Below are 141,882 nucleotides of genomic sequence, written 5' to 3'. Positions count from 1 at the left end.
TCGATCGCGAGCTGCGGGCGGCCGAGTCCTCCCGTGCGCATTCCGCCCTTCCCACCCCTACCCCTAATCCGACCCGGCGGTCCAGCCTCTCGGCCTGGCCCGCTCCCCTGCGCAGCCGAGCGTCCGGCTGTGCGTCCCCGAGACCAGTGGGTCCGCAACCCCCGGCCCGAGAGGCGCGGCTCTGGCGGAGGAGGCGCACCTCCCAGCTCCCAGCTCCCACAGGTGCTGAGGAGTCCCCGTGAACCCCGAGCCTGTGACTGAGGCAGTGCGGGCTCCTTCGAAGGCCTACGATGGTAACAATGACATTTAGGGGGTCGCTGTGTGTACCAGCAGCTGTGCGGGCACTCTAATGCTTTAATTTCCGGTGCAGAAGGGATGCACCTCCCACTTCCCAGACGAGGAAGCTCAAACTTGGAGAGTAACTTGTCTTTGGGAAAGGATCTGTTTACTTCAGGGATGCTGCAGGCAGCAGCTCCCACGCACATCCCCCCATACCCCCCCACCCCGCCAAGTACACAACAACTACCTGATGAAGACCTGGGGTGGGGGACAGGAAGAGAAAGCTCCTCTCTAATCCATCCAGTCACCAGCGCTAGGGTGCTAGTCTCAGCTCTGAGGGATTTGGCAGTTGCCTAACACCCTGTTCATCTTGGAGGGAGGTTTTCCAAAGACTAGGCAGCAAACTGGGAAGCAGACACCTGGAAGTCCATAAGTGGCTTTGCTCTGTGGGGCTGGCACTTTGGGAATAATATCTTCCTGGCTATAGTGACTAGTTTTAAAGAACTCACAGGTAGGGAATTGGTTAAATTCCAGTAAAAAAAAAATATATAGGACATCTCCAATATAGGCTCAGACTTCTCTCATAGGCACACATTCATCCCTGTCACTCTACCTGGATGGGCTCAAAGAGTATAGATAGTTTCCACAGGCCTGGGAACTTCCAGAACTTCTTCAACTTCTGTCTTTTGGCAAAGAGAACTCCTGCTCAAAGGGGGAAAAGAAAGACCTCTGTGGGCCTAGAGAAGGAGGGACTGTAGGTAGTTCCAGCACATAGCAGGAAGGGCAGCTCTCTGGCCCCAGAGAAGTCAATGCTGAGGACAGCCACAGGGCCTGTTATGGGAACCCAGGGGAGCCTGTAGAGAGGATGGGCTCATGAGCAGGGTCCTCTGTGCTTCCCTGCAGTTCCCAGGGGCACCTTGGTCCAGCTCACAGGGATCTGTATGGGACAACCCAGATCAGGCCTGGAGCATGGGGGGGGGGGGGGCATCAAGATCAATCTAGGCAACTCTTGGCTGTGGCTGCTCTTAAGGATCAGGATCAGGGCGCCTGGGTGGCTCAGTAGTTAAGCATCTGCCTGCGGCTCGGGTTGTGATCCCGGGGTCCTGGGATCGAGCCCTGCATCGGGCTCCCTGTTCAGCAGGAAGCCTGCTTCTCCCTCTCCCACTCCCCCTGCTTGTGTTCCCTCTCTCGCTGTGTCTTTCTCTGTCAAATAAATAAAATCTTAAAAAAAAAAAAAAAAAAAGGATCAGGATCCACCCAGGTCTGATCAAAGGCTGAGTCCAGCTGGAGTGAAGCTGCAGGCCTGGAAGCTGGAAAAGCCTGAGAGTCCCTACAGAGGCACAAGGACTGGCTGGGAAAAATCACAGTCTTCCAATACAAAGGACAGCTCTTAGGGTGGGGCTCCCAGCTTCCTGAAGGGCTGAGTGAGGGCTGGTGGCCCTGAAGCCACACAGACTGTCTGGCCTGGTCACAGGAGCCAGCTCTCAGTTTCCAGATTCAGAGGCCCTGGGCAGAGAAGAGAAAAGAGCATGGAGGTGGTGAAAGGGGACTGGTGTGAGGATCTGCAAGAGAGAGGGGAGGACTCCTGGGTTCCACCAAATGGAGGCCCTGAAGAAATCCTCTCAGACCCATTCAACCTCTGAATCACAGCCAGTGTCCCTTCTCCCCCTGACTTCCTTGTGGGCACTAAGAATATCTAGTATAGCCTGTGCTTAAGAACGTAGGTTATGGAAGCAATATCTGGGGTACAGATCCTACTTTTGCTACCTACTTGCTCTGTGATTGTGGACAAGTTACTAAAACTCTCTGTGCTTCAGTTTCCTCATCTTTAAAATGGGGTTAATAGTAATAGATGTGGATTAACAGAATTAATATATGCAAAGCACTTAAAACAATGCCTGACATGCAGTAAGCCCTCAGGCATGTTAGTTGCTTTTGTTGTTATTATTAAGGTGCTCCAGTGGGTGGGGCACCCGGCCTTCCCTCTGGATTGACAATTTCTCCAGAGTATCTCTATATTACTGCTCTTTGTACCCCCTGACACTCTGTTCCCTGTGCAAGAGAAAATGCTCAATGAGTGCATGCAGAGGCCTGGGCCTGGGCTGGGCATGGAGAACGAATTAATGTGGTCAGACATCTATGGCTAGGGGTTAATATACCCTTTATTTAATACCATCCAACAATTCCATAAGCAAATACTCTTATCCTCATTTTACAGATGTGGACCCATAGGCACAATGGGTTCAAGGGATGTGCCCAAAGTCACATAACTAGTATGTCTTAGAACTGAGGAAGGTGGAGTCTACCTCAGGACTGCCTGGCTCCATTTTTCACTCTTGGATGCTGCCTTCTCTGTCTTGGGGTTAGTGAGAAGTTACCCCCTTCTGTAGTGCATGTTGTTTTATGAGGCTGCCTGGTAAGGGTGCATGAGGTGAGGAGAAAAGGGTTACCTCCAGATGTGATACATGGATTTCCATTTCTGTAACCATTATGGGGGGGACGACTTAGGAAGGGGGGCTGGTGAGTGTGGGGAGGGGTCACAGTTGAGACTGAAGTTATTCAGAGACCTTAATTTATCATCTTATTCCACAACACACACACACACACACACACACACACATCCAATCTGTGCCCAAGTACTCACCATCTTGCCTCCATCTCTCACATATCTTCTCTATCTCCCTCAGACTTTTTGTTTTCAACCTTCTGTCTTCTCTTGTTGAGAACACTGTTTTCTCAGTCTCTGCTGCTCTCTCTCTACCTCTAGCCCACTGCGCACACCTGCAGAGTGGTGTTTCCCCTCCAAATCAGATCTTTTTCCTTCCCTGCTTAAAATCCTTCAATGGCACCCCGTGGCCTAAAGGAGAAATCAGAACTCCTTAGCAAAAGTGGTCCTTGATCTAGGCCCCATCTACCTCCCAGTCTTATTTCCCTTGCATCACCTCTGACCCCCTATTGCCCTCCCAGAATCCTTAGCAGTTCCCCAGCTAGGTGGGTTGTTACCCCCTCCCCATGTCTCTGCCCCAATCTCCTTCTGCCTGGGAATATTCTCCCCAGCTGCACCCTGCATCTAGTGGACATCTAATCATCTTGCAAGACCCCATCCCCTTTATGAGGCATTCTCTGACATCCTCTGTGTCCTACATCTTGACACTTTCTGGAGTTTCTTGGCAAAGCTCTCCATTTGCCGCCAGATAACGTCCTCCTTGAAAGCAGGGACAGTGTCTGATTTACCTCTGTAACCCTGGTGTTCATCATTGAGCGGACCAAGGTGGACTGACCAACTTACTGATGCCCTCTGAGCTGGTTTAGCTTGGTCACTTGCCTCCCTACTTTCCCCAGCCCAAAGGGTTCTGGTCTAGGTATCAGTTTTGTCCTGTCTCCCTACAAAAGTAGGAATGGACTGAACTGTCAATCTTCTTCCTGAAGGTCTTTTCCCAACTCCTGTAGTCGGCTGCCCCGGCCTGCCAGACAAGGCAGGAGGATGGGGCAAGAGGGGGAGGAGGAGTGGAGTGGACTGGATCATACCCACCCAGAAATCCCAGAGGTTGGAAATTTTCCAGGCGCTAGTCTCCAGGGGCTGCCTGGCAGGCCAGGAAACCTTCTTCTCCTCTCTCGGTCCCATATGCACAGAGGCCCCCAGCGGCCCTGTTGGGGTCTCAGTCTCTAGCCCGACGTCCTGGGGGCGCCACAGCACAGGGGCTTGCAATGAGTGAGACCCGGGAGGGGACGTTCCACCTTTGTCCGCGCAGTGACCTCGTCAGTCATGAGGGCTAACGCTCCCTAACCTCCTTGCTCCTTCTTTTCCCTCCGGTCCACATTTCCACTTTTCATTCCTCCCTGCTTCTCTTCTGCTCCGCTCCCCCCCGCCACGCCCCCTCGCTTCTTCCTCCTCTTCTTTCCTTTCCTCCTCCGCACTCTGTGCCCCGGGAGCTCACTGCGGGGCCTGGCCCCTAGAGCGAGCGGAATCTGCGCCGCGCCTCTCGGTCGCCGCGGGGAGGCCGTTCAGGAAATGCGCCCTCCACTGGCGCCGGGGCGCGGTTCTCCCTGCGTTACTTTTTCCTCGACGCTCAGCCTGGCGCGCCGGCCCGGGCGCTGGGGATCTGCAAGAGGGGGCTGGGGTGGCGAGTTCTCCGAGGCCCTGCTGAAGAACGGGGGCCGGGGGTCCTAGCTGCGCGGACGCCGAGGGGTCTGAGCTAAGCGGCCGAAGCCCGCCCGCCCCGGGTCCCCGCCTCCCTTCGCGCCAGGGCAGGACGTCCTAGGCTCCCAAGGCGCGTCCAAGAGAGCCTTGCGTCTTGTATCTACCCATCCCCTCCTCCGCCGTGGATCCAGGGTGACACCCCCCACACAAACACCATGCCTTCCGGGGTCAGATACTCCTGTGCGCTCAGCGCCCTGGAACTTCAGCTTGGAGTCGGGTTCTGCGCCCGACCCGACCTAGAGCCCCGAGTGTGGAGGCTGCGCTGCCCGCCCGGGCCTCCCGGGTCTGCGGCCCTGGCGAGGGATCCCTGGCCGCCGCGGGGCGCGTTCTCACTGCCGAGCCTCTGACAGGGGAGTTTCTGTAGATAAAAGCATTTGTTCTTTTGGTCTTCTTTTATTTTCTTTATTCTTTTGTCCCCACCTTCTTAATCTCCCCTCCGCGCCCTCCTTTCTTCTTTAACTTCCCCTTCCCCTCATTTTCCCTTTCTTTTCGTTCGCTTTTATTCCTCACTCTCTGTGTCCGTCTTTTTCTGTATCTCCCTTGCTTATTTTGGCCCCTTCTCTGCCGCTGGGTCCCTGACTTTCTTTGGGTCTCCCTTCCCGGACCCTTCGCTGTCCCTAGACTAGGGTTGCGCCATCTCGCTGCCTCCCTTTCCCCCTGACGCCGTCCCCCTTTTCACTTTTTCGTTCTCCCGGCGGCCCCAGTCTGGCGGGCTCGGGTCCGGCTCCCCCGCCGCCGCCGCCGCCGCAGTGATTTATTCGCCTCACCCGGCGGAATCAGGTGCTGAACCGAGCCCCGGAACGAGGGAACAGATTTCTCCCAGGAAGGGTTTGTGAACTAAACGATGCTAATTACGGGGTGGGGGTCGCGCCGCCGGAGGAGGGGAGGCGCGCCAGGCCGAGTGCGCCGGGCGAGGGGAGAGGCCGGGGTCGGGGCACGGCCCTCCCAGGCCGCCTCCCCGGCCTCCTCCCCTGCGGCTCTCGCCCTGGCTTTCGCCTTTCCCTGGGAACTTTCCTGTCTGAGTTAACTATTAACCGCTGGCGAGAGGCAATTTTCTTCGGAATTCAGCGATTTCCTTTCCGCGGTGGAGGCAGATTAACATGCAAATGGGAGATGCTCGGCCTGAGTCTGCGCGCGGGCAAGGATGCCTCCGTCCCTCCAAACAGGGTCCTTCGCGACCGCGGAAAACTACAGCCCCGGCCTTCGCGCCCCACCCCCACCCCCACCCCCGTGCCGACGCAGGAAGCCGTGACCGAGCCAGTGCCCGGCAGGTGCCCGGAGTGAAGGTGGAAAAAGCCGAACGCCCGTGCTTGGGGGCGGGGTTGAGGGGGAAGCGTAACCTGGGCAAGCCCTGGGCACCTCAGACTCGGGGCTGGGGCACGGCCACCCGAGGAGCCTGGGACCAACACAGCCTGGTCCTTACTCGGAGCCCCGAATGCGGGGACGCTCGTGGGGGCGTTGGCAAACTTTCCCACCTCCAGAACCCCAAGACTGCGCCTCACGTCCTCCCCCTTCACCACTGCCGAGCACCCCGACACACTTGCACACACACCCTGCTCTGGCTTGTGCCCGCTGCAAACTTTGTCAAACTTGAGCCGTTGGGCACAAACTCCTCGCCTTTTCCTCCTTTCCTCTTTTGCCCGGGCCGCTCTTCCTGGTGCAGGACGGGAGGGGTTCTCGGCTTCCAGACATGGGAGAGGACAGTTTGTGAAAGTGCTGGCCTGGCCTCGCTGGGATGCTAGCCCCTGCCTCCCTCCAGGCCGCCGGACACCCAACGCGTTCCACCGCAGAAGGCGCTGGTCGTTGCGGCTGAGAGGCTTAGCAGGGCCCTGGCCCACAGCCCCCGCGGTCGCCCCTGCCGGCCCCTCACTGTTGCGTCGGGCCGTGCTGGGCGTGGAGGCCCGCTTCAGGGCTCCCAGGCCCTCGCCGGCCGTCCTCTCTGCGCTCCCTGTCTTCCCAGCTTATCCTCCTCCCCACCCCACCCCCCCAAGCCCACGCCCGGGGTTAGCTCTCTCTCCTGCCCGACTCGCCAGCTCCGTCTCTGGCGGGCTGCCTGTCTCTCTGTCTCTCCCTGTCTCTCTGTCTCTGTCTCTCTTGTTTGTTTCAACGCGCGGACACTGATTGCGCCTTATGAAGTTCTAACTGGTTTTGTGTCAGGAAGATCTTTCTCGCTGCTACCCAGCCTGGCGTGACGGATTAAACATCAACTAGTTAAATAAAAATTAATATCAACTGCCTCCTAACTTCTAATGTCATGTTGTTTATAACTAATGAACTGATTAGGGGATAAACACATCACGAAGACATTCGGCTCTCCTGCCTGGGCTCCGCCGCCTTCCGGTGCCCGCTCCCCGGCGCAGCCTGCGGGCTGCCAGGCCAGGAGAAGGGCGGGGGCCGGAGGGGCTGGGAGCTCCCCCGGGCTTGCTCCTCTGACTGCCTTGGTCTCTTTCCCGCTCTTTCTCTGTACATTCCTCTGGACATTTCCTTTTCTCAGCCTCTCCTCTTTTCCTTTTCTTTCCTTCTTTCTTTCTTCTGTCTTCCTTCCCTTTCATTCTTCTCTGGCCTCTGCTTTTCTGCAAAGACCAGTCCCTCAGACTGTCCCTGGTTGTGTCTGTCTGTCCGTCTGTCTGTCTCTGTCTCTCTTCCTGTTAGTCTGGGCCCCCAACCCCCCTTTCTCTGTGGGAGTCTACCTCTCCCTTCCCACTTCTCCCCCCTCATTTGGATTCATTTCTCCCCCAGCTCAGAGTGTAATGATTAAAAGTGTCCTTGTGACCGGGCTTCCACCCTGCTACAAAGCAAGAGGCTGTCACCTCTCCTTCAGCACCTTCTCAGCTATTTAGGGGAAAGAAGAGGGTGGAGTTCGGTTTTTTATTTCTCTTCTATTTAATCTGGAACAGGAGAGAGAAAATAAATGTGATTTTTAAAACTTTCACCTTTCCTCTTGTCCCAGAAGCAATTAATACAGGTTCAAGTGCTAAATTTAATTTTCAAGGAAAGAAAAACTGCTCTGATGTTCTTCCTCCAGGGGCTTCAGAGCCCTCTCCACACACACCCATCTCACCAGCCAGTCCCAGTCTGATCTGAGCAGCCTCCTGCCCGGCTCTTTCCCTAAAGATACTTAAACCAAATCACAATTGTCATCATGACAACAATAAGTCAGGAGAGCAAGTAATCACAGACCTGGCCTCAGTGATTTTTTTTTTTCCTAAGAAGCCACAACGTTTAAACTTGGTTTGCCCTGGACCGCAGGGTCTGACAAGACAATAACAACAGAAAAGGCTTTTAAAACCAATTTAGCACACGTGAAAATGTAATTCTAATGAAGAATCAATAGACTGGTGGTTCATTTTTCCTGGGACTCCTTGGAGAACCTGAGAGAGACTTTCAATCAATGGGGCAGGCAATGAGCAAAAGGGCCCAAGAGACAGTGTGGGACAGGGGTGAGGGCTGGAAGACAAAGAGAAGCAGAGCCTGAGGGAGGAGGTTGGAAGGAGGCTGAGGTACAAAGCTGGACCCTTTGGCATCACTTTGCAGGCTTCGGGAGTCCCCAAGGCTCCAAGTGTATCAGAGCCAAGAGCTAAGAAAGTTCCTTCCTCCTCTTGGTCCCTCTGGTATGCGACAGGCTACTTAGCACAATGGCCTCAGCTGCCTTCCCCTGGGCTTGGGCCCCAGCCCTGGCACTGCCCCAACCCTGGGTCCTGTGTTCAGGTAACTGTGACGAGCTGGCTCAGGAGCAGGCAGGGACACTGATCCAAGTGTGTGTGTCCCCAGTTCAAAACACCTGGTTTCCCAATGGGTGCCTCCCTGCTATGTGTGTATCTGGAACATTGGGGTCTCAGTTCCTGTCTCTGATAATACAGAAACAAGAGAAATGAATGTGTGTGTAGTCACACTTCACATTTTAGAAATCACTTCCACACAAGTTATCTCTTGAGAAACCTGTGAGAAGTGCAAGGATTATTAATGCTATTTTATAGTGGTAACAAAGGCACAAAGAACTATGCAGAGAAGGTGTGACTCAGCAGGCCCTGGGTGATGACTGGGTGTGGTTCTGAGTAGGTGACAGGGTAGGGGGCTGTGTGTGTGTGTGTGAACATCTCATGGGTGTGTAAAATAGTGACCGCATGAGTGTGATTTGTGTGTGTGTGATTAGGGTTTCATTTATGCATACTGCTTTCCCATCCTTGTTCTTAGGAATGTTGCTCTGTGTATAACAAAAAGCAAAAAAGTAAAATAAATAAATTTTTTTGCCTTAAGTTTTTGTGCTCTTGGAATGGAAAATCACTGTTTAATTTTTTAAAACAAAGACAGGAAAGAAACACCAGCGAAGTCTGATGTTTAAAATCACAAATGTTGGTATGATGATAATTTTGCCATGATTTTCCTAAAAAGGGTAGAAATTCTTGTTCCTGTAGGAAGATTTTTAAAAGTTGAGGAACCATGATATAGGTTTTCCCTCTGTGCCACGCCCCCCCTTCCTGTGCCTGGTCACACAATCTTGAGGAACTTTTGCTGAAATGGATGGGACTCCCAGAGAAGAACTTCCAGTTCCTTACCTAAGTGGGCTCAGTAGGCCCCGTGAACCTGGTCCCTGCCCTTGGCGTGATGCCTTTCTGCCTGGGGCCTGGAGGTGTACGTACAGGAGATGAAGCCAGCCATAGGCTTACCCAGCACTTTCCTTGGCAGCCTCTGAGTGTTACTCAACACATGTGAGCAAGGCTTTGTGAGTGTGGGAGGCCCAGGGTGGGCAAGTTGGTGGGGGTATAAAGCAGGATAGATGAGAAAGGGGTACATGGGGGTTAGAAGGGGGAATATAGTGCTTGAGAGGTGTGTGATTATGTAAGTAGGAGTACAAGAGAGTGCATATGTGAAAAGTGGTTTATGAGAGGTTTGAGGGAGAATTTGTGATAAGGATGTGAGGTGCAAATTCTAGATTGGGAGGGCATGATGTGGACAAAGCTAAAGTGAGACCTTGATCAGGGCTGAAAGCATGAGTGTGCTTGGAGATGGTGTGAATCTGAGGGTCCAAGGGCCTGGAGAAAGAGGACCAGAATATTTTGGAATGGTGTGGCTCAAGTGGGTGGTTATTTGAGTGAGGCCAGAGCTAGGGAGGGATCTGGTCATTTTCCATTTCTTCCCTTTCCTGAGGCCCTGATCATCTCCTTACCAGCAAAGAAGCCAAGACTTTTTCCTTTTATTCTAAGTTAAAGGAAGGAGGAGGAGGAGAAGAAGAGGAAAGGGGAGAGAGGAAGGGGAAGGAGGAAGGGGAAGGGGAAGGCAAAGACGAAGGAGGAGGAGGGGGAGAGGGAGGAGAAGGAGGAAGAGGAAGAAAAAGAAAAAGAATCCGCAACAGGAGAGCTTGTGAATGTATTAATGACAAGGACCTTCAGGGAGCGACTATGGGTTCCAACAAAGTTGGGGTGCATTTGTTTGGGCTTGGAAACTGAGGCTGAGACGGGGGTTGGGGGGCTGGCAGGCTGTGGAGCCCAATATCGGGAAAGCAGAACGGGGCAAAGCTGAGAGTGGGGGCGGGAAGGGGGCCGCACAAAGTTGGGGAGTGCACGAGAGTGAAGACGCCCCTGCGTGTGAGGCTGTGCGACTGCCGGGGAGCGTGTGACAGTGAAGAAGAGGGGGTGGGGTGAGAGGGTGTGCCGGCATCTAGGCTGGGGATTCGGTCTCTGGGTGCCTCTGGCAGCGCGGGTGGCGGCGTGCGGGCGGCTGGCTCGGGGCCTGGGTGCGTGTGCGCGCGTGTGCGCGGGGCGGAGAGCCGGGGGCTCGTCCGCGCGTGGCTGTGCCTCGGCGCGGCGGGCTGTGCGAGCGCGGGCGCGAGCGGACGCACAGCCCAGGCGGCGGGCAGCCGGGGTTATCTGAGCCGCTCGGTCTTGGGTGGCTGCGCCCAGATCTCGGGGCGGCGGCGGCACAGGCGAGACGCGTTGTCGGGCTGCGGCGGAGCCGAGAAGCGAGACCCGGGCCCAGACGGCAGCGGCGGGGCGCAGAGCATGGAACAGCGCACGGGCCGGGCAGGTAAGAGCGAGGAGCGACCCGTCAGCGCCACAGGCGAGGGGGGGGGGCGGCGTGTGAGAAAGATGGGGCAACCCGGCCAGCCGAGGACAGACCCCACTCCTCTTTCCTTCTGTGCTTGCCCTGTGGCGGGGGGCCACTGTAATCGCTGGGGACCGGGGCTCTGCGGCCTCTCCCCACCCGTGGGACCTTCTGGGCCCTCCCTCCCGGTGTCCTCTAAATCTGCTAAAAAACTTTCCACCCAGAAAACGTGAGTTTTACAACTTCTCTTGGTCTCTTTACAGAGCCGGGCTTTTCCATTCTGTTGTGCCTTTAGGACTTTATCTTTCCACTTTCCAGTGTATAAATGTTTTGCACAACTTCCTCCAAGTTGGGTGCACAAGGAGGGTCTTGGTTTCTAGTGGGAATGGAGTGTGGGTGTGTGTGCACATGTGTTAGTGGATGGGGACACGCTGTGTGCACAGGTCTGTGTGCACAGGTCTGCGTGCACAAGTGTGAGGGTCTTGTGTCTTTGAGTATGAACCAAAGTGTAAGCACTGGTGTAGATGTGTCTGACGTTTGCAGAAAAGGCTCTGCCCCCAAAATAAACAACTCAAGGGAGGCCTGAAGCAAGGGGAGGGATGGCAGGCCCCAGGGGACCCAGATGGAGAGAAGAATCTGAACCTGCTGACCCAAAGGGCTAAGGGAGTGGAGGGCTGCTCCTTTTTTTTTTTTTCCCTCCCTACCCCTCTCCTCCAGGCCTGCCAGTTCAGCTCTGTCTGCCCACTAGGTGCCCTAGAGTAATGCAAAGGTGGGAAGCCAGGGACCCAAGTTTAGTTTTGGGTTGATGAGGAGGGGGAGGGTTGGATCAGTTTCTAAGTTTTCCAAATAATTCTACAGAGGTCAAGGACCTACTCCGGGCCCTTTTTTGCCTCATTCCTCAACTTTCCCAACTCCCCCCACCCGCCTTTCACCAGACCCCAGCAGCTCAGGTTCTAGTTCTTTCAGCTGATAATCCAGTCTCAGCATTGGTCTTCCTCTAAGCTTCTTGGCCCAGTCCCTAGGCTGCCTCCATTCCCCCTTGGGGGCCTGGACCCACTAGGGAACCTGGGCCCCCAGGAGTGTCAACTGTGGCCTCCTGGGCTTTTAGGGTTCTGGGCCACCCCTCTGCACCAGAGGTTTAAGTAGGGAGATCAATAGCAAACAGTTGTAATGATCTAATTAATTATGGCAAAATTAAAAGCGAGTACAAAATCAATCTCTGATGGTGTTGAAGATGGAATTCAATTGAGAACCCATCTGTGCACCCCCTCGACCGTATAAATATGCAGCCCAAGGACAGACCTAATGGCTGGGCCTTCCTGGAAACCTCTCTCCCCCTTTCTTCCTCCCCTGTACAGGGCTTCTCCCTCACTCATAGCATCTATTTTGCTTCCTACCACCTCCTGCCCCCACCCCTCCTTCTTTCCCCGTCCCTCTGCTCAGGCTCTCGACACTCCCACTTTTCCATTTTCCCTCTCCGAAGGCGGCTCTTTTCTGCCTTGCAGGCCTGAGGTGCGCGGACCTGGTTCCCAGTCCTGGCAGGTCTCCCAGCAGAGGCAGCCAGGCACCCTCCCCAGCGCCTCGGAAAAGAGAAGGCAGAGCGGGATGGGGAGGCATCCCTGAGCTCTGTTAGGGCCCTCACCCCACGTTTCTGAGCGCGGGATACTCCAGAACGGACCAGGGCTCTTACCCAGGGTCGCCTGCGCCTACCTGCACCAGGCCTGGTAGCCGCTCTCCGGGCGCGGGTGGCAGAGGGGCCGGGCAGACCAGCTGTGCACCGTGCTCCCTTTCCCTTCCCTCCTTTTCCCGCTTTGGCCGGTGCGGGGACTGCACTCCCGCCAGCCGCGGCTTGGGGAAGAGTGGGGAGGAGCTGCGGAGCTGGGCAGGAGGCAGGGCTGTGTTTGAGAGAAGGAAGCCACCGTTCCCTTCGAGGCGGCCCCACGGAGCCCCGGAGTCTTCTGCCCTCCGAGCCGCTTTCTCTCTTTCTTTCTCTTTTCACCGCCCTCCTCCTGCTCCTCTGCCCTAATTTCTACTTTAGGCACGTCTGGCCGGGGCACAGCTCCCCGGGGGCTCTGCGGCCCCCAGACGGTCCCCGCGCCCCTTTGGCTTCATCCGGCTAGTTCAAAATGACAATGACACGCGCGCGCGAGCGAGCGTGCCTGGCTGACGCCCTGGCGCAACCGCCGCAGCCGGGTTTGCGAAGGATGCGGGTTTTATTTAGTCTCGCTGAGCCAGATCGGGAGCAGCGAAAACCACCAGGAAAAGGCCAGGTATGGGGGAAGGAGAGAGAATCTGCAATTAGATCAATTGTGGTCTTTGGCCATCGTAGCCTATACCCCCAGAATCATAAAAATAAGACGTTTATTTGATGTCCGCTGGCCTGTCCTAGTTGGTTCTCCAGCTCCCTGTCGCTGGTCCCCTGCCTGTCTCTCCTGGGGCTCTGGGCCCACTCCCTGGCCCACACTGAGTTCCCAGGTTTCTTTCTGCCCTCGGAGACCCCTCCCACTCCCTGGTCCTGCCGCCGGGCCCTCAGAGCCTGGGGGAGACACAGCCCGACGCCTCCCCGCCCTCTTTTGCCGGGCCTCCTCACCCCGTTATTAATTGCTGTGTTGACCTGCAGGATTGATTGGCGGCCCCGCAGGAAGAGGCTGAGAAGGCCTTGGCCTCCGAGCAGCCTCGGCGGAGGGCAGAGGGAGGAGGGGGAGGTGCTGGATATGGGTCCTGAGCTCCAGTCTCAGCCCCGCCTGGGACACAGCTGTTTGCCCAGACACCCTTCTCCACCCCCTCACACACACACACACCTTCCACGCACCCTCACAACACACTCAGGCGATCCCCTCACCAAGAGATGTTCAGCCCCCAAGGAGACCCATCAGAAATTCTCCTTAATTGATTTAGAAACGGAAAGAGGCTTCCTCCCTCCATTAGTCAGTTTCTTCAATATGTTCGTTAGCCGCGGGTCTAGACCTCACCGCCGGTCCAGACATGGCGGAGCAAACTGCTGGGACCAGGGCTTTTTTCTGTCCAAGATTCACTTTGCGTCTTTTTTTTTTTTTTCTAGGAACAGTTACAGAAAGTTAAGAAATAATCCTGGATGCAGTGACCTTTAGAGTTTCAAACCAAAGCACTTTTTCCAGAAAGAGCCCTTGTCCTGGCTCCTCAGGGATTCGGTGCAGCCCTTTTGTTTCAAGTTCGGGGAGTGGACGGCTCTGGACCAGGAGGGTGGAGGGCGGAGGGTTGCAGCCTCCTGGGGCTGGGGTCTAACCCTACAGCCGAGACCCTCCCTCCTCCCCACCCCCACCCCCGCCTGCTTAAACCTTAGCGCGTGTGCGCGCGCGCGCGCGCGCACACACACACACACACTCTCTCTCTCTCTCTCTCTCTCTCTCTTTCTCTCTCTCTCTCTCTCCCTCTCTCTCTCTCACGGCCCCCACAGCCACAGCAACACCACTCGCCCCGACCCCAGGCCACAGGCCCACGGGCCAGGCACCCAAGCAGGAGTGAGCCCTCAGACGTCCCAGCTTTGGGCTGGGGTGGGAGGAGGTGGCAGGAGTAAGACAAACCTCAGCCGGTCCCCAGAAGGCCCCCTGTGCTTTGGTTCTCTCCCTGTCTCAACCAGCCCCACTCGCTTCGGTTTTCCCTTCTCCCCTCCGCTCCGGTCCTTTGTCTCCAGCCACTTCGCGGCGCCAAGCAGCCTGTCCCCCGCCTTGGCGGCCCTGCCCTTCGCTTCCCTGTTCCGCTGGCGGGTCCCCCCCCCCGCCTTACCCGCTCCCGGCTCTGGCGCGTTCTCCGCCTGCTCCTCACATCCACACAGCTGCTGCGAGAGGAGGAAGGGAGGGCGGGCGCGCCGCGGATGGATCCGACAGAGAAGATTTGGTGCCTGCTCGCAACTCCGGCAAAACTCAGCCCGCCGGGGTGCTCCCGCCCCTCTCCAACTATTCCTCGGCGCTGCCGAGCCGCGCGCCCTCGCCCGCGTTTGGCCCCTTCCTTTCCTTGTACGTCGGCTGTGGCTCTTTCGCTCCCCGCTGGCCGGCCCAGCATCTGCAGTTGCGCTCCCCCTCTGCCCTGCACTCCGAGCCCTTTCGGCTGCCCCCTGCTAGCTGCCGCCTGCCCCCTTTCTCCGCAGCCCCCTGCGTCGCGGTGGCGGTGGCGGGGAGCGCCGGGGCGGTCCGGGGCCCGTCGGCACTGTCTCCCTCCACCCCAGTCAGGTCAGGCTGCGGGCTCGACGTCTGGCTGAGAAGGGGGTTAATCATTACGTGGCCACCGGCACAGCCCCACTCGCACTCTCTCACCCGGGCTTGGGGAGGAAGGGAAGAGGTCGTTGGCCGGCTGGGGACCTCGGCTTTGCCCAAACCAGCCTCTTCGGGCCTTCCAGAGACAGGTGTCTTCTACGTTCCCTCGGCACCCCTTTCATGTCCCTTTTCTTCCTCTCCTCTCTCCCCGCCTTCCACGTCTCCCCTTCAGCAGGCCTCTCCCCACCGTCTCATCTCTGCTCTGGCTTTGGCAGGTTGACCGAAGGTCCTGGGAGGACCAACTTTCTTTGTTTGGAACTGGACTGGACGGGATTTCCTTTCCCAGGTCTCCGTGAATGGGCCAGCCTCCTCCCAACGGTTTTGGCCGGCTGGCCCGCAGGGGACCCCGCCTGAGGCTACAATTAACCTGGCTGTTGGGGGGTGGGTGGGCGGTAGGACTTTAACGGATCCTCTAGCATCTGCCTGACGCAGCGGGGCAAGGGTACTGGAAGAAGTGAGAATGGAGTGGCAGGAAAGATAGATGAGAGCAGAGTGGCAAACATGGACAGGGTGTGGTGTAGTCAAAGGAACACAGGAGGGGAGGCAGCAAGGAATCCTCTTGTTTCCTTTATAGGATAGAAGTTGGATGGAAAGCACCACCCCTTGCCCTGCCTAACCAGCCCAGATCCCTCCTTTCCTCTTTGTGGAAGGGTAAGGGTTCAGAAAGCTGGGCACTTATTCCTTAATCTACCACAGAAATGTTTGGTTTTCAAAGTGCTTTGGTCCACGGAGTAGGCAAGACAGGTAATCATCCCTATTTTACAGGTGAGGAGACTGAGGCTCAAAGAGGGAACGGGACCGTGCATGTGGTGGCTGTTGCTCCTTCTCATGGGTTGTGGGGTGAGTGGCCCCTTTAGCTGTGCAGAGGTCCATGAGTGTCTGGGGGGTGTGGGACAGGCTGTATGCAGGTCTGAGCTGGGAGTACCACGGCCTCTGTGGGCCTCTTGCCTCCCCCCCCCTCCACTTTGTTTTCTGTTACACAGGGCCCTCCACTCCTACCCTGTAGACCTACTGGCCCAGTTTCTCCTGGTTTGACAATTTTTTCAGCTCCCCAGTCGGGTGGCCCACCGGCGGCCGCCACCTGGCAGGCCCGTGCCGCTAAGAGGCCGCTTTAGTGGCCAAGTGGCTTGCATTGTCGTTTTCCCTCAAAGGGGCTGCGAAGGGCCGGGCAGGTCGCTGGGACCTCTTGCGAGGAGCAGCCGGGTTAAAGGGGGAGGGGCCGGCGAGGATAAAGGCGCAGCACGTGCGCCCGGCCTCCACAGGACCAACAGACCGAGCGGGCGGGGCCAGCCGGGAGGCGCCCCCCCCCAACCCGGGCTTCACGCAGGGAGCCCAAATATTGGGAACAAAAGCGGGAAAAGAAGAGAGAGAGCAGGAGGGAGGGAGGGAGCAAGGGAGGGAGCGAGGAAGCAGAAATTAGGGGGTCTTAGATGAAAAAAAAAAAAAGAAAGTAGCTTTAGGGGGAATGTGCCGTGGAGTGTGAAATTGCAGCCCATGGTGCTCCATATTGTACCAGAAGCTCTTCCAAAAAAAAAAAAAAAAAAAAAAAGCCATCCTCCAACGTGACCAGAGGGCTAGGAAGGGGGAGGGGCGGGGAGAGAATGGGGAGGAGGAGGGGAGAGGGCTGGGCGGGAGCCGGTCAGGCCGAGCTGGAGAGGGGGTCGGGTGCGTGCGCCGGCTGTCCGGGATCTGGTCGCGGAGAGTTGGCGCCCCGGGGTGCGCCAGGACCCAGAGGGCGAGTGGGCCGCGGCCGTCGCGCACTTGGATTGTCAGCGAACTTTTTTTCTCTCCGCTTTTTTCTTTTTTCTGGTGGTAGTGGTGGTGACTTCCAAAACTGGGACTGATTCAGAAAAGGAGCTCGGCTGCGAAGCTGCTACTCTGCTCTACCTTCCTCTCTTCCCTCCTCCGTTTCTGCTTCTCTTCCCTTCGGAGTAGTTTTTCCCCCCTTGGTTCTAAACAGCTTCCCCCCCCCCCCCGAACTTTAATGCGTTTAATTTGGTCCGCGCTGTGGGGAGCATTTCCTAGGGAGATACATTTAATTTCGGAATTTCTAATCCCCTCCCTCAGAGGCCGGGCCCTGGCTCCCTTCGCCGCTCCCCGGGAGGTGGAAGGAGTGGAAGGAGGAAGACAAGCCCAGGCCAGGGGAGAGGGGCAGGGCGGGGAAGCTCCTCGCGGCCCCCAACCCTCCCCCCACGTGGCCCAGCCGCCTTCCCAAACTGCTCGAGGACCCGGGGTCTGGGCTCTGGGTCAGGGCCCTGCCTTCAGCGGAGAGGCAGCTACACCTCTGCCTTTCCTCACCTGGACAGAAAGCGCTGGGCCAGGGAATGGGAAACCGGAAAAGGAGCAGAAGGGTGGAGAAGAGAGCTGGTGCAAATGGGGGCAGCGGACAGGGTCTAGATGAGCACTTGACTTCATGCACAATCTACCCAGAAACGCATTTGGTAGCTCTGCGCGCTAGTCGTGCTTGGCTTGGCTTGGGATGCCTGTGCATGTATACACTTGGGGTACGGAGGAGGAAGTCAACGGGGGCCCTGCTTCTCCCACACCTACGCCCTGCAGAGCAGGCCCTGGACAGCACGAGAGTTAGGCCAGCTGCAGCTCAGCAGCCAGAAAGGAGGCAAGGGCTGGGGCAGCCGGAGAGCCTGGCTGAGCGGAGAAGGCGAAGGAAGGGAGATCTACAAGGAAGATTTATTGGGCAGATCAGATGCACAGAGGCGGCTAATGAAGCAAATCCCGAGATGGGTATCAGAGCAACTCCCCAAAAGTTTATTTGCCTTTAAATTTCCGCAGGGAGGCGGGCGCCTTGTTTGAAGTGTAAATGCCCCTAGGTTGGGGGGTGGAAGGGCCGCTTTGAAAACACCAGAGAGAAAAGGTTCATTTAGAGGCAGACGGGAAAAGCAACCAACCCTGACAGGTCGGAGCCCGGGTTGTGTTTGGGGTTGGGTTGTTTTCTTTCTTTCTCTTTCTTTTCCTCTTTCCTCTACTTTCTTCTTCCCTTTTCCCTTTTCTTGCTTTTTTCTCCTCTACTAGACTCTATAGAAGAAGAAAGGGAAGAACAGGAAAGGGAGCATCAGAGCTGGAGGAGCCAGTGCCTGGAGAGAAATCTGTAGGCCAGCCCTGGAGCCATAGGAGAAGGCAGAGCCTTGGCTAAAAGCGTTTCTAATCATCAGGGATCATTGCTCTTTAACTTTCTAGACCCAGGAATGGGCTGGAGCTGAGGAGGAAGCTGCCAGGAGCTGGGTTGGTGGGACGGTGAGTGTCCAGCTAGTGCAGTGCTGGGGAAAGGGTCCCAGAACTGGGGGTGGCTGGGATGGGAGTGATTCTGGAATCTCAGAGGCTACCTGGGAATTGGACTATCCTGGAAGGGTCTTTACTCCTCAGGGGGTACATGGGAAAGATAGGTGTGTGAGTATAACTTGCAGCACACTTGGCGCATTAAGTCGCCCTAAGTCCCCTTTCACAAAATGTGAAATCCCTCTTGCCCAACACATGAAAATGCCTGTTGTCTGCACCCACACTTCTTCATAGTATGTGCAACACAGAGATATGTCTGCTGGTTCTAGAAAAATCAGTGAGTCTATGTGTGGAGGGGGATTCTGTCCACAGTCTTATTCCTCCAATAGTTCAGACTCCCCAAGACTTATTAACTTTCTGGACCAACATAGGGAGACCTGGGGCAAAGGGCTTCTTTAGTTCTGAGCTCCTCTCAGTAAGGATCCTTCCTCTGTACCTCTCCTTCCACCGCAATCTTGGTTAATCACCTTCCTGAAAGAAGCCCAGAGCTGCACCAGGTAATACCACCTGAGAGCCCCTTTCTCCCAGGCCTGGGAGCCTTTCCCTTTAGGCTGCCCGAACTGTATTTTCCTTTTTTTCTCTCCCCACACGAGGTTAGTGCGGGTACATGGGGTTGCGAGACCAAAGCAAACCCGGGAGCGCCATCTGCAGGTCTCTAGAGGAAGAGACTGACCTTCGGGGCTGGACCCTGCGCCTTCACCCTCCAGCCCAAGGGAACCAGCCTGGCCGCCCAAGGAAGAGGGAGTGAGGGCTGGGAGGGAGGAGCCTGGAGGGAGGTGTTTTTTTGTTTTGTTTTGTTTTTGTTTTTTGTTTTTTTTTTTCCCTCCCAGAAGTTACTCCGCAGGTGGATTAAGCGGATCAGGCTCAGGAGGATCCAGGAAGGGGGTCAAATGTCCAGCCGACTCAGCCCCCTAAGGAGTGGGTGGTTCAGAGTCCTTTGGGGACTGAGCCTGGCTGGATCCCCGTCGGAGGATTAAGGGCACTCTGAACACCCGGGTGCAGGAGGCCCAGTAGGAGTCTCCTGGCTGAGTGGGGCGGGTGCGTCCCCCATCCTAGCTGCTGCCTGGGCACTGGCCAGCGGGACAGCGGCGCGAGTCTGCGGCTCTTTCACGGGCGCCAGGGTCTGCAGTCAGGGGCCAGAGGCGCCTCGAGACCGAGCAGCAAGAGCGGAGCGCGGGCTTCCCTGAGCCGCCCTTTCGCAGACCCAGGGAAGCGGGGGGAGGGAGCGAAGGAGGGAGAGAGAGTTAAAACATCAGCTGAAGTGCCAAGATGATTTATGAGACGAGGGAAAATATTTCATAAAGATCTCCCGGATATTCTGTACTTAACCAGTTAGGAGACAAAGGGCTTCTCCTGCCTGGTGCGTACGAGCGGACCCGAGCGAGTGCGGACGAGGGCTGCGGAGGCTGGGCCAGCGGCTCTGGCAGGAGCGGGGCCGGGCCGAGCGCGCTGCGCCTCCTGCGCTAGCTCGGGATCCGTCAGGCTGGCAGCGGGCGGCGCTCAGCCTCGTTCGCAGCCTCTTCTCCCCAGCCGGGGAGAGCAAAGCTCGTCTCCCGCGTCCTCTGCCGCCAGCGCCCAGTCGCTCCGCACTGTCTCCCCTCCCCAAGCCCTTCTCCCAGGCCACCCGAGGGTCCAGAAGCCAAGTCCCCGGGCTCTCCCACCGTCCGTTGGGTCCCACTGAGGCAGGTGGGTCCTCGCTGGAGGTCTCCAGCTCCATCCTAAACCGAGCGTTCTGGGCTGCCCAGACTCTGATGGCCAAGGGGGAGAGGGAAGCCCTGCGCGCAGCCGCGCGTGGGATGAGAGAGGACAAACTGCCGGGCACTTTGCCCCGGAATGAGAATTGGGGGTGCGTGGGTGGGGAGGTACCTCAGGAGGGAAAGGCGAAAGGGAAGGACCAGAGAGAGGAAGGAAGAATCAGGAAGGAACGGAAGGGAACTCAGAGCTGAGAGGAGGGGGTTAGGGCTAGGGATGCGGACCGGGGTTCGGGCCGCATGGCCCACGCGGGCACTGGCCAGTGGATGGCAGGGCTGGGTGAGTTGGGACTGCGAACCTGGCTTCCGAGAGCGGCGCGCTCCGGGGCACTCTGTCGTTGCCTGAATATTCATTAGACTGGCCGCTCTTTATCCTTATCTAACGTTTATCTTATCGGCGAGTTTCGTTTCTCAGTGTAGTTTTAATCCCGGGCTCCCCTTTCCCCTCCCCCTGGCCCGCTCCCCTCCCTCCCTCTTCCTTCGCCCGCTGCTCCCTCCCTCCCTCCCTCCCGTTTCCCCCTCCCCTCCCCTCCCCTCGCCGGCACCGGAGTGACAGGCGCGGGGCCCTCCTCGCCGAAGCTCGGGGCTCCGGCGCTGGCGAATCACAGAGTGGTGGAATCTATTGCCTTTGTCTGACAAGTCATCCATCTCCCAGCGCGGGGAGGAGGAGGGGGTCTGGAGGGGGTTTTGCAGCTTTTAGAGAGACACACACCGGGAGCCGAGGCTCCAGTCTCCGGCCGAGTCTTCTCGCAGCCGCAACCCACCTGGGGCCAGCCCAGTGCTGCCGGCGCTGCTCGGCTCGCTCCCTCCCTCCCGGCCCTTCGGCCGCGGCGGCGAGCGCCTGCCTTTTCCGGAGGCGGGGGCCCGGCTCGCGCTCTCCCCTCCCGGAGGCGCCCGCTCGGACATCCCGAGGATTGCTACTTCTCTGCCAACTTCGCCAACTCACCGGCACTTGGAGCGGCCCGGCTCCCCGCCCGGCGCCCTCGGGCCGCCCCCGCTCCTCGCCCTCTCCGACCGCCGCCTCTCGGATGACCGGGTTCCAGGGGAGCTGAGCGAGCCGCCTCCCCCGCCCAGCCTCAGCCCTGGCCTCAGCTGCCGCGCGCGCCATGCGCCCCCAGATCCCCCCGGCCCGGCCCGCCGCCCTGGGGCCGCTCTGCTGACCGCCCAGCCCCGCGCCCCGACGGTGGGAAGTTGCGGTCGCTGCGGGTGCGAGCTCCGATCCGCCTGGGAAGCGTCCCCGCGGGGAGCACAGCGCGGCGTTCCCCGCCCGCCCCGCCGCAGCCGGGCGCCCGTTCACCTCCCCCCCCCCAACGTCCCTCCCTTTTCTCCTCAAGTCCTGAAGTTGAGTTTGAGAGGCGACACGGCGGCGGCGGCCGCGCTGCTCCCGCTCCTCTGCCTCCCCATGGATATGCACTGCAAAGCAGACCCCTTCTCCGCGATGCACCGTGAGTACCGGCGCCCGGCTCCTGTCCCAGCTCGGGGCTCCCCGTCCTAACCCTCTCCCGTCCAGTCCTGGTGCGGCCCTGGCCCCCTGCACTCAGGTCCCATCTTGGAGACTGCGCTGGCTTCTCCAGGCCCCCCCCTTTCGTTCTTCCTCTGCCCCTCATTTTCCAGTGTTTCTAAAGCCTCCAGTTTCTCTCTTCTGCCTTAGGTCACCAATACTTCTCCCTCTACCTGCCTTCCTACCTTCCCTCGTGCCCATCACCTGTCTTCCTTTCTTCCACCTGCTCCTTCTTAGGTCGTTGATCCACAGCCCCTGGCCCTGGCTCCAGCCATCCTATGCCCTGGTCACCCTCTTGCCCTGGGCTGGGAGACTAAATTGGCAGGCAGTTTTGAGGGGTTTGAGTTGTGTTGTTTTCTCTGTTCTCTCCCTCTCCCTCTCTCCCTCTACCCTCGCTTTCTCCCTCTCTCTCTCTCTCTGCCTCCCCCACCCTCCATTCATCTCTACCTTTCTCAAACTTAGAGTGTGCTTGTCCAGGTGGAGACTCCTAGCATGGGCAGCTTCCGTGTCAGGGCAATCAGGCAGAAGAGTGTAGGGGTAGGGTGCCCCCATCTGACCCTCAGCTCCCAGCATCTCCAGGCCCTGGCAGCCCAGCCAGGGCTTGGTGTGAGCTGGTTTGTAATACTCCCTCTTCTTTTCTTTCCTACTTCCTTCCCCTCTTCTTCTCCTTCCCCTTCTCTTCTCCTTCAGTTGGGAGTCGGAGATTGGCAGGATGTGGTGGTCATCTTTCTCCACCTCTCCCTGGGAGATGCTCTAAAAACAAAGAGGGGTTCCAAGGAGAAATCGAAGTCAGGAAGAGATGGAGTAGAGGAGCCTGCCAGGCAGCCCCTGGGCAGAGCCAAGCTCTGCCTGCAGTTCTGGAGGCGCCTTGCCGGCCTTCCACTCCCTGGTGAAAATGGTCCTGCCAGTGACCTGGCGGGTGGGTAGTCAAAGAGGGGGAAAACGAGGGGGAAAGAACAAAAGGAAGGCAAACGCCAAAGCTGGGGAGAAGGGAAAGAGAAATTTTTTAAAAGGGGAAGAAAATAAAAGAAAGAAAACAGAAAGGATGTTATAGAGGAAAGAGAAGGGGAGAAAAAATGAAAAAATAGGAAAGGGAATTATTTTAATAAAATTTGAATTTATCTAATTCATGTCATATGTCTTTAGCTTGGAGAACAATTCAGAGGTTTTTTTTTTTTTTTTTTTAGACAAATAGATTCTAAATAGAGAACTTCTCCTCCTCTGTAGATTAATAATTAAGGATGATTTGTAACTTTTCACAGGGAAACTTTTTTAGACCTGGCTTGGATCGGTGCTCCAGACAAGAGAGCCGAGGAGGAAGAGCTCTGTTTTTCTCTTAAGCATATAATTAGCATTACAGGGGGAGCGTTAAAAAAAATACTCCTGGGGTAAAATATATTTTCCTAAATAATTTCCAAGTACAGGTAATCCAAGTCAGGGGCCTCGGGCCGCCGCGGGTCTCCGCGAGCTGAGCCCGAAATCCTGTCTCCTTTTCGGAGCGAGTGGAACCGGGTCGACACGCCGGCTTCGCCCAGCCCGCCGGCCTCCCTGCCCTGCCGCCTCTGCTCTCGCTCTTCTCTCGGGCCGATTCCGCGGGGGATTTGCCGAGTCCCAGCCGCCCACTGGGTGTCACTTTGAAACCCAAAGTGGGGCAAGGCGAGCTGAAGGTGGTCGGAGGAAGGGAGAGACGGCGGCGCGGGCGGGCTGGCCAGCAAGCCGGAGCAGCCTGAGTCCGCGCCGGCGGCAGTGGCGCATTCCAGGCCCGACTCAGCGGCGGCTCCCGGCCCTGGACCCCTGTCGTGCCCCCTTCCCGTCCCCTTTCCTTAGATTGGGGACGAGGGGCCGGGCCCGGAGCCCGGGGAGGCTGAATTATTCATCTTTAATCTGCCCGCAGCTGCCGCCTTTTCATACCGGTAACGCGAGTTCTCCCGGGGCCTAAATTATTGATGGTCGGGGTTTGGAGGGAGGGGAGGGGTGAGGAGTGGGGCTAGAGGTAGGGAGAGTAGCGGGAATGTGAGGCAAAAATAAGAGGTTCTAGCCTCCCCCAGCCTCCAGATCTGAAGCCTCTCCCCAGGGGTTTTACCGGCCCTTGCTCTCGGTACCCCCAGAAGGGGTCGGGAAAGAAATGAGCAGAGCGCAGATGTTCCCGCTTTCTCCGAAAGCCGCCTGAGGCTAGCAGGGCAGGGGCTGTAGGTTGCCGGCCAGGTCAGGCTGGCCGCTAGAACTCTCTGCGCTTGGATTGCTCAGTAACTGCGGCTGCGGGTTGATCGCTCTGGGTGCAGGATTTCTAGACTGCTGTAGGCCAGGGAGAATGGGGCGCCGCGCAGCGTCCTCAGGCCTGGCATCCGGTGACCACTTGGGCTCCGAGGTTGGGGGCCCAAGCTGGAGTCGGAATGGAGACCCAGCGCCCTCCTCCTAGCCGGGAGAGCAAACGCCCTTGCTTCGCGGTGTCCTGGGAGGCTGCCGAGGTCTAAGAGGTCAGAGGGATGGGAGCCGGCTCCGGCAGGCAGCACAGGGTGCCCCGTGAGCCCTCAGCCCGTCTGGGCAACCTGCACCATGCTACCTAGGGGAAGCAGTGGGTCCCAAGCCTGGCTCAAGGCGGCAGGCAGACAAGTCCCGGCAGCCTGCGTTCTCTGGCTGCTGCCGAACCGAGCGCGGCGCGGCTCTCCGCTGCCTCCCTGGCTCTGAGCGCAGCAGACTCTGGACCCCTGCGTCTTCAGCCTTCCCTCCTCCACCTGGCTTTCTTTGAACTTTAGACACTAGGGAGACGAGTGGGAAATATGCCCCCAAATATCTAAAGATAGAAAACATAAAGGAAAGGAAAAATCCTGATCAAAACCCAGAATAAAACAAAAACAAAAACACAGGGAAAGAGGCGTGAACACTCTAACTCTGATTTAAAATAGATACAAGAGGTAAGGAGCAAAAGGAGGGAGTCAGACACTTAGTCCCTCTCTGTGCTCAGAGCCCTTTTGTACTGGGTCAACTGGTCCCAGACCCCCAAAATCATCTGCCTCCAAGCCCTAGCACACACCAACGACTCTCCCTTGCTTGCGGCTCAGGCGGGATCTCGCCTGGCCCTGCTTCTGCTCTCTGCTCGGCTCCTCTTTTCCTCTCCTACATTCTTTCCTGCCGGCATCAATTTCCCCCCTGCCCTCTTTCTTCTCACCCTGCTTCTCCGTTCCTTCCCTCACTTTCTCCCTCGAGAGGTACTGGTCTTAGAGCCACGTTCTTCCCAGCTCTCTGCCCTGCGTCTGCGTTTCCGCGTCTCTACGGCCAATGGGTTTCAATCCCCAATCCCCCGCGTTGTGCTTGGCAGCAGACCACTGTTCTGCCGCAAGTCCCAGATCATGCCCCTCCACCCTGCCTGCTCCCTTTGCACAGCCTGGGCCTTGGACCCTGACTAATGGCCGGTCCCTGCTGTGTGTGGGGTGTTGTGTTTTTTTCTTGTCTCTCCCCAGCAGGGCACGGGGGTGTGAACCAGCTCGGGGGGGTGTTTGTGAACGGCCGGCCCCTGCCCGACGTGGTGAGGCAGCGCATCGTGGAGCTGGCCCACCAGGGTGTGCGGCCCTGCGACATATCCCGGCAGCTGCGGGTCAGCCACGGCTGTGTCAGCAAAATCCTGGGCAGGTGAGGGCCTCAGAGCTGCCCCTGGGAGAAGCCTTGCCTCCTTACCCCGCGGCCCTGGGTCTCCAGACCAAGGACTTGGCTAAAAGTCCAGGATGCCAGTGGGGGTATCTAGATACTCTGGGGTATCTAGAGAGCCGCTCCTTTTGGAGAGGGCGCTTAGGTGGTGGCCATGGCCCCAGGAGCGAGGATGGAGCAGGGTCATTCAGCTCCTGCCCAGCTTCAGGGTTCTCGTGAGGAGGCTGCCAGATACCAGACTTCAGAAAGGGAGGGACTCCTCTTCAAGCAGAGTTAATGCAGACTGGGGGGGGGCGGTGTCGGAGGAACAGGGTGGGGAGCATAAATGGGTCCCCAAGAGGAAAGAAAAAATCAGCATTGGGGAGGGGACAGTTCTCACCCGGACTCTGTGTTCAGTAGGAGAGGGCTGGAGGTGGTGGCTCAGCCCTGGTGGGCCTGGAGGCCTGGAAGCGGCTGCCTCCTCTTCTTTCCAAATGCAAGCCTGGGCTTTCAGACTCCCAGGGGCACCTATCCCCGCTGGTGTGCTCGCAGCCCCCGGCATGACTGTCTTCCTGGAGGGAGTGTCCCTGTCGTCCTCCCCCGCATCCTGCGGCCCATCCCTCGCCCTAGCCAAGCGCGCCCTCCGGAAGCTGGCTCAGCCATGCTGAGTCTTTGCCCTCCACGCTGCTGCCTCGGGTGGGAGAGTGGTGCTGCCGCCGTGGCCGCGGCCGCCCTGGAGCCTGCAGCCTCCCTGCCCCCGCCACGGCCTGTTCTCGCTGACCCCACCGGCCTTCCCGGCGCAGGTACTATGAGACCGGCAGCATCAAGCCCGGAGTGATCGGAGGCTCCAAGCCCAAAGTGGCGACGCCCAAAGTGGTGGACAAGATTGCTGAATACAAGCGGCAGAACCCAACTATGTTCGCCTGGGAGATCCGAGACCGGCTCCTGGCTGAGGGCATCTGCGACAATGACACGGTGCCCAGCGTCTCTTCCATCAACAGGTGAGCAAACCACCCCGGACTGCAGGGTGGGACTCCAGCTCCCAGCTCCTGCCCATCAGGGCGTCTCCCAGCTTGCAGTCTCGTTCTTTCCCCAGCCTCTGCCCTTGCTCCAGGCTCCCAGTCCCCGAAGTCCTTTGGGCAGGGAGAGGAGACCTGGAAGGCAGAGAGAGACAGACAGACAGAGCTGTCTCCAGCTCAGGGCTGGGTATTCCCTGCCAGGCTTCTCCCGCCGGCGTCCTGGAAATGAATCCAAGTGTTTGTGGTAATTAAGACTCCAAGATTACGTGCCTCGGTATCTAGAGACAATCACAGCCCACAGCCGAAGCCTTTAAAATGACCAGTGTCTATTCATCGCTTCCAAACAGACTTCCCTTTCTAAAGGCATGCTCCCTTCCCCAGGGGCAGCCGCCTGTCCTGGCTGCCCCACCCTCCCTGCCAACTCCCACAAAGCTTGCCTCCCAGGAGCCCAGGCCTTGCTAGCCAGCTCGCACAAATTTCCGGCCTACAAGCACGAGTATCCAGGCCCGCAGAGCAAACGCCAGCCACCAGCCAGCAATTGGCAGGGAGTAGAGAAGCTGGACAAGGAGTGGGACACCAGGCGGGCAGGGAGAGAGCTCTGGACCCCAAGGCTCAACTTTAGGATGCTTAGGGCCAGGGATAAGTCTGCACCGATGACAGGCTCAGGCACCTGGGGCCAACATAGGCTGGAGTCATCGAGACCTGTAGTTGCACAGGATAGTCTCCCAATCCCCAAGCCACTCCAGCATGCTCTCTGGGAGAGTACACATGTATGTTCCACGTGTGTATACCGTGCCAGTGTGCAAATGGGCCTGTGTCGGGTACAACACGTACAAGGAGCAGTGGGATGCAAGCACCCAGGAGGGCTTCAACATCACAGAACTGTACAGTGTGACATCAGCAGAGACCCTGTACAAGTTCCAGACAGCTTGGCCAGCCTTTCAACCACTGCCCCCCATTTTAAGACAGAGTCCCAAATGAGAAGAAGGCTGAGGGTTTCTTACCCTTGTTATTCTTTGTATTCTTCATAGATTCATTGTCAGGACAACTCATAATTCAGATGGTGACTTTTTCTGAAACTGGCATCACATATCAAGGTTTTTTTTTTTTAATATTTTGCAAATGATATGGAATTATCCCAAATCATCCTGAAAGCAGCAGGTAAAATTAGCTGGTAGAATGTACCTTGGCTAAAGAAGATTCCCTCTGCCACACTCGTGCTGTAACGTACTGCGAGGCGACCCCAGAAATTATCCCAGTGTGTGCCATATGTATTAAAATGGTTATTCAGTTATGAACAGGGTAACATAATACTGATCAGCTAATTATACACCCTCCGAAAACCCTCCAGCTCCCCGGGCCTGGCTCGCTAGGTACTGAAAGCATAGCGGTTTGACATTCAGACACCTTCGAAGGAGCTGGAGAAAGACTCTGGGTGGTTTGGGAGAGGAATGTGTCTTTTTGCATTTAAAAGCCAGAGAAGGCTGGGGAAGCTCTGGGGCTGGGGCAGGATTGGTGGTTAGGAACGGGCTTGGGACAAAGCATTTGTTTTCGGAGCCATCTGGAGACAGCCTCTTGGCTGTCTGCTGGTCCCGGGAGTGAGTTGGAACGGAGATCTTGGGAGGAGAGCTGCCTGCTGAGGAGCGATGTTGCTGGGGCTGGGCGCTGGTGTATTGGGGGACATTCAAGAGAAATGCTTGTTGTCAGTGATAGGATTTGCAAGCCTTTGGAGGAACCCGAGACATGCACAGTTAAGGCAGTTTGCTTTTCTTGATGGGTGGAGGATTGGAGCAATCAAGGCACTTCTGATGGCAGCATCCCTCACCTACCACCCCGTCTAGAACCCCATCCCTCCTCTCCCCAACATATACCTTCACTGGCTGAGATGTTTTGAGAAGCTGGCTTATGCAGGAGTTTGGGGATGCTCTCATTCTGAAAAGCCACAGAAAGCAGGGAACAGGTGACCCCAGGATCAAGCTCAGAAGCCTGGGGGTGCACTCCCCAGCACTGGGGGAAAGTAGAGGGGTGGGTTGAGAGTAGGAAAAGAATGGCCTCAGCTTGGTAGTGCTGACAGCTGCAGGATCTGCACTGCGTGGAGCCCCACCACCTGAGGGGCACCGAGGCTTCCTTTGGGTGTGTAGAAATAGCTATCTGTGGGCAGGTGTTGCTGGAGATGGAGAGGGAGTGGGAGGAGAGGAACGGGGAATACACCGGCAGCATGGGCAGCCAGCCCTGGGTCTGCGGTTAGGCTTCCCGGCTTGCTTTGTCGACAAGGAGCAGTCAGGGTAGTGTTGATTTCACTTTGGGACAGAATCCTACCATGGTCCCAATTTGGGAAAGAATTCTGAGGGCTTCCCAGTGTGCTGCTGAGTTGGGGCTGGAGGGATGTATCTAGGCCCCCATGTCCTCCACTTCATCCCTGTAGGTGTTTTGCTCTAAAGGGGGAAAGGTTTATCTGAGATTTGTTGTTTCACCCTGAAACCTGATAAAGGCGGGATGTTTCTTCCTGTGTTGGTGATATCAGGAACTTAGTAAATTTTCACTCACTATAGGAAGACCCTGGAGATTTTCCTCTGTGCAGAAAGTGTGGTGCATCGGGGAACGGGTGGTTCTCGAGTTTAGGGCCTTCCTGTTGGTGAGGTACCCACTTGTCTTTGGTATTTTATAACCGTTTTGAGTGTGTGCATGTGCCGGTGGTTGGCAAGAAAGGAAGTCCACACATGCTCACCCACCTGAGCCAAATTGTGAGGTTTTTTTTCATCTTCTCCTTCCCAAAACAGATGTTGTCGCCGCACTTGAAATATGCTGTTATGGTTATAAACCAAATTGCTTTTCATGCTTTAAAATTGGTTTTGGTTTTCTCTGATCCTGTCGCGATAAAGGCTTGGATGTTCCATCCATATACTCCACTGGCAAATCCTCAGAGAAATACTTCTCTGAGTCAGTGGAGTAGGTCAGGGAGGCCTCCCAAACCCACTCCTGCCCCCCAGAGACCACTGTCAAAAATCCAGAGGGTTGACAGGATTGCTTAGCATGTGGAATTTCTGTGACTCCATCTCGATATTGGGTTACTGATCACTAAGCATGGAGTTGCCAGCTCCTCAGCTTATACACGGCCACTGTAGAGGGCGGATGTTTATAAACAGGTTACTTGAGACTAAAACCTGGTGTGGGAAATGGCCTAGAGGGGGGAAGAGATGGAGGGGGATCCATGCTACTGAAGGGGGGAAAAGTCGCCTAGTTATATCGCTGAGCAATTGACTGGGCAGGAGGGATCTTCCTGATTATATGCCAAAGTCTTCTGATTTGGCTATTGCTCTGGGCAGAGAATACAGCTCCTTTGAAAGAATAGGCACAAACTCCAGGTAGAGTATAGGGTTACCAAGGATCCCCTGAGGGTGCTTTCTTGGAATGAGCTGACAAAAAGGCCATTGCTCTCTTAACTTTTCCAGCCTGCACTACACTCTTGGGATCAGGGCCTTCCCTGCCCCTAGATCTTTGGAGTGGGCTCTTCCAGAGTCCATTTCTCACTGATCACCTGCTACCCACACTCTCTCTCAGCCTGTTTGGCTCCAAGTGAGCATGTTCACTGGCTTCAAGGCCACAGCCCCAGTGCTGTGCAAGGGTTCCATCCTGTGTCATTCGTAGGCCTCATCAGAGGTCTGGTAGTGGGGTGACCGTAGTGGGCCAGCTGTTCATTGGAAGACCTATCCAAAAAAGCTGGGAATGCTGAAGATATGTTCAGGGCTGGAGTTTGTGTCTCTTTCTCTGAAATTCAGGTTTTAGAACACTGCACATTTGACTCGTAGACTCTTAGACCTTGCTTGGCATGAATCTGGGCCAGAAGAGTAGCTTTGCCTGCCACATCTCTATGCCCTTGTAGCTATTTGGTGGTCAGGGCTGTTGGTCTCATGGCAAAGAGCCAAGGCAAGTTGGTGGGCTAAGAAGAAGACTTCTGGGGCACCTGGGTGGCTCAGTCGGTTAAGCATCTGCCTTCAGCTCAGGTCATGATCCCAGGGTTCTGGGATCGAGCCCCACATCGGGCTCCTTGCTCTCAGTGGGGAGCCTGCTTCTTCCCTGCCTGCCGTTCCCCCTGCTTGTGCTTGCTCTCTCGCTCTTGCTCTCTCTGTGTCAAATAAATAAATAAAATCTTTAAAAAAAAAGAAAGAAAAAGAAGACTTTTGTCCTCAGAGGAGTAGGAGAAATAAGGACAGAGAACTTGCCTTCTGTGGCCCGGGGCCTACCACCCTGGGGTCACAAAGAGCAAACAAATATGCCAATTTCTGTCTGAGAAGCCTTGCTCACTTATCCTTCCCCAGAGAGGGCTCTCCTCCTGTGGAGATGACCAATCATTGGACTAACATGTGAAATAGGTACAGCTGTTGATCTTATTTCTTAAAATGAGCTGGAGCTGTCCTCCTGAAAAGCCATTTTTGTTCCCTTAGTTACTTTAGACTTCTTGGCCCGCCGTCGTATGGGTCTGACTGTTTCCCTCGTCGGCTGGCTCAGAGCGGGTGTTCAGGCCACTAAATGGCCTTCAGGTGAGAGCAATGGCCGGTTGCCCTGAGTTCTTACCTCAGCTGCCAACTCTGGGGAAGAGAAAGACAGGAGGGGCTGTCCCTAATGAAAACTCCAGGTAGGTTTTGGAGGGCAATGCAAAGCAGAAAAGAGAGGGAAACTCCTCCTAACTAACTAAATAGTGTCCCAACTATTTTGAGAACTCAATAAAACAATCACATCAAATATGAAGAGGCATAAATCTTGTGTCTGCACAGGTAACCTACTCAATTGCTTTTATTATCGTTCAGGCTGCCTCCATTTATTACCGTCCACAGCCTGGGCAAAGGAGGTTGCGTGGAGGGTGGTCTCCAGTGCAATCCTACACCCTGAGAGGCAACAATCAGCCCATAGAGCCAGGGATTTCGATGGGAGCTCGGGAAGGGCCCATCTGTCTGCATGAAAACCAATCAATAACTCTGTAACCAGAGCCCTTGTCACAGGGAAATGGACAACACAACAGTTCAATACAGGGGCCACAGGGGGAATTAGCCAGTGGAGATGGGGCCAGGCAGGAACAGCCCCTGGAGAAGGGAGACAGGGTACCTGGAGAAAGGAAGGTTGGGGAGAGAGTGGTGCTGTGTGTATATTGGCAGACGGGGCGAATGATTGTGCAGAGTAGATCCAGGGAATGGATCTACGGTTGGAACTGGTGTGAGAGGGAACATTTGGGAAACGGGCTTATTCTGGTGCATGCGAGAGAGTGTGGTTGTATTATGTGATGGTATGTGCTTGTAGACTAGAACATTACAGCTTCCAGAGAAAGAGTAGCCATGGTAGAAACTGGTGCAGAAGACGAATCTCCCCCTCCCCCCAAGACCACCAAGAGCTTGCATCTGAAGAGGGGCTTGTCATGAGCCCACATGGGAGAGGGGTCCTGCTTCCCCATCTTGTCAGCAGGACTGATGAAGGAACGCCCTAAGCCAAGGGCCCCATTTTCTGCTCCCGGCTTCCTAGGTCTCCAGCTCTGGCTACTCTGTAATTTCCCCTCTTAGTTCTCAGGTTTGTCCTTAGTCCCTCCTTGTTGCTACCTGGAGCTGGAGGTCTCATAGTAAGAGGAAACGATGTATATGTATTTCTTTTTCACTTTTTGTTCTTTCTTTTTTAAAGATTGATTTATTTATTTTAGAGAGAGAGAGTGCACGCACGTGCCAGAGTGAGCGTACAGGGGAAGGGGCAGAGGGAGAAGGAAAGAATCCCAAGCAGACTCCCTGCTGAGCCCGAAGTGGAGCGGGTGGGGCTCCATCTCATGACTCTGAGATCATGACCTGAGCCGAAAAATCAAGAGTCTAACGCTTAACCCACTGAGCCCTCCAGGCACCCCTTCACTTCCTTCTCTTTAAAAGAGTGCCATAAAGGGTTCTAACCTGGCCTGCCACTTGTCTGAATCCCTGCTGTTTCCCCACACGCCCCAAGCCAGGTGTCCAGAGTTCAGATTCCTGCAAGGGAAGCAGTTACAGGTACAGCTATGGCCCGTGCAGCTCACCCAGCCATGTGGCTGAGTCTGGAAAGGAGGTAGGGGCCCCTGACAGATCTGAGGCTTGGGAACCAGTATTTCACAACCAATGCCCAAATCACAAGTGAAGTAAACAGATGGGAAATGAAATCGCATTGGGTTTATCAGTCTACCAGGAAACCATGGGGTTGAATGTTTTCCTCCTGTTGAACCTGTTGTTTTGGTGCTAGCAAGGTGCAGCTTGAACAGGGTTCACAATGGTTTCTAGGCATAGAGGTTGACATGTTCAGTGTGTATGGATCTGTATGTGTATGCGTGTGCCATCCTGTGTCTGCTCTTTGGTAAAAGGGCTCCAAGGCCAAGAGGAAAGGGAGGAAGTTCCAAAGAATGTGTCCTGCACTCACAGACAAAGGCTGGACACCTTGTTCTTGGCCCAATAGGTCAATCAGTGAGGTAGTCATTGGGCCATTGGGTGATAATAGGGCTCAGCTGAAGATTCTTTGTTTCATAATTTGGGCAAACTGAGGTCAAATTTTCCTTCAATCTTTACTTGCGCTGTGACACTCCATGGTCCTGTTAGCCCCCAGAAAGCAGGACCTGGCTACCGTGATGTCACCTTCATATTGGAGAGCTGTGAGTTCAGCTGTCCATCCTCACTTAGACACTCGTTCAGTTCCAGCCCAGTCAGCAGGACTAATTAAGGACCAACTGTATGAGCAGCTAAAAAGATGCTCTTCCCAGTGGGCCTCTTTCCTGTAGAGTTCTGGTGCAGAGGCGCACCAAGGGGTGCAGGTCCCTCTAGCAGGAGGTGTGGCGGCAGCTTGGGGACAGTCATTGACAGAGCTCTCCCAAGGTCCAGGTCCTGGGCCCAGCCTCCACGTCCTTCCCCCGTAACCCAGGTGCCAGGGAAATAAGGAAGAGGCTTTTTGTGAGAAACACATAACTGGGGACTGGAGAGGCCTTGGAGACCAGGCAGGGCATGAAGGCACAGGCAGATGCCTGGGCCCTCCAGGGAGGGCCAGGCCTAGGGGAGCTGTTAGGGGTGGGAAGTAAGAGGAGAGTGACGTGGCCCTGGAGGAGAAGGAGCAAGGCCTCGTGCAGTGCTCCGTGGGTAGGAGAAGAAGGTATATAGGAGGGAGGGAGGGAGATGGGAGAGGCCTTGGAGCCAGGTTCCTCTTGTAGCTCATCCTCAGCAACTACAAAAATAACTGGACTCTTCCTTTTGGTTTTTGAGAGATAATATGATAAGAAGATATTTTGTGTTTTTCACATGAGAGTGAGAAACTGAGCGTCGTCAGCATTCTAGAGAGGTCAGGTTTATTGTAGGGATGTGGAGGGAGGAAAGTAGAGCTGCAGGAGCTAGGATGGAGCTGGTGAGAGCTGGACCAAAGGGCTGGGGTATGCGGGCCCAGCCTAGAGGCAGGAAGATTTGGGTTTTGAAAACTCTGTGCTGGCCAAAGAAAACACAGCTTCAGGTCTGATTCAGTCCGTGGGCCCTGGTCTGCAGCCCCAGGGCTGTGTCACCAGACTTGGCTTCTCTTCTCTGCTTCAGACCAGAGCGCTAACAGGGCAGGTGCAAGGGCGCGGGTGATGTTTCCTGAGCCCCTTAGTCCAGGAGCCCCTGAGGAAGGTAGGTCAAGGGGAGAGTCCACTCTCTACCGTGAGGACAGGGGAGGGTGAGGCGCGAGTGGGAGGGGAGGGCGGAAGTCAGAAGGAGGGTTGAAGAGTGAGAAAGGAGGTGGGGAGCCTGAGGGGTGAAAGAGAGAGGCCTCGGAACTGGCTTGGCCAGATGAGAATGGAGCGCATGGCCAGAGTACAAAGCAGGGAGCTCTGAAAGCTTGAAAAGGGGGTTGGATCCTGTGCCGCTCCGCCAAAGGCCTCTGGTGGTGCTTGGAGGTGGTCGGATGGAGCCTGAGCTCTGGGCAGCTGGTAGACCAGGCTGAGGGTGACTTCAGGGAGCTCAGAAGGTGGTAAAGGAGAAAAGGGGAGGCCAGCCAGGAAGGACAAAGGTGGCGGGCAAAGGAAGTGGCATGGGAGGTCAAGTCGTGGCCACCTGCACCACAAGGCAGGCTGGCCCTGGCTGTGGGGCCACTGCACTGTAGTTGCCGCAGCCTGGTCCCCAGCAGAAGGGAGAGTGCGAGAGAGGCCAAGAGGAAGGGAGGGAGGTCTTCGCTTCCTAGGTGTTCCAGACTCAAGGCCCTCCACCCAGGAGCCTCTGGTCACTCTGCTCTGGACTTCCTCTCTTGCCTGCCTGCAGCCCTGCCTGAACTTCTCTGCAGTGAGCTCACTCTGCTGCCATTCGGGGGCAGAGGAAGCCAGAGGGACGCCACAGGCAGCGCCTGGCGGGAGAAGCAGAAAGGCTGCAAGACAGGGCAGCAGGCTGCAAGGGGACCTGTACCCACCTTGTAGACACAGTAAGGTCAAGAAATCAGAGAGGAAGGCCTCAGAGGTCGGGGAGAGAAGGGAGGAGGGCAGGAAAGGAGGACAGCAGTGGCCGCAGAGCTGGAGCACCTGGGAGCAAGCCCTGAGGCAGCTTCCCCCCCTCCCCCCCCTTGGCCCCAGGGTCTTTTCTGGACTGGTGGAGGAAGCTGCAGGAAACCAGGGGCCTTGTAGGCAGTATCTGGCTTGACAGGCCACAGAGATGGTCAAGGAGGAGACCCTCATTCTGCCCCTTATCTTGTGACTTTCCATTTAATTCTAGAGGGCAAGATGGTCCTTGCCTACGTGTCCTGTGTCATATGGAGAGAAGTTGGTGATTCTGCGTTGAGGGCCTCTGTGTGTCTCTGTTTTGGAAAGAGCCTGAGAACTTTGGAAAGAACATGTGGTATCTAGCTGAGGCTAACATTTGTGTCAAGGGAAGCTGTCTAAATGGTCCTGGTGTTCCAGGGAGCTCTTAAAAGGAGTCAGTCTTGTCAAACAGGGGGCTGGTGGTTTGTTATTCAGAGAGTTTCCAGCTGAAGGGACTGTTTGGTCTCAGAATGAAAGTTTCTGCCATCGTTTGGGCGACCTGTCTATTTGGGATGTTAGCAAATGTTATCTGGCAAGCGTGGGTTGAATGGACGATAGATCTCCCAATGGGTTGACGAGTGGGGTTCCGGTCAGGTACAAAGGGTCCCGGCACACTTAGTCTGTGTGCACACACGTGTGCATTTTCTCTGCTAGAGGTGAGGGTGTAGAGTGGCACGTGATGGCCAGGTCGAGGGTGTGTAACAAGCCTACCAGGAGTACTGGTAGCAGCGCTTGGTTTGCGTCTGTCGAGGTCCTCAAAGGGAGTGTGCATTTAGGTAGGGACACAGGTCAAGCTGTTCATCTCCTTTTATCATCTGCAGAGAGGATACCTCCCCTTCCTCCCCCCGTCACTTACCTTTTTCCTTCCTCTCTCTCCTCCTCCTCAGGGTAGCTGGTTTGGGTTAGGAGGCCAATCTCAGTAGACTCTAATTGAAGAGAGAAGAGAATTTGATGAGATAAGGAAGGCCATCCTTCCTCTGGGGACCAATAGAGGTTTCACGTTCCCCTACTCCGCTCGGCTTCTCTAGGGAGCTGACACCAGGGCACGTGGCCTCCCCACAGACTGTGACTGTCTGGCCTCTGGGAGAGCCGGAGGAAATGAGGTATTCCTTGGGGTCAAGACTTGGGTTCCCTTCCCAGTCACCATGGGTCTGGATGGAGGGACAGTCTGATGGAGCCCCCGACGAGACAGGCAAAAGGGGTAGAAGAGAGATGGCCCAAGACAGGAGGAGAGAAGTGAGAGGCCAGAAGTGACGGAGACAGGCCAGCTCCAGCTAAAGCCTGTTTTTTGGGCCACAGAAGTGGACTGAGTATGTGTGTTGGGAAGGGAGGTCTTTTTTTTTTTTTTAATTAAGGAAGAGGCTCTGAAGCCTTTTGGCCAGTCTGCTGGGCTGAACACTCAGCTCTTTGCAGAGGGTACAGCCCTGGTTCGGTCCAGCTGCCCGTAGAAATAGTGGCCACCCCTCACTCTTACACCCCCTGCCCTCCCGCCCCAGCACGTATGCATTCCCCTCTTCCCCCTCCTTTAACTCCCCTTAACTTGGCCCTGAGGATCAGGTAGTTCCTGACCCCAGGGAGGCAGCCTGGAGACTCCTTAGAAGATGACCTCCCAGGGTGGGTACAAAAAAAGTTGAGAGAAATTCATTTCATGGCCAGTGACTGCTTAGAAAAGGCGATTCCAGCATACGAATGTGATAAATGTTAACTGAGCATTAATCGCATTAAAGAGGGCCCTATAAACTTTTCATTTCTAATTAAATTCGTCCAGTGATGCTGCCCAAGCGAGTACTCTGGGCCTTTGTTTATGTGGAAAATTAAAATGCAAATACAATGGGATTTATTTCCAGGAGTGGAGTGATGGGCTGGCCCCTCTGGCTACTGGTCTCCAGGCCTCTCGGGCCAGGTAACTGCTTCTTTGGAAGTGCCATCCCCCCCTTGGGACACATTCTGGTGTGAAGGGAGAGGACAGAGTTCAAGGTCAACTAGAGTTAGAGATGAGGAGAGGGTGTGGAAAAAATTGAAGAGAGGGAGAAAAAAGACAGTAGATGACCCAGAAATCTAAGAAGGCATTGCCCTGCCCCCCTCGCCCCCTCCACTTCCAACTCATACCTCTAAGAGAAGAGATCCCCCAAATCTCGCTTGTGAGTAATGTCACCACAAGCTTCCGCTGCAGCTCGGGGATGAAGGGTGAGCGTGCGAGGGAGAATTTGGAGGAATCAGCCCTGCCAGGCATATGTGGACCTCCGCCTAAAAGAACCGACTGGATTTATCTCCAGCAGTTTGAGGGGCGGCTGCAGTCCACACCATGCTTTCACTGATCTCTTCCTGCCGGCGCCAAGCAGCACTGACACAGGGCGGCGGAGCGGAGAGGCGCACACCGAGGGCGCTGTGCGGGCCCGCCCGCCCGCCCGCAGCCTTCCCGTGTGTGGGGAGAGCCGGGCACTCATGAGAATAAACAAATGTCCCTTGCAGGGAGTCCTTCGGTGCCGTGATGCCTTTGATAAAAAGCAGTAACCCTAAATACTGTTGAATAGAACGATCTAAAGTTCCTATTTACCAAAACATAAATTAAGTCGAGTGGAGAGCAAACATGGGTCAGAAAAACCATGTGGGTAGATCAGTGGGGACACTGAAGGATCGCCGTGCTGCTCTATGGATAAGGAAGTTGTAAACAGCATTAAAAAGTAGAGAGGGAAAGAAAATGGAAGTGGTGACATGATAAAAAGCAGAGCACTAAATCACAAATAGGGGTACATGTACAAAGTCACAAACCAGATTTACGCCAAGCGTTGCAAGATCTACAGCTTGGTCTGACCACACGTGGAGATACTCTGCGCATGGGCCTGCGGGCGTCTGGAGAGCGGATAGAGGCTGTGTCAGCATGAGGAGGGTGGACTTGGTCGTAACCTGGGCCCTCTCTGTCGGACAGTGGGCCTGACCCATCAGCTCGGCCGTGCAGGGATCTGATTGGGTCTGGTTCTGCAGACAGCCAAGGAAATAGCCTTAGGAGGTTTTTAAAGGTGTTTGAGCACATAAGTCTCCTGTGAGCTGGATCCACGTTCTAATGGATCTCCAAGGCCGCAACCCATTCCCAGATGGAGTCTGCTTGACTAGTTTTGTTAAATAGCTTGCTACCCCTGTCCTCTTTAGTCTGTTTTATTCTGGGTTATTTTTATCCTTTTCAGCGTTCACTTATGTCTCTTAGAAATGCATGAGCACTTGCTGACAAACAGGTAAATGTGACAGCTCCCAAACATCTGGATGAAAACCAAACCTTTAGGCAATCATCTATGAGGGTTGTCAATAGGATGCCAAATATCTGGTGATTTAGAGTCATCTACATAATTGATCAGATTTCCAGTTTTTATCCAGGCAGCGACACTCATTTTCACGTCACTGGTGTCGCGTTTCATTGGGAAACACCTGTTTTCAGAGGAAAATATTCTAGGTGACAAAGTGTCGTGGTTAGGAAGCATCTTTGATGCATTTGGGTCTGGTTTCTGGCTTAAGAGGAGGCCGGTCTTGACTTGAAAGTCAGGTGGAGAGCTGGTGCTTAGAGAGTTTAGTATCTGAACAAGCACAGCAGGTGGACGCTTTCCGTGGAAAGTTGGTTGGGAGGGGAAGTCACTTCGTCTAAATGAGGGTAAGCTGTCCGGTGGACCTGGCTTCCATAAGGGAATCCACTTTGCCATCTTAAAGGAGAGTATTGGGTTCTTAGAAGGCATGGTCTTTCATTCACGTATACTTTCATTTCTCCATTCAGAAAATCTTTGCTGAGCACCTGCTATATGCTAGGCAAGTCACACAAACCTATGTAACCCAGAGAATGTAAGAAAGTGGGCTCTGGGAGAGATCGCTGGAGTTTGAGGCAACTTCCAGACCTACTGGCTACGTGGTTATAGATAAATCTCATCTCCTCTCTGGACCTCGGTTTCTTCACCGAGGTGAAGATAACCATATAAGGTTCTCGTGAGGGTTACATGAGTTAATCCATGTAAACCTGCCTAGCATTGCACCTGGCGCATATCAAGTGCTCAATAAATGTTAGTTATTTTCAGGGCAGTCATAGTCATAATGTGTCTATTTCTTGCTATGTGTCTATGTCAATGTGTGTGACTTCTGGCTTGTGTGTGCATAAACAGTGACCTCTTTTAAATAAAAAAGCTTGAGCTGAAAGGATATTCTGTGAACAGAAATGTGTATCATGAATGCCAGTGAGAATTACGGTCCACTATGAGCCCAGCCGGATTTAGGAAGGGGCCTGTTCCATGTGTGTGCAGGAAAAAAAGCCCATGATGAGTCAGTTATCTGACCATTGAACAGAATTAGTCAGATAATTGCCCCCTTTGTGCGCTTTGTTTGAGAGCCCAGCCTCTGTGTGTATGTGTGTGTGTGTGTATAACCTTCCTATGCCTGCACACTCCTCTGGAGTGAACCTACTAGTGTTTGAGGAGTTGAAGGCTGGCATTTTCTGGGCTTCATGGCATTTTCATGGGTTGTGGTGCTTTGCATTTTGTCATTTTTTTTTTAAAGATAAAATGAAACAGTAACGGGAAAAAAATCCTTATTTGATGGGTTTGAAGGGTTCCTCTGATTCTTAAATGTCATAGAGGGAAGAGAAGGAAGGTAAACAGGAAGAGGAAGGGAAGAGAGGAGAGAAAGTAAAGATAAAAGAGAGAGAGGAGAGGGGGAAGTAAGCAAATATTTGACAGGTTCAAACCAATCTGTCTGCTATTGTCCCACATTTCTGTATGTTCCAGGGAAGCATAGGAGGTTGATTATCATTGCAGTTATTTTCACTGTTAAGGGTTAAAAGATTTTAAGGAGAAAATTTAGGAGAAAAATTTTACTTTGGGCTTGACGTATTAAGTGCAATGGCTCAAAGTAACTGGAAAACTACAAATTCTACTTACTCTGTGCTCAAAGGAGCAAAGATGAAAACTAAGGTTTTCCAAACTCACGATGATGTGTTCTGGCTCCCCATCTTTATGGGAAGGCCCGTGGACTGAGGCCAAGGCCCAATCCCATTCTTGCCTATAGCTCTCCCTGCCCCTTTGGCCTGGGTAGGTAGCCAAGTTCAGCTCAATGGACTTTCTTAAGATCCACACCCAAATGCCTTAATATTCACTGATCTGATTTCTTTCTTACCCCTTCCTTATTTCCCAACTTGACCCCTAGATTTCACTATTCCTTATTTATACTTATTGCCTGACAAAGGTTCTGAGTTTTTAAATTAGAAAGTAAATCTTTTAAATGAGCTAAATTTGAATCCTGAGAACTCAATTATCCTTGGATTTTTTTCATAACTGTAAAATGTTTAAGGGCCACCATTTTCCTTTCTGCCTATTCATCCTCACAGGGCTGGATGCAACCTCGGTATGGAGATGGGCAGTGGTGAAATCTATCATCCCCCAGCCCCTGCCCCTGTCCAAATGGACCAGAAGGCCAAGGAGGGAACTAGCCCCTGCCTCCATGCTGCCTGACTGACCATACACACACCTCTACTCATCTTAGGGTTTAATGTGTATTAGCACACATGTGGACATGCTTGTACACATGCATAGGCCAATCTTATGGCTGCTTTACTTGGTAAGCCCTTATATTCATTATGATAGTAGCTAACAAGTGCTTACTATAGTAGAAATCATTATAAGCATGTTGCATGTATTAATTGATTTAAGCCTCGTAAACAACCCCATAGGGCTTTATAGGATTGTTTATAGATGAGGTAACTGGGGTACAGTGACGTTAAATAACTTACTCAGGTCACAGGCTAAGCAGCAGAACTAGGATTTGAACCCACGCAATACTGGTCCTAAAACCTATGTGCTCATCTAGCACTCTATACTACATATAATCTTTCCATCAGAGGAAGGGCATGCATCTACGGTCTCTTGTGGGGCTCCGTATATCTTGCAGTCTCATGCCCTGTGATGTAGTGATACATTTCCTGACAAGTCAGAACAAAGACCCTGCACCCTGGTAGAAAGTCACGCCTAGTAGGTATTCCTGTACTCTTCTTTGGTGTGTGTGTGTGTGGCCCTGAGTGCGGGCCACTGTTGAGCCACATCATCTGGGGATGCTGGGAAGGAAGAAGGTGCTGATGGCCAGAGTCAGAGAGATAGTGGATTGGGGAACTAGAGTTCATGCTGGACTTGGGTTCACGTTCATTGGAATCAGTGAGTTTACTCCCACCCATCCTCCTCTTGCCGCATCAGGGATCCAATAGGCATTGAGTCTGGCTTAGGGCTTTGACACATTAGGCAGATGTAGGGAGGGTGGCACCAGGATCTCTGTCAGAAGTGTTCCATGGATCAGGGGCAGCTGGCTTCCAACAGAACAGAACTGTGCATTTGGTCATTGAGAAGAGATTTGTCCCATATCTCTAGAATCTTCCTTCTGGAAAGCAGCAATGCAAATGAACCTAGCTGGAGGAAGCTAAAAAAGCGAAAGGATGGGCCCTCACACCCACCTCCCACAACCACACCGAGAAAGCAATTACTGAATCCTACACCACCACCCAGATCCAACATCATTACTCAACCCACATCACCAAGGAGACACCCATTAACCTAATCTCTGAGACATACATTACAAAAAAAAAAAAAAGATGCTGATATGATCAACGAACACAATAATTCAAAGCAGAAACACAGACATTGCTGCTAAACAATACTCAAATTCCTCCAGCTCAGTGTTACACAAAGTGCAGTCACCTCAATACAATATCACAAAACACCAAGTAACAAACCTTAAACCAGCTGCAGGAATGCCTCGGGGCACAATGCAATACAATGTACACCCAACACAATTCAAACTCTCCAGCCCACAGGCACACCCATACACAAAGGCTGAAATCATGTGGCCGCCAGAGCAATAGCACGGGTCGGGCATGCACAGAGATGGGGTACAGCTCCCAGCCCCTCTGCACGCCCAGCAGGAAACGGTCACAGCCACAGCCTCCCCAAGCTCAGTGCACTCCTGAGCCCCGGGCCCAGCGCAGCCTGCCAGCAAGCAGCAGCACCAGCCCGTTTCTCCAGCAGGTGGATGTGTCCAGACCATCACCTTCAATAAGGCCTCCGGGCTCTGGTTGCTAGTAAGAGAATAAACTGTCCCCTGAGCCTGCTTCCTGAGACAGGACAAATCAGCTCTATCCTGGCTGGGGTTTAATAAGACTTTGCTGTTACTGAAAATGACAGAGCTCCAGGGGTGGAGGGAAAGGTGGGGGTGGGCCGGGAGGGGGGCTCACCGAGCTGGGTGCAGGAATTCCCCCTTCCTCCACCAAGCCCTGCTTTCTGTGGCCATTCCAGAGCCGAAGCCCTCTTGCTGGGTGTTCACTGAGTATCGATTCAGTCTGCAAGCAATTTTAATATTTCTTCAGGGACTTTCCAGCAACAGCACAAGTCATTAATTCACCCTCCCAAATTGCTTATTCAATAGCAGGAACATGGCTCCTGAATAAAGTCCCAGAATTTATGTGACTCGCACGAGTCAGGAGGTCAAACAACTGTTATGGAGCGAAGTTAAAAATCCAAATAAAATATTGACACTTTTTTGGGGAGGGGGAGGGGGGGGAGTAAAGGTATTTAAAATAGGTTTTTGTTGCAATGCCCCCAGGATAAAGAATGGAAGGAGACTGAAGACAAGTTGGAGTTTATAAAATCAATGGAATTTATTGCACATCTACTTGGCATTTAATAATTCTCTCATTTCCACATCCCCCCCACCCCGTCCTAGCCATAGACAGAAAGATACACAGGTGTACAAGTGCACATTTATGCACATCAATACCAGTGCATGGACCAATATAAAAACACAGTTGTGATGTGAGAATCTCAGACACTCTGGGAAGGGACCAGTGCAGTGTGACCATGGCTTACATATTTGACAGAAATAGGCATAACTGGGACAAAAATTCGTGAAGTAGGTTCTGATAAATATATCCAGTATTATAAATGGTGGATCAATGCATCAGAGCTGACATGAATATAAAGATACACTAATCATAGTAGTAGTTTCTAGAAACATAGAAACACTTTTGTGTGCAGTACTGTTACACACTCATGTACATGATTTGGAAACTAAATAGATAAATAGAGAGAATTTGGAAACTCTACACCCAAAACCTACCAGTGCATATAAAATACTGAAACCATAGCCACTTAACCTAAAATTGTGGTTTGTTTGTAACATGGACATGCTGTTCATCAGATACAGGGGAGAGGCTAAGCATGTTTAGAATGGCTGGTATATGCAATTTCTGCCCATTGTCTACGCATACATTTGCTCAGTTGTCCAGATCATAAATGAGAAAAGACTATGCCCAAATAGTTAATAAACACAGATAACTATTAGTATAGAAATTTCCGGAAGAGGTAATATGGTTCAACCTGTAGACATTGGAGTCCCAGGCCTGTACCCAAAGTCTGGCTCCAGTGTTATTAAGCACGTGACCTTAGGCAAATTGCTCAGGCCACTCTGTTGTCTCCTTGGTATCATAGAGAACATGCCTATTTAATAGAGTCGTAGCTAGGATTTATTTTTTATTTTTTTATTTTTTTGAAGATTTTATTTATTTATTTGAGAGAGAGAGCACAAACTGGGAAGAGAGGCAGAGGGAGAGGGAGAAGCAGGCTCTCCGCTGAGCAGGGAGCCCGACGTGGGGCTCAATCCCAGGACCCTGGGATCATGACCTGAGCCGAAGGCAGCCAGTTAACTAACTGAGCCACCCAGGCGCCCCTCGTAGCCAGGATTTAAATGAGCAAACGCATTTGTCACAATGGCTGTCAGTTAATGAATATGAAATAAGTTCTAATTATTTCCTTTGCTATGATTATATGCAGCTCTTCTGTCCGGGCCCCACCTCTCATAGGTTCTACCATCTGTTCTTGGTATGAGTTATTCTACCCAGCGTGGGTTCTGGAGCCAGGTTCCCCACTTTAAATCCTGGTTCTGCTGCCTAACAGCTGTATGCCCTTGGGTTAGTTACTTAACTTCTCTGAGCCTCGGTTTCCACATCTGTAGAACAGTTAAATTAATCCACGTAAAGTGCTTAGCACAGTGCCTGGTACATAGTGAACATATATTAGCTCACTACCTTCCCAGAGATGTTATCCTTATTATTATTAATAATAACATTCGTTTGTTATTCAGCAAATAGTCTTTAAGTGCTAACATTCTGCCAGGCACTGTTACTAGGTGCTGGAAATACAATAGTGAGAGAAATGGGTGTGATATCTGCCCTTGTAGAGTTCAGAGTCTAGGGGAGGACTCAATGTGAATTGAATAAGCAAGAAGACAAGCTTTCAGCTCTGTGCTAGACCCTGAGGGGAAGAGGGGTATGGAGAGAAATAGATTGGAAAGCCAGGGTGGAGCCAGATTGGGAAAGATTTTGAAGGCCAGGCTGAGGAATTTTGAATTGATTCTGTTGGTAATAGGAAGCAATTGTAGGGTTTAGCCACATCACATTCTTTCAGGAGACAGAGACTGATGGATTGTTTTCGAATACTGGAGTCACTGGGCAAGAGGTGGGAGGGGCGAGAGGCCAGGAGTTCAGGCCCCACCTCGGCTGCTGCTCGGGGCACTTGCTCCAGGCTTCCTCCTGCTTGCTTAGGGAGGTGGGCATGCCAGGGAGGGACACGGAGCATGGGCAGGGAGGACTTGGTCCCAGCAGTGAGGCTACTCAGCACCTCTTTCACCATCACATCAGGCAGTCTTCTAGCCTCTGGACCTTCCCAAGCAGGACCGTGGGGTGGACAGCTGGTGGACCCCAGTTCTAGCCCGGAAGCACTGAAAGATGAGGGCAGGGCTGGTGGTGAAAGGAGCTAGTCTGGTCACGCTCTGGGCTTGGCATGCACTGCAGACTGGTTTCCAAATGGTTAGTTAAACACATTGCCCCTTAATTTTTAAACCTATGCATATCTTGAAGTTAAATCAATCCATATGCTTACCATTCATCATATAAACCATCACTATTGCCCCCTTGGGCCAGCCCCATGGCCCATCTAGCCTGGTAAATTGTATCTGGCCTGGGCTCCGGGGGACACGTGGTGGAAGGATTATCGCCCTTAGATCCAGTCTTAGAAGGCTAAGTTGATGCAGAATCTCTGAAGAAATAATATCTAAGGTAATATCTAAGGAACCCAGTGGGAATCTATCATCCTGGAATGTACAAAAACCTATTTTGAAATTATTTTTATTTTTAACCTATGATTTAGTTTCCATGGAGGGACTGATAGCTTCTTGAATTTTGGTTACTGGGTCAGTGGGAGTCAGGATCAGCAGACAGAGAGCAATGTCAATGGACAGATATGAGTAAGGAACCTTCTGAGGCTGCTAAGGCTTTCTCTCAACCCTCTCAAGTCTCCCCTATATAACCACAAGTATGGCTTCTTCACCCCCTGGCTTAAACACAGTCTTCTCAAATATTATAGAGTTTAAGAATAATCTGGAGAATTTGCTTAAATACAGATTCCTGGGCCTTAACACCATCAGAAATTTTAATCAGGAGGGCTAAGGTGGGCCCCAGGGGATTTGCATTTTAACACGCACCCCAGGGGATTCTAATGCAGGTGGTTCAAGGACAGTGGTTTGAGGAAACTCTTCGGCAAACTTTTCATCTCTCAGAGCTCAGTCATGCCTTCTGAGAAGCAACAAAGGAAGCAGAAGCTCTGGACACATTTGGGGGGAACCCTGTTAAGCTTGGAAGCTGTGCATTCCAGCTCTACCATGCTATAGTCAGACTGGAAGTTCCTGCCCGTACCTTCTCCTCATCAGCGGCCATGCTCATGCACAGACCCTGCCTGGCCTTTGGGTGGTTGTCCAAACTGAAAGCTGTAGGGCATGTGAGTGGGCGTAGGCAAGCCACTCTGACCTGCACAGATTGCAAAGCCAGAGCCTAGGAAGACAGAGTTTGCACAGAGCACTTCCGGGCTGCCAGTGGGGAGAGCAGGTTGGATGATGCTGTTTCCTCTGTGAGGAGGAGGTCCTAAATTTCAGGGCTTTAGTTCCTGGGATGTACCGAGGGGAAATCCTAGTTCCTTAAAGTTCTCGGGAGTAGGGAGAGGTAGGAACCATTTTTAGGAGAGGTGAAATTTTCCTGGATAATCTATGATGTCTCACTTGAGGTTCTGCCATGAAAAGTCTCCAGCTGTTTGCACTGCTCCAGCTGGACTCGGGGCTGAGCCAGGGACATGTACCTGGTAGAGGCAGTTCTCAAAGGCCTGTGTTGAAACGATCATGTGCAGTCACCGGGCAAAATATCCTTTGCTGAAGCAAATACGGTTTTGCCCTCTGGAATGATCCAGCCTATATAATACCCAGGAAGCCTGAAGGCCCTGGCAGAGGCCCCTCCCCCCACTCACCTGGCTCAGTGGGTTGTGGGGCCAGCTAGTCTGAGATGTTCTCTACCCTGGAGTTCCCTTGATTTACCAAATCAGGACAGACTTTCCTCCTATGAGGAATTAAATATTTTCTGCAAAAACTCTGAAGTCGGCAGTCTACCCTAGGACAATTTAAACTGATTTATACATGTGTACGGCACATGTATATAGACACCTGACTTCTTACCCTAAAGACCCTTTCAGCAAACCAGTAATATGACCAAGCCTGGGGCCAGCCTGCCGTTCTACTAAGAAGTAATTCCATCGTGAGGAAAGCCGCCTGCTCTAGGCAGCTGGACAGGATTTTATGGGGACATGTTTGGAGGTCCCATGTATACATCACATTGTCAGCAGCTGGTTCCAACAGGTGTTATTACTCCCATTTTAGAGAAGGGAATACTAACTCTCAGGGAGCCCCTTACCCTTTGTTTCTTAGAACACAACAGAAGAGGCTGGAAATAGAATCCAAGAGTTGGGATTCTGGGCTTTAGGGTATTTCTTTTCTGGAGGGAGGATAGCTTGGTGGTTATGGGTATGGGCCCTGCATTTAGTGTCCTTGAATTCAAATGCCAGACTTGCCATTTATGAAATGGGTGACGTTGGGCAAATTGCAACATGCCGTATCTCCAAAATGGGTTGCTGTGAGGATTAAGTAAACTGTTTGGGGCATGTAGAACATTGCCTAACACATAGTAAATACTCAGTAGAGAGTGGATTTTATTCCCACTCCTTCCTTAGCTCCTGCTAAGGAAGCATTGCTCCTAGAAATCCTGACCAGCCTAGTCCTGGATATGCTGCCACCTAACTCTCTCCAAGGTGAGCTGTCTGAGGTCACCTCGATGCTAATAGGACCTCTTCTTGTCTCCACCTCAGGGGGAATTTTTGCACACCATTTATTATCATATAATACAATGCAATATAATATCATACATAACATAACATAATATGATAGGTAGGTTAACTTGGAAACCCTGAGGCGGACCGTGGATGGATGGATAGATGAATAGATACATTTGTACTAAGTATACATACATTATATCATTCTATTGATTTGTAAAAAGTTCCCGGTCTGCCTGGCTGTAATGAGATTTTTGAACTTTGCGTGGCGATCAATGAGTGGAATATTATTGGCCTGGAGAATTGATATACCTGCTCTCAGTGGCTTGTTCTGCTCGCAGGCTGCCCCGGCCCCCCAGGTGTACGATTCTAGCAGACACTTAACCTTTTTTACAGTGTCATCAGGCTAAAAGGAATCTAATAGTGACACAGGACTTGTGCTCAGCACTCTGCCACTATTGCTTTCCTGTCACAAATAATTTATAGCCTTCTATTTCCATCCCTGAGCCTGCACCCCAGCCCTGCCTCCCGCTTTCCCCCAGCTCCCAGGAATCAATAACCTCACACAGCCACAGTGGGACTTCAGGGTGCAGAGAGACAGACAGACAGACAAAGAGAAGGGAGACCGACAGAGGGGCAGAGAGAGCCACGGGGGAGAGAGACAGAATGAAACCAAGAGGAAGGAAGGAGATGAGGAGGAGGAAGTGGGAGAGGGAGGAGAACCAGAAGAGGAGTAAGGATCTCCCTGGCGCTTTCTTAGAACGTGGAGAGCTCCTCAGTTTCTTCATGAGTTTAGCAAACTGTTAATAGGAGACTCATTACATGCTTTCATTCTAACTCACAGAGCTGATGAAACTGTTTTGATCTCCAGCTTGGTGGGAGGTGGAGGCCTCCTGGGAATTTAACCAAAGAAAGAGTGACTTCACCTGCCTTGTCATCTATACTTGGAAATGCTGTCACAGCCCCCTGGCATCTACTGGGCCCCAAAGAAGCTGCTGCTCATACTGTCTGTGGATCCCTCCCAGGGCTCCCAGGCAGGGGACCCTCGTCTGTCTTGCTGAGAGTCTCTCTGATGCACCTGCTTTGGGGTCAGGCTGTGACCCCTGCTGTTGCTGCTTCGGGTCTTCTCAGCGCTCTGTCCAGGGCCTCCGTAGCAGCTGCACTGACCAGGCTGGACCGTGTTGGGCGGCGAGCCTCCTGCTTGCACCTGGCTCGGTCCCTGGAGAGAAGGCAGCCGGTCCTGATGGTCACCCATAGGAATACTACTACTACTGGTCGTTGTTATTATTATTAGCATTTGCATTTATTGAGCCAAGCGTCATACTAACCACTTGACGTGCATTATCTTATTTAATCCTCACAACAATCCTAGGAAGTGGGCAGTATTATTATCTTATTTTGCAGATGAGGGAGTAAGAAACTGTCAGGGGTTTCACAATAGTAACAGAGCTGGGACTCAGACTCAGGCAGACCGGGCCAAGAGCACATCCCCTTCTTCCCTTTGCCCTAGTCACACCCTTGCTAAGTTCCTAAAGTCCCCCATGCTGGGCCTAGGCAAAGCCAGGAAAAGGGGGGGAGGAAGGGTGCATCCCTGTGAAGGAGAACATGCTGGAAAGAGAAGTGGGGAACAGGGGTCCTGACAGGGCCGTTTTCCCATGGCAACAGGAAGAGAGATGGCCTCCAGGACTCCCCACTGCTTCCCCCCAACCCAAAGATCCTTACCTGCAGACTTGACTTGAAGGCCAGACCTGCCTGGGGCCTTGGAGGCCATACATGTGTCTGGCTGACCTTGCAGTACCAAGAATGAAAAAGATGGGAAAAGAAGGAGGAGAAATGGGGAAATAATATCAGACAATCACCCAAAGCAATGCTTCACTTTATCCTTTTAACCTCTGGTGATAATCCCATGAGTTGTCGGGTTGTGTACGGGATGCAGGTCGGCAATCGATAACCACCAGGTATCCATGATCCCAGTTCTTAAGTTTCCGGAGGTCAGCTCTGGGGACTAGTAAGTGCCCACTGCCTGGGGGGCACGGATGGATACCAAGAGCATTAGTGACTCACACAGGCACCCTGCCCAGCTCCTCTCCCGTGCACCCCCAAGCCGCTGTCAGGGAGTAGTGATTTTCCATCACTTGCTGCCTCAGCTAAATCTACACCAGTGCCCCAGGGGTCAGAGTCTCTGGGTAACAAAGATAGAAACTCCGCAAGGCCAGCCAGTTATCTGAGTCAACCAGCCCCAGCCCTGCGGCTGCCTTAGTCCAGGGCTCATCAGCCCGCAGGCTAGAGCCACCCACAGCAGGCCCAGTGAGATCCCAGAAGCTTTAGCTGCAATGAGTTCGGAGCAGCTGCTTTGAGCTGCATAGCGTCCCTCTAGACTTTTCCTGTAGACCAGTCTAAATGGGCCTTGGCTACCGTCTGATCTTTCCCATGGTGATCACGCTCCACACCTTCCCCCAGCTCTAGGGAGATGAGCTTCCCTTCTGCCGTGCTGAGAGAGAAGAGCTGTAAAAGCGCCTTTTCAAAGCTTTTGACCACCTCAGGCTGTACCATCTCTTGCTAGATCCTCCCGGTGCGTCTCCTTGTTCTGCCTCGTTCTCTCGGTTGTTCCGCATTCTGCCAGGCAACTTCAGGCTCTGCCCTTCCCCCCACCCCGTTCTTCCTCTTCAGCCTGCCAACATATCCAGGTCTTTCCTACCCTAAACTGCCTTCCCTCCACTCAGCTGCCAGTTCCATCCACTGGCTGCCACACCTTCCTCTCCTCTCCTTTTCTACAAACTTCTGAAGGCACTAGTCTATTTTCACTGCCTCCCTCACCTTCTATTCACTCCCTAACCTCTTTCGGTCTGGCTCCAGTTGTTCCAGTCGCTTTGTTGAGACCGCCGTCCCCCAAATTCCCAAATCTGTGCCTCTTCTTATTCTCACTTCCCTCCAGTCTTTACATTGTCATTGATGCTGTGAATTATATTCTCCTGGAAATGTTCTTCTCCATTGACTTAGGTGAAACGGCCCAATCCTGGTCCTGCCATTTCCAGTGTGACCAATTCTGAGCCCTCTGCAAGGTCAGGTTCTTTTCCCCCGCCTATGAAAGTAGGTGCCCGCCAACACCCACTCCTTCGGCCCCTTGTCTCTCTCAACACTCTTTTTCCCTGACAGTCTTAGATCTGTGTCTGCCATGCCATCTGGACGCTCCCCTACCACCCCAGACACTGCATGTCCAAGACAGAACCAGCCACCTCCCTCCCTCTCTCCTCCTGACAGTGGTACAAACCACCAGCCTTGCAGGTACCCAGAATTGAGAGTCTTAGAGCCGTGGTTGACTCTGGTTAGTTGCTAAATCCTGGTCATTCCGCCTTCACGGTCTCTTGCAGACTCTTTCCTTTCTTTCCCGAGACCTCGTGCCTGCATGTTGCTTTACCAAGATCTCTAGTTTCAAAATCCCTCATGGCTTGAGACTCTCTAACCCTGGTTGCTGCACGTTGAGAGAAGTATGACAAAGTCACGGAAAGCACCCATTTTAGAGACTGCGTTCTGCCTCTGCCCTCCCCAACGGTGTGTGGTCTTGACTAAGCCACTTAACCTCTGTCAGCTTTGGTTTTCAACCTGCAAGATGAGGATAGTAGTATCTACTCTGGAGGTTGTTGGGAGAAGGAACAGTAGTATGTATAAGTAATATAAATTGCATATAATACTGGCACCTACTAGATGATCGACAAATGGAAACTCACTCTTTATCATCGTCACTTCCAAGTTTCAGCCTTATTTCCTCTTTCTCCTTTACGTAACTCCACTGTTCCTGGCTGACCGGTTTGGGCTTTAACCGCTAAGACTCACTCGGCCTCCATGCTTTTCTTCTATTTCCCTCCAGCACCTGCTTATAATGCCCCCACCCCCACCCCGCCACGGCTGCTTTGTTCATCTTAGAACCGTAATATTTTTCACTGGGAACGAGACCTTCGAGATCCTGTAGTCCCACCTTTTTACTTTACAGCTGAAGAAACAGAGGCCCCGAGAGGTAGAATGATGAGCCCAAAGCTATTGTGGCGGATGAGAGGCAGAGTCAGAAGCAGGACTCGGGGCCCCTGCCGAACTGCCTGCTGACCTTTCCACTCTCCTCCATGCCTGGGGTCCCTTCATCTGTTCATCCCTGCCCTCCTTTGAAGGTCTGTGTGAAGATCCACCTCCTCAGGGACTTCTTTCCTAGTCCACCACCTGCAAGGGGCTGGGTTCCTCCTCTGCCTCCTTCTAGCGTTTACTGCCAGGCCCCTCAGGGCTCCTTAGCTTTCTCTGGGTGTGTGTCTTCCCTCTATCCAGCTTCGTCTCCGGCACGGTGAGGCAGGCGCCTTATCTCTACTGCCTGTGAGCGCTCACTTAAACCAGAGTGGAGTCCACTCATGGCTTCTGACTCACCCGGCTGGTTTGGGTGAACTTGGCCCACACGCCGCTGTGTAGGGAGGGGCAATGCCACGGGAGAAGTTGCTTCAAAGGGTACCTATTCTGACTAAGGGGCGGCGGGGAGCATCCCTTGGTCTTGGCCCCAGCGTTGATCTTTTGCCTCACCGAGCCGTGGGCTCCTCAGATCACTGACAAGCAGGCCCAACCCCAGCCCTGGGATGTTTGACCCCGCCCCTCGCCCCAGAGTGCACAGGGTGGGTGCCAGGCTTTTCAACTAGGCTGGTAAAGAAGCTGTGATCTGAGTAAGACCCCAGAAAAGCAGATCATTGGGCCAGCGAGCTGGGCAGGGACAGGGCAGTGAGTGGGCTTAGGAAGAAGTTGCTCAGGACCTGGCATCTGGCAAAGGGACCATGTGATGTACTGAAATCTCAGGGACAAAAAGCACCACCTGTGACCCAGCCCTTTCCTGGCTATTTCTTTTTAGCTCAAGACACAGGGAAATCTCACCCTGTCCCCCAACTCTAGAGGACTGTGATACAGTCCCAGTAGGAAAGCCAGCTCCAAAATGATCTCCAGACCCAGGGAGTCCTGTTGCCAGGAAGAGATATGATGTGGTTGAGGAGGGAAGGGTGGGCAACAAGCCACCAGGGCAGCCCCACCCCCGAAAGGGGAAGAATGCTGTGCTGCACTCACCCTGCTGCCCCAGTCCTTGCCGCCAAAAACCAAGCCACAGCTCAGATGGTGCGCACCGCAGGAGAGAATACCCACCACCTCTGCCCAGCGGCACTGGGCCGGATCCGCGGAGCCACCGGGAGGGAAAGCGCATGTCTGGCAGCGGTCAGTGAGGGCAGGGGCACAGGGAGCAGATGGATGAGGAAGGAGCTGGGGAGCTTGGGAGAGCCCCTCTGCAGGGCTGGGCTGGAGCTGGGGCAGGCAAGAGCAGGTGTGTGACGTGTGATGCTGTCGTGATGCTGTTGCAGGATCATCAGGACCAAAGTTCAGCAGCCTTTCCACCCAACGCCGGATGGGGCCGGGACGGGAGTGACTGCCCCTGGCCACACCATTGGTAAGAGATCTCAGGGAAGGGAGGAAGCGGGGCCCCACCTAGGAGAGCCAGGCACCCCCCCCGAACAGCCCACCTGCCCACCCACCTGAGGTCCCAGGCCCCTTTTCCCAGCCCCCACTCTCCCTGAGCTCCTAGAGGTCGGGATCTCCTCCAGAGACTCGCTCACCAGGACTGCTCTCTGCCTCCTGCCCACATCTCCTTGCAGCTCCTTGTCTGTCTCTCTGTCTCTGTCTCTGCCTCTCTAAATCAAGACTTTCCTTTAGCTTTTCTTCTCCTCCTTCCTCCTCCTTCCTCATCTTTTGTTTTTATCTGATTCTGTCTCCACTTGCCCCTTTCTTTCATATCTACCTTCTTACTGCATTTTGTAATTTTTTAAATTCTTTCTCTCGGCGCCTGGGTGGCTCAGTCGTTAAGCGTCTGCCTTCGGCTCAGGTCATGATCCCAGGGTCCTGGGATCGAGTCCCACATCGGGCTCCCTGCTCAGCAGGAAGCCTGCTTCTCCCTCTCCCACTCCCCCTGCTTGTGTTCCTGCTCTCGCTATCTCTCTCTCTGTCAAATAAATAAATAAAATCTTTAAAAAAATAAAATAAAATAAAATTCTTTCTCTCTTCTCCCCTCCTCTCCCTTCTCTCTCTTCCCTCCTCTCTCTGCCTTTCCCTTTCTCTTTTCTCCTCTCTGTCCGTGTGGCTCTGGATCTGTTCCCATCTCTCTGCTCTGCTCCTCAAGGCCTCTTTCCTCTGAACCCATCTCTTCTTGATCTATCTGTCTCTCTTCCCTCCCCCCTGTAACTCTCTGCTGCTCCAGCCTCCTTATTTACTGATCCTTGCTCATGGCCTCTCGGAAACATGACTGAGGCCCACCAGAACACCAGCTAACGTCCCCTCCCATAGGGTCTTCCCTTTGACGCAAGGGCGCTTGGTGCTGCTAGTAGCCATGGATGAGGCCTGGGGCGTAAGGGGCTGAAATGTGGTTATACTTGTCCCGCTGCCCCTCTTGGCAGCTGTCCCCTTCTCTCTCGACCAGCAGGAAGTAGGAATGGCTGGTCCCAGCCCTCCTGAAGTTGGCAGGAGCCGTTGTTTCTGAGGCCATGTTACAGTGTGCGCCGGGAGGGAGGGTTGGGCCAGGCTGTACCCTGAGTTGATCACCTCGGAGTGAATGTTTTCACTAGTCTGTGCCCTGAGGGAGGAATTAGGAACTTCTCAAGTGATTTCAAGACCAGAAGCAACTGGGAGAGCCGAGCTGTGGCCTCCTCGGGAATATCACGACCATTCTTGTATCTCCTAGAGGGTCAGACAGATCCTAGAAAGCCACAGCCTCAGAAACAGGATCGGTAAAGGCCAGCCCAGGACACTAGAGAGTGAGCTGGGGTTTGTTTAGAAGGGTTGGCCCGGCCCCAGGGATTGGTGAGCTATGCAAGGAGGCCTGCTAGGAGCTGTGCTCGCTGCAGAACCACCGAGTCACTCTCTAGATGAGTCAGTGTTGGTGTGTCCATGTATCCTCGGGAAGTGAGTTTAAGGGCCCAGCGAAGTCTCTAGGGCTGTGGAGAAGGCCTGGGGTTGACTGGTCACCACTTAGCCTGGGGCTTGACAGAAGTGAAGAGCCTGCACTGTGTATAGCCATGCATTTCCCTCTAAACCTCAGAGGACGAAGGGGAATATGGACTCCCCATCCCTCTTACTGCCTCTGCTTCTCTCGGCCCCCAGCCTTGGGGCTTTGGCCTGCGATCACAGCTGTTATCCTGATGGCATTTCCTCCTTACTCTCGTCCAGTTCCCAGTACGGCCTCCCCTCCTGTTTCCAGCGCCTCCAATGATCCAGTGGGATCCTACTCCATCAACGGGATCCTGGGGATCCCTCGCTCCAATGGTGAGAAGAGGAAACGTGATGAAGGTAGGGAGGAGGGAAGAGGCTTGGCTTCCCTGTGCATGCTTTGTCCTTGGACTCAGAGCTCCGGTTTCGGCCCGGCTTTGCAGCTGCTCTGCTGTGAGATCAGTTTTAGTAGCAAAGCCCAGGTCCCCCCACTGTCCTGCTGGCTCCTGGAAAGGGAGGCGGGCTGCTGGTAGGGCCCTCAGCTTCACCATCTGCTCAGCAGCCTCAACGGCCTCATCTTCCGCTGGGACTACCCCTAATATCCCAGTGGGGAACCAGGGGAGGAGCATGAACCATGTACCTTGGGAGCGTTCGGGAAGTTGGGGGACAGCTGATCTCTGACCCAAGGATGAAAGGCCGATCTGCCCTTGTTCTTACCTGATCCCAACCCATCAGAAGATGGAGGTGTGATGTCACGTGCAGCTGACCCGGGGGTCCTTTCTCTGTGGCACATGGATTCTGCCCCCCGTTGAAACCACTCAGGGAGCTGGACGTGGGCCCTCTGTACTCTTCCCTACGGGAGGAGACACCACTCAGGCTCCTCCCTGGCCCTTCCCCTGCATTCCCTATAGTGCCTCAAGGTGCAGCCAGGCTGTTAGGCAGGGAGTTCAGGGGAGGGAGAAATGAATAGGAGGAAGAGAGGGGAAAGGACACGAAGAGGGAGTGGTGGCCACGAGCTTGGGAGAAGGCATTTTATAAATGTTGAGACATGAGGGGTCCCTTGGTGACCATCTGGTTCTCTTCTGATGAGGGAAGGGCTCAGGGCACAGGGCCGGTAGGCCCAGACCGACGGAGACACCAGTGTCTGGAGCCTGCTTCCTGTCCCAGTCTCATGGTCCCTGCTAGGGAAACAGTAACCTTCTGGTCTAGGGAGGGTGTATGATTTTAAGGGTATCTCCCACGAAATAGACAGAATCCTCTAGAGATGAGCATAAAGGGGGACCACATATCCCATTAGCCTGGACAGTCCCAATTTATGCCTTTTGTCTCTGCATCTTGGCCAGTCAGCATCTCTTTTTTCTCTCAAAAATGTCCTGTTTGGACAATAAATCACATGGCCATCCCAAGCATAGACAAGCCGTTGATTGGGGCAGCATTAGAGGATAAGGAACAGAGAAAAGGGACAGAAGTGAGATTCCCTGGGCCCAGGCTGAGGGCAAAGAGAGTGTGAAAGCCCCGGCCTCCAGCAAAAGGGACCGAGCATGGGAGAGGCCTAGGTCTGGCAAGACAGTGATGACCTGGTGCTGGCCTCCTTCCAGAAGCCCTAATAGCCTCGTTTCACAGGGAAACAGCTTGTCTGGCTCTATTTCTCCTTCTTCCAAAATATCCAAACCCATTTGGCTGCCACGGCCTTTGCCACTCACTAAATTTCATTGTGGTGGTTTTGGCAGCAGCCCCTGATGGGCAGGGGGAGGCTTCGGGAAAGGCGCTAGGTCCCAGTTCTCCCTGGGGGCTTCCCACACTCCCCTTAGCCAGGCGCCCTGGCACCCTGAGTGGTTTGGAAGATTCTTCCTCAGGCCCCAAGAGTTTCCCCTTTCACCTGCCTTTTTTAGAGTGTGAGATGTCCAGCAGGCGGGGTAGGGGGAGGCCACAGGAACCCTCCCCCCCGCCGCCGCTGTGTACTCTCCCCTATTGGTCTGCGGTTGGGGCCAAGCATGCCCTGTTTCCTGGACTCCTATGGGCCATAAGAGGAGGCCAGGGGTAGGGAAGCACCGGCAGGAGGCTGTGGCCACCCAGGGTCAGGCCCAGCCGGCCCAGAACAGAGTGCTCTCCTCCCTGCAATTGATCACATTCATTGTTTCAAGTCAATTCAATTCAGTGAACCTTTCCTGGGCATCAGCTGCAAGAAAGGCTTGAAGACCCCAAAGCAGAACAAGATATGATTCTTGTCCTTAAGGAGCTTACAGTCTAGTGGGGCGTGTAAATCACGTGAGCCCAGAGAGCAGAAAGGCCCATCAGATAGCTGTGTTGTGATGGAGGTCTGGGCTGCAGGCCACGGGAACTCAGAGTCAGGAGGGAGTAGCCTGGCAGAAAGGGCTGCATTTCGAGGAGGGGCCTGAAGGATGGGTCAGGGGCATGTTCAAGGACAATGGCAGTGTGAAATTCTACCTGGTAGACTGAGCCTTGTGACCAGAGGGTGCTGTGGTGGGGAAGACGCAGGTGTGCTCTGGCAGGGCTGAAGGGGCAAGAGGGAAGGGCCGGAAGGGAAGGCGAAGTACATGGGTTAGGGCCACAGGAGATCAGGCCAAGACTGGAGCGTATAAGGAGTCTGGACTTTTTTCTGCAGGCATGAGTAGCCACTGAAAGTGTCTGAGCAGGAAGGGAGAAGAGCAGGGCTGGGTTTGGGAAGACCATCCTCCAGCAGGCTGACCATGATGGCAGTGGGGAGACATCTCAGGAAGCAATTGGCATCTTCTAGGTGAGGGGCCATGGGGGCTCTCAGTTTCCTCTTACTGCTTAAACACTTACCTCCTGGGCCTAGCCAGGGGACAAGGAGGATCCGAGGCCCTACTTCTTTTGGGGGGAATGGTTCTCTTGCCTTGACTCTGGCTTTCCCTGACCAATCGCAGACCAGAGGGAGCTAGCCTTTCCCCGGTGGAGGCCAGCACCTGTGAGCGAAGCCAGTTCTCCCTGACCTGCCCCCCATCACACCCCGGGCCGCCACACACACTTGACCTGTCTGATCCAGGTGGAAGGGAGAGGAAAAGAGAGCAAAGGCAGACCTTTCACAGCCCTGCTCCCCTCCCCCATCCTGGGTGCCTCCAAGCAGCCAGGCCCAGTTTGCATTAGGGAGCAGCTCAGATGATTAAGAATAGGAGAGATAATTATGTGTCAAGATGATGTAGCCCAAGTCTGCAGTCGGGCCAAGCTAGCACAGCACCTGGCAGGCCGTTGCAGGAGGCAGCCTCAGGCATGGGCTCCACACACCCAGGTGTGTCCTTCAGATACTGGGCCAGCACCACAGGCTACGAGTGACTTGGGGCGCTGAGGGGCGCTGGGATGGGAACGGGGGTACATGTCAAGGGACTAGACCTCCAGGGGCGGAGGGGCACATCTCCCTCCAGGAGGACCCCGCTGCCCCTGCCAGGCTGGCCCCCCTTTGGCCCCACGCACTGTGGCATCTCTCTAGAAGTGCCATGCCCCGAGGGCAAGCCGTGAGCCTCTCTGTCCTCAAGGAAGCCGCTCCCGCTCCTGCCTCTGGGTACAGTTCGGCCTATTCTTCAGCTCTAACAATGTCACGGTGGTGGGCATTAGCGAGGACAATCACTGCAGCGTGTGCTGCCATTATTGGAGACAATCTCAGCAGTAGCTGCTGGCGTTCACAGTGCTAATACCCAGAGCATTACTGGCATTGGTGCTCGGAATATGGACAGCGTTATTAGTATCTGCAGCAATCATATCTGTGGGGATATTAGTAAAGGGCCGATCAGCTGTGACTCTGGGGAAAAAGGGAACTGACAGTGACTGTGAGCCTGCCTGAGACGCCTTCTCACGCCCTGGCCGTCGGAAGTATGGAAAAATCCCCAGACTTTCCTTTGAGAAATGTGCTAGTCAAGACGCTTTGACACTGCCCACCTACCTGAGTCCAGAAACTCCCAGAATGAGACAGGGACCAGGGATAGATGAGGAAGCTATGTCATGAAGCATCCAGAAGACAGGCTGTCCGTCAGTCTGAGAAGGTAGCTCCCCAGTTAGTACCCTGCTAAGATCCTTACCTCTTTTTTGGCTACAATTTTGGGTGAGTATGTCAGGGTCCCTTGAAGGGACACTGCTTCCCTGAACGCTGCGTGCCCTGGTTTATGTGGCTGGAAGATAGAGACTGTTGTATTTTTTCAGGCTGGAAAACCAGAGTCCTTTGCCTTCACCCAGTTGCTTTCGGCCATAGCCCAAAGCGTTGCTGTCCATGCGTGTTGTTGAAGCACAGAGCAATTACATAACTTGTCCAAAAATCCAAATGAAGTCATATGGTGTGAGTCTGTTGATCTGTGTGAGGGGAGGTGTGTTGGTATCATCCTTTGCTGTGTGGGATTGCAGGGGGCCGTGGTTTTGCATTCCATTAATTAGGTGCACAATGAATTGTGCAGTTGAGAGCGCGGACAGCGCGGGTTGCAGGGAAGCGGCTCAGCCCTGTCGCTGCCTTTAATAGCTCCCTTCTGCTTCGGATGAAGCCGTAACCGGAAAAAGAGGCTTATTTCCTGAGTTAGTTTCCCTCCTCGAAGTCCCCGAGTGTGTTCCTCAGGTTGGACATGGAGCAAATGAGGGGATTCAGCCGTGGCAATGAGCAGCACCCGCCCGGTCCAGGAGCCCTGGCTTTGGGCAAGGGGAGGCTGTAGGACCCCCACCCAGCAAGAAGGAGGAGGAGGAGGCCGGGTGGAGGCCAGCAGGCAGTCCCTGGAGTGGCGTGGACGGGCAGTGTGGCTCAGTGGGGAAGGGTGTGGGCCCTGGAGTGAGGCACACCCAGGTTTGAATTCTGGTGGCTCGGGCAAATCGCTTACCCTTCATCAGCTCAGTCTTCTCTGTAAAATGGAGATGGCATCAGCACTCGCTTCAGGGGAACTGTGGAGAGGGCTACACAAAAGCACGGATATTGCCTTGAGCCAGCTCCATCTTGGAAGACGGGTCGTTGTGGGTCTGCGGGGGAGGACCTAATCGGCAGGTTTATGTTTGGAGGGGAAGTGAAGTCATGTTAGAAGGAAACTTATTTGGGCCCAGGCTCCCTAATCTTGGTGCGGGAAGTGATGCTGGGACAAGCTCACCGGGATGGGACCAGGGAGTGGGGGAAAGATGTCAGCCACCCATGTGTGATTGGGAGGACCTTTGTCCATCTCTGTGTGGTCATTTGCTCTATGGTTATCTGGGTGGGCCACGTGTCATCTCTTAGCATCCAAAGGCATTTTAGATGTACGTAATTAAATCTAGGACCCCTTCTTTTCTAACATGGAGGCATCCCTCCCTCTATCCATTGCTGTGCATTTCTGCTCTCACATGTAAGTTTATTTATTTATCTAGGGAAATGTGTGTTTGTTGTTTTATGGACATCATGTAATTTTTTATGTGGTTTAAGCAAATGTAGGTATGTGTGTTTTCTACCATTCTGAGATCTCTGGGTGAAAAGGGGCATGGAATGCCATGTACTGGGCAGGCATGCAGTCTTCTGGGTAGTGTATATACTTGAATAGACGACCAGATGTGAGCAGGTGCGTGTCCACCAGTACTAGTGAGCAGGGAGAGCTCTAGGCCAGGCCTGAGGATGTTAAGGCTCCACGGTCCTGAGACACGGGTGTGCATATAGAGTTTTGCCCAAAGGGCCCAGTAGGCATCACCTTGCATTCTGTAGGCAAATACATGGGCTGTCCTGAGCCTGCCTCCAGGTTTACCTGGGGCCCAAGGCTGGGGAGATGGAGGCTGGGAGCCCTTACACCCTAAGGCTGTGTGGGAGTTGTGGCTCAGAAACCTCAAAGCCCTTTGAGGAGGAGCCTGGTCTCCCAATCTCAGGGTCTTGTCCCCAGTCTTCTACCTGCCTGTCTTTCGGGATCTCTCAGTGTCTGTCTGTCTCTTATTTGCTCTAGTCGAGGTATACACTGATCCTGCCCACATTAGAGGAGGTGGAGGTTTGCATCTGGTCTGGACTTTAAGAGGTATGGGGGCCAGAGGGAATATGGTGTGGGGGTCAGGGGAAAGAGCTGGGGTGGTGGCGGTTAGAGACAATTCGGAGAGTGGGCTCCTAAGAGCCAGGGAGCGGAAACGAGGAGGTGGGTCAGGCTTCCACTGGGAAACCAAGAGGCTAACAGAGTCTCAGGGCCTGGATCACTTCCGCCACGGGCCACTGCTGGGTTTGGGGGCTGAGGCCCCAGTGGCCTGGAGGGTCAGGCACTCAGTGGATGGGGGGCACTTTTTCCAGCCCTTGGAAAAACAAAGAACAGATCGGGTAGTAAAACAAAAGCAAAGGAGACCTGGAAGCACCTGACAGCCCTAATTCATCACGGCCCAAGTTTTTTCCTGTGTTCCCATTATATTTGTTTGTAAAAGTGGAAATCAATTTTGAAGGTAATTTTCTGGAAAGAATGGAAGGGAGGTGGGAGGGCCGGATAAGGCAGAGATGGTAAAAGGAAAAATTTAGGCCAGGCACAGCCCAGGGGCAGCTCTTGGCAAGGTGAAAGAAAATTGCATATTCAGTCTCCATCCATGAATCTCCCTCACTGCTGCCCGCCTCCTGCTTGAAAACAATGAAGGCTTTTTCCCAACGCTGGGCAGGGCCTCGGTATCAGCCTCACTTTAACTTCAGGGTCATTAATTCCCTGATTATTGAAGGAGAAGAGAGGGTTGCAGCATCGTCAATTTCGAAGGCACACCCCACCCCCATGTGATAGGGCCCTGGCTGGGCTGGGGTGGGGGGCAGCCGGGGTGAGGTGAGGTGTTGTTTCAGAAGAGCAAAGGGGTGGGGAGGGAGGAAATGGGGAGCCAACTGGACTGGGGGGAAGGAAGCCAGGAGGAGGGTGGAGGAAGGCAGTCATTACTGCATACCTCTGTTGTGTTGTTATTGCAAATTAAAAGTAGCATGTTCCACTCCACAGCTATCTTTGGGGAGGGAGGGGCACCGAGGGAGGTGGGGGATCTTATCATTGCTTCTTCAGCAGACCAGCCGTGGTGTCACCGTGTGAGGTGACATTTGAATTTACAATTCCGCTGAGAAAAGCCATTAATTCACAAATTAACATTTCTCCCTCTCCCTCTCTCTTTAACACTCTCTCCCTCTCTCACATGGATGTGCAAGCAATTGAAAAGACAAAGGAAATAGCCTTAAGGAAGAGACTTTACTGCTAGTCTGTCTGTGCTGAGATTGCTCCCCCTGCTTCCAGATAGATAAACCAATTACCTGAGCAGCCCTGCTCCTGGCCGCCCGCGCTCGCCTCCTTTTGTAGGCTGCCTCCGTGGCCGGATTACACCCGGTGTATCTCATTAATGTAAGCCGGGCGAGCCCTGGTCACCGGCCTCTCTTCCCCACTCTCTTCCTGGAGGAGCAGCGGGAGGAGTGCTGGTGTCAGAAAAGGCAGACAAGGAGGACACCCCCCCCAAGAAGAGAGGCTCCCCCCAACCCCTCCGCCGAAGCCAGGCCCTGGGACTTCGGTGCGCCTGCCGTCCTGGAGGAGGCTGATGGGGGAAGGGGGAAGGCCGCAGGTGAGCGCTCCTTGGGAGGCTGGCGCAGGCGGAGGGCTTGAGAGGCAGAGGCAGGAGCCAGAGCCTGGCTCCCTCGGGCCCACTGCGCCGTTGTCTGTGGCCTTTTGGTCCAGATGCAGAGGGCGGCTTGCACGGGAAGAGCTTCGGGAAGTTTGGCGGAGTATACACCATGGTAGTGGGACAGGATTCAGCCCGAAGGAGCCGGGAGGGGTGCCGAGGAGTGTCCAGAAGACACCTCGAGGCTGCACCACGTTGCAGAGTCCTTAACCGAAACCCAGAGCGTGGGCACAGTTATGTCTGTGTACCTCCTCCTTCCTCCACACCTACGTGCCCAGCCGGCTGCTTCCCTTCGCAAAGGATACCACCCCCTACCGCCCCAGGAGCGTGGAGCCCAGGGTGGGGTGCTCTCAGAACCCTGGCAGGAGCTTCCATTGTGGGCAGGAAATCACAGAACCTCTTTTGGCTTTCGCTCTCCTCTAGGCCCTGGCCGGGCACTGTAAGAAAACATTATATTGGCAGAGGGAAGCTGAACGGAGTTCGAGTTTCTTTAAGGAGAGGTACTCTGTGGATTATGGCTGGACTATGATTTCACATGCCCGATACCACCCAGCCCAGGTCACATGAGGCAGGTTCTATGAAAGTCCAGAAACCAAATCTATGAAGGTGGTCATCTGTCTGGACAGGTGCCTGAGTTTAACTATCAACAAAGCTCAACTTATGTTCATTTTCCAACAAATCATCAAAACCTGGCTAATGTCCCCTCCAGTCCAAGAAAGAGTTAAGGTTTAAAGGTCAGCACTCACTAAGATACCAAAAAAAAAAAAAAAAAAAATCCACTTATGAACACACCTTCATTGTTATGATTCTATCTTCCCAGTAACCTGGGAAATTAGACCGTTCGAACCAGAGGGGGGAGATTCTCTATCTTAGATGGATCACGTATTTTAGCCACATTTTCCGGGTACTATTGGCCATGAGCCTGTTGAACACTGACCATATCGTTATACAGAGGTGGGGTGCGTTATGTCGATATTTTATTGGGCATCTGCGCACATGTGGGCTTACTTTTTTCTGGAAGTACCAGGGTTTAGCCTGTGTAGTTGACACAGGGGCCTGAATTTGTACATAAATCCCTGTGTTTACACCGGAGACTGGCAGCCAGACCACTAACCAGTGGCTTCCCGGCCAGTCCATGCTGTTGTGGAGAAAGAGTTGTATTTGGTTGTTTGAGGAAGTATGTTGAGATTTAGCACAAAAGAGACTTTCTTCATAAGGTGCCAGAATAGACAGGTTGCCCCCCTGCCCCCAGGAGAGAATGTACAGGTCTGCCGTGGAGGGGCTGCCTGCCTGTGTCCCTCCACCACTGGCAACTAGGGTGGGTACAGCACAGTATCCCAGCTTTCCCAGCAAAGGCCTCAGGTCCTCCCCCCGCCCCCTGCGTCCGTGCACTCCTGTGCACGTGCATGCACACCCATCTTGTCAGAATTTGTCTTCACCTCCTAGTCTTCCACATGGCGACCCCCTTCTAGCCCTGCAGGTAGGCATCGTTCTCCTTCCTCCACCGGCAAGGGCACCAAGCGAGAAATCCGCTGCCTCAGCTCTGCCCTTCTCCCCCAAGTGCAGGCTATGGATGCAGGAGGGAGGAGCCAGGCCCTGCTGCTTCTGGGCTCCCCTCTCCAGGCGCTGCCTCCTCCTCCTCAGGCCAAGGGGCAGCTGGGAAGGGCAGGGGCACGGGGGACACTTCAGAAAAAGGGTTTGGATGACAGGTAGGCCAGATTGCTGCCTGCCAGAGGAGTGGGTCTGAGCAGCCTCTCTGATCTTGCTGGCTGCCCACGAAGGAGCCCTGAGCTCAGGGCTTCCCTGCCTGCCTTCCTCGGGGCCTCCGTGGCCGGCGGGGCTCTCCGGGACCCTCCCCATTCTGCCCTGGGTGGGGGTGCAAAGGCAAGGAGGGTGGGGGGAGGGCTGGGCCTGACTCTGGGGCTGGGAGACGGATCACGAGCCTCCAAGCCGAGTTGCAGCAGAGCCAGTAATTCAAACCATCCTGACCCTTCGGTGAACCTGAACCTGCTGACCTTGACAACACCAGACAGGGAGGCCTCACAAACCTCAACCTGCACCAAGGCCTCGCCTTCTCTCCCTCTCTTCCTTGGAGCCCCGGGCCCAGCCTCCAGGTGGCTCCTAATTTGGCTGTCCCCACCAAATGTCAGTATCCCCCCCTCCCTGAAGTGCCCGCCTGCCCCCCTGTCTCAAAGCACCCTCTGTGCTCTGTCCCACCTGAGACAGTATGCGGGCATCTCACGGGGCCCCTCCAGGGCCCGGCCAAGGAATGCTCCTTTAAACAAGGCTTGTACACCTTGCCCATTCTCCTCCTGCCTGAGCCTTCATCTTTTTCAGAAGCACTGGCTGTAGTGTGCGTGTGTGTGTGTGCACGCGCACGCACACACACACACGCACGCACGCAGGTGCGCGCACATGAGGTCTGGGTGCACACAGGGCCAGGGATAAAACGTGACCAAGACAGAGCAGACAGAGGAGGGAAGAAAAGCCCGAGGAAAGCAGCCCCAGGAACCTGCATTAGAGTAAATGCAGTTTATGAACTTTATGCTTTCCTCCTAGGGAGAGCTGGATTCCATCCAACAGCCTCTCAGAGCCTGGCAAAGAGCTCCTGAAGCAGAAAGTACGGGCAGGAGCTCAAGCAAGCCAGTGACAGAGGGAGGGATGCATGGACTCTCTCTCTCTCTCTCTCTCTTCCACGGGCTCACACAGATCTCCCTAGGCCCCCGGCCAACTGCAAAGTCTGGATGGAGGGGTGCAGACGGTGTGTTTGGTAGGAGTGACTCCAGGAGCTTCACTTTCCTTCCCTCTCGCCTGCTCAGCCCCCCATCTTCTTCTCCTTTGGTGGTGTGGCCAACCCAGACACATGAGCAGTGTGCCTCCCCCCTGGGCAGACTGGTGGCGTGGCAAGCCAGACAGAGGGCAGCAAGGACCCCTGGGGCAGCCAGCCTGTGGAAGCCGCTCTGCGTGAGGGGCAGTGCGGACGGTCCTGGGGTGGTCGTTGGGAGGCATAAGTAGTAAAAGGGACCAGAATGTGGCCTCCCAGGAAGCTGCCTTTTTTCTGACTCTGGGATTCCTTTTCTCTGGTATCATGGTCTAGGCCAATTGGATACCCTGTGGCTACTGAAGACAGCTGCTGGAGTCTCTTAAGGAGAAACAGAGACAGTATTTTTTTTTTTTTCTGGGAATTCAAAGGAAATGAATGGTTGACAAGGTTAAGGATATGGGCGCTCTCAGAGGGCCTTATAAGCAAGGTGGGATATCTGCCCTTCTAGGGGTTCACGTGTGCATACACTAATCATATGTAAATGGGCCAGAATCCTTGACTTTGGAGGAAAGGGGAGTGTGGGGTTGGTGTGCCCCTTGCCCCTGTGCTCCGGTGACATGCCTCAGCTGGGGATGGGATGTGGGGAGGGGAAGTCTGTCTCCCTCCTCTCCCCGGGAACTTTGTGTCCCTGTTCAAGTTCCACCAGGAGCTGGGACAGAGGAGGACAGCAGGGATAGAGTCATCTGAAGCCGCACAGTCGAGGGAAGAAGAGTCGAAGGGAAAGTGAAGGATGGGCAGAAATTGCTGATTGTGGAGGATGCTCTGGAAGCCAGGAGATGCCAGGCATGGAGGGAGACAGAAACTGGCCAAGGATGGCTTTCGCCCTTTCTCTCTCCTTTCTCTCTCCTTCCCCCCACCCCCCTCCTCAACCCTCCCCTCTTCCCCGCCACACATCTTTATTGGTTCCGGTAATAGCGTTGATTTGCATGTCAGGCAAAGCCTTGCTCCACACACAAAAAGAAAACCCCAGCCTCGGCGGTGTGGCAGTGTCAGCTCTCGCTGTTGTTCGACAGTGTAAAATTAAATTAATAAAGCCCCCAACACAGGAAAACATAACAGGAAATTAATGGCCTTTACTGTCACTCTGGTGCAGTCATTTGCAACCCTGCTTTCCGCACCAAAGACTTCATAAATGCAAGCAGTTTCTCTAAACAAGCATACTTAGGGCGGCCTGGTATGTAATTTTTCGCCTTGCTTGTGTCCTTTGAGCTAACAAAGCCCCCTTGCCTCCTGGCTCCAGAGAGGTTTCTAACTGGTCCTGGCCCCAGCTGGAACCCAGCACCAGGCAGCAGGCCCCAGCCCCTCCCTGAGAGCCACACAGGTCGGAAGGAAGACTCGGTCCCGCACAGACGGATGCTCCTTCCCCACCGGAGATCGGTGGTCGGTGGTCGGTGGCCCCACCGGGGAGCCCGGGGCCCTAGCCTCTGCCAGGCAGCCAGCAGGAAGCCACGGCGCCTGCTCTCAAGCAGGAAAGTTGATCACTCTGGGGAATTCACCCACACCCACCCAGGGCTCACTCCTCCCATTCCTCTGTGCAGTTCGATTCTCTCTCCACTACCTGTTCGCTCCCCTCCCATCATTGCCTCTGGTCTTCCCTTCCCTCCAGCGTCATCTCTACCTGCTCAACCCACTCCTACTTCATAGATGGGTCACATGCACTCACTCGGGCTGTGTGTTGGCCGTGGGTACTCACTCCCGTCTTTGCTACAGGTAACTGGGGGGTTTGGGGAGGAGGGGGGATGAACTTTTTCAGAATGCGGAAAGTAACTGTCCTGGTGTAATTCTCTGGAGTTCTAGGTCTCTCCTCTAATGTTTGGTGAGGAAGTATGAGGGCCCTAAATGATCATTCACGTCATGCCTCTGTCCTCGGGCAGATTTCCTATCAACCATTTCAGAGAGCTGAGAGTCTGTGGTTTTGCTTTGGTGTGTAAATAGTGGAATATTGAGAAAACTTACACTTATATCTTTGGAGAGCTTTCTATCAGTGTGGGCCCAAATGCCCAATGTTGGGATGTATGAGAGGAACAAATAACCAGGACGTGGGTCTCCAGGCATTTATAATCTACTGGGGGAGACAAGACTATCACACATCAGAAAATAAGCTATTAATTAAATGCTGAACCACGTGGCTGAGCATTCAATAGGAATCCAGGGAAGTGGCTAGAAGAGCGAGCAGGAGATGGGACTTGAGCCCCGGAGTAGCTAAGATGCAGAGAGACTGTCTCGAGAGCCCCCTCCCATGTGGAAGGAGACCAGTGGCTGGGCTAAGGGTGGTGACAAGGCAAAGTCTCCGATTCTTAAAGGTCATCTGGTCTTATCTGCCACTCACATAGAACTCTCCCTTCCAGCAGTGCTGCCTGACAGGACATAGGACATAGGACATACATGGACAGTTGTCACTGTTAGCAGCACTGCCTTATACTGAGTCAGGGTAGTGTTGAGGGAAAAACCTTGGAATCCAAATGTCTGGATGTGGGGTCCATCTGCACTCCTTACTGGCTGTGGGACCTTTGGCTATTCACATGATCTCTCTGAATCTCAGGTTCCTCATCTTTAAAATAGAGACAACAATATTCACCACTTAATGTGATGGTGAAGATCTCCCTTTGATGCCCTCTCTTCTCTCTGTCCCTTCCTCCCTTCTTTCCATTCATCCCGCGTGGCACCCGGTGGATTTTAGTTTCTCACACGATGTGGTTCCTGCACTGGAGGAAGGTTTCCCACCATACTGGTTACCCATCTCTGAATTCATCCTTGACAGTTAGTCTCTCCTACGTGCACACTGTACTCTAGAGACAGTCTAGCCAATGCCAAGAACAGTAGACCCATTGCCAGTCTCCATCTGGAGATTCTGCATCCATGATGTAGCCTAAGATTACATTCGATTTTTTTTATCAGCTCTGTCAAACTCAAGATCATATTGAGTTCGTGGTCAACGAAAACCTCGAGATCTTTTTCACATCAATTGCTATCAAGCCAGGTCTACCCCATTGTGCACTTGTATAATTGATTTTTTTTTAACCTAAACATAGGGCATTCCATTTATCCCTGTTGAATTTCATCTTGTTGGTTTGGGCTCTTAATTCCACCTGATTAAGATCATAAGGATGTTTTCTGTAGCATCATCCCAGTAGGGTTTTTTACAAGAATTTGCCTTGGGGTGCCTGGGTGGCTCAGTCAGTTAAGCGTCTGCCTTCGGCTCAGGTCATGATCTCAGGGTCCTGGCATTGAGCTCCATCCACATCGGTCTCTCTCTTTAGCAGGGAGTCTGCTTCTCCCTCCCCATCTCCCTCTGTGCTCTCTCTCTCTCAAGTAAGTAAACACAATCTTAAAAAAAGGAATTATTTGCCTTTACAATAAAGGAGAGACAGTGCCCACCAGTGGAAACTTCCCTCCTGGTTGCAGTAAACAAATGCTTTGGGTACTACTGAGCCCAGCAGCCATCAGCCATTTCACTTTTCTTCATCTTGTCCATAAAATTAGGAAGGGGGTTCTTTGTGAAATGTTAACATCCACAGCATTTCCTTAATCAATAAAAAATGCAACTTACATTGATGAGCAGATTGAGTGCCTGCTATATATAAAACATGGAGGGACTGATTCACAAAAGTAAATAGAATACAGTTCTTGACTGCAAGAAGCTTCTAATCTAGTAGGGAGATAAATGCACACATCATTATACTAGCAGAATGTGATAGATGCTATGATCAAGGTATAAAGTGCTCTGATAAATGTTTTAAAAAGAGAGCGCAGTTGCTTCCAACCAGGGCAATTAAGGAGGTTTTGGTGGGGTTAGCGTTTGATCTGAGCATTGATAGCTAATTCATGTGCCACAACTTGTATCGACATGTTCTTACCTGGGGCGCACAAATTAACTGTATAACAATTTCTGCTAAAAGATTTCCTGACCCTAGCATTAAATTTATTAGAGCATTATTTGCATAATCCCCCTTTTGCAGGGAAGATGGCATTGGGCTTTGTCACTCATTGCCTCACCCTTTTATTGTGACTTCTCAAGGATTATCAACAAAAAATTTAGGATCCTATCTACTTTCTCCTCCAGGGTCCTGGTAGATGAATTATCTGGGCTGGGGCAAGTTAAGTCAATTGGAATAGATATGAGTTACCTGCCTGGCCCCCTCCTGACCTGGGCAACTCCTGATGGTCCCATTTTGAAGATTCTTTTCTTTGATAGAGAAGACGAAGGCAAGCCGAGGGAGAGAGGGTTGAGAGGTTCTGCCTTCTCTCCCTTTTTTTCTCAGTCTTACTCCCCTTCCCAAGTACTGAACCTAAACCTGCCTTCCTTTTTGTTCTTTCTTTAAACATAGCTACAAAGGCCCTTTTCTGTTGTCTCAGCTTGTTCTGAGCTTTTGTCTTCCTGACAGGTTCATGCTACTCTCATATCTATCCTTGGTTATGGTCCTCTCCTTCCATCTGTTGTGTGTCCTTTTTAAGAGAGGAAAAAATAACTTTTGTCTGATAATAAGTGTCATACATGCTCATTGGAAGATATTTGGAAGATACAGTAAATTTTTAAAAAAATCACCCATAATCTCATCACTAAGAGATAACCACTGTTAGAATTTGGTCTATTCTTTACAGTCTTTTTTTTCCTTCTGTGCATATATAATTTTTTATCAAAATTGGAATGATAGTGTACATACAGCTGTGTCTTGCTATTTTCACTTAACATTATATAGGACCATTTTCACATATCATTAAATATTCTTTGAAAACATGATTTTTTAATGGCTGCATAATCTTCCACTGTTCGGTGTACATGTCCTTTTAAAATCTAGGCTCATCATATTTTTAAAGCTTATCCGTGTGCAACAACAATGATTTTCCTTAAATGTCCTTCTCTTTCAACCCCTCCCCCACTCCAGTCCTTTTCCTTTGTCAGGTTAATTATTTGACCTTGTCGAGGTGGAATTTCATTTTTAGAGCACCCTGTCCTTACGGAATTATACTCCCTTGTAGAATCTCTTGCCATCACACGACTATTCTTTCCCTCCCCATGTAGCAGTTTGCTTTCCTTAAGTTGGATTCTGTCCAATGCCTCCTTCCTTGGCTACCGTCAACTCTAGACATGCTTGCTTTCTCCCCAGATCCCCATCACTTCCCTTTTATCGGTTTTTGTTTCTCGGTCAGAGTTAAGCAGCTTGGAATAGTGAAAAGGGCATTGGGCATTGAGAACCTCATTTCCCATCTTAAAGATGACCAGCTGTGTGACATGGGAAAATTACTCAGCCTTTCTGAGCCTTTTTTTCTTTTTGTCTCTAAGAGGGAATCCGATTAAGTGATCTCCGTGACAATTTGCAGCTGTAAAATGCAATGACACTGAATCCAGAGTAGCAATTTACTTTGTTGCTTCTTTTTTCTTCTAAAAGATAAACTGTTGAGCAAAGCAAGTTAAGAATTTATCAACCTTTGCTTCTGGAATTCTGTTAAATGAATCAGCCAACACTTTTTTTTTTTTTTTTTTTATCACCTCGGGCCCTATGCTAGGTTTACGAAGATGAAAAAGATGGGTCCCTGCCTTCAAAATAGTCACAGTTTAGTGGAGAAAACAAACATTAAAAAAACAACTATGATACATACAGATTCTAAATTTGGCTCTGCCACTTACTGGCTCTAGTAGGTAATTTGGGACAAGTTACTTAACCTTTCCATTCCTTGGTTTCTCCAGGTTACAAACTCAAGCTGCCACAGGCAAATTGCGTGTGTTTGCTTCTGCCTCTTGCATCACTTGTTAGCTGTGTAACCTTAGGAAAGTTCTGGAACCGCTGCACATCCATTTCCTCACCTACAAAATGGGGATAATAATAGAAGCTTCCTGCTTAAGTTCTGGTAAAAATTAAATGAGTTAATATATGTACAATTCTTAGATGAGTACCTAATATATAGTAAGCACTTAATGTTAGTTGCTGTTACTGTAAGGATTAAGTCAGTGTCTATATGTTACACAGAGTGTCTGCTACTGTAATAGGAACTGGATCGATTTCAGTTATTATTATTATTTCTACAATAGAGGTTTGGATAGATGGCTACTGGCACACAGAGAAAGAAGAAATTAATACTGCTGAGGGAGGAACTAGCCACCCCCTGGTGTAACTTTGAGGAAACTCAATCCAGAAAAGCTCATGGGACTTGGCCAAGGCCATGTAGCACGTGAGCGACAAAACCAGGATTTCAACTCAGATGTCACTCCTAGTCCAGTGTTACGTTACTAGATCACTAATGCGGTTTAGTGTCCCCAGAGGCACATGGCTGTGTAAATGGGCACAGCAAGACTGAGGTCAGGCAGGCCAGGCACCACCCCCACTCTTCCCCCTACCATGAACTCACTGAGTGTTTAGAAGCTGAGCTTGGTCAAGGAGAGCAGGTGGTCTGTGAAGGCTAGAAGGCCAGGCAGAACCTAGTCTTGCTCAGAGCCTAAACTTTGGGCCATGTTTCCAAGGGCTGCTTTATGCCCTCCTCCTGAGCTTGGCTTGGCCACGGCAGACTCGAAGGTTGTCCAGTTTAAGGATGGGAGGCGACGGGGAATGTCATGCCATCTCCTTGGACAAACCGGGTTCCCACCAGCACACCCTCCAGCCTTGGCTCTTGCAGCCCTTCCCAGCACAGGGCAGCAGGCCTCTCCTCTTCTCTCTTCCTTTTCCTGTCTCTCTCTCCTTTCCCCCAAGCTTCCCCTCTTCCTTCCTTCCTCCCTTCCTCCCTCCCATCCCCTTTCCTCCCATTCTGTCCTCACTCCCCCCCGACCCTGTCCCCTCCCCATGGCTCCAATCCCTACTCCTTCCCGATGGGCAAGCCCGGCGGCCGGCCGGCTCCGAGGGGAGGGCGGGCGGTGCGTGGGGGTGGGGCCGGGCTGCACCGGCGGGCTGCCCTGAATGACAAGCGGGGATATTGATCGCGTTCTGAACTCAGCCCAGCCGATAGAAGGTAATTAATGACTCCATTTGCCTCAGTACCGAGGAGAACAATTGAGTTTGAAACTGCAACAACTGGCAGCTGGGGGTGAACCCCGCAGAGGGGGAAGGTAGTGTCAGAGGAGGCGGAGGCGGACGGCATGGAGCCCACGTTAGCCGGAGCCCCCACCCCAACCACAGCCAGCCCCTGCCCCTCCAGCGGCCGGCCGCCTGGGGCTGAGGTCCACGAGCACTGTTCCTACTTCCTCCGAGCTTTTCTCTCTTCTCCCTCTATCGCTCTTTCGGGTCATTTTCCGTCTTCGGATGAAGTAAGACTAACTTTCCCCCAGACTGCTTCCCCTCTGCGGTGCGATCCTGAACATTTATTTTTACTCTCCCTCAGCTTGTTCCCTCATTTGTAAAATTGAACTAAAGCCCCTCAAACCTGCCTAGTACATAGTGTCCATAAATGATGATGATGATGATGATGATGATGATGATCTTTGACACTAAAGGCAAATTTGGTAGAGTGGAGAAGGCTTTGGGGTCAGACATCCTGAGTTCAACTCCAGGCTTTGCTGCCTAGTAGTTGGATAATGTTGAACAAATAATTTTGCCTCTCATCTGAAAAATGAGAAGTACCTCGTAAAGTTGAGTGGATTCAATGAATGTATTTAAAAGCTCTAATGTTGTCGGTTTCCCCATAGGTAGATATATGTACTGGGGCTTAGAAAATTGAAGTTAGCATAGTTCTTTCCTGTACTTTAAAAGGATTCCTCTCAAATGCCTAATTCCTACTTCTTGGGACTTGGGGGATAGCCCTTGTTCATCCCACCTTGATTTTATGGACTTTGATGAGCCTTGGGTGCTTTCTGACCAAGGAAATGGCATTATTTCATTCTGTCTCTAATCATCACCCCACCTACCTTTTGGTCCGTGCACAAGAATTTCTCTTGTCCCTCGCAGTGACTACTTTGAGAATTCAGGTAGAAAGTCATCCCACAAGGAGGACAGAACACTTCTGTGACTAGCCCTCATCCCTAAGACCTGCTATTCAGTGGCTTCCCTCCTGCCCAAGCTGCTGAGCTCTCACTGGACAACACTATTCATGATTGGTCTGGCCTGGAATCAGAAAGGTAGAAGGTAGGGCTCTGCTCCCAGGACGCCCAGAATAGATGGGGAGTGACAAGGCTAAGTGAGTGAGGAGATCAGATCCTTTTGCTGAGGAGTAAAAGACATTTTTATTAACAATTCTAGAAGTGGTACATGCTTAATGTACAAAGCCTGGACAATACGGGAAAACTTAGATGAGAAGAAAATAATTTGCTCATGATCTGAAGGTAACCTTTGTTAACCATGTCAGTGGCTCTCCTTCCAGTCAAGATGATCTTTGGTCTTGCAGTTGTCTTTGTCCCCATGGAGACTGGACACAGCAGCTGGAGCCCACGCTCTGAGCGTTGGCTGGGCAGGCAGCTCCTGCAGCCCGTTGCTCTTCTGTCCTCAGCTGTCCACGGAGCACCTTCCTGGTGCCAGGCTCCCTGCTGGACATGCCGTTGAGCTAGCCACCTACCCTTATTTAATCTACACTTTGTTTACTCTGAGCCGTTTCCTCACCTGTAGAAAGGGGATCATCATCCCTACCTACCTTGGAGAGTGGTTAGGAAGCCCAGATAACCTAAGGTCTGTGAAAGCTTTCTGTTAACTGCTCAGCAAATAGGAAGCAGTCAGAGGAGAAGACAATATGAGCCTTTGTTCCCCTGAAAGAAAAATATTCATCAAAGTTTTAGCTCAGCAGTTTGTTTAATTAATTTATTTATATCCTGCCTTATTCCAAAAAGGACTTGTAGTAGCTCACTCTCCTTGAGAGTGCTTTTGCCGTAGTGGACAAAACACCCGGAATGGGCTCCAGTCCTGAGAGCCCTACCACCTAGTTCTGTGACCCAGGACTGGTCACTACCCCCCCCACCCCCCTCCGCTCACTGCTCACCCCTTCTAGTTTTTCTTACTGTAAAATGGGAAATTTGGACCAAGTGTCTCCTGGTCATTTTCAAACAGTCTGTGCTCAGCCAGCTCAGGGCCATAGGCTGTGCCTTCAGTGTAGGGAGGGTGCAAGGCAGAGAAGCGGGGATGCTAGGAGGGAGACCACGCCCCAGATGGAGTCAAGTGGTCCCCAACTGAGCCCCTGGGTTTGGAACCCAGGCAGCACAGTGAAATGATGTAGTGGGTAGGCTCTAGGTCAAGCAGACCTGCAAATCCCGACTGTCACTAACCAGCCGCCTAGCCTTGGCTAAGCTACTTAACGTCTCTTTGCCTCAGTTTCCCTCTCTTTCACATAGGTATCACTGTCCTGACCCCACAGGGTTGTGGGGAGGATTCAGTGGCATGTAATAAGCTGATTACTGTAAGCTGCTAAGGGCCGGTGGCTGGGGACAGCAGGAGAACAGGGCTGAATGCTCCACACGTGGAGGCTAACTAGCACACGGTCCCTTCCTCGCTCTGGCAGGGTGCGGGGTGAGGTCTTACTAAACTTACAGCAAGCACATTTTCCAGCCTTAATCTAAAAATATGGCCTGGCAGTGGGAAAGAGAATTTTAAAAATCAGAATTGTTCCACAAAGCCCAGGACACGTGGCCACCATACTCCAGCCCTCTTCTGGGAACCCTGACAAGGGGTTGGCTTATCTCATCAAGATAAAGGCCGAGGGCCTCCTCCCTCCCGTCATTTAGGAAAGGACTTCTTGGCAACCAGCTCCCACCACGGGCCAATAGACCCATTTTATCCCACCCCTGCTGTCTGTGACAAGGCCTTGGTATGGGGAGTCCAGTTTAGAGGCTGTCTCTGGTCCCAGTTCTCAAGCGACCTCCGCTGCCTTCTTTGGATGGTGGTTCTGTACCTCCCAGCTCAAGTGTTGCTCTTAACTGGGAAGACGGTGTTCTCTGTCCCATGAGCAAAGGCACTATAGGTGGGCAGGGTGGTGTTGCTGAGAGTGATGCTGTTAGAAGCTCACCAGCAGTAGGGGTGAGTGAAGAAGGGGCATAAGTCTACCCAGGGACCTGGTGTGGATCTTCCCACAACCTTTGATTGCTAGGGATGCATGAGTCTTGCCTGATAGGTGACTGGGTGTTCTGGGGTGCCAAGCCAGTCAGGTGGCCAGTCCAGAGATCTTCGGCCAGGGGTCTGGGTCAGTCATTCATTCAGTCACTCATCAAACACCTACTCTATGCCCATGTCCGTGCTCAGCGCTGGAACCACAGTCATGGTCTCTGCCCACAGGGAACTCATGGCCTGGCTCCTTGGCACAAGGGAGCTGTCTCTGTTGGGTCAGTAATCTTCTTGGAGAAGGATGCTATCTAATTACTCACACATTTCCTTCCCCACTCACTCCGAAACCTAGATCAAGACGTGCTTCTGCCTCCTCCTCTGTTTTGGCCCAGCTCTGCCAGCGAGCCTTGGATCCCTGGGCCAAGCAATGGTCTCCTAGTGTGGTTCCATCCCTCTCCTTGCTGTCACCTCTGAGAGTCGCCCCTTGGGAAGTCCCACCCGGAGCGCTCTCTCTCCATCATCCTCAAGAGGTGCCTGCCAGTGGTCAGCGCTGAGCACCGCTTCATCTTTTCCTCTTCTAGTCTCTTCTTCCATGTTCTCTTTTTGTGTCTGCTCCTCTTCTCTTTTTCCCCTTCTTCACCCTACCCTCCAAACCCACCCCCATCCAGGCCCTTGTTTAGCCAGACACCCAGGTTTCCTGTTCAGGTGCCTTCTCCCCAGCCAGCACCTCCCCGGGCTTCTGGCATGCGGAGCATCTTCCCTTCTTCCTCTGCCCGTTCTCTGCCTCTTCCTTTCCTCCTTTCCTGGACTTCTCCTTCTTGGACCTCTGACCCCAGACTTCTCCCAACCACCTCTCCCCTTGCCTTCATCCCTTCCGTCCTTCTCCAGCTGAAGGATAGGTGCCACCCCTCCTCCAGAGAGAGCCTGCGAGAGCTTGCTGTCCCCATCAGTGGGGCCATTGTCCACTCCCTGTCCCTGCGCCCCCACCCCCCACAACTTTCTTTATGCTCCTTCGCCATTCATCATTACCAATGCCTTTCCTTCCTCCTCATTGCCTTCCTCCTCCTCTGGGGAGTTTCCTCAAGCCTCCTGTAGCCTCTCTTGGGGTTCTCTGCAGGCTTTCATCATACCACCTAGCTTCCCTGATCCTCGGCACCTTCTTTCTCTCCCTCAGCCCCACGCCCTTCCTCCTCCTCTCCTTCCCTTTGCCCGCCTCCCGCCACCACCTCTTCCGAAACAGGCTTCCCTTTGCCTTTCCTTCCTCCCTCCCCCTCCCATTGCTGCCTCTGTAACCTGTCTTATCACCAGGGCCTGAGTATACAAAAAAATAAATAAATAAAAAGGTCAGTGAGCAGAGGGAGCAGCAATAACCCCTAAAACAGTACCATCAGTGGAACATGATTGATCAATTGAATTCCATAGCGGCTGAAAAATGTGGGATTAAGTAGTGTATTATACGCACAATGAGTTGAGGCATGATGTTCATTTCAAGTTCATTTCGCCGGCCTCTGCCACCAGATCAGGCAATCAATAGGGGCAGCAGATATCATATATCACCTCTCTGCGGGCTGGGGAGAGAGCACCATAATCTCTCGCAAATTTAGAGTGACAGATTTGTCAAGATCTGAAGGGCCCCTGAATAAATGAAGGAAAAGAGACTCCTCCAGCCAGTGACCTGAGGACAAAGCTTCAGTTCAGCCCCTACACACACACACACACACACACACACACACACACACACAAGGTTGAGCCAAGCCACACGCAGGCTTATACACAAATCCCCACAGAGGCATGATACGAGCCTTCCCCCACATATGCACACACCCATGCACATAATGTATGAGCACATGCTCACAGACAAATGCACACCTTCCTCCCCAGGACCCGTTTGGTGACACTGCACTAACCACACACACAGACACTGCTGCCTCCCTTGGCCCGACAGCAGGGCTTCCCTAAAAGGTAGGAGGACTCCAGCAGGGGAGGGTTCGACACAGTGGGACGGGCAAACGGCTACAAGGGGTGGAATTAGGAGGATGGCACATCCTTGAAAGAAAAGCAGCACAGAAGAAACATGGGGCACGTGAGCTCATGCTCCCCGTGCAATCACACACGTGTACACACACACACACATGCTTTGAGAACAGCTCTCGCTCTGTCACTTACACACACACACACATATTTATCTGGATGTTGAGACGTGTACAAATGCATATACACAGAGAATACCCACAGAAAAGGAAAAATTAAATATGCCACACCCCGACTCATATAAGAGAGACACACACAGTCTCTAAGACAGAAAATCATTCCAGAGGCTTACACAGTAAAAAACACAACCACCAAGTTTTGTGTCCATAGGAATGCAGGGAACATAGAAATACCATGGAGGATGCCCCTGTGTCTGTCTATCCACCTCAGACTAGATCCTGCTCTTCATTTCTCTCTCTCTCTCTCTCTCTCTCTCTCTCTCTCTCTCACACACACACACACACAAACACACCCACTTTCTTTGCTTTCCCACCTCCTGAAGAATAGAGTGGAGGGAGGGGAAGACAGCAGGTCCCATTCGGAAAGCAGACCCCATGCTCCATCTGGGGGGCCAGAAGAGAGGATGGCGGCAGGCTGAGGTTAATCAATATGTAATATTTTCTATGGTCTCCTGAACGATACTGTATGGTGTTACTGTATATAATGCAATATTGATTATATCATATCGTATAATCACCTATAAACTGATATATATAACAGTCCCAGAGGAACACCCTGAGGCCTACAGCGTGGGCTGGCCCCAGGCCCAGGGCTCCTCAGTGGGTCTTGGGCTGAAGGAAGCCAAGGAGTAGCCATGCTGTGGCTGGCGAGGACCCAGCTTCCGGGGGTAGACATTCAGAGAGAGACAGAGAGCAGGCACTTAGCTCACTGTGTGCTCTGGAAACTCCAACAGACCTGATGCAGGGGGGCAGGGATGGGGAGGGAAGGGTAGCAGAAAGCCCAGGTAGGGCGGGACCTGGACAGCATTGGCCTGCAGCCCCAGCCCCAGGGAGCGGGCCCGAGCGCGGCACCACCGTTGGCCTTTCCTTCACGGAGTGAGCCTCAGCTCTCTGTGAGAACCATAGGGGGAGCCGGGGGCCTGAGGAGCCGGCCCCTGACAGAGGCCTAGTCAGAGTCCGGGTCGGAGACAGAGGCTGAGGAGGACGGGCTGGGCACAAGAGCACCCACAGAGATGCTGTCTTTAGCCTCTGCCCAAGGCGCTGTCTCATTGCTCATGGGCCACCTGCTGTCCTCCTGCTCTGTTCTCAGTCCTGGCCCAAAGCGAGCAGAATGCTTTAGCTTGACTTTCAGGGTCCCTCCTCCCTCGGTGGAGAAGTTAATTACTTCACCCAGCCCCCGTGTTACACTCAGCCTTGGAGATTTGATGATTTTCCACCCTTGGAGTCAGTGGAACTGAAATTCATCTCAGAGCCGAGTTCAATTCTCCACAGGCTCGGTAATGCTGGTCTGAGACACCCAGCTCCTCCCCCAGGCTGACGCAGGCCTGGGGACAGAAGGGGTTCAGGGGAGACATCCCCTAAGGAGACCCCTGGCTGTACCTCTGCCCAGTCCTCCCCGCACCCCCGGGCCCCCGCACTCAGAGGCTCTGGCTTCCCCAGCCAGATCTCTGAGGCACGGTCAGCCCCTGGGTCTGCTGCTCTAGCCTAGAAGCTGGGAATGAGGGGTCCCAGAGGAGGTAGAAAGCCCCCCTGACCCACCGTGCCTGTGCTGGCCCGCGCTGACGCCCCCAGTGTCTGTGTGTCCTCCAGATGTGTCCGAGGGCTCAGTCCCCAATGGAGACTCCCAGAGTGGCGTGGACAGTTTGCGGAAGCACTTGCGAGCTGACACCTTCACCCAGCAGCAGCTGGAAGCTTTGGATCGGGTCTTTGAGCGTCCTTCCTACCCCGACGTCTTCCAGGCATCAGAGCACATCAAATCAGAACAGGTGAGGAAGGAGCTCTCTGCTTGCAGGAGTGGACAGAACGGGGCAGAACAAGGCCTCCGGAGAACGCGCGTAACCAGCGTCACGTGCACGGCATATGGGTGCACTGTGTGGGGGCCGAGTGGACACACTCACACAAGGACATTATGGTAGAGTTAAGAAAAACCATTATGGGATATGGCAGTTAGAAATGATGGGTGACAGGTCTTGGGGAAGTCTTGTCTCCTTTCAGAGCCTCAGTTTCCCAATCTGTAGAATGGAGGACTTGGGTAAGGTCTAACAGGTCCCTCCAGCCCTGTCATCCCACACATCTGGCATAGAATACCCAGGAGACATCCTTGTCCTCTTGCCATGTCCCTTGCCTTAATGGCCCGGAGGTCTTACAGAAAGTTGGGGCAAGGCCGGGGTGCTCTTCTCGCCCGATGTCAGAAGGAGAGCCCTCGGTGCCTGCCTCCTGCTCCCAAGTCCAGCTGTCCAGTGTGACCCGAGCTAGGCGGCTGGCCTACCCCCCCCCGCCCCCCCCCCCCCGCCCTGAGACTTCGTCCAGATGCAGAACAGCCCAGTGCGCCACGCAGCCCACAACACACCCACACAATACACAATGTAGAAACACATCTCCTAACTCCTCGCATTTACCCATGTGCACGTGTTTACACACCACCACAGGCGCCTGCTCCCTCCCCCACTCACAGCTCACAGTCCTCAGAGCACAACCCCCCCCCATCTGCCAGAGGGGTGCCTTGTCCCAGACCACAGCTCGGCACACCTCCAGCACCTGCTTGCACCCACACATCCAGAGGGGCCCCCAGTGCACACACTCCCATTCCTCCCACACCTACGGCCCAGGCCAGGCCCACAGCCGCCGCAAGCAGTCAACTGGGTGCGCACGCGCACGCGCACACGCGCGCTCGGTCGTGCGTGCGCGCGGCCCCGCAGGCTCCACGCAGCGCAGTTCCGCTCTAGGACTCCGGCAGCTCCCAGCCGCTCGCCGTTCTCTCCGCCCGTCCTTTTATCCCATAAGCTGTTTGTCTTCATAAAACAAAAATCAAAAGTCTTTTTAAGGTGCCCTGAGCCATAAACCAACAAAGGAGGAGCCGGCCGAGGCAGGCGGCTCGGTGCACCCTCCACGAGTCCCCGGCTGTATTACAATGAATAACCTTTATTTACTTTCATTAGACTATTAAACACCAGCACAGTCATTTTTCCCCCTGAAACTCGGAGCAGGGCCCATAAAGCAAATCCGAAGCCTAATTGAGTTCATTTTAATTTCTCTCCGATCACAGCGAATTACTCTGGTGATAAATCAGGGGGCAGCTTCACCCCCAGTAGAAGGCCTAATTTGCAGCTAATTACAAAACTGATTTCTACAGGAAGATCAATACGAGAAGGAATTGGAAATGACGAGGCAATCCCGGCCAGCCAGGGAGGGGAGGAGAGGGGAGGGGAGGGGGCCCTCTGGGGGGGCCAGGAAGCGGAAGGGAAAAAAACGGACCCGAAAGAGCAGAAAATCAGTTTTAATTTAACGTAATATTAATCAGGGCAACTTTTCCTGCTTTGTGCAGGCTCCTGGTCGGCCCAGCTCCGGGGTCTGGCTGAGCGGTGACGGCAATAAAAAGGCAATTACCCGAGTGTTTCGGGCAGGACACCCTTTCAGAGGCAATGACTGGCCCCCTCCCACCCTTCTGTTAGCCATGTGGACTCTCCCCCTCCCCAATTTCATACCTCAGTGCACAGGCAGAGAGCGAGGGGCCCGTGGGGCTGTCTTTGTTTGTTTTTTAAAAAGGGGGCGCCAGCACCCGATCAGCTAGCCCAGCAGTGCCAGGCCAGAGGCCCCACTCGGCCCTTCCCCCAGCTCCTGCCTCGGCCATCATCGCGTCATGGTCCGCCCCTCCTCCCCAAGACTCCAGGGGGACCTGAAAACACCCCTTGCCTCTCAGCAGGGGGGACCCAACTGCTACACTCCGCCCTTGGGGCTTCTTAGGCAGGAGAAGCTATAGCGGTTTAAAGAGTGCTGGGATCACCACCAATAACCACAGGCTGCACCTCCAGCTTACCCCGAGTCAGGTCTACCCCCCACCCACACAAAACTCTCCATCATCTGCTGAGCCTGCCCCTCCCTCGCTCCCCTCCCTCTGCCCGGCCATCTCCTTCCACCCCATCTGGGAAGGCTCCCCGTTCCTCCTCCCCATCTGCACACTGAGCCCTTTCTCCGCATGTTCATGTGCCTATCAATAGAGAGCTGTCGCTTTTCTCTCTTCTCCCAGGGGAACGAGTACTCCCTCCCAGCCCTGACCCCTGGGCTTGATGAAGTCAAGTCGAGTCTATCTGCATCCACCAACCCCGAGCTGGGCAGCAACGTGTCAGGCACGCAGACATACCCCGTTGTGACCGGTAAGGAGGCTTCGGGGGGGGGGCACTGCTTTCAGTAGGGGCACCTCAGCCCATGCCATCTGGGGCCCAGTGTGACCCGTGGGCCCCCTGGCATGATATCTACAGAGAGAGTGAGCCTCCAAAAACCAGGGTACTTTCTGAATCCTGAACAGATGTGTGCAGATGTGAGGAGAAGAAACTGTGGTCAGGGTCTCTGTGTGCTTCAGCCTGGAAAGGTCAAAGCTAGGAGGAGCTGTTGCTGATTCCTTCTACCCATCCTCTTGCCTCTCTCTTTGCCTTTTCTCTTGCCTCCACCGAGGTGCCCAGAATTATATGCGTCTTGTGAGGACGTGCACAGAAGAATGCAGAGGGTAAATAGGCCAGGCTGAGGAGAGTGGGGCAGTGTCCAGCCTCCATACTCCCACACCTCCAAGGCTCCTGGGGGATCTGGCTTCCTCTCCCTCTAGGCAGCCTGCGGAGCTGTGGCTTTGGGCTTCAGGGCGTGGCATCCAGCTCTGTGGTTACAGATAAGCACAATTATCGCAGTCCTTCTGCTTCCCAGAGAAATCACTGAGACTGAGGCTTGATTTCAAGGGCAGGCAGGTTCAAGCCTGTCCCACAATCAAATGCAGGGGGAGAGGACATCTAATCCAGCTGCTCCCATGGATTAGGAGCAGCAGGGGCAGCTCGATGGGAAGAAGGCCGAGGTGTGGTCAGCGAAGGGCCCAGCTAAGGAAGCTCTAGGCCGCAGAGCTGCAGGCTGTGGAAGGCGTCTGGCACTGCAGAAGGGTTTCCGGGCCAGGAAAGTGCCCAAGTGGGAGAAACACACATTGAGGTGTTATTAAAATTCACCTAATTATTCTGGAGACACTAAAGCCAATGTGCCGTTTGTTCCTTGGGAGACAGAATGATTGAGAAGGGTCTCGGTGGGGATTGGGAGACACTGAGGCGTTACCTGCTGAGCGAGGCGGGCGGAGGCGGCCCGGGGACCTGGCAGCAGGGCTGTAGGCAGCCATCGTCATAGCTGGTGGCAAAGGCAGGGAGCAAGGCCCTGGTTCTGGCGTGGAGCTGATCTGAGTAGGGCTCAGGCCCGAGCCGGGCTGTGAGTGGCCATCCAGCTTCCACCTGTGGGCTTGGGAGAGCCCTGTCCTTAGCTTTCCCGGGCTCTCCTCATGGGGTGTCCTGGTACAACAGTTTCTGGCCCAGACAAGGTTGAGCTCTTTTGCTAGGTGATCAGAGATTGAGTTCTGGAAGTGTCAGGGAACCAGATGGGGCTTTTGGGAGTGACAACCTTAGCTGGGTCAGGACATAGCCTATTATCAACTGGCCCTTGACATGAGCCCTCCTTGGCCAACGTGGAAGCTCTCTGAGCTGCTGGGTGTTCTGACCCAAGGCAGAGAGATGGTGCAGGCCAGGCCACCCTTCTCATCTGCTGAGAGTTTCAGTGGCCACTTCCTGAAGGTGGCCCACCCAGGCCGCTGATGAAAGAGAGCCCAGGAGACTTTTCTCTCATCCCAGCTGTGCTTCTCTGTGCCTGGGGCCACAGTCCAGAAGGCAGGGGCTCCCTGGGGTGGAGAGATGGATCTTCGGGTAGGGTTCCTGCTGCAGGAGAACTCGGGCTGGTGCAGAAAAGTGCCTCCACCTTGAGCATCCCCCGCCCGCCTCCCCCCCCTCCCCCCCCCGTGGCCCTGGAACGGTCCCAGCTCAGCCTGGGAACATCTCCGGCTGATCCATCTGGATCCAAGTGTGAGAAAAGTTCATTTCAGACCCAGCTTGACATTCCCAGGTGGCAAGTTAGCACTAACATCTCAATCTGTATGCGACATTTCAATCAAGCGAGGAGTAACAAAAGCAGAACCATTAACATTCGGAGCTGTTCACCAGTGGTAATGACGGGAAACTCGCTCAGAAACTGGAAATTACCAAAAAGAGAGAAGTGTGTGGAGAGGTGGGGGAGGGGAGGTGGGAGGAGGTGGGGGCAGGGAATGATTTTTCTACACTTAGGCCAAGATCCAATGTTTGGATTAATGGTGCCATTACCAGAGAAAGGGCTGCAGATTATGCTCATTCTTAAAATGTTTTTGCTGGCAATTAAACGGCTGCAGTTATTGATCTTTGTTGATTTTATGTCCTCCTAATTTGCATAATCTATTAAAGATGAATGATTCATGATGTGTTTATTATGGGGACAAACAGAATTTGCTCGAGGTATTGTCAAGGTGAGAAACGGGGCAGTGCCCAGAGACGTGATGGGCCACCTCAGGAGTGGGTCCAGCATGGTGGCCTTCGGGCCAGGACTTTGTGGGTAGCGGTAAGCAGTGATGCAAGGACAGCAGACACACGAGAGGTGGACTTGGGCTAGGTTCTTCTAGAAAGATCTTGGCATCTGTGAAAACTTCAAGCACATCTGGCATATGGGAGAGGCTTTGGGTGTATTTGTAGAAATTCCCCTCGAAGATTCTTAAAAAGCTTATTTTGTTGGAGAATGTGACGGACCTTGGTCGAGAATGAAAAGGGGGAAGGCTCTTTCCGGCCAGCTGTGTGCAAAACGTGAGGGAGCAGGGAGGTCATCTGTGTCCACAGGCCGGCTCGGGCTTGCTAAGGTGTTCAGGCCCCCTCCTCAGCCCCCGTGTCTCAGGCACCCAGCTCATCTTCCGCCCCGGAGACAGGCAGCTGTCTTCAGGGATGAGCCCTGGGGAAACCGGCCCAGCAATGCCCTGGCCCACCCTGGAGAGCCGACCTTATTGATATTCCTGCCACCTCCTGGCACTGGAGGCTGATTTCAAACTTCACCAGCCACTTGATACGCTGTTCCACAAGGTCAGGACTGAGAGGAGAGAGGAGCCCGGGCTATTGTGTGGAGGGGAGAGTGGGGCCCAGTGGGCCAGGACAGCTAATCACATTGCAAGCTAGGCTGGCTGGCGGCGTCTGCGGCTCGGCCTGATAGTCTCCCCTCCCCACCTTCCATCTTGGAACCAAGGAGAGAGACGGATTTTTCTGGGTAGTGTTTGCAAGTTCTGCCGAGATTTTAATTTCACTGCATCACAACTGAGCAAGCTGCCAAGTCAAGCTGGTTATTTAAATTTATCACCCACTTTCCCTTCCGCCGCTGGGCTGCTCTAGCTCAGCGGCATCTCTTCTCTCCAGCCCACTGCTCTAGGCTGCTGGTCTGGAACGGAGCCGAGTCTCTCCGACGTGATAAGGAAAAAGGGACCAGCTAGAGGAGAGAGTGGGTTGGGGGTACTCTGGCCCCGGGCCTCCTCAGGTTGGCTGGCGGTGGCTGGTACCTTCTTCTATCAACTTCTTACCCTTCCAGAGGACCCCAGAGGGGGCTGTCATCAGCCCCTCCGTAGTCCCAGGGACCTCTGGGCCAGGACTTCAGTGAGGACTCCGGCTCCAGCTGTGTGCTGGTGCCTTCAAATCTCCCTTCACTGGAAGAAAAGAGCCCCTCATCCCCATGACCTTCACCTCGACCTCTCCCTTCCTGTGCCTGTCCAGGTCTTCAGCCATAGAGGAGCATGAGGGGACACTGGCATCAGTGTTGATCTGGGAGAAGATGAGTACTAGTCTCAGGATGCCCCAAGTCCCTTGGAGAGGCGCCTGAGCATTTAGAGAGTCCCTTGGCCTGGTGAAAGTCCACCGTGAAGGTGAGAGCAGGCTCCCTACCCTGGCGGCCACACGGAGGGAGACAGGGAGTGTGTGGCGGCTCTCCAGGCTAACCCTCGCAGCCCAGGAATCCACCTGTCAGTCCCCGGAGCTACTGCCCCGAGCGGGCTTCCCTGGCCTCCAGTGGGCATTGGCACTAAGCACTGGGAGAGCTTCGCACGAGGGTAGTTCTTGCCACCCTCCTTTTAGTCCCAGAGACGTGAGGGAGGAATGAGATCCATGTCCAGAAACAAGGCGGGCTACACTCCCCAAAACACAGCTGGATAAAAAGGTAACAACAAGAATTGTTAACACAATAAGCAAACCTCACTCTCCGGGTGCCAGAAGGAGAGGGAAACTCAAAGCCAGAGCAAGAAGTGAGCGACCAGGGGTATCACACTGGGGGTGGACCCTAACTGGGGGGACTGCAGTTGTCACACAGCAGATGGAAGCCACGACCTTGAGTCCAAAAGAAGCAGGAAGCTAGAAGGGAGTATTACCCTGTGTAAAGCTGGGAACAGAGCAAGACGCCATCTGTGAAAGGGAAACACGCAGATTATCCCAGTGGTCCAGGGAAGCAAGTGAGTGAAAAATTGTCTCCATGAAAAATGGAGCCCCCAAGCCTGACCCTGGTTCAGAGGCCAAATTTATACCTGAGTACGTGGCAGGAACCCCCAGCCAAGAACTGGCATAAAAATTTGTCTAGGATAATAACCTACTCAGAAACCCCAGCAGGAACCAGGGCAAACCTTCTCTGTAGAGGCATTCCCCAACCTAGGGCACATGGGACTCCACCACTAAAGATGAGCTCACGACAAAAAATTACACACCTCATGTGAATACAAGCTATCATGAGGGAGAGTTAGCAGAAGCAAGAAATAGGACGACTAATATCCCCAAGAGCTGGAGATAATAGAACAGTCCAAAAACAAGTATAAAATAAGCACGTTTCATATTAAATAAATAAATAAATAAATCAAAGTATTAGTTTTGTGTTTATCACGGTTCCAGATCCCACATCCCCTTCCCCACCACAGCTCAGCTAATCTTCAGGTAATAAAAATCAAAAAGGACAAGGAAGGAAGACCACACTTATACATAGCTTACTGTTTTGAGGTTCAGGAGCCTCAGGCAGTCCTGAGAGTAGAGCCTGTCCCCTGCTTATTCAAGCTCCCAGACTCAAGTGTCAGCAGAGAATCTTCCCTTTGGAAAAATGTCTGAACTTTGGAAAGCTAGGGACAAGGAAAATACAGTCCTCCTCAGTGAAGAAAGAGCCTTATTAGCTTCTCTACCCTGGGTGGATGGCAGTGGGGAGAGAAGGTGGTTTTATTCAAGAGTTTGGGAGAAACTTCTCTTGATGCCTTAAGACTATAGCTCTGAAGGAATCTATAGCTAAGATCCGGAGGATGTGGATGCTGCCCAAGAGGGGAGAGTGCCCAAGGTGGGGAGAGGGAGCCCAAGCTTCTCCTGGAACCTGGTAAATTGAGGGGAAGTCAGTAAGGCAAAATTCAAAGCTGAAAAGCAGGGCTGACCCCCCAGGTCCTAGAGGCCTGTGAGAACCAACCGTGCAGGCTCAGCTTCTGAGAAAGGGTTGTGAGCCCTCAGAAGCTCAGACTCCTTGCCCAGATCTGGGATGGTCAGCGAAGTGGCCTTTTAGCAGACAGAAGTGTGGATCCTGGGAAACCCTCCTCCTCCTACGCAGGGAGTCCTGAGGACCTCCAGAAACTGCCTCTTTCCTGTAGTTAACAACCCCCTTCCAATGCAACTGCACTTCCCTCCATAAAACAAACAGCTTAGCCCTTGGCCAGCCCCTCCGGGGGAGGAGAGGGCAATAAAGGCTGAGAAATGTTTCTAAAGGAGGCTGGGAGTCTCCTAGCCTTGTCTGTCGGCTCAAAGCCCCTGATTAGCTAGAGGAATTTAGGGCACAGACATCAGAGCTCCTCTCCAACCTTGAAAGGAACGGGCTAGGGCAACTTCTGACATACAACAAGTCGGAGCCCTTTGCTGCGGAGACCAAACCAAGCCAGAGGGCTTCTCCGTGGCACCCATGCGCCCTGGACCCTCTACTTAGGCCTGGAAGGCCCAATAGTATGAAGCTAGCTTCCTCCAAACATCCCTGAGGCCTCCAGCCACATCCCCAAGGACCTCCAGCCCCCAGACCTCAGCTCTGATTTAATTACGGGGGCATTTCCATAGCAATGAGACATTGACAGATAATGCGGGTGCCCTGGGCCTGCAGCCTAGGGAGTCATTGGATCTGGGCTCTTTCCCTTCCTCCTTTATCCAGTTCACCTTTAGAGGGAAAGGATATTGAAAAGAAGGAACACTAATCCACTCTAGGCCTGGGAGAGTCAGATCGAACTGGAGCAGAATAAAAGCTGTACCACCTCAATCTCCATCCTAAATCCACGTCCATGTCTGTGCTACCAGCCATCCCCGGTGGTGATGGGCTGTGCATCCCAGCAGGGGGCCTTGGACAGAAGCACATGCGGCTGCTAATGGAGCTGCAGAGGGGAGGAGAGAGCCATGGGGAAGATGAAGAAGGTCTGAAAGGCTCCCGGGTATTTTAGCAAAGATGCAGTACCATGGTCTTCTAAGCTGAGCTCAGATGTGGCCCATTACCTTGGGCCTTTCTCTTGACTTCTCCCTTCATCTCTTTCCTCCACCCATGAGACCCAAAGGCTGAGCACCCCAAATGGACTGTGCTTAGTCCTCCACACTGCCAGGGCTCACTGATCCATGTAGAGATCAGGGAGAGGGGCCAGTTTTAATATGAATCAAAATATTTTTAAGAAATCGATGATCTCTATTTCAAGTGCATATAGTAGCCAACTCAGGGAAACAAAGCGCTGCCTAATAGAAAGCACTGGGCACCATTTTTATGATTAACTAGGTTATGGAGAACCTCTCAGCTGTTATGTAGATGTTTAGAGATGCTTGGGGTGTCCCAAAGGAGAATTCTCCAAAAGGGGATCTCCTGGCACTGAGCTTGTTTACTCCATTATTTGGCACTTTCTGAGAAGAAAAGATTGGCTAAGTAAAAGTAAAATCAGTCAACTCAGTCTTTTCTGAATGACCAGAAATCCTAAATGGTGGTGTCCCAATGAATATTACAGGTATGCACTGGGACCAAGGGCTCCGAAATGACTCCCGGTGGCCTCAAAGCCACCTAGGTAAGACCTGAAAGCCTGTTTCCCCCAGAGAGCCAGCCAGCCCCCAAGGGACAGGAAGACCCCTTCTCCCCCAAACACATACACACACTGCCTCCCTAGGGCGATCAGAATCTTTCCTTCGCTGCTATCAGCCTCAGAACAAACAAGCCAGCACTTTTTCAACCCTGAGCTTTGGGAGGCAAGCCCTGCCACCATTGTTACTTCTGAGAGGGCTTTGCTCCCTTCAGCCTGGAATCCTCCCCTCTCCTCCCTGGGCTGCCAGGCAGGGAGGGAGGAAGTCCGAGGGCCCGCTTCCAGAGCAGCCTAATGCTCCAGCAGCTTAAGTGGCCGTTTTCCTTGGGATTAGGGTTTCACTTACACAGAGCGCCTGAAAAACGCTGCGCTTTTGGAAGGATTAAAGCTGACAATTCAGTGCTCTCAGAGAACAAAATAAAGCCGGAGAGGAACTGGGAGACCTGGAGTATCGGGAGACTGTGCAAACAGGCTTAACCTTTGCCCACCCAGCATGAGGGTCTCTGGTGCTCGGAGCCCATCGGTGAGTTGAGCCCAGCCTCCCCAGCGCCGGGGCACCTGCCGACTCCAGTCTCCACTTGCGATATGCTAAAGGAGCTAGAGAAGGCAGCTTGGAGAAGTGAAGGAGGAGAGGGCTGGGATGTCTTCCCCTCTCTCTGAGCCTCAGTTTCCTTCTCTAGAAGATAGCCAGACTCCCTTTCAAGCTTCTGAAAATGTGATACTCGCCAACACTCCCTAGCCTTCTCCCAGGATCCGGAGGCTGCAGCTCCAACCACGGTCCAGCTGAGTTAAAAGGAAGCCACCTCTTGGGGGGTCCTAGGGCAGCAGGCGACCATGGCCCCAGATGAGGGCAGTGTGCTGGAAGGAGAAGGGGTGGGAAAAGCATAACTGGTTATACACAGCTGGTTGGCTGACAGGGTGCAGACCTTCCTGAGCCCACACAGATCCCGGCAGCATCCCTGCCTAGGACACAGCAGGGACGAAAGGTCCAGCTGTGTGGGAAGCAAGATCAGCTAGGAGAGCAGCCACCTGAGCTGCGGGCACAGCCCCCTCTGCTGGAACCCAGAGCAGGCAAGGCTCAGGATGAAGAGCTCTGGGGCCAACCCAGTGCCTGGGCTGGGGGCTCTCACGCGGGCACCTCTGCGCCGCCCCACCCCCACCCCCACCCCCGTAGAAACCTTGGGGAGGATTCAGAAACATGGGAAATAAGAAACAAAATGAAACATACAGAAAATTCTTTTCCTGTCCTTTAAAGGCAGTTTTTACAGATTTAAAGTTTGTTACTTCAGTGTATTATGTAAACTTGGATTGGTCATAAAGTGATCATAATTGGTATAGTCAATGTAAATGTACAGTATATGTAGGCAGTAATTACAAATTTAATAACTGTGTTCTTGGAAGTATTATAAATGCTTGTGTCAAATGCGGGCGCAGACTGCCAACCTTGGAACAATCTAATGTCTTCATCTTCACGACCTTATGAGAAGCAGACAAAACTTGAGAATAGGATAGTAAAACAAGAGTTATGTTTTCTGGCCTTAGGGTCCTCCACAGTGTCAAGTGGATAGCAGAAGTGCTCATTTTCAGAGAACGATGCTGAGGAAAAGCATCTCTACACTCACTGAATAGAACTTTTGCTGTATAAATCTATGTCTAATAAGTCTTGTGGTCTGAGTCATCACGAGGCCAGAGCATCTCTGCCGCTTTGGCGGCTGCGTTTTTATTATTTCCTGGGTCTTGTGGATGCTGACGTTTTCCTCACTTGCGATCAGCCTCTCTGCTCCTTCACCTGTTATTTTGCTGTTCTTTGTATGAGCAGACTTGTCTATTGGTACAATTCAAGTACATTTAAACAAATTGGTGTCTTTCTTATGCCAAAGAACAGGTTCTTTTGCTTTGTTATAAATACTGTTTATCCATATTCGAGTCATGAATACTTTTGAGAGTATGACAAAAGCCCTCTAGATATTATATATGTGTACCTATAACATTTGATGTATGGCTTTATATGGACCCTGTGAAGCGCATCCATGGAGTCCTACGGAATCAATGAACCCCAGTTTAAAATCCTTGCTGTAGAAAATGGAAGAACCTGAAGCACGCAAGCAACAAGAAGCAACAAGATGTTGTTTTAGAAAGGATTCACTTAGCATAATCCCAGGTTACTCTCCTGGACCAAATACCTATTTTCTGAGTCTATAATATTCAAGGATGTCATTCTAGAATCAGTTCCCAAGTATACTGCTTGTTCTGTTCATCCAGATTCTGCCATCTACTATCTGTGGAATCTTGAACATAATACTTAGTCCCTCTGAGTTTCAGTTTTTCATCTATACAGTGGGGATTAAAAACAGATCAACATCATTGGTTGATACGAGAATTAAAAGAGATAAGACATAGAAAATATTTAGGACGGTGCCTAGCTGTAGTAGGTGCTCAGTGAAGGCTAGCTAGTCTAGCTTAAGTAGAAACGCAACTCTGTCCTAGAGTCTTAGAGCTGACAAAACAGCATAAATTATCTGGTGACTGAAATTTTCCAATTTCTTAATAAAGTCATTCCCTTTGCTGTTCTCTGTACTTGTAAGAGGAACTGCACTTAGATTCTCCAAAACAGTTGATTTGATCTGGCCCATTTGGTAAGGAATGTCTGACAAAAGTGCACTGTCTGATTCAGATGCAGTGATTGCTGTAGAAATTGGCTGTAGACTCTTCGGGGACTTCCGCAGTTGAACTGAGAATTCATCCTCATCAAGTACAGTGCTTCTAACACTTCTGGGTACTTTAAGATTCTCAACTACTACTGTTTCTTGAACAGCCTCTTTGTTTTTTAGAAAACTCTCCAAGGAGATTAATACTCCACCCCATGGAGTTTTACTACAGACTTTCAGTGTCAGTATTTTATTCTTTATGTCCTGTTTTTCTTGCCTCGTCTTAATGACAACAGTGACGATAGGAGATTTTTGCTTGTTGGGTGACTTCGTTTCCTTTCCTTCAGCCCTTTTGGGGATTATCTGGTTTCATGTTGTCATTCAAAGGCAGTGTGCGACAGACATAGCTTCGAACGTGGGCTCTCCCGTTTGGCCATGAGGAAGTCATTATGCCTTTGCGCCTCCATTTTCTCAACTTGGAGACAAGGAGGTTAGACAGATCATCTCGAAGGTTCATCCATCTTTAAAACTTTGTGATCTTAGGAAGCACGTCTCCCACACGACATGCCCATCCCCCTGGTAATATGTGGGTTTTTGTTTTTATCCATTTGTGATTCTTGGTGCTGTTGTCCCGTGACCGGCATTGGGGGTGAGCAAAGCACCTTGCTGCTCCCTGTCTTCTTTTGGGCGGCACATGCTTTGTAACTGATGTATTTTGCCATGTCGCTGTTTTCTCCTCTTTCTGTGCTTTTGCTTGTTTGTTTTTAGGGGGTGGTTGTGCTTACAGTTCTAAAGCCCGTCTCCGCTCCCCTCTGTCCATCCGTCTACGGTGCTCTGTTGATTCTTCCTTGCACACCTTCCATTACGCGTTCATATCTCTCACTAAAAGAGGCTTGCTCCAAGAACGCTGTGGGCAAATGGTGTGACGGTCTTAGTAATTTGAAAACTTCCTGCAGTATGTGTTTTCCATTATTGACAATGGTGTTCCAGAAGAATATATGGCTCTGGCAAGAGTTTGGTCAATTTTTTCCTCCTCTTCAGGTGTCCCCTGTGTACTAATGAAGCCATTGGGAGTGCTTTGTATGCGGTGGCTTACGCCTCTGTTGGTTCAGGGCTCCTGACGGGCACCTCTTTATGGTGATGCTGATGTCATGGGATAGAACAGCACGGCTGTGTGCCAAACACCGGGAAGCAAGTATGCTTCTTCCTCATCATGGGCCTCTTCTCTCACATTTTAAAAATGTCTGAATGGCACTTCCCGGATTCAGTTTTTTAACCAGAATTTAGAAATGTGTCTTTCAGTGAACAGTTCTCAGGGCAACTTGCAGCAAGCAGAAGTTTCTGTATGCCGCAAGTTAGCCTGACTGTTTTGCGAGAGGAAAAGCCAGTGGAAATAAACATCGCGATAGGGTAACTCCAACTTAGCTGGAGACACCTTTCTAGGCATCCGGCCTTTCTTCCTCTCTCCTGAAGCCAGGTAGGGAATTGTATGACAAAACCTTAGATTACAAGGAATTCATGTGTGACAGGTTGTAGGAACCAGGAGGCTGAAAATCAGAATTCGGGTGCATTTAAATTCCTGTTTTTAAAGAAAGAAGCATACTTCTTTCTCTGAATGCTTTGTAGGCATTAAGATCACAGGACCAGGAGGAATTGGGTTTCTATATCTTTTTAATTGCAAAACCTCTGCCTCTTCCCTAACTCTCCTCTGTCTTGGGGCCTTTTGACCAACAAATGCCATATTATTAATCTCTCAAGGAATTGATAGATATTGCTGTCCTCGTCCACTTCAGACCCACTCCACTGAGAGATGGGCAGGAGGAATAAAACTTTTATTAACAATAGAAGTCAGTGAAAGAAAACCCACAACAAAGCAGATGCAGGTTCTTTCTTCTGTCTCCCTGGGAGTCTGAAGTGATCTCTTGTCTGACAGTTCTGCTCTGTTGTCTGTTCTTGAGTTTTAGGAAATGTAAAATCTTCGCTATATTAGGTATGCAGGAGAAGCGTTCTATTTCATGATAAAACTGAGTCACAATAAGTCACTGTCATCTCTCCCCATCTTATAAAAATTCATAATCCCTGTTCAGACTGTTTTTAGAGAAAAAGCAGATTTCAGCATTTACGTTTTGTCCCAGCCTTTACCTCTTCAAAGGAGACCAACACACATGAAACAATTAGAAAACAGTACAACCCACCGGGAATTGGCTATGAGTGCAATAAAGTGCTAGAGAATCAATCAGTAAAGCATTTACTGAGCATCGTTTATTGATTTCTCAGCTATCCAAGACAGAGCAGAAGACGGGACCCTGCCCTCAGTTTGATTATGGTCTATTTGAGGAGGCGAGCCATAATATGAAACAGGTCTGATGCCTTATGGAATGTAATGACGTGCTCAACCATGCAGCACAGACACTGTAGAAGTTTAGAAGAAAGAAACTTCCCTGATGGGTAGAATGGTAGGCATTTTAAGGCTTGAGTTGGAGAGAGAGGGGAAACTATGAGGAAGAAGAAAATGATACAGCAAAAGCACAGAGAGTTTCCACAGCACACACGTCTGTGAAAACAGTCCAACCAAACCAGGCGGAGTGAGAATCAGAGCTGAGAAAGTCAGATGGGGAGAGTACTCAGGAGGCTTTGAAAGCCTGGCAGAGTGTAGATTCCAGCTGTGGACTACAGAGAATCAGTGGTGGTTTTCACAAGGGAAGTGATATGTTGAAAGCAACGTTTCATGAGGACTAGCCGGGCAGCCACACCTGGGATAGACTGGAGGGGCAAGAATGTGCAGGCAGGGAATACAAGCAAAAGCGCTGTTGCGGCAGATCAGGGGCTTGTGCTCAGGAGCTGAGCTCTGGAAGCTGTAGACGAAATGGAGATGGGGCCAATGTAACAGACGTTGCTAAGGGGAATTGGTAACACTTGGTGACTGACTTCATCCAGAGGGGAAGGACACAGGCTATATCAAGAAGGATTTCAGGGCACCTGGGTGGCTCAGTCAGTTAAGCATCTGACTCTTGATTTCAGCTCAGGTCATGATCTCAGGGTTGTTCAGGGTCATGAGATCGAGCCCTGTGTCGGGTTGGGAGTGGAGCCTGCTTAAGATTCTCTCTCTCATGCTCCCTCTGCCCACCCCCGTCCCCCCGCTCACAAGTGCTTTCTCTCAAAACAAAAGAAGGATTCCAAAGTTTTTTGGTTTGGTGGTCTTCAAGAAGTTCTTCAATACACCTGATTGGGGGGAAGATGAGTTGGCTTTTATTCCCATTAGGTTTGAGGTGACAGTGGGACAGCTGATGAAAATGTTCAGCAGGCAGCTGGAAATACAAAAAGCTGAGCTGAAGCTCTGTATACTTAGGGAAAGATGAATCACTCAGATGTGTTAAGGGAGGAGTGAGGAAACTCAGGTCTCAGAAAAGTAGGAGATGAGGTGAAATTCAAGGATAGAGTGGCAAGGAGAGCAAGGGGCGCTTTGGAATAGCCATAGGGAGGATGAAGACTAGGGCAACTGATGAAAAGAAAATGAGCTGGGCCAGATATGCATAGTTCTTCCCCCAGCCACACTTTGCCTTCTTAGGGCCAGACAGAGGCACGAGGGTGGGAGAGTGGCACAGGCTGAAGAGGATAAGGGGGATCTGGAGAGGATAAATGGCACCCAGGAGAGCATCACATTGTCTCTAGGGCATGGAAATGTGGGAGAGGGAAGAGGGCAAATTATTGTCATTAAAGATTGGGGCATAAATTGCAAGTCAGGTGGTGATCCCTTTGTGGCGCTGGAGGGGACAGGCAAGGAAAGGAGGCCACTCAGGTGTAGCTGTGTCCCAGAGATGTCTGTGGACTAGGGTGGCTCCCTAATATTGGCTTGCTTTACCTTCACTCCAGGACACTGCTAAGGAAAGCCCTGCCTCCCACCCTCCAGACTCTGGCTAGCAGAAGTTTCCAGGGACAGAAGTCCAGCAGCTCATGGGGGGAGCAGGTTCTGCTCATTGGAACTTTATCTGATCCACTTGAGCTGTTGGCTCAAAGCTCCTGGCTTTCACTTCAGGGATGGTTTTCTATCGTTTAAATGCCATAAACCCTAACAGCAAAATAGCCCACTGGCTGCACAACCCCCCTCCCCCCACTCTCCACACCTGCCAGGCCCAGCACCTGCAGCTCTACCTAGAGGGGACAAGGAAGACCATCAGCCCCAGTACGGGTGGGGGTGGGGGTATCCTCCAAGCCTGAAGGAAAAATGGGGTGCTAGAGAGGTGGGCAAGATGATAGAGGTCCATTTGGCTCCTGGAGAAACCACAGCTGAATATGTGGCCTGAGAGGAGGAATAAAAGCAGGTCATCTCCCTCCCTTCTCCGTCTGGGTTTGGGCTACAAAGAGACACAAGCAAGGGGAAACACATGTGCACATAAACGCACACAGAGAGACGCAAAGCGCTACGCAGAGCAGAGGTGACAGCCGAACGCAGGGCACTTAGGGAACAAACTTAAACACGTGTCAAGGCACACCCGCACCTGCTCGTTCAGATATTCTCCCACACGTCGGCGCACAGCTCTTTCCTTTCTAAGACTTTCCTTCCCACGAAGTACCCTGGTGTGAGCAGAGAGGCAGGCCTCTCTCTTCCAGGCCTCACCCCTTCCCCTTTGTGTTTTTCCAGGTCGTGACATGGCGAGCACCACCCTGCCTGGTTACCCCCCTCACGTGCCCCCCACTGGCCAGGGAAGCTACCCCACCTCCACCCTGGCAGGAATGGTGCCTGGTAGGTGACAATTCTGCAGCTGCCTAATTTAGGTGGGGGTGACTAAATTGTGGGTGAGCTGCTGAGTGGTCTGTAGTCTGAGGCTGAGGGTGGGGGGAGACCCAATGTCCCTTCCCGCCCAAACCATTGCTGTTCCATCCCTCTCTCCTTAGAGGCTGCAGTTGGTCCCTCATCCTCCCTCATGAGCAACGCAGGGAGGGAGTTTGCAGAAGTGGCCCCTGTGTGCACCCCACTGTATGTCATGCCCCCTCCACAGTGCCCACCCCCCTGAGCCTGCGCCTGGGGAGCACTCAGCCTCAGCTCCTCTCTGTGCCCCAGCCCACCCCCAGCCAGCTGACACTGCTTGGAAGAGCCTGCCCTGGTTTCCATGGAAACTTGGAGCCAAGAACCATTTCCAGGGGCATTGTCAGTCACTCAGACAAAGCCACCCTGGTCCACACCAACCCACAGGGAAAACCAGTGTGGGGAACTGACCCCACCCCAGGGAGAAGAGGGAGCTGGTCCCTAAGGAAAGAGGAACAGAGGACAGGCTATGGCAGGACCCAGAGAGACATTGGCTTCCAAGAGACAAGCTAGAGCACGACGCCTCCTCAGAGGAACCGGGGCCTTCGTTGCTCCTGAGGAGTTGGGTCTGGACTGTGTGGATCAGAGAGGCAGAGGCCGGACTTTGGGTCTGAGGACTGCATCTGGATGTTGTGCTCTTCCCAACCTCTCACCCATGATTGGGAGCTGAGCTTGAAGCCAGAGAGTTGAAGTTTCTATTCGCAGAAACACCAAAACACTCTTGTCTTAAAGAGGGTGAGACTCGCTGGGCCTGCAGCCCACTCCTGCTGGCGGCCCTCCCCTGACGCACAACCCCCATGGTGGGGGAGGATAGAAGAGGGTGACTAGCCCCATTCCCGGATGTCCATCCAGGGACAGCCCTGGCTAAGCAGAGCTTGAAGGGATGGGCGGTGGCAAAGAGGGAGACTGCGGCAGGGTGCTGTACCACAGGGGCTGAAGGGAGTTAGAGGGACTGGCTAAGGAGAGCTGGGAGGTGTGGATGAGGGGATTCCTGCCCAGATCTGGAGTGGGGGTAGAAGTGTTGGGGACAAGGAGATTCTTCTGGGAAAGTCCCAGCAGTGAGCAGGTGGAGGCTGGAGAAGGTCTTAGAGAGGTGGGGGTGAGGGAGGGGGTGTCTGCAAGGAGGTGGGGATGAGGGGAGCAGCAGAGAGCTCATGGTGGCAAGGGGGGAGTCGTTAAACAGAATCTAGTGCTGATGAGGAAATTACACTTGTTTCATTAGCGATGGGGAAGGAGATAGCTCAGTTCCTCTTGGTCACAGTTGAGCTCAGAAGCTCATTATCCTGCTGCACGCATGCTTTCCCTCCTCGTCAATAAACAGGCTTTCCAGTGGCTGCATCCCCCACCCCCACCCCAGCTCCCTCTCGGAGAGGGGCCCCTTCTCCTCTACTTAACCCGCGGTTAGGGATCACTGTAAACAGTCTGGGGTCATCACACAGGAGAAAGGGCGAGGGGGAAACCCGGAGGCCTGGCCTTTCTCCCGCGGAGGGAGGGAAGCAGCTTCCAACGGCTCCCAGCCCACGGGGCCCTCGGCTAAACGCTCACGGACCGGCGGGCAGTCCACCTGCTTCCCACCGCCTCCTTCTCCTGCTGCGTGGCCCGTGTATCGAATCTCTCGAGGGAAAGGCGGGAGGGGGGTGTTTCCCAGCAGAGCCCCCACCCCTTGCGTTGGCACCTTGCTGAGATGCCATTCTTAGGACTTTCTGGGACAAAGTGTCCCGAGGGCCTTCCTTTGCCACCTTCCCCTCCCCCCCCACCCCGCTTCCACCCCGTGGGGCTATGGCTCCTAGAACCAGAGTGTCTACTAAAAAGGCCCTGGCCCCCAAAGCAGCGGGGTAGACGCGCTGGGACCCGGAACAAACCCTTCCCTGGTGGTCCGGAGCGCCACCTCGGGGAGCCCCAAGCCCCCAGGCCCGTGTCCGTGCTTCTGCACCCTCCCCACCATGGGCTCTCCCCACGCAGACCCGGTGGATTGCTCTGCCTCCGTCTGCCCTCACGCCCTTGGCGGGCATTGCTCTGCCCGCCGCACCTGCGCCTCGGACCCGGCGGAGGCCGTTGGCCGGGCACGTCGGGTCCGCCCCGGCGTTGCGCGTGTCTGATCCCCACTCCACCACCCTCCCGCAGGGAGCGAGTTCTCCGGCAACCCGTACAGCCACCCCCAGTACACGGCCTACAACGAGGCTTGGAGATTCAGCAACCCCGCCTTACTAAGTGAGTACGCCACCTGGCTGGCCGGCGGCTCAGCGCGTCCGCCCGCGGGCCAGCTCGGCCGGGCTGCTTCCGACGCCGGGCCGACTCCCCGCGACCCAACGTTCGGGTGCCGGGCGGGCGGGCTCGTTAGTGCAGCACTGAGGTCCCGGGATCCCTTGAGGACGTCCGCGCCTCCCGCCCCTTCCCTCCTTTTCTCTCCCTCCGCCGGGGCTAGAAGGCTCTGCGCCGCCCCCACCCTCGGTCCCTCTAGAAGGTCCCCCCACTCGGGCGGCGGTCACCGATCGATCGGGTCCCTCTCCCACCGGTGAATGAAGCTCTCCCGGGGGCGACCGGCCCCGTAGCCCAACCAAGGTGTCCCTGCCCCGATCCCGCCAGACCCCAGCCCCGGGAGGTCTTTGCTTTTCTTTCCTTTTTTGTTCTCCTGTTTGTCCTCTCACCCAGCCCATTCTTCTCCTGTGTTAACTTCCAGGTTCCCCTTATTATTATAGTGCCGCCCCCCGGGGCTCCGCCCCTGCCGCTGCTGCCGCTGCCTATGACCGCCACTAGTTACCGCGGGGACCACATCAAGCTTCAGGCCGACAGCTTCGGCCTCCACATCGTCCCCGTCTGACCGCCCACCCCGGAGGGAGGGAGGACCGACGCGACGCGATGCCTCCCGGCCGCCGCCCCAGCCCCACCCCCATCCCAGGAACCCTGCAGCCCTTCACACCACCCCGTCGAAGGCCGGACAGGACGGGTGGAGCCGCGGGCGGGGCCCTCAGGCCCGGGCCCGCCGCCCCCAACCCCGCCCGCCGCCCCTCCCCGCCTGCCTGGACCGCGCGGCGTCGGGAGGAGGGCGCGCCCCAGCTCGCCCGGGCTTGGCCGGAGCCGGCCCCGGAACGGACCAGCCACGCCGCCCGACCCTGGCCGGGCCCGCCGCTGCGCGCGGGGGACACGTTTGTGTGACACACAATCAGCACGGAGTGCAGCGCGGCCCAGGCCCCGGAGCAGCCCGCCTCGGAAGCTCCGGCGCCGGGAGGCTTCGCTGGAGGGACTGGGCGAAGGAAATTAAGAACAAAACGATTTTCCGCAGAAGGAGGAAGAGCCCGCTGCCGAACCCTCCGGGAAGAGTCCTTACCCTCGCGCTAGCCGGACTGCCCCCACCTTCCGAGTGTGCCCTGCCCCGCGAGGTGGAGTGGAATGGGGGCGTGGGGTCCGGGCTCTTGGGACCGGGGTTGGGGTCGTCAGGTCTTCCCGAAGTTGGGACCCAAGGCACGGGGGCCCCAGCAGCGCGCACCCACCGAGCCCTACTCTTGGCTCTTCCCCACCCCACCTGAACGGCCGGGTTCCCCAGGGCCCAGGCGCTCCTACTAGGGACCGGACTCTCAGCCCCACCTTGCCCCTACCTCAGCGTCTCTTCCATCTGCCGACCTTCCATTCTCCCCTCATGCCCGTCCTTTTCCCATCCCACGACGCTCCCCATCTCTCCTCCCTAACTCCTCGCCCCTTCCGAGGCTCTCCAGTGCCTGCCGCAGGACCAGTTTCCGTAGGCCGCGGGCACTGGTCCGGCCGAGCGGCTCCTGGACGTCCCCTCCCCCGACACAGACTCGCGATCTGCCGGTGGTGGGAGCCGAGTCTGAGCTGGCGTCTGAGCCGCGGCGGGGTGGAAGTGGGGGCTGCCCAGTCCACCCCCACCCCCACCCCCACCCCCAGCCTCCTCCTCCGGCAGGAACTGAAGAGAACCGCGAAAAGTCTGCATTTATTTAATATGATGGTCTTTGCAAAAAGGAAAAACAAAACAAAACAGAAACTCAACAGGCTGCTGCTTTGTAGAAAGACGGTGTGTGTCGTGTGAAGGCGAACCCCCGTGTATATAAGCCCGCCCCGCCGCCCCGCCCCGCCCCGTAGAGTCCCCGCGGCCCGCCCGCCCTGCCTGTGGATACGCCCCTCTGTCTGTGCTGTGAGAGTCGCCGCTCGCTGGGGGGGAGGGGGGGACACAGCTACACGCCCACTACAGCACAGCACGTCCTGGGGGAGGGGGGCATTTTTTATGTTACAAAAAAAATTACGAAAGAAAGAATCTCTATGCAAAACGACGAACATGGTCCTGTGGACTCCTCTCGCCTCTGTTTCGTTGGCTATTTCTCTGTAATTCCGTGTTTTCGCTCTCCTCGTCTCTCTCCTCCGCATCTCTCCCCTCTCTCCATCTCTCTCTGCCCTGCTTCTCTCCCCCTCTGTCTCTGTCTCTCCGTCTCTGCCCCTCCCTCGGCCTCTCCCCCAGCCCCGCCCCGGCCACCTGGCCCACGCAGGCCAGCTCCGAGGCGGCAGCTCCAGCCCCGGGCTCGCCACCCACCCCCGGCCGTGCCCCGCGCGCCCCGGGCCGCCCCGCCCCGTAGTTGCTCTCTCGGTAGCGGCGATGCGCCCTGCATGTCTCCTCACCCGTGGATCGTGACGACTCGAAATAACAGAAACAAAGTCAATAAAAGTGAAAATAAATAAATAAATAAATAAATAAATAAAAATCCTTGAACAAATCCGAAAAGGCTTGGAGTCCTCGCCCAGATCTCTCTCCCCTTCGAGCCTTTTTATTTGAAAAGGAAAACGAGAAAAGAGAATAGTTTAAGGGAACTGCCGGCGCCCGGCCAGGCTCCGTGGCCCGAGCGGGGCGGCGAGGGCGCTGAGGTTCACACTGCGAGGCCCGGTCCGTCCAGTCCCCGTGGAGCTGGCCCGGCAGGGACCCCAGCCCCAGGACCCAGTCGAACCCTCGAGAGATCCCCTGACAGCTCTGGTCTCCTTAGCCACTTCCAGCGCGTCGGTTCGTTTTCTTTTCTTTTTCTTTCTTTCTTTTCTTTTCCTTTTTTTTTTTTTTTGTGCACATGAGAAATAAAATAATAATAAATAATAATAATAAATAAATAATAATAATAATAATAAAATTTTGTATGTCACTCCCCTTGGCTCCAGGTTTGTCTCTCCCTGTCTCTGGGATAGGCCTCCCCTCGCACTGTCGATCCCAAATAACCCCCCCCCGGTGACCCTCCCAACGGCACTCCCACTGCGACCGACGTCCCACCCTCTCGCCGAGACCCTCTCGGTGGCGGCCCAACGCAGGCGGACGCGCAGCCGCCTGCGCCCTTCGCTCGCTACCCGCACCGCCCTCCCCGCCCTTGGGGCAAAGAGTTTCGCTTTCCAAAACTTAACAGGAACGTGGAGTTACGCGTCTGTACCAGGCCGGTTCGGTCGCCCTGCCTCTCCACCCGCCCCAGATTTAGGGTTCAGGCTGTCAGAACGCGACGTCGGAGGCGCTCTCCCCACGGGTGGGGGTGGCCGCCGCGCAGCCGCAACTTCATCCCCCGAGCCCGCACAGAGACCGCGGAGACCGCACGCGCCCGCCACGAGTTTCCTCGCTGAGCAGTTACTTCAGGGCCGGACCGTGCCGGGCCCTGCGGAGACCCAGGGACAACCTGCCGCTCACGGGACCTCGCGCGCCCTTGGGTCCGTCCCGGGGAGGGCGCGCGGGCGCTTACGCCTGTGTCGGTAGGTGGCTTCTATTTCTGTTTGCGTGGGTCTGTCCCTGGGAGGGTCTGGCGGTGCGGAAGTAGGAAAACGGTCTTGTTTTTTCAGACACTCTTACTGTTCTTGCAACCCCGGTGTCCAGGGAACGATCTTGTGTCTCTGCACCTGTGTCTGTTCCTGCGTTGGGGAGGGATGGAGTGATTGTCCAGGATTATCCAGGCTGCATCCGAGATATTTGGAAGGGGTCCGCCCCTCTATCTCTTTAGCAGCCTCCCAACTCCAGCCCTCCCACAAAGGCCACAGCGTCCACCTGGTCTCTGCTCTTGGAGACTTTCTTTCTCCGCCCTGGGGAAACCTGTCCCTTAGCCCCCATCTCTGCCTCTTCCCACTTGAAAGGCTGTTGACACTGTGAGCTGCCAAGGATGGCAAACAAGGCCTGGAGGCTGACTAAGGAGTGACCTTCTCCCTTGGCTGGTGTCTCCCAGACACCTCCTTCCCACCAGGATCCCAAAGACCTTTCTTTCCCCAAGCCCATTTGCTCAGCTTCACCCTCATCATGGGCCTTCAGGAGGATATGAAGGGTCCCCAACAAATCAGCAAGCCCCTAATCAAGTCTATTCCCTCTCTTCTCCCTCTCCACCTAGGTCTCCTCCCTATTCCCCATCTCATCAAATGACAGTCCCATTGTCCACCCTGCTCTGTGCTGCTCCTTTTGATCACGAGTCTCCTAGAAGGGTGGTCTTCAAACTTCTTTGATCATACACACTATCAGTAGAAAGAATTCTGAATGTGTGCTCCCAATATAGGTATATTTACTTATGTACCAATTCCATAAATATACTACTGGACTAACATTATGAATTTTATAGGACAAAAAATAGAAAAAGGATATGATTGGAATACATAGAAATAGAAGTTCTAATGTTCTCATCTCATGCCTAAATGGATAATTTTGCACTCCCTGAAAAATATACACCTCACTTCCGAGACCTTGCTTAGGATCCATCAAAACCCAACATGGCCGAACTCCTGGCTATTGCCCGATACCCAGTGGGTGAGTTCCTGGAAGTTGTCAGGACGCTGGGTTGGCCCAGCCAATACTGCCCTCATCATATGTAGCAGGCTACCTGGCCCCCAGTGCCTGGCTTTGCCTCCGGGTGCCCCAGACTGGGAACCCTGCCCTGCCCAACCCATTAAATTGGAAGCCAGGGCCTTCCGTGGGCCCCACCAGAACTCCTTACGTTCTGTTCTATTTCTGGTCACCTTCAGACCAGATTGGACAGCAAGGATCCCACTGTCTACAGTGACCACTTTTGCCCAGAAGCTTTCATGCTGTGTTGTGCCCCTCTTGAGGTACTGATTTCTGCTTGGAAATCTGAGGGGCCCCCCAAGCATGTTCTATGCTCTTTGACCAGTTTTCTGTTCTAACTGCAGCCCCATTTACCCACCTCAAACACAAATGGGGCCCGCTTCAGTATTCCCCAGAACTCACCTCATTCTGACTCTGCAGGTCCTGTCCCCGCCCCACCCCCACAGAGTTCCCAGCTGAGGTACATCAAGTATGACAATTAGAAACAGATGAAGGAAGGTGTCCTGGGTTGAAGGAACAGCAGGAGCCAAGACATGGAGGCATGGAAATATACCAGATAAAATGTGGCTGGAGTATCAGGTGCCTAGGGAGAGTCAGAGCGGGTAGAGGGAGATGGCAGGAGATGAAGCGTCAAAGTAGTTGAGAGCCAGGACACTGGACTGGAAATGTCAAAATGATATCCATCACTTAACACGGCTCCTTTAGGGAAGCTGCCCCACTCCCAGCCCCTCCTGCCCGTGTAGACACCGTATCTGTACTCTGCTACTAGAACTGGACTCTAGCACAAATCCAAGCCGAGCCAATCAGGACAGGACACAGGACGCAGGAGAGAATGAGGACATTCCCCAAGGGAGCAAAGCCCAGTGGAGGCCCCGAGGGGATTCCCCAGCCTTTGTCACCTCAGTAAAGGACAGCTCCAGTCTACTGCTCACTCAGGCCAGAAGTTCAAATCTGCCCTCACGCCCTTGTCTTTCCCATCTCACATCTGAGCCCCCAGCACAACCAGACAGCTCTACCTTTAAAAGAGGCACAGAATTGGACCACTTCTGACTACCTGCCCTGTACTGTCCTAGTCCAAGACACCACGATCCTTTAGCTGGGCTTGCAAAAAAAACGTTCTAATTGGTCTTTCTGCTTCCATCTTTGCCCCACCCACCCCAGCCCATTCTCCCCCTAGCAGCCAGAGTGATGCTCCAACATGGAGAGCAGATCATGTCCCTCCTCTGCTCGGAGCCCTCCAGTGGCTCCCCTTCTCCCGCAGAGTTCAAGTCAGGACCCTAAAACTGACCTACAAAGCCCTGTGTGTTCTGGCTGTCTCCCCCTCGCCCCCACCCGCACCCTACCCCCACTGCTGCTGGTAACTCACCTCCCATGACCTCCTTCAGCTCACCAAGCTTGGAGCTCGCTGGCCTCTGCACAAGTGCTTCAGTTACTCCGAGCATGAGCCTTCTCAAGGCATTTGCGCTCGACATGCCTCCCCCACCCCAGACAGCCCCCCACTTCTTTAAGGGCTCTGCTCCAAATTCCCTTATCAACAGGGCCTTCCCTGACCAGCTTAAATAAACTAGTGCACACACACCCTCACTCTGTTCCTTTCCCCAGCTTCTCCATACTCTACTACGCCTGACAGGTTGTGTTTTATTGGTTTCTGTCTTGTCCTCTCCCATTAGAATGGGAGCTCCACGAGGACAGATTTTTGTCTGATCTGTTTGCTGCTCTATCACCATGACTGGACAGCGTTTGGCACACAGGTGTTCAACAAACGATGATGGACAAATAAACGAATGGAGTGATGGGAACAGGAAATCAGGAGTAAGCAGGAGGCTGACTCAGGGGAGAGAAACAGAGAAGAGAGTGAGAGATGGTAGGAACCCTCAATCACCTGGAGGAGGAGGATGACCTGCAGAGAGCAGCCGAGTGGCTAACAGAGGAGATGAGAAAGGACAGATGCTGCTCCTACTTCTCTAGAAGCCCAGGGGTTTGATGTGATCACTGAACTCCTTAAACAACTCCCCCCATTACCTAGGGTGACTTTTCCTTACCACGAAGCACCCACCATTGTCCCCACGGGGGCATAAAGGGTGCACCCCTTCATCCATTGGGAAACTGTCCCTCTACCTTCCTGTGTAGCTCTTGTGGAGCTGTCCATCAGAGCGCCCCATCAGCTCTTGACCACAGAGATGGGCCTGAGACCCACATCTGCCCAAAGGGGACCTCACATCCCTGTCCAAAGCACACAGTCCTCAGGTTAGGAGCAGAGTCCTCTCAGAAGGCTCATTACTGGGGACTGGAAGAGAGAGTTTCTCTTCTCTTGGACTGTCAGCTAAAAGGATTAAGGGCTTTGGACCCCTAAGGACAGCCCCCTAGCACATGGAGAGAGCAGACCCACTCGGAGTCAGGCAAGAACACACAGAGCTGAGAGAGGTAGAGAGAAAAAAAGCTCTGGTGGTATCGTCCAAGCCTCTGGAGCCAGCTAGGCCAGAAACAAGACCACTGGGGGACTTCCAGAGTCATAAGCCAGTATATTCTCCTTATTTCACCGAAGCAGAAGTGTTGAATGTCCACTGTAGTCTAAAAGGGTCTGACTTAAATAGTTCTGGAGTGCAAATGCCCTGTGAAGTACTTTGGATTTTTTTTTCTATAGTCCATGAGAGCTGCAGAAAGTTTTTGAGCAAGAGAGAGTGGTTTAATAGGCCTGCATTTTTGGAAGAGCTCTCTGTCCATATGTGAGGAGTGGGATATGAGAAGAGACAGTGGGTACAGAGAGACCTGTACGAACTTACTTTGGTGGCCCAGGCAAGAGATGGTGGTGGTCCGTCTACACTCAGGATTCACTCAGGAAGGACACTGGCATGGAAAATGATATGGTTATATTTTTAAATAAAAAAGAAAAGAAAAGTGCCAAACAGTAGATATATCATATAAGAAAGAGGAAAAACAGAAATAATTTGCATTTATATACATAAACATTGGAAAGATAAACAGCAGTCTTATAAAAATGTTTGCTCTGGGTGGGGAACAGTGTGGATGCAGACCCAGTAAGAGGAAGGTGTCTGTGAGTATATACCCTTTTGATGTAATTTTAATTTTATTGAAAAATGAAATTTAAATTAAAAATATAAAGAGACAATCAGGTCCTTGACACATATAAGCGTAATTGTTCAGTGAATAAACCAAATTTTGCTTTTTTGCTGTACAACTGAGTAAAAGGTCATTGGATTTGGTGAATAGGTGACCAGAAGGCTAGTGCTTTCTAAAGGGGGGAGGGAGGGAAGGGGGGCAGTGGTGGCAGGGAGAGGTAGCTAAGACCTGAGGAAGCAGGAGGCAGAGGGTAAACAATTCTTTGGAAAGGTTTGGAGGGGGAGGGACTTGGGATGATGTGGTTGGCGAGCTCAAGGGAAGGTTCTTTCAGGCACAGGGCTGTGGACAAGCCTGCTGGCTAAGGCAGAGGGTGGAAGACAGGGGTAGGTGGTGAAGATGTTTGGAGATGGATGTGAGAGGCTTATGGAAGTAGGTCTGACAGAATAGGGCCGAGGCGTAGGGGTGAGGGGTGGGGAGGACCCAGAGAATGCTACTGGGGAAAGGAAGGTCATAAGGGGAAGGGAGCTGCTGGGGTTGCTCCGAGGGATTGCAGGAGGCCCAACAGCTGTCTGCCCAGAGTGTGGGGAGCAGGGCTGGGCCCAGCCTTGAGGAGGGTAGAGTTTTGGAAGAATCTCCTGGGGATTCAGAAGGAAGTCTAAGAGCAGGAGCGTGTTGCCAGCCAGCAGCAGGGAGAACGCACACGAGTGGTAGATCTCTGGCTCCCCTTGCCCAGGCTGGTTCCATCTCTCGGGTCACAGCAGCTAGACTTCCAAGATTACGTTGCTCCTCCCTTTCCGACCTGATCCACATCCCCCTCCTCCACGTGGCCTCCTTACCTGACAGAAGCCTGGCAGCAACTCGGGCCCATTTTCATGGTCTGATCTTGGTGACTATCCCTCCGCAAGTGTCCCAGCACAGCCTCAACTGCCTCGTAGGAGAGGTCTGTGGAAGAACCATCCCCAGCCCTCCCCCCTCAAGGCATTCCCAGCCCCCATATGCAACCTAGAGGGGGGACAACACGCACGTGTGCATGGAGGCATCTCTAAGCCAAGAACAGAAGGGACCTAAAAGTTGGCTAGGTGACCTTCAATGAGGCCCCTTCCTCTCTCTGCGCCTTAGTTCCCTCATGTGCAAAAACCAGATGGCGCTAGGACTCCCTCCCACTTGGACATCCTAGGCTTCTGTAGTTGTATACTAGAGCTGCTCGGGCAATCTCTGTGACCAGAGGAATTTGGGAAAGCTCCGTGGAAGTGGAGTGGGTACATTCAGATGGTGAAGGGGATGGAGTGGTTTTTTTAACTGTAGAAGAAGGAGGCATGGATTTATTTATGCGTTGCCATCTCTCCCATCAGGGAGTTAGTACTGCCTTTTCCTCTCTTCCCAGTGTCTGCCCAGAGGTCTCGAGGGACAGCGGCTGCAAGCATTGAGACAGGAGAGTGGTGGGGTCCATTGAGGGTGCAAGGTAGGGGACTAAGGGAGGAAGACAAAGGAAGCAGCCATTTGGGGCCAACTACATTCCCTGCCTCCCCCCACACCCCCACCTGCCCAAAGCATCCCAATACCCTAATTAGCCAGTCCCTTAGGCCCCTGTTAGCCAGGCCGGCTGAGCGCCCAACTCCCAGGGGACCAGCCCCCTTACCCCCCAGACTAATCAGTCCTTTGCTCCTTGAGTGCATGAGCGTGTGCGTGCACGTGTGCACACACATATGCACACACACACCTTTATTCTCTCCCAGAGTCCCAGGCCCCATTATAGCCTTCAGAGGGTTAATTTAGGGTGGTACTGAATTCTCCCTATGAAGACACCCCCATTTGAGATGACTGAAGAGTTGGGGAGAAGCCAGGCAAAGTTTGGGGGGGTCCTTTCCAGTTGGGGTTTTCTCTCAAACTTGTAGGACCAAGAATGTGTAGCAAAAGATGAAGCCATGAGTGGGGGTGCTCTATGGCACCCCAAGCCCTTGGGCTGGCACCTCTCAGGTCCCTGTCTATGGTCAATATTCACCCCAACCCAGACCCCCTCCTCCCCTTCATCTCCCATTCGTCTCCCCACCCCCTTACCCCCCGACACCCGCACTGTCAGCCCAAACACATGATAAATTGCCCTGTCAACAGAATTCATTCAGGGACCAATTAATTCCACAGAAATGAACCAGGAGCCATCAGTTGCTGAAAAACTCAGAGTGCAGGGAGCGGAGGGAGGGGGTGCAGGCGGGGGGGTGGGCGGCAGAGGAGGGGACGGGGAGGCTGGGGAAGTTAGTCTGACAGAAATTGGTCATTTAATGCTTAAGTGCACGCTAGACAGCCCTGTCATCGCCCGCGGCCCCCGCGTGGGATTAATTATCAGAGGAGGAGAGGGCAGCCCAGCCCAGCCCAGCCATCTGTCACCAACCAAGGCTAGAGTCACCCAGGACTTGGGCCACCCTGAGTCCACTTCCAAGTCTTCAGGCCTCCTGCTTCCTCAGCTTACATGTCCTCCCAGATCCCAATCCTAGGTCCAACCTCATGTCTTAGACCCTCAGCTGCATTTAGTCAGGCCTTGCCATCAGCTAGCCCAATCAAGAAGTCTTCTTTGACCCTTTGACTGGGTTGGGCCCCATAACTCCCTGTACTCCCCCATCATTACCCTCAACCATCTTGGGTGACTCTTTTTGTGGAGGCCAAGATATGATTGTCCCACCCATTGATCCTAGTGTAAGGGAATGGCAGGCACCATCTTCCACTTAACTGCTCAAGCCAGAACCCTACTAGTCATCCTTGACTCTTTGCTCTCCCTCATCCCTCTCATTCAATCAGAATCCAAGTCCTTTCAGTTCAACCTCCTGTAAACATATGAAATCTGAGTCAGCTGCTTCTAGCTCCTCACTACCACCTGCTCTCCTGATTTAAGGCTCTTGCTAGGAGCTAATATTATCTTTAAAAATACAAATAATATCCTCTTGTGCCCCTCCACACGCATGCGCGCTCGTGCACGCATGCACACACACACACACATATACACACACACACACTACCTTCCAGTTTAATACTCTTTGGTGGACGACCATAGACCTCTAGGGTGTCAAGTTCAAACTCTTAACTTGACTCACAAGGCACAAAACCCCAGCCTCACCTCCAGCATGCTTCCCCTGCTTTCTCTGCTCCAGGGCCACTGACCTTCCTTTCCAGCTTTGCACACTCTGTTTTCCTCCCAGTCTTCAAACCCCTCCCCCCAAATTAAATTTACTAACTCCTATTCATCTTTGAGATCTCAGATTAAATGTCACTCCCTCCAGGAAGCCTTCCCTGACCCTCTGATGTGCTTTTACAGCTCCCAGACTTCCTCATTCATCAACATGTCACCTTACTTGTGCCTTGTCTGTCTTTCCACAAAAATGTTATTTTCATGAGAATAGAGTCCATGTCTTTATCCTTCTATCCTGGCACTTAATGGATACCAGAAAATATTTGTTGAATAAATAAATTAATGAATAAAGGCTTAACCTTGTCTTGGCTCTATCCCTGGCCTGACTCTGGAGCCACGCTCCCCAGCGTCAGATCATTCCTGGAAACCCAAGACATGCTGGGGTGGCTGGGGAGACGAGAAACCCTCAGGGAACACTCAGGAAACTTGTGAGCCCATCAGACTGACCCAAACCAGCTGTGTTAGCTGGGTTCAGCTGAGGCTGCTGAGAGATGGAGGTTAGAATGGTCAAGAGAATGGCTGGAAGGACTTCCTAGAAGAGCAAAGCCCAGGGTCTGGAAGAAGCATGCTCTGTGCAGAGACATGGGTTGGCTGAAGCATGGGGCTGATCAGAGAAGGAGAGGGTAAAAAAGTTGGAAAGAGAACTTTCCAAATATGATTTTGATATATTTACCAAAGGTTGAACTGACAGGACTTGGATATTGATTGGACGAGAGGGATGAGGGAGGGGAGACCAGTTTGTGAAGGGCAATGAATGCCAGGGTGAGTTTGGCCTTTCTCCTGCCCTTGATGGTGGCAGAGGGTTGGGGCAGTCATGATGGCCAGATGCAAAGTTTGATTTGCAAAGTTAACTCCAGCTGCAGACAGGGTGGTTAAAGGAAAAGTTGAGGCAAAGAAATCATTAGGAGGACAGTACAATTATGAGAGAAAGAGAGAGAGACTGTGACCTGTGGAAAGGTTTGTGATGGAGAAGTCTCCCATGACAGGCAGAGGGGGATGAGGTGAGCTGAGTGATCTCCATCTCTAAGAAGTCCAAGAAGGCCTGGTGGCAGCCTCACTCAGAGAGCATATCTGGACTTGGCTGCCAATTGGATCTGAAGGTGAGAAAGAGAGAGAGCGAGCAAAGATCTCTGTCTCCAAAGTTTGTTTTCCAAGAGCCTGGATGACTGATGAGGCCATCAGCAGTGGTAAGAAGAGAGGCTGATTTAGTACTAGAAACAATAAGCTCGACTTTGTATACATGCCTGAGTTTGGCAGGCCTGAGCATGATTTCCAATAGATAGAATTAAAGAGCAGTAGCTCAAGCGTGTGAGTTGGCCTTGGGATATAGAATTGGGGTACATACCCTCCTACATTTGCTCTCCTATCATCCAAATTTGCATTTCAGTTTGGATAAGCCAGTGTAATTTTGTGACAAAGTAATAGTATAATTCTCAAAGTGATCCTACAATAATATATATAATGCTGTAAAGTTGTGTCATCAGGTACAAGTGATAGTGTAGGGCTTTCATAATGTAATCTAGAAATAAAATAACTCTATGCCAATTTACTGATCTCAACCAGGAAATGGTGGGTCGATATATTGGCTAACAATATGGGCTGTGTTGTGGTAATGAGGTAACCATGTAATCAGCGATACTGTAAGTGCTGAAATGACTGTAACAAGGCATACGACCCAGCAATAAAATGACAACCTGACAGTGTAATCATGTTAACGTGGTAATGAGGTACTGATGCAATGGTGCCATGACTTAATGGCAGAGTAGTGATGATGTCACACAATAATAAAGCCTCAAGGACAATGGGAAGAAAGAGGCTAGAACCCTTAACCGGAGCCCCGGGGCCCTGAGAACTGAGTGAGAGAGCTCTAAGTTTGAATAGAAGCTTGCTCAGGATGCAGCAGAGGTCTGGAAGCAGCTTCTGGAGGGATGACACAACCTGAGACAGGAAAGAGCTGAGCCAAGAAGGAAAGTTGGCAAGGCAAAAAAGAACGGTGGTGGCTTTGCAGGACAGGACAGGGCTCTGTGGAGCTGGCCGGAATGGAGGGGCCTGGGCTGGGGTCAGAAGGAGGCAGCCCCTGATTGCCGAGTAGTATCTGAGCAACCCTGACAGCATTCAGTGCTCTGAGTGCTCATTTGGCCCAAGAGGTGTCTGCTCCCTCAGGAGCTAAAGAAGATGGCAAATCACATCCAAATACTTGCAAGATTCTTGGAATCATCAAATTGACAAAAATATAAAAGAAAACCCAGAGATAATAATAACACAATTGAAAACAATTCACATTTATCCAATCTTTAGCAAGGGCTGGGCACTGTGCTCGGTACTTTCCCTGCATTATCCACAATAACCCCGTTAAGAAGGTTTTATTGTTTCTATTTGATAGAGAAGGATGATGAGACTGGTTAACATATTTGCCCAAATCACATGGCAAGTAAGGGGTAGAGCTGGAATTCAAACTCAGGCCCATTTCCCTTTAAAGCACACCATGTCTTTGCCATTGGGTTTCTGTTTTAATAAGTGCATGTTCCTAAGTAAGAAGCAAACCAGGGAGCAGGTTGAACCACAACAAAAATACGTAACATATTCCTAGACACTAATTTTATTAAAAGACCAATGTTAAGCTGGATAAAAATATGTATAATAAGCAACCATTTAGTAAGAAAGGAGGAATATGAATACATATACTTATTTACTTACATTTTACAAAATGGAAAGATAAACCAAAAAGGCTTTTTAAAATGTTCATCCTTTGAAGAAGGGAGGAAATAAAAGGACAGGACAGGGTAGAAGGTAGACATAACTGATGATAGTTTATTTTGTAGGTTTGACTTTAGAACCATGTAAATATTTTACATAATAATACAACAAAATTAAGTAAATAAATAAGCAATCCCCCCCAAAAAACAAAAGCAAAATGGAACAAATAAATCTATCTATGGAGTTGGTGTCATAACCACATAGAAATTATTTCAAGTAATTTAAAACATAATAATTGACTGTACATACATTCCCTAGTGGGACATATACTAATAGAGCAAATAAATAGTGATATCAATATTCATGGAGGTTTTCAGTGTGAGAGGAACAAACAAACAAAACCAGATGGAAGATCAATGAAGACAAGTAAAATCCCCATATTCCTGGATTTAATTGGACATTTATTAATAACTTTTGATGCATTTTACCTTTTTAAAAAAATTTTCCTGGATCTGTCCATGGAAAAAGGACAAGAAAATGACCAACTCACTACCAATAAGCACCCCTAGTCCCCAGACTGTGGTCTTTAAATACCACTTTGCACTAAAAGGGGACAGGACTCTTTGGGGAAATTGAAGATTCCAAGTCTGAAATAGGAAATGTAAAAAAATAATTCTGGAAATCTTCTTATCTCAGAAAGCAGAAAAGCTATTAAAGACTACTAGGGTCATGTTAAAAGGACTTAGTTGCCCATTAGAGGCTCCTATTGGCCAATGACTAGATAACTGAACATCAATGAGAATAATAACTGCAATGAACTGAAACTCATCAAATATATTTAAATTCATGAGTCCATAATTATACCTAAAAGAAAAGCCTTATTGATCTTCTTTGGAGGTTGCTAGAGAATCAACTAATTATTTGGGAAACTGATAAAGAGAAAAAAAATCAAATACTTCTACTGTTTTTCTTATATGAAAGTACCTCAGGAAAATCAAATAGTGGGTGAGGGGAAATTTCTTTTTATAGAAGTTTTCCAGCTAATAAATGAAGAAGGAATGGATAGAATTAGAATATAATCATTTTGTAACCCCTAATGGAATAATAGATCTAGACAACGCTCATTGATGGCCATTAATTTCACAGAAAAGAAGCAACAGAACATTATGTGCCTCTCGATGAAAATACAAAAAAAAACCCAAAAACCCTATTAAGTAGGGTTTCCAAAAAAAATTACACCTGAATCTGATCAAACCACTAGATGTAACTATCATTTTACAGAAAATATTATGAACAGAGGTACCACAAAGATGCAATCTGATTTAGGTGCTTGCTTGTATAGTTTCCCCAGACTGTGAGAAACTTTAGTGCAAATAATCTGGCTTCTTCAGTAAGGAAATTGCAAGGGAGGGGGAACAGATAGACTAAAAGAGACTTAAGAGACATATCAACGAATTGCAATATATTTGAATCTTGCAAATAATTAAAAAGAAGAGGAGGAGCAGGAAGAGGAAAAGGAGGAAGATCAGGAAGAGGAGAAGCTATGAGGTAATCAGGGAAATGTAAACACTACACTAATGGCACATTATGAAGTTTTTTTTAATTATTATTTATTTATTTATTTACTTATTTATAGTTTCAGGAGTAGAATCTAGTGATTCATCATTACATATAACACCCAGTGCTCATCACAAGTGCCCTCCTTAATGCCCATCACCCATTTAGCCCATCCCCCCCCACTTCCCCTCCAGCAACCCTGTTTGTTCTCTATAGTTAAGAGTCTCTTATAGTTTACCTCCCTCTCTTTTTTCTTTCCCCTATGTTCATCTGTTTTGTTTCTTAAATTCCACATATGAGTGAAATCATATGGCATTTGTCTTTCTCTGACTGACTTATTTCACTTAGTATAATACACTTTAGCTCCATCCATGTCATTGCAAATGGCAAGATTTCATTCTTTTGATGGCTGAGTAGTATTTCATTGTATATATATATATATATACCACATCTTCTTTATTCATTCATCAGTTGATGGACATTTGGGCTCTGTCCATAATTTGGCTATGTTGATAAACATAGGGGTGCATGTGCCCCTTTGAATCATATTTTTGTATCCTTTGGGTAAATGCCTGGTAGTGCATTTGCTGGGTTGGAGGGTAGTTCTATTTTTAAGCTTTTTGAGGAACCTCCATACTGTTTTCCAGAGTGGCTGCACCAGTTTGCATTCCCACAAATAGTGTAAGAGGGTTCCCCTTTCTCTGCATCCTCACCAACATCTGTTGTTTTCCTTAATTTTAGCCATTCTGACTGGTGTGAAGTGATATCTCACTGTAGTTTGATTTGTATTTCCCTGATGATGAGTGATGTTGATCATCTTTTCATGTGTCTTTGGCCATCTCTGTGTCTTCCTTGGAAAAATGTCTATTCATGTCTTCTGCTCATTTCTTTTTTTTTTTTCTTTTCTTTTAAAGATTTTCTTTATTTATTTGATGGAGAGATAGAGAGAAAGCACAAGCAGGCAGAGCAGCAGGCAGAGGGAGAGGGAGAAGCAGGCTCTCTGCTGAGCAGGGAGCCCAATGTGGGGCTCGATTCCAGGACCCCGGGATCATGACCTGAACCAAAGGCAGACGCTCAACCAACTGAGCCACCCAGGCACCCCTCTTCTGCCCATTTCTTAACTGGATTATTTGGTTTTTTGGTGTTGAGTTTGATAAGTTCTTTATAGATTTTGGATACTAACCCTTCATCAGATATGTCATTTGCAAATATCTCCTCCCATTCCATAGATTGCCTTTTAGTTTTGTTGATTGTTTCCTACACTGTGCAGAAGCTTTTTATCTTGATGAAGTCCCAATAGTTCATTTTTGCTTTTGCTTCCCTTGCCTCAGGAGGTGTGTCTAGAAAGAAGTTGCTATGGCCGAGGTCAGAGAGGTTGCTGCTTGTGTTCTCCTCTAGGATTTTGATAGTTTCCTGTCTCACATTTAGGTCTTTCATCCATTTTGAATTTATTTTTATGTATGGTATTAGAAAGTGGTCCAGTTTCATTCTTTTGAAAGTTGCTATCCAGTTTTCTCAGCGCCATTTGTTGAAGAGACTTTTTTACATTGCATATTCTTTCCTGCTTTGTTGAAGATTAGTTGACCATATAGTTATAGGTTTATTTATGGGTTTTCTATTTTGTTCCATTGACCTATGTGTCTGTTTTTTTGCCAGTACCATACTGTCTTGATGACTACAGCTTTGTAATATAGCTTGAAGTCTGGAATTGTAATGCCCCCAGCTTTGCTTTTCTTTTTCAAGATTGCTTTGGCTATTTGTGGTCTTGTGGTTCCATACAAATTTTAGGATTGTTTGTTCTAGCTCTGTGAAAAATGCTGGTGGTATTTTGATAGAGATTGCATTAAATGTGTAGATGCTTTGGGTAATATAGACATTTTAACAATATCTGTTCTTCTAATCCATGAGCATGGAATTTTTTTTTCACTTCTCTGGATCATTTTCGATTTCTTTCATCATTTTTTAATAGTTTTCAGAGTAGAGATCTTTTACTTCTTTGGTTAGGCTTATTCCTTGGTATCTTATGGGTTTTGGTACAATTGTAAGTGGGATCAATTCCTTGATTTCTCTTTCTGCTGCTTCATTATTGTGTATGGAAATGCAACAGATGTCTCTACATTGATTTTGTATCTTGTGACTTTACTGAATTTGTGTATCAATTCTAGCAATTTTTTGGTGGAGTTTTTCAGGTTTTCTCTGCAGAGTATCATGTCATCTGTGAATAGTGAAAGTTTGACTTCTTGCTAATTTGGATGCCTTTTATTTCTTTTTGTTGTCTGATTGCTGAAGCTTGGACTTCCAGTACTATGTTAAATAACACTGATGAGAGTGGACATCCCTGTTGTGTTCCTGACTGTAGAGGAAAAGCTCTCAGTTTTTCCCCATTGAGGATGATATTAGTTGTGGGCCTTTTGTTTATGGCCTTTATGATGTTGAGCTGTGTTCCCTCTATCCCTACTTTGTTGAGGATTTTTATCAAGAATGGATGCTCTACTTTGTCAAATGCTTTTTCTGCATCTATCAAGAGGATCATATGGTTCTTATCCTTTCTTTTATTAATATGATGTATCACGTTGCTTGATTTGTGAATATTGAACCACCCATGCAGCCCAGGAATATATCCTACTTGATCGTGGTGAATAATTTTTTAATGTACTGTTGGATTTGACTTACCAGCATCTTGTTGAGAACATTATGAAGTTTTTAGATGTGCTAATGATATTATGGTCATTTTAGAAGTCCTTTTATTTTAGAAATATAAACTGCAATATTTACAGATTAAATGGTATAATATCTGGGATTTGTTATAAAATAATTTGGGAGTGGAGTAGTTGGGGATTATATGGAATAAGACTAGATATAAACTGATCATTGTTGGAGCTGGGTTTGTTATAATATCCTCTCTATTTTTATATATGTTTGAATTTTTCAGTAATAAAAAATTTTAAAGCATTGTTATATTGAAACAAACTAGTTAAATTTGGAGATAGCCATTTCCCCCACCTTGATTTTTAGAAAGTGGACATCTGTCTTCAATTGTTTAGTTGTCCAAGCTGGAGAGTCTGAAAAAAACTGACCAGTCCAAAAGAAAATATTTCTAGATTCTGACAATTGGGGTCCCCCACAAAACATTTGGGTCCCCACCTTATTACTTTTCAGTGATGTCTACTAATCAACAGATCTCAAACATGCACACAGAGTTTCCAAGCAGTCTTTTATTGCCTTACTTTTGTATGTTGATGGACAGGAAAGGATACTAAGGGTTTTAAATGAGCTTCTAACATAAGAGATAAAGACCAAAATTGAATGCCACAAGAAAAAGAACTTGAAAGAATCAAAGACAATTCAGGGAAAAGAAGAAAACTAAAAACAAACCAAAGAAACAAAAATCCATCTATAATGAATAGCCTCAGAGAGGTAAAAGAAACACATCCATGAGGCAAAAACAAGGTATATTTTTAAGGTACATTTGGAGAATAATAGTAAGTTTAACCCCCCTGGAAATTAATATATATGTATATGTGCTTATATGTATATTATATATGTGTATATATATAATATCAGAAGTAAAAATATTTAATAGCAGGTTTTCAAGGTAAAGTTAAGAAAATATCCAGAAAGTAGAATGAAAAGCCATAGAGATGAAACCAGGAAAAAAAAATAAGAATACTAGAGGATAGATACAGAAAGAATAAACATCTGAGTAATTGGAGTGAGAAAAAGAAGACAAAGAAAATAGAGGTGAAAAAATTATTTAAAATTGGTTCCATAAATTTTCCAAAAATAAAGAACATAGATTTCTAGACTGAAAGGACTTGCCAAATACCTAGAACAATGGATTTACAAATTCCCACACCAAAGCACATAATCATAAAATTTTAAAATACCAAGAGATAAAGAGACGCTTCCAGAGTGAGAGAAATAAGGGGGGGGGAAGTGTTTACTACAACAGTTAGGAAATAAGAATGTCAACAAACTTCTCAATGGCAACAATGAAAACTATTAGATGATGGAACAATATCTTCAAAATTCCTAGGAAAAATGTTTTTGTGTCTAGAATTCCCACCATAAATATCATTGTAGTATGAGACCAAAATAAAGTCTTTCTTACAGTTCCAAAGTCCCTCCACATTCTTTTGCATCCTTTCTTAACAAATTACTGGAGGATGTCTTCTATCAAAAATGAACTAAGGAAGAGGAATATTTGGGTCCCAGTAAGCAAAGGATCTAACACAGGAAAGAAGTGAGGGGAATTCCTAAAATGATGGAGGAGGAAAATTTCATAATGACAGTTGTGGAACATATCCATGGAATAATCAGTACAGATGGAAACAGGAGCAGGTACACCACCTACAGTTACGTAAGTTGTTCCTGACCAAAGGTGTCTAGCTTGGTGGCCATAAATGGGAGCCAAAATTCATCTTGCACTCTGCTTGCCACCCCACATTCGTGATGAAGGATTGCATCAAACCTAGAGGAAGAAGATGGCCTTACTCATTGATCTTTCCAAAGAGAGCAGTATTCTGTAACTTGTCATCCCAGGAAGCTCCTTTGTATAATCCATCTGTCCAGAAGGGATACCTTTTTAAGGAAGTTGACTCAAAAGGGCCATTTGTGTTAGTGATGGCCCTGCCTGGAAAAATTATAGGTCCAAAAAGGATGCCACCAATAAAAACATGTTAACAATAGATTGCAAAATATGCTTGACAAAAATAAAAAGAGTTTCATATCTCCGTTGGGAATTTGGATATGAATTAGTAACAAGTAACTAGACAACTTAGCAAACAACCAAAAAAAAAAAAAAAAAACAACAACTAAGGCAGTTTTTAACTCCAGGTAAAACACAACAAATAAATAATGTGGCTACCTCTGAGGCAAATGACTGATATGTCAGGGATGGGAGTTAGTGGGAAAAGGGAGAACTTTTTTTTCTTTTAAACAGTTTTATTTTTATTTTTATCTTACAGATTCTTATGCCGTGCATTATTCTAAAGAATTTGCACTCATTTAATCCTCATAACAATTCAAGGTGGATCATCTTCATTTGACAGGAGAGTTGGCTCTCATCTGAAGTTTTTTCAATGAACAGGTGTTCCTTTTTAAATAATAATTTTTAAAAATAATGAGCCAAATAAATCTATTCTCTTTCTCATATGACAACCATTTGGTTGTTTGAATTCTTTTCTTCCCTAGTACAAAAACTCCTAGTTCTTCCAATGATGTCTCAAAGGTAGAATTATTATGTATTGCAGTTATTAGTAACACTTTCTTAACTGACTGAGCCACCCAGGCGCCCCTAGTAACACTTTCTTTTACTCTCAAATGTGTCCTAGTTTAAGTAATAAATTTTATGGTCATAGTACTTGGTGTTCAGATCCTTTACCATGGGGGTTGCTGTCCCCTGGCCATCACTCTTTAGAAGGGTCCTCAGCTCTCAACCTAGCAAAATATGGAAACTAGTAGGACCATTGGCCTTTCTTATTCCAAGCTTTCTGCATCTACTAAGGCAGCTTGGGAGCCTGGGTCACCATACTCCTGGCAGTGCCACATAATTCATTCACAATGAATTAACTGTCAAATAAACTGTCTTTTTTGAGTGACTCATTCTTTTTTTAAGATTTTATTTTTAAATATTTTAAAATAATCTCTACACCCAATGTGGGGCTTGAAAACTCACAGCCCTGAGATCAAGAGTCACATGCTCTTCTGACTGAGCTAGCCAGGTGCCCCTGAGTGACTCATTCTTAAAAGAGGGCTCCCAGTCCCATGTTTGCACCTTTGATCTTTTTAACCCACCTGCAGGATTCCATATCCACCCTCCTCCAAATGTCATTTGTTCATGTGGGATCATTGTTCCAGCCTGTCAAGATCATTTTGAATCTCAATTCTGTCACCCAACCTATTAGTAATCCTGTTCCTCCTTGTGACAGTTGGAAGTATGATGAGCTGGACACCTACATCTTCATCTGAGCCACTGATAGAAACATTGCGTGACCAAGGCCTTCCACTGGCAAGACCACCCACTAGCAAGACATCATCCTTTTCATCATTGCACTTCTTTGGGTATAGTGAGTCACTAGTTATGAATCCTCCAAGCAGGGCCGTCATGCAGCCCACATTTCTTCATTCTATCCACAAGGATTATATGACAAACTACTTCATACCTTGTTGAAAGCAAAAAACTTCAGCATTCCCCTAACCTCCTCATTCAGTGTCCTTACCAACAAAAGAAGTATGATATTCTGCCCTTTGATATGTATTCTTAGAGAACTCATGCTGGCTTCTGCCAAAAAGCAGACACAGTTTCCTTGCTGAGCACTGCCATATCCCATATATAATAATCATTTCAAGAATTTTGCCAGGAATCAACATCAGTCTTGACAGTCTTTAATTTCCAAATCCATTGTCTATGATGAATATAATAGCAATACTTGTCCATTTCCATCCCATGGCACCCCTCCCATCCTCCATGATTCCCCAAAGTCACTGAATGCAAATTCCTGATCACATATGATCTTGACACCTGTCTGGACATGGACCCTTTCACCATGATTTTTTTCCTACTATTTCTGATTTGAAATCATTCTCCTAGACACCCTGGAAAGAAGGGAGTTCTAAAGACTTCTCAGTCTTTAGTTAACACCACACCATGACCTTCTACCCCAAAGGTTGTCCTGGGTATTAAACACATTTTATTCATCTATTTACTTAATTAATAAGTAAAATCCAACCATTCATTCATTTATGTTTAATCACACAAGTGATACATACTCATTAAAATGCAAATATTACAGATAAAGCTAGAGCGGTCATTGACCAGTCCTCCTAATTCTAATCCATTCTTTTTTGTTTTGTTTTGTTTTTAGAAAGGGAGGGGGGAGAGAGAGAGAGAGAATTTTAAGCAGGCTCCAAGGCCAGCGCAGAGCATAATGCAGGGCTACATCTCATAACCCTGAGATCATTACTGCAGCCAAAATCAAGAGTTAGTAGCTTAACCGACTGAGCCACCCAGGCACCCCTGTAGTCCATTCTTTATTGTTACTGGTTTGGTGTATACTCTTCTATGCATTTACACACATTTATGTACATAAAAAAAACATATGCTTTGGGCTTTTGCTTAACTATGTTGATATATCCTGTAGAACATATCCCCCCATTAACATTTTCCTGGCAGAACACCTCTAGGTTTTCTGCACCCAGACTTTACAGAACACATGTATTTCCCAATAATGTATTTCAGTTCTTTATATGGGAAACATATATATAGTATTTGCATCCCCAAAACTCAATATGGCATTCTAAACTTAATGATGTACAGGGAAAATCCTGAGTTCCATTTCAAATAGAATTGGTAGAGTGTCAGAATCACATGTAGACATTTGAAAAGTGTCAACAAAGGGGATGTGAGTCTGGAGCATGGCTGATGCTAAGGGGCCTTATTATTGCTAACAAAGCAGCCATTTGTCACAACCACATTCGTTGTTTGGTAACCAGGAAGCAATGTTTTGAGCATTTTCCATCCTAACATAATAAATAATTTGTTATTTACATAGAGGCATTTTACTGGGATTTCATTATATTTTAGGAAATCTGTTGAGAGATCTGAGTTGGCATATAACCTGTTATCATTTTTCCCATTTAAAATAATAGAAAACAGGCTCCCACTTAGTGTTTGCAAAAAGAGCACTTGATCTGAAGGGACAGATTTCTGACATTAAGAGAGAAAATGCCTCCCCTCTGTTGACAGGGATTGAACAAAATGTGGTATGTACATACAATGAAATATCATTCTGTCATAAAGAAGAATAAAAGTCTGACACCTGCTACAGCATGGATGAATCTTTTTTTTTTTTTTAAAGATTTTATTTATTTGAGACAGAGAGAATGAGAGAGAGAGAGCACATGAGAGGGGGGGAGGGTCAGAGGGAGAAGCAGGCTCCCTGCCGAGCAGGGAGCCCGATGCGGGACTCGATCCAGGGACTCCAGGATCATGACCTGAGCCGAAGGCAGTCGCTTAACCAACTGAGCCACCCAGGCGCCCGTGCATGGATGAATCTTGAAAGCATTATGCTCATTGAAAGAAGCCAGACACAAAAAGACAAATATCATAATGATTTCATTTATATGAAATACCTTATAAGCAAATTTGGAAAGACAGAAAGTAGATTAGTTTCCCAGGAGCTTATGTGGAATAGGGGGTAATGACTTAATGGGTACAGAGTTTCTGTTTGGGATGATGAGAACATTTAGGAAATAGTGGTGATGGCTACATAACACTGTGAATATGGTTAACGCCACTGAATTGTACACTTCAAAATGGTTAAAATGGTGAATTTTATGTTATTTATTTACCACAATAAAAAAGGAAAGGTTCTACGTATTTTTTTTAAAGATTTTATTTATTTATTTGAGAGAGAGAGAGACAGAGAGAGGGAGCATGAGCAGGGGAGGGGCAGAGGGAGAAGCAGACTCCCCACTGAGCAGGGAGCCCAATGTGGGGCTCAATCCCAGGAACCTGGAATCATGACCTGAGCCGAAGGCAGAGGCTTAACCAACTGAGCCACCCAGGCACCCCAGGAAAGGTTCTATGTATTTAAAACAAACAAACAAACAAACACAACTCTTGGGGCACCTGGGTGGCTCAGTTGGTTAAGTGTCCGACTCTTGGTTTTGGCTCAGGTCCTGATCTCAGGGTCATGAGATGAAGCCACGCATGGGTCTCTGCACTCAGCAGGGAGTCTGCTTGAAGATTCTCTCTCCCTCTGACCTTCCTCCTCCCTCTCTCTCTCTAAAATAAATAAATAAAGTCTTTTTAAAAATCTCCTCTTTTTAGGGGCACCTGGGTGGCTCAGTCATTAAGCATCTGCCTTCGGCTCAGGTCATGATCCCAGGGTCCTGGGATCGAGCCCCACATCGGGCTCCCTGCTCCACGGGAAGCCTGCTTCTCCCTCTCCCACTCCCCCTGCTTGTGTTCCCTCTCTCGCTGTCTCTCTCTCTGTCAAATAAATAAATAAATAAAATCTTTTTAAAAATAAATAAATAAATAAAAGCTCCTCTTTTTAGCACTGAGATTCTTATCCACATTGAGTCCTACAAAGATTAACATACATATGGAGAAATTCAAAGAGAATCTTGTTTTTATCTTATTAAACTTCTTATTTTTCTTGGAGAAAAAAAGAGGTAAGATGACAAATGTCTTGTTATGTAACTTGCTTTTCTCATTCAGCGGTATGACTGCAAAGCCCCTGTGCTGTACCTGGATTTTTGCAGAGTCCTGCGTAGGATACATGTGTGGGGGGTTATCTGCCCATTGCAGTGCTGGGGAGCTTTTAGCAGCCTTCCTTGTTTGGGGGCTCTAACCTTCCAGGTGCTCCTCACAGTGTGTTGACAGTGTCCCTCTCCCAGTCCCTCTTCCTTCCTCCCATGGTCTATGTGGAGTCAGTCTGGCCTCATTAGAGACCTTCCCAGGCAGTCAACACGGGTATGCTCCCATGCCTGTCCTGGGTTTAGAGATACATGCTCAGAGCTGTTCCTTGCATTATTGTTTCCAAAGAGGAAAGCATCCATGTCCATCAATAAGAGGTTACTCAATGGCATTATCCTTACAGTAGACTCCTATGCAAGCATTAACAAGGTGGTATAGATTATAGAACTATATTTATTGACATAAAAAATTGCCCACAATTGTTAAGTTAAAAAACAAATTTAAAAAAAATATGTATTGGGGCGACTGGGTGGCTCAACTGGTTAAGTGTCTGCCTCCAGCTAAGGTCATGATCCCAAGGTCCTGGGATCGAGCTCCACGTCGGGCTCCCTGTTCAGCAAGGGAGTCTGCTTCTCCCTCTCCCTCTGCTCCTCCCCCCTGCTCGTGCTCTCTCTCTCGCTCTCTCGAATAAATAAATAAAATCTTAAAAAAAAAAAAACATGTATTATACAATACCATTTTTGTAAAAAAAATTGATATGTACCTAAAAATAAAGTCTGGAAGGCTATACACCGAAACGTGAACAGTGGTATTCTGGGTAATAGGATGGCAAGTGATGTTTTCTTTTGCACACCTGAATTGCCCAGTTTTTGTTCAATTAACATTCATAACTCATATAATGCAGGCAAAGAACTTTTTTTTAAAGTCAAGTTTGATGTCCCTGACTTCAGTAATTGTATGAAGCTATTTTAGAGTACAAATAACATTTCTTTTTTTTAATATTTATTTATTTATTTATTTGAGAGCGAGCATGAGCTGGAGGGGCAGAGGGAGAAGGAGAGAATCTTGAGCAGACTCCGTGCTAAGCACTGAGCCTGATGCGGGGCTCAATCTCACGACCCTGATCACAGATCACAACCTGAGATGAAACCAAGAGCAGACGCTTAACTGACTGCACACCCAGGCACCCCCACAAATATAATTTCTTACACTCTTCCCTCTCTCTCCATGAGAGTTGCTGTCTCCACTCTAAGGCAGAAGGCAGGGGGGAGGAGGGAGGAGGCGGGCCCCCATTCGTAGACACGGTGCCAAGCTTTGGCCAGGGGCTTTATCTCCATCCTTGCATTTAATCCACACAACAACTGAGAAGGCGTAGATATTATTAGGCCTTGTTTTACAGATGAAAAAACTGAAATGATAAATAATCACCTTCAACCATGCAGCTAATAAATAAATAAAGCAAAATTCAAAACCAGGTCTGCTTGACCCCAAAGCCTTCCTCCTTTCATGGGTCCCTATAGCACCCAGTTTTACAAATTTATCTGGGCTTCAATTTTCCTGACACCCAATCCTCAACTTACCATTTACAGCTCTTGTAATCAGCAGCAGGTCTCTTCCCGAAACTTCCCTGAGTACCCCTGCACAGTCCTCCAAAGCAAATCCTAGCCTTTAGTCTTCAAGACCATTTGTAAGCTCACTTTCACATCTCTTCTTCAATCCTTCCCTGCAGGAACATGAACTCCAAATGCCAGAAGAAATGAAGTCATGCCCCACACCTCCCAGCGGACCTGGATCTCTTCAGGGTCTCTACCTATAACTGCGAGGTTCTGCCAGACAGCATCTGGGAGTTCCAGCAGATCTGGGCAGGGTCCTGCCAGACCTCGGATGCGAACCACAGAAGGTTCTCTGGGATCCCTATCAGGGACATTTCAGGATGTCCCTCCCCACCTACATCAGGGAAGTTTCCAAGATCCTTCCCACTTGCTTCCTTGGCTTCCCTATGTGAGAGAACCTAGCCCTTGCCCTGCGAGCACCTGTGCGGTTCCTGCAGGGTGGGCTAGCTCCTCTCTGGGGGCGTCTCACTCTGGCTTTGCCTCCCTACCTTCATTTCGGCGTCTTTTCATTGCCAGATTTTTCTTTCCTTCCTTGTCCCAGAAAGATGGAGTGCAGCCAGATGGCCCTTTAACCCTTTACCTTCTCCTCTGGTAGACACACCAGTTTGCATTTCCAGCATCCAGAGCCAACGACAAGCTCAGTCAGGTAAGTACAAGCTCCTGTCCCTCCCACTTCCCTGTCCGGTGGCCACTTCTGCCTCATGGTCCTGTGGGGCATTCCTGAGAAGCAGCCTAGAGCCCCCTCTCTTCCCAGTATTAAATCCCTTTCTGCTCAATATGGGGGGGGGTCTGGTTTCCTGCAACTGAACCCTTCATGACGCAAAAATAATTACTCCCCCTTCTTATTCCAGTGGGCCTGTCACTATGTGAAAGGCTGAACATCCATTACCTCATCTAATTTACATAGCAATCATGTGAATTTACTGTTTTCCCAATTTGCATGTGAGGAAACCAAAGATCAGAGAGGTTGCCCAAGCACGCGTGACCAGTAAGTTGCTGAGCGTTGGCTTGAAAACAGGTCTGCAAACTCCAGAGCTTGTGTTCCTAACCACATGCCATATGGCCTCTCCCAGGGTTCCTTGTGAGAGGGACACAGAACTGCATAACAGACAATATCCTCAACAGACTTTGTAGAAGATACAGAGCTGTTTTATAAACTGTGATACCGTAAGTGATAATGTATATAAATATAACCGTAAGTTATAATGACTTTGCACCAAGGATTCTGCTCTCTCTCCACTGTCTCCCCCAGTCCACCCCTCCAAGCCTACACACTTTCCTTCCCTTGGCCCTGCCTCCCCCCGGGCCAGGAGCCCATAGTCTCGTTTCCTGTCACCACACTTTCTGAAAGAGCACCTGCTCTGTTCTTTCCTCCCCCACCCTCGGCCCTATTCCCACTGTCACCTGGCTTCTGTCCCCACTACCCCAGGGAAACTGTTCCAGCCAAGATTTTTGTGTCCTTTCATTGCAAATTCCATGGCTCTCTCTGAGGCCTCATCCTGTTCATGTCACCCTGCTGCTTCCCCCCACCTTCTTGGAGCTCTTTCCTCCCTTGGCTTCCTGATGACAGTCTCCCCGGATTTTCTTCCAGCCTTTGTGATGGTGACTCTCAGCCTTACTGGCTCTCTAACTCCCTTGTCTCTCAAATGCTGGCATTTTCCAGGGTTCCGCCCTCAGCCCTCAGCCCTGACCCCCTCCTTCAGGCACCCTAATCCTTCCTAGAGCGGTAATGGCCGCATATACGCAGTGACGACTCCTAACCTGTTGTCTTCAGCTCAAATTACTCTCTCACACTTTAGGCTCATGTTCCCATCTGCCTAACAGGCACCTCCCACTGGAAGTTCCCCTGAAAACCCCAGTTCAGTGTGTTTAAAACTAAAGAGTGCAACATGTCTCCCATAGCGCATGCACATGCACAACATTATGGGTGGTAGGATTACATGCGATGTTTTATTTTGCATATCTGAATTTTCCAGCGTTTCTTCGACTGACATTCATAACCCACATAATGAGGAAAAACAACTTTTTTTATAAAAATGTCAAGGTTGACTTCCCAGATTCTGGTGAATGAATAGAGATATTTTGGACCACAAACAACATTCCTCACACTCTTCTTTCTCCCTAAGTTTCAGTCTCCACTCTAAGGAGAAGGGAGGGGAGAGAAGAAAGGAGGCGGGGCCACCATTTCTAGGCACAGCCCCAAACCTTGGCCGGGGACTTGGTCTCTATCACTGCATCAATCCTCACAACAGCTGAAGGGAACGGATATTATTAGGCCCATTTTACAGGTGAAAAAAACAGATTCTGAAATGACAAGCAATTGCCCTCAGTCTTGCAGCTATAAATAACTCAAGCAAAATTCAAAGCCACATCGGCCTGATCCTAAAGCTTGTGCTCTCTCTCTCTCACACACACCCACACACACACTCTCTCTCTCTCTTTCTCCCTAGAAATTCCCCTGAGTTCTTGCTGAAAATTTTCCACAGAATCTCCCTCTCCTCTCCACCCCTTCACTTCCAGCAGGGCCCGGAAGACGGGTGCCAGGGGCAGTAACACACTCTGATGTTCCTGACATTTTGTGCAATAGCACAGTAGCCCTACCCTAACCCAGCGACCATCTCATTTCTGTCAGAGAAGTCATTTATTCTCTCATTGACTCTACACTCAGCACCTCCTATGTCTCAGACAAGCAGGGGAGCAGCAGAGGGAGAGGGAGAAGCAGGCTCCCCGCCGAGCAGGGAGCCCGATGCGGGACTCGATCCCAGGACCTTGAGATCACGACCTGAGCTCAAGGCAGACGCTTAATGACGGAGCCACCCAGGCACCCTCTATCCTAAACTATCCTAAGGGGGCAGGAACCTAGAGAAAGCCCCTGTCTGGTCACCCTCGCACCCCCTGTGTCCCCATATGCTTCTGTGCCCCTGGCCCCTCATCCTCTCACCCTCAACATGGCCCCATTCGCAAACCCAGGTCTCCCTCAGACCCCAGACCCCCAGTTCCCTTTCCCTCCTCCTGTACCCTCCCCCCGAGAATCTCTGTCATTATCTCTGGAAAGCGAGGCTTGTGCATCATCATTAATGGGCTAAACAGCAGGGTCAGCGAGGCAGGTAGCAGTAAACACAGCAATTACGGCCGCGCCTCCATCCGAGCGCCTTCGCTCCCAATCCATCTCCCCTCATCACCGGGCGGTGCTGAGCTGGCCCTGCCTTCATTACATTAATCAGGTTAATTCCAAGTTAGAGTCCACATTCTAATCAAAAGGTAGTCAACAGGGGTGGGGTGCCAGGGGATATGGGAAGAGTTGTCCTCCCAAGGCCTGGACACCTGACAGTCTGGTCTCTGGGGCCCCATTCCTTCCAGGGACTGCTCTTGCTGTGTCTGCGCCTTGCTCCTGAGACCTCCCTTGCATCCTGGATTCAAGCCAGGCCTGAGGCTCTAGATATGTCATTAGATGCAAGAGAGAGTCTCTTTCCTTGTCTCTCTAAAAAGGCCAACCACACCCTCATGGATTGTTGGCAAGCTTGCACACTGACAACTCTAGGAGAGCACCATATTCATGTTGTAGTCTACATGAATCACGTCCTTAGTGTTGTACAGTGTACAACCTACACAACAGTCCAGAGCAACCCTGTGGTCCACCTCCTGAGAAACTAATGGCCTAAGGAAATAGGGGGACAGTGGAGGAGGAAGACTAGAGGCCATAGAGCCAACACTTGAGCTCAAAGAGCTCGTGAAGAGGAAACAGATCAGTAGACCTCCACTGCCAGCAACAACTCCATCAGCCCCAACACTGGCATGTCCCCAAGGTTCTCTCTTTATCCTCTGCCAGGTAAGCTCATCTGTTTTCACAGCTTCAAATATCACCATCTTTTGATGAAGAACCTCTTCCCAAACTCTTTCCCACCCTGGCTTTATATTCCATATGGGTGGCTCCACAGGGAGGTCCCTCCAGCCATGTAAAGAACGTGGCTGACATAGCTCAGAAGCCTCTCTTTCAAATTTACTTCTCTTCCTTTTCTCAGTAAACCCCTCTCTATCTGGTCCAAGCTAGAAATCTTGGAAGTCACTTGAGAGCCCCCTTTCTTCAACTCCTTATTAAGTTTCTATTATTGCTGTAATAAATTACCAGAAACTTAGTGGCTTAAGACAACACAGATTTATTATCTTTCAGTGATGGAGGTCAGAAGTCTAAAACGGGTCTCACTGAGTTCAACTCAAGGTGTCGGCAGGACTACGGAGGCTTTAAGGGAGAATCTGTTTCCTTGCCTTTTCCAGCCTCTGGGTCTCCTGCATTCCTTGGCTCATGGCCCCTTTCTCCATCTTCAACACCAGGAGCATAGCATCTTCAAATCTTTCTTTGACTCTGACCATCTCGCCTCCCCTTTCACTTATAACGGCCCTTGTGACTATACTGGGCCACCCAGATAATCCAGGATAATCTCCTGGACATGATTAGTAACCTTAATTCCATCTGCAACCTTAAGTTCCCCCCTTGCTATGTAACATATATATGTATAGATTCTTGGGATTAGGTTGCGGACATTGAGGGGCCATTATTCTGCTCACCACAAACCTAAAGGCCCTGTTGATCTTCAAGTTCTATTAATTCTATGCCTCCCAGATGATCCTTCTATCCATTCCTACATTCTTCGTCTCGGCTTGTCTGGACATTGTGGTCATCTTCTAACTGATATCTCTACCTCTAACCTCGCCTTCCTAGTCCATCTCCCAAGTGACTGTCAGAATGTAGCAGATGCTTTTATCGTCTGCAGCATCTCTTCCCCTCATCCCCTTCTGATTGCAGTGCAGCCAGCCTAAGAAAGGGGGTGAATGGGCCAGGGGGCAGCTGTCAACCAATGGGAGACCTCAGTCAGTACATTATGCTCAGCTTCCTATCGTTTACAGGGACAATGCTGAGGTATATTCTACATGATTCTTGACACAGTCCCCAAAGATTGATCATCATTTGCCCACAGGGACAAACCAACTTTCTTCTCTGTTTCCTTCTCCCCACTCCCTCTCTACTGCTCCCTGGGATCACCTCCCAAATAAACTGTCTTCACCCAAGTCTTTGTCTCAAGCTCTGATTTGGGGGGAAATCAAACTAAGACATAGATGTCTCTAAAATGAAATCTGATCAAGTTATCTTCCTTATTAAAAGACAGTCAATGGGGCTCCTGGCTGGCTGTGTCAGAAGAGCATGTGACTCTTGATCTCAGGGTTGTGAGTTTAAGCCCCACTTTGGGTATAGAGATTACTTAAAAATAAAATCTTAAAAAAAAAAGAAAAGACAGTCAAAAACTCCCGCCCTCAGATTAAAGTACCAATTTGCAGGTTGGTATTCAAAACCCTATATGTCCCAACTCACTTCTCCAATCTCACTGTCTTCTCCATCCATCTGTATACCAGCCACATGGGATTCCAGCACACACTCCCACATCTCCAAGCCCTCACTCGTGCTGAGAGCTCAGAGTTCTAGATGCTGGCCCCGGGTACCTCCACATGAGCGTTCCTAACAGACTTCAAACTCAGCATGTCTAGAACTGAACTCAACTTCTCATCAATGCACTCCTCCCTTTCCAAACTTCCTCTCAGTTTTCCTTTGTTTTGTCTAATTCTTTGTCATCTTTCCCTGACTCTTGTTCTTCCTCTGGTCTCATATACATGGGTGATCTCCAGGCTCTTTGCTCTTGACTCTCTTCTCTTCTTGATCTCAATGCTTTTCCTGGGTAGTCTCACCCATTCCCACGGCATCATTCACTACCTACACATGCTGATGATGATTCTTTTTGTCACCAGGCTGGGCCTCTCTGCTGAGCTCCAGACTCATGCCCAGCTGCTTGCTATCACAACTTCAACTCTACATGTTCAAGACCTTCCCCTCCAACTTGCTCTTTCTCCAATATCTCCTTTTATAGAATCACCTATTACCTAGACATTCATAAACCTTCAATACTTTCTGTTCTTTCCCTCAAATACTTTCGCTCAAATCCCGCCTGTTTTACCTCCTTTGTTCTCTCTTCCCTCTTCCCTCAGACACTCAGTCTCTTCCCTGGAGTTTGCAATGGTTGTAACTGGTTTCCTTGCCTTTGGTCTTACCTTCTCCAATCCGTCCTCCACCCAACAGTCAGAGAGGCTTTCTAACACATACATCTGGCTGGGTTACTTCCCATTCACTCAGTAACACCCTACAGGAAAGGTCTACATTTCTTAGCATGACCAAAATCCTTCCTGCTGGGGGCTGCCCTCCTGAGCAGCCCCAGCTCCCCGTCATGCTCCACATACTGTTCCCTCTGGTTGTCATGTCCTTCCTCTATCACAACCCCATCAACCCCTTCTCGACTTGGAAATTTGCTTATCTTTTAAACCACCTCTTCTGGGAGGCTTTCAGAGCAGTGCTCCTGGAGTGATCCATGCAGCACAGTCCTATCACATTTCCTTACTAGTCTTTCTCCTTTTTTAGACTTTGAGTCCTTGAGGGCAGGGACGCTCTCTTAGTTATCTTTGTCCCTCAGCACTGTGTCTGGCTGTTAGCAAGAATTCATTCAGTGCTTGCTTGACGAGTGAACTAGTAGATGTGCAGCGAAATTCTCACCTACATAATGACACACACAGAGTCACTGAATTCCTGTCCACAGAGGCGGACACAGCCACCCTCATTCATGCTGATGTCCCCATGTACAAGAGATCTTCAACAGTCAATCACACACCTCCGCCGTCACTTACCTACAGCCCAAGGCCAACATTCACCCACACACCCACCTCCACGTCCGCCGCGTCTCTCATAGTCACACCCACACCAACATGTCTAGTCACAAACACTCTACACGATTGTACACACAAACTCCCACAGAGCCACATATCCACAGCCACACACACAGCTCCAAACACCTCGAGGGCACACTTCATCTCCAATTGTGAGCAAATGCTGTTGGTTTTCATTAATCTGCAGACTCTGTGTTTGCCAGTCTCTCTGGCTCCCCCTCTCCCTCTTCCCTACTCTCTCTCTTTCTGCTCGGAGGCAGGTGAGCGCATCAATTTTCTCCTCGTCTGTGGCAGTTAAATTAAATGGAATCGGCCTGATTGCTGAAAATCAAAGGGAAGGCTGATAAAGCAATTAAATCCCTCTAATTCCTCGTCCTGAAAGGTGCAGCGGCTCTGAAGCTAATTAACTTCATAATGAAAATCCTTCTTCACCCTTTTAGGCTCTTCTCCCCGGGTCTCCTCTCCTCTTCTTCTCTCCTTCTGGGGAGAAGCGGGTTACTGAGGAAAAGCTGGATCAGCAGCATTAAGAGTCATAACTCTGGAGAGGTCTCAGGGGCTCTCCACTATGCTCCCAAATCCAGCACCCTTCTCCATCCCTTCCACACTCACCTGCCCACCCTCAACACCCAGCCTCCTTTCTCCTACACTCAGTTGCCTGCTTGTCTCTCAACATTACATTTCTAACACCCATCCCCACCCCAAACAACCAGTACAATGCCAACACCATCCCAACCTCCAACACCTAGCCACACCTCCAACACCAGCGCTCCCCCAACACCCAGGCCCACCGCAACAACCATCCCACCTCCAGCGCCCACACATTCCACCTCTAATACCCAGTCCTACCTCCATACCTAGACTTACCTGCACACTAGCCCTCTCCAGCCACCTCTGTCTCTAATACCAGCCCTACCCTAACACTCAGCCCCACTTCCAATACTCCACCCTACCCCAAAACCAGCTCTACCCCTACAGCCAACCCTACCTCTTCACCAGCCCTACCCTAGAACCCAGCCCTACCTTGACACCTAGCTTCACCTTTACATCAGCCCTCCCTACTCTCTAACACCAGCCTGTCTCTAATACCAGCCTACCCAACACCCAGCCCCACCTCCAACTCCAGCCCTGTCTCAACACCAGCCTACCTCCAATGCACAACCTATAATTTTGAGCTCTTATACGTGTCCAGAACTACACCAGGCACTGGGGCTATAGAGAAAAACAAAAACAAAAACAAGCCCTACTCTAAAGTATCTCCTGATCTAGAAATAGAGACAGATAAGCAAAAAGACAATCACCATAAGAGCTATAAGACCTTTCTAAAGAGAAGTCTGTGACAGGGGGCCCTAAGGGGCTCTGGCAAACAGAGAAGGCTCCCAGATGGGAGACACTTGAGCTAGGTCATTAAGAATTGCTGGGCTGGCTTGATGGGAGACGGAGATGGTATCAAGAAAAAGAGCATGTGCAAGGTTTGGAGGTGGGGGAGAGCAAGGACTGACCAGGGATTGGGATTGGAAAGAGAGCCACCAGGACATTGACCGGGACATTGAGGAGGCTTGGCAGAGGTGAGGCTGAATAACCCGGCAGGGACCAGTTCATGAAGGGTTTTGAAGACCATAGCAATGAGCTTTGGTTTCTTTTAAAAATGTCAGGAGCTGAAGGGCTACATGGCAGATTGAGCCAGAGTCTGTTGGACTTGTCTCCTACTACCCCACATGTGGAAGCAAGGCAGACGCAGGGAGCCTGGCTGCCCCACATGCAGTGTCCTTGGGCACCCTGGCAGGAGGTAGGCCTGGAGAATGGGGACCACAGGAGACATCCAGTCAAAGCTTATCTAAGAAGGTAATGGAGCGAGTGTACCAGATTGCCTTCCATGATTTGAGAGAGACAAGAGGCCCTAGTTCTGCAGCCGTCCCTCATCCAGCCTTGCGATGCTGGCACTCTAATGCCTTCCATTCTTCACCCCCTGGGAAGATCATCTGCTCTCATGGCTTCAGATACCACCTCGCCATTGATAGCTGTGAGCCCCACAAGGGAAGGGCGTACCCTATCTCATTTACCATTACATCCCCAGGCTGATCTACCACAGATGCTCAATAATATTTGTTAACTAATACATAGAAATGAACAATGACTTCCACATTTGTAACCCCAAGCTCTAGACTCTTGTGTTCCACTGTCAACTAAACATTTCCGCTTGGATAATTCCATCTCACACCATGTCCAAACCCAAACCCAGCCCTTCCGCCACCCCCACCCCAATCCTGCTCCTCTTCTGAGTTCCCCATTTTAGTGAATGATACCACCAGCCACACTAGTGACCAAGCCACAGGCCTGGGCTTCATTCTTGGCTCCTCCATCTCTCCCAGCCTTACTGCCACATCAAACCGGTCCCCATTCCCAGGCATTCTGACTTCCTGATGGTTCCCCTCTCCCTTCTCCCACCGTAACACTCTAGTCATCACCTCACGTTGCCTCTCTCAGACTACTGCATTGATTTCCTAACTGGTCTTCCTGCTTCCGGTCTTGGCTGCTTCCAATCCATCCTCCAGAATAACTGCTCTAAAATGGAAAATAGGATTGCACCATTCCCTGCTCATTACTCTCCAGGGTGGCTCCTCACTGCCCAAAGAACCAGGGCTAAAACCCTCAGCCAGCCTCTGGAACCGCCAGGCTTCAGCCACAGCTGTCCCACATCCCGGATTCATGTCATGGTGCCTTGACTCCTGCCCCCACCCCTGCCGGGAATGCCTTCTCCGGCACCTTCCCCCACAGTGTCCTCATCACCACACCATTCACTTGGTAAAACTCCATTCATCTCTCGAGACTCTCTGCAATTTTCTTTAGAGACTATTTTGTTTCTGTTTTCCTTTGAGTTTTTCTGTGCCTTTTTGGCATTCCAGATTGAGCAAGTATTATTTTTGTGAGTAGAAAGGGAAAATGTTTTTATTGCAGCTGAGAAACACACACACACACACACACACACACACACACCTCCGCCTATAAAGTTTCTCTCCAGGCTTCCACACACCTACCCATAGAATTCAACCTCCTTTGGGTGTCACTGGGCCCTCTCTCCCACCCCCTGAAACACCGGCATCCTTATCTGTTTGCACACCTGTCTCCCTCAAGGGAGGGAAGCCCTTAAGGGCAGGTTCTTGCACATATTGGTCAGCACAGTGCTTGGCAGATCAAACTGGCGACATGATTATTGAATGAATGCATGAATGAATGAATGAATGAATGACCAAATGACCTGAGAAGGATCTCAGGGTTTGATCCAACGACAGCATTCCATGGAGGGTAAGGATGCTGGGAACACTTGATCTAGGAGATGTGAAGAGCAACCCGCATGCCCACCCCTGCCTTAGGGCTCCATGACAGACCCAAGCACCCACCACTGCCCATATACATGGGTGATCTCCAGGCTCCAGGCCAGGACTCCCATCTCCTTGCCATAAAGGGGAAGGGTAGTAATAGAACTTCCCAAATGGAGAAGACCACCCTAGGGACCTAGGCTCCAGCCTCAGCCCAGCCCTGATCTCCATTGTCACAGACCCTCACGGGAGTGGCCAGAGGCATAAGTGGAGAAAAATGGTGGTCAGAGAGGAGCAGGAATGTGGAAGAAAGGCAGAGACTGGGAGAGTAGCAGAGGGAAGGCAGTACTCCTGAAGACCAGGGAAGGAGACAGAGAGAGACAACAGCAGAGACAGGAAGGGCAGATGGGCAGCGAGACCCCAAGCACAACCCAGGAAACTCAGAGCACACAAAGCTAAATCTGGGGTTGGAGGACAGGGCCCCAGGGAGGCAGGAGAGGAGAGCTATTCCCAGTCTCCTGCAGGTGCTTCTAGGCTGGCTCCCCACTGGATTCCAGAGCTGGCGGGCGGCACCCAGCAGGGGGGAGATGAGGCTGCGACGTGAGTGATGGGCGCTGATTTGGGCCCAGATTCACAGTGTTTGGGGGGCTGGCACAGCTCTGAGACCAGGAGGAGGGATGGACTGGGCATTTGGGAGCCGGACCGGTGATCAGAAGGGGGTATCTCTCTGGAGAAATGCCTGGCTCTCTTCATTGAGCACCGAGTGGAGTTCTAGTGACCAAGGACTCAGGGCAGCAGCTGGGGGACTTGAGAGGGGTGCTCTGCCCGGAGCCGGACTTCGGTTTGCAGAGAGTGCAGGACGGGTGCCCCGAAGGGGTGGTCACAGGCAAGCAAGCGGGGGGTGTGTGGGTAGCCCCCTGGAACTGCCCAGGGGGTGCGTGCACACACACCATTCCACGGGCCCAGAACACACCACCATGAGGTGGCTGGATGGATATACTCAGCAGCACTGCTTGAGCACCTACTGTGTACCACAGCCCATCTGAACCATTCCCACACTCAGCCACACCCACACCACTCCCCACAGATCAATCCCACGTGCACCGTGGTCTCCCTCGTGGTCACACCTCCTCACACCCACACACCCTCCTCGTCGCACAACTCATGCTCTGTCACTCACACTCCCCAAGTCACAAGGCCCACCCAGACACCCTAGTCAGTGAGACTCGCTCCATCACAAAGGGCCACCAACACTCATTCACCCCTCTCCCAGGGGCTCAGAGTGTAAGTCAGACAATCCACACAGACATAACCCATCCCACGAGGGGTCTCACAGTCTCTCCTTCCCCTCCCACATAAGCAGGCAGGCGTACGTGCACGCACCCTCAAATCAGTCAGTTTGGCTAAAGTGTTGGGGATAACCCCGGAGATTAAGAACTGGGTGTCTGGGTCTTGGTGTTGAAGAGAGAAAGAGACGATCTCAGGCTGCTGGGAGATAAATCTCTGGCCACCACCCTAGAGAGTCCAATGAGGCCGGTCGGGGACAGTCTTTCCGTCCCAGTTGACTCGGGCCTTGCCCACACCGTCTCTAGACATCCTCCGGCCCCCTGCCAGGGTCCAGTCCCCTTCAGTCCCTACAGTCACCCCCTCCCTGGCTCCCCTCCTGGCAGCTCATTCTCTTTCCATCTGCATCCCTTCTCCTCCCCCTCTCCGAGCCCCCCATCCCCACCCCCCCAGCCTCGGTGATAAAAGAGCCAGATTGGAGCGGGTGCCACGCAGCTTCATTCCCCACCATATGGGCCCAAAAGCCAAATCGTCAGCTAAGCGATTAAATCAAGTATGTCGAACAAAATGTTATGAACTGACATTATGGGTATATAATTTTATGCCATTTGTTGCCATCTGTTTATCTAAACAGCCCCCATTCCACACAGACATACAGACTCACACCTTCCCTCCTACCCCCCTCCCCACCTGGCAGGATCCCCCCACCCCTAACCAGAGCCAAGGGTCAGGGACGGGAAGACGTGTGCCTGGAAGTTGGAGAGCTGGGGCCTCCAGGGTTCTCGGGGATCAGAAGGAATTGTGAGGCCAGGAGTCCCAGGGGGTTGAGGGATAGGAGACTAGGGATCAGGCTCAGTCGCCGGCCTGGGAGGGACAGGGCCCTTGGGTAGCCGGAGGTTAGGGAGTCAGGAGTGCTGGGTATAAGGAATGTGGCCAGGGCCCTGGTACAGGAACACGGACCAAAGCCAGGGGAGACTCACTGGCAAGCCTCCAGCCCGGCCCGTGGCACACGGGAGCGAGTGTGTGCATGCGCAGGGCGGGCAGGCCGTCGGGGCTTCCTCGCCCTCTGCCCCCTGTCTGTCCTGGGGCCTGAGGCTCTCAGAGCCTCGTGCGGTGGGCTGGCTCCTCCTGAGACCACCGGCACAGAGCAGGGGGCCAGAGGCTCGGGCTGGAGCGACCCATGTCTCCTCGTGAGCATGAGGCCCCGGGGCAGCGCCCGGTCAAGCCCAGGGGACGGGGAGCCCCCCCTTCTCACAGCCCCTCAGAGCCCCTCAAGCAGCCTCAGGGTCCGGACCGGCCCCTCAGCGCTGGGCCTGTGGCGTCGGTGAGCGTGAGTACGAGCCCCCGGTGCTGACACTGAGCTGCCCCAGCCCTGCGCGCGGACTCCGGGGCCCTGACCCGGCTCGGTGTCTGTGGTCCCTCGGCCTGCCTCCCTTGTCCCCCGCCTCTGCCCTGCTGTCCCCGGGAGTCTCTTTCACCTCTGTGCTGGTTTTCCTCACTCTCCTCTCCTTTTTCTGCCTGTTGGCCTCTGACTCTCCGCTCGGGGCAGGCTTGGCCTCGGGGATGCCCACCCGCAGGGGCAGCGGCTCTGCAGAGGGGTGCAGGCCAGAGTCGGGGTGCGGGTCTGGACACGGCGGGGCGAAACACTGAGACTGCGGGGACTGCACAGTGGACAGTGAGGTGATCCTGGGGCAATGAAGACCTCGGGGCTGTTCGGGAGCTGAAAGGAAGTTGGCCTGGGGGTCAAGAAGATCCCCCCCCCGCCCGCCCGGAAAGTGAGGGAAGCCGCCTGCCACCCGTGAGGCTAACCCGAGGGGCAGGAGGCGGAAGCCCTGCCCGAAGGTGCGCTGGGCAGAGGGCCGGGAACCTCGCCCAGGGTTTGTTAAAACACTACCCCGAACCCGCACACGCACACTCACAGGTCACATCCACACCCGCGCACCAGAGCCACCCCCCCACACACAGGGGCACGGCGACACTCCCCATGTAAACAAACACCTCAAGGTCACTCACGCAAATAACCTCGCAATCAGGGACAAGGTTGCTAGCAAAGCAGTAGCTCCACAGCTCACTGAGCCCCAGGCCAGGCATTCCCAGGCCCAGCCTCTTCCAGGGCTCCCCCAGGTATGTGTGCGCAAGGGGGCACCCCAAGCCTGGCTTCACACTCCACTGCCCCACGCAGCATCCCGCATCCGCCAGGCATGGCTCCAGGTCCCTGTCCCTCCAGCAGGAGGAGACAGGTGAGCCACAGAAACCCAAGCCGGGGAGAAAGAAACATCCAGAAAGACTCAAGGGAAGACTGAGGCAGAGAGGAAGACGGGGAGAAGGAGATGAAGAAACAGAGAGAGGCAGAGACACCAGGCAGAGGACGGAAAGAGAGAGACAAAGACAAAGAGAAGCAGGAGACTTGACCAACAGGGAGAGCGCGGGACCGCAGCGGGGCGAGGGGACGCTGCGGGCGGGCGGGCGGGCGGGGGCGCCCAGGCCGAGCAGGGCCGGGAAGGCGCGTTGGTGGTGGCGGCGCTGAGGATGGAAAAGCTCATTTTGCTGGTAATTTACTCTCCTGCTTTTGGGCTGCTCCGCCTGCCGCTGCCGCCCGCCCGGGCTGCCTGTTCCAATATTAGATATAAACAAGTAAACTGTGTAATGGATCACATTAAGCAGGCCTTGCGTCTTGAGGCAGGATTTAATTTGCATGGCAGATTAGCTTGTCTTCCCAGCAAGGCACCCCGGGGCACCCCGAGCTGTAATAGGATCCCGCCTCTTAGAGCCCATTAAGGCAATTGAGAGCGCCTCTTAATCTCCCTCCCCGCCCTGCACCAGAATCCCCTCCTGCCGGACCCCCATCTTCCAACCCCCATTCAGGCCCCACCTCGCCCTTAAAGCAGCAACTCCAAATCCCCTGGGATGCACCCTTTCCGACCTCAAAACTTTCTCTCTACACACCCCAACTCTGCTTCAGAGCCCCCCAACTGCCTTGAACCCCTTTTTTTCCCCTTTTCCCAAAGTGTCCTCAAACTCCAGGCCAGTGCTCCGACCCCAACTTCTCTATTTCCCGCATGGCTCCCCCAAACCCTCCACCAATCAGTTGACTTCTTAGCTGAGGTTAGGGATGAGAGTATGTTCCACTCTTTTCTTCAATTTCCCATTGAACGGCTACTCATCGAGCTTCCTATATCCTTAGTAATATTGTCACCAGCCCAGGAATCAGAGCAGGACTGAGGATCTATGCGAAGATTGATGTTCAAGGCACAATTTGGTTTCAAACTGAGGCTGAGGTAAGTAGTTATAACGACTCTCATTTGTGGGGTGATTTAAAGTTTATAAGTGTTACACCTATTAAGTCACAAATCCTCATAGGAGCCCTTTTAAATCCACCTCACTTTAAGATAAGGAAACTGAGGTTCAGAGAGGAGAAATGGGTCAAACAACTGCTCAGTGTCAGCTCCAGGACTCAAGTCATGTCCTCCCGACCCCGTGGAGCAGCCTTTCTGATCCATCAGTGCTGGGGTCAGCTCAGGGCTCCAGAGAGGGACGGGGCAGTCTTGGGGTTAAGAACCACACAAGGGTCTGTGCCCGGACCGGGGTGGGTGGAGCCCGCACCATGGTCAATTTCCCCTCTCATTGAACAGGAGGTGCTCCTGCAGGGGAATGCCTGAATGCTTGTTAAGAGGACAAAGCAACCAAAGGCCAGGGGCATCAGAAACGAGAGAAATTAGGGGTAGGCATGGAGAAGAACTTGCAGTCTGTGGGAACATCAGGTAGGGCTCCCTCGGCTTCGGAGGCACCTTGAGCCAGATTGTGCCGGGCTGGGGAGGGGGGCTATGGAGGCTGCGGGCAGTGCGTTGGGGCCCAGGGCGGGTGGGTATGGGGCCAGGCCAGTGGAGAAGGGTCAGCTCAGCCCTGTGGAGCTCACAAAGGGTCCTTGTTGTGGGTAATGGGACTCCCCTGGCAGCTTTATTTGCTGTCAGTGGCTTTTATTAAAGTCTCCAATTTCAGACCCTCCACCTCCAGCCATTGTGTGTGCTCCCCCAGGGCCCTGCCCCCAGCCCCTGGCTAGGCTGACTCTGAAGAGCCCCCTTGCCCCATCCCCCGGGGCCCCAGGCCCCCCAGCTACCAGCCTCCCACCTCCACCTCCCAGCGAGAGGGCAGAGAGGCTATGCACTGGAGGAGGAATGTCTCGGCCTTGGCCCTCAGCACCCAAACAGACCCTAATCTTCCAGATGTTGTGACTGGTGCCAGGGGGTGGGGCCATGAGTCAGCCTGGGCAGAATACACAGAGTGACACACACGTGTGCACATCTATGTGCATCCATGTGTGTCTTTGCGGGGTGTGCACCCATCTGTTCCCTCAGCTCATCTCTGCACACAGCCACGCAGACCACTCTAGGAATGGGTAGCGTTTAGGCATTGGGGGGGGTGGCTAGAGTCTGATTTCATAAGCAGTTAGAGACACCCTCTGCCCCCGCCAGATACCTGGTCACTGCTAGGGGCTGGGAGGATAGGGAAGTATCTCCCAGTTCAAGCTGTCACCTGGTGTATTGGCACCCCACCACCTTTGTTCATCCAGTAGGCAGGAGAGAGTGTTTGCCAGGGGAAGGATGGGGACAGAGGGAGCGAGGCTGGGCCATGACCTGGGTGGGGAAGAGACTCAAATGCACGAACATCAGCACAGGATGATCCAAATCCAGATCCCTTCACCCAGATCCAAACTCTGAACCCGGCCCTGAACTCACAGCCCACAGCCCAAGGAGCTGAGGCCAGAGAACACACTTCCTTCCCAGAGAACATACTGGAGTTGGGGCATGAAGAGACCCAGGCTGGGCTCTGCAGCGTGACCCCCCCCCCTCCCCAGACAAAAGTTTGGAGTGAAAATGAATATTCATCCCAGGAAATGCTTGCTGAGCAGGGGAAATAGAAGAGGGGCATAGCAGGGGGCCAGAGAGCCGCAGGTGGCCGCTGGAGGGGCCTCGGAGCCCTCCCAGAGCCCACCCAGAGCTTCTAGCCCGGGCCCCACCCCGGCCCTTGTGGAGCAAGAGGGGCAAGCTGGTGACTCCTCTCCCTTATGCACAAATGTGCAGGGTCAGTGACTCTGTGTGCAGTTGTGTGTGGGCCACGCATGGATGTTGGGGGTCACATCAGCATGAATATTTGGAGTCAGACAGGATATCAATTTGTGTGCCTGTATGTCTCTTTTCTGGGGGTGTCTGCTCTGGGGGGGGCAGCTGAGTGGATTTATGTGAGAAAAAAGTGTTTGTGTTGAAGGTGACTACATGTACTGGTTATGGGATGTTTGTTCTGCATATGGTCACATGCCGAAGAGAGAGGGAGATCCAAGGGGGTCCACAGCCCTCCCCAGGGTCTCCTGAGCTCCTGGCTCGGCCTGTGCCAGGCCATTCGGGGAGCGCCCGTGCTTTATGGTGCGCGGGTGAAAAATGGAAATGCTAATAAGGAGTCGTTAAGTTGTCTTGCAAAAATGTTAAATGATAAATTGGGTGATGTTATTGTTGAAATGAAATATGTAAAATAAATGAGTTATTTATTTCTAATAAATATTTTGTTTACGGTATATTTGTAGGGGTGTTAATTATTTTCCCCCTCAATCGGGGCAGTGTATAAATTCTAATAAAGTGCAGGCCGTGGTGAAGGCAGTGGTGAAGGTGGCAGCCCCTCTGGGCCGGGCTGCTGGAGGACCGGGCTGTGATGGACGCTCCAGGCACATGTCATTGCTCTGTCTGGTGTGGCCTGCTATCTCTCCTCAACAAAAAGAAAGGCAGAAAGGGAGCGGGGAGAGAGGGAGGGAGGGAAGGAAGGAGAGAGGGAGGGAAGGAGGGAGGAGGGAGTCCAGGAGGAAAACAAATAATAAGCTAGGGTCTCCAGGATGAGATGAGGAAATTTCCGTAGACCAGGTCCTGCTCCTTAGCTAGCTGCACAAGCCTTGCGCACGCACGTCACTGCTGGAACCAGCTGCAAGGAAGAAGAAATAAATATGTAAGCAAACCAAGTGGTGAGGACACTTCATGTCCCTAAGACCCATCTGCAGCCCTGACCCACCGCAATAACCCTCCAGGCTGGGTGCCCTCAGTTACTCCCACTCTCCCCTACTCCAGCTGGGAGATCTCCAGGGAGGCAGAAACCCCCACCTCTGGCTGTTTCTAAACCTGCCCTACCCAAACTTCCTCCTTCCTCCCACCAAGGGAAGCCCGCTCTCCCGCCCCCCCCCCCCCGACCCTGCCTCTTCTCCCTCTCTTGCTTTGCCTCCACCCCTTCCTATGAGGACCTCCAGATCTGTCCACAGCCTCTCCAGGGGAACCCCCTAGTTTAGCCCCTCAGGATCTATCAGACCAGAAATTCAAGGAGGCCCTGGCCTGGCCCCTGAGGCTGGGATGGGTGGAGGGGAGTACATTCCCCTTCAGAACAGGCTGCCTCCCCCCAGGGCGTTATCTCCCCCTGAGTAATAAAACTGCTGAGGCAGGACGGCCTGGTGGGCAGGGACAGGTGGCAAGGGCACGGGATGCAGGGCCGCTCTGTCCCTGCCGCGGGCACCATCCACCTCTCCCTCCAACCCCCCGTGCCAACTCCTGGGGCTGAGCTGGGCTCCAGGTTCTCACCGTGGAGCTCCCATCAGGGAGCCACGAGGGCAGACCTCCCATCAGGGAGCTCAAGCCCTTAGCACACCCTTCCTCACGGTGGGGGAACTCGGTGGGGGGCTACATCCCCAAAGGAGCTGGGGTTGGGCCGATTCAAGGAGTTGCTGTGTGTCTTTAGAGTTGGGGTGCGGAAGCCACGGCTTGAGGTAATGCCTTCCAGGCTAGGGTCCCCCATAGTCGGCCAGGAAGGGGACCTGGACCTCTCCCAGCCACCTACCACTTCCCACCACTTGAAGCTGAGCCTTCGGGGGCTGCCGCTCAGCACAAGTGTGACCTGTTTGTGTGTGCACATGCCGCTACGCGTGCAAGAGGACTAGGCTTATGGGAGGGGAGACCTTCAGCATGACACCGAGGAAGGTGAATAATAGAGGAAACAAACAGGGACGCGCCGCAGACTCTGGCGTGCGCACGCAGGCCCCCGCGGCCGCATGCGCAGATACTGGACTGGCACGCAGTCCGTCACCCTCAGTGCTTGCGGGGTGCACGTCGGGTGCAAAGCCCAGTATCACGCAGTCACAGATCCACAAACAGAAGTACCTCCAGCTGCGCTTTCAGGGACATTGAGACAGGTCCACGAAGAGACAAAACGGGACATGAAATCATCGCCTATCTGTGGGGCTTTGATTAGGTGGAGGGAGGGGGTATCAACACCGTGGGGAGGGCGCCCCCTACTGGACAGAACAGCGTAACGCCCCACCTCCCCAACCCCCAAGCCCCGCCTTCTAAACCTGCCCCTAACTTACCCGCACCCCGCTCCTACCTCCTACCGAGTCATCCACACACCTCACACTTGTCTGCCACACTCTGGATAAGCCCCCAGCCAGGCTGCATAACTCTGGGTTGTCTTCAAAACGTGTAAAATCTTTGATCATCATTTGTTTAAACTGTATAAATAATCCACCCGGTTTTAATAGGATTTTTCTATGAATCGGCAACAAAGCATGAAATGTGATATTTTCACCATGAGTAGTTGGGAAATTAGTCACCTCTGTCCATGGCTCTCTGCTGGCTGGAGACCCCCATTCTG

General features: G+C 51.8%; 1 protein-coding gene across 4 annotated transcripts; it reads left to right on the top strand.

Annotated features, from left to right (window-relative positions):
* The first annotated feature begins 21,246 nt into the window (after nucleotides 1-21,246).
* Nucleotides 21,247-97,530, top strand: PAX2 (paired box 2). 4 transcript variants are annotated; one of them, XM_036065118.2, is made up of 11 exons: nucleotides 21,262-21,304; nucleotides 24,822-24,990; nucleotides 25,788-25,985; nucleotides 52,118-52,203; nucleotides 53,973-54,092; nucleotides 59,642-59,710; nucleotides 77,882-78,057; nucleotides 80,319-80,445; nucleotides 94,545-94,646; nucleotides 96,834-96,920; nucleotides 97,409-97,530. In XM_036065118.2, the coding sequence occupies exons 1-11, from the start codon at nucleotides 21,262-21,264 to the stop codon at nucleotides 97,528-97,530; spliced, it is 1,299 nt and encodes a 432-aa protein (XP_035921011.2). The 4 variants fall into 4 exon arrangements, with proteins under 4 accessions (XP_035921015.2, XP_035921011.2, XP_035921014.2 ...); XM_036065121.2 differs by having other exon boundaries at nucleotides 97,390-97,466; XM_036065122.2 differs by lacking the exon at nucleotides 59,642-59,710 and having other exon boundaries at nucleotides 21,247-21,304; nucleotides 97,390-97,466.
* The last annotated feature ends 44,352 nt before the right edge of the window (nucleotides 97,531-141,882 follow it).

Source organism: Halichoerus grypus, chromosome 7 (genome assembly GCF_964656455.1).
Source record: "Halichoerus grypus chromosome 7, mHalGry1.hap1.1, whole genome shotgun sequence".
NCBI lineage: Eukaryota > Metazoa > Chordata > Mammalia > Carnivora > Phocidae > Halichoerus > Halichoerus grypus.
This window is presented reverse-complemented; position numbering and strand designations above follow the sequence as displayed.

Bases quoted from the DNA above. Each gene is read 5' to 3' on its own strand.
- PAX2 (XM_036065118.2), top strand. From the start codon at position 21,262: ATGGATATGCACTGCAAAGCAGACCCCTTCTCCGCGATGCACC. The intron at 59,711-77,881 runs GTATGGGGGCCA...TGTGTCCTCCAG, and splicing joins TCTGGTCTGGACTTTAAGAG to ATGTGTCCGAGGGCTCAGTC. The intron at 96,921-97,408 runs GTGAGTACGCCA...TTATTATTATAG, and splicing joins CAGCAACCCCGCCTTACTAA to TGCCGCCCCCCGGGGCTCCG.